This window comes from Simochromis diagramma, unplaced genomic scaffold (genome assembly GCF_900408965.1).
Source record: "Simochromis diagramma unplaced genomic scaffold, fSimDia1.1 OVJJ01000205.1, whole genome shotgun sequence".
Taxonomy (NCBI): Eukaryota; Metazoa; Chordata; class Actinopteri; order Cichliformes; family Cichlidae; genus Simochromis; species Simochromis diagramma.
The window spans coordinates 2,799,316-2,943,494 of record NW_024386782.1 but is presented as its reverse complement, the minus strand read 5'-3'; the positions used below and the strand labels follow the sequence as shown (position 1 = coordinate 2,943,494).

The 144,179-nt window shown below is 38.4% G+C and overlaps 2 protein-coding genes across 3 annotated transcripts; both read left to right on the top strand.

The window, feature by feature from the left end:
* The first annotated feature begins 31,967 nt into the window (after window positions 1–31,967).
* Window positions 31,968–113,813, top strand: LOC120724300 (collagen alpha-1(XI) chain-like). Of its 2 annotated transcripts, XM_040016420.1 has the most exons (67): window positions 32,416–32,530; window positions 40,300–40,464; window positions 43,779–43,992; window positions 45,651–45,813; window positions 54,456–54,584; window positions 57,744–57,824; window positions 58,219–58,317; window positions 60,119–60,421; window positions 61,542–61,607; window positions 62,439–62,480; window positions 62,841–62,903; window positions 65,223–65,297; window positions 65,674–65,757; window positions 67,861–67,917; window positions 68,300–68,353; window positions 68,437–68,490; window positions 68,841–68,894; window positions 69,001–69,054; window positions 69,771–69,824; window positions 69,931–69,975; window positions 70,713–70,766; window positions 70,857–70,901; window positions 71,888–71,941; window positions 73,014–73,058; window positions 73,249–73,302; window positions 73,398–73,442; window positions 74,088–74,141; window positions 74,238–74,282; window positions 75,183–75,236; window positions 75,336–75,443; window positions 76,371–76,424; window positions 78,648–78,701; window positions 79,747–79,791; window positions 80,064–80,117; window positions 80,521–80,565; window positions 80,942–80,995; window positions 81,132–81,185; window positions 81,985–82,038; window positions 82,316–82,423; window positions 82,972–83,061; window positions 87,031–87,084; window positions 90,485–90,592; window positions 90,683–90,790; window positions 91,889–91,942; window positions 92,446–92,499; window positions 96,202–96,309; window positions 99,604–99,657; window positions 100,429–100,482; window positions 100,618–100,671; window positions 100,937–100,990; window positions 102,140–102,247; window positions 102,429–102,482; window positions 102,757–102,810; window positions 103,180–103,233; window positions 105,352–105,405; window positions 107,401–107,508; window positions 107,635–107,688; window positions 107,961–108,014; window positions 108,588–108,695; window positions 108,955–109,008; window positions 109,096–109,131; window positions 109,218–109,271; window positions 109,650–109,905; window positions 110,048–110,160; window positions 110,427–110,495; window positions 110,876–111,109; window positions 112,239–113,813. In XM_040016420.1, exons 1-67 carry the CDS (start codon window positions 32,416–32,418, stop codon window positions 112,383–112,385), a joined length of 5,454 nt encoding a protein of 1,817 aa, XP_039872354.1. In that variant the 3' UTR covers window positions 112,386–113,813. The 2 variants fall into 2 exon arrangements, with proteins under 2 accessions (XP_039872361.1, XP_039872354.1); XM_040016427.1 differs by lacking the exon at window positions 57,744–57,824 and having other exon boundaries at window positions 31,968–32,530; window positions 112,239–112,385.
* Window positions 113,814–119,914: 6,101 nt separating this feature from the next.
* Window positions 119,915–131,248, top strand: LOC120724293 (noelin-3-like). The gene is made up of 6 exons (XM_040016408.1): window positions 119,915–120,637; window positions 123,304–123,447; window positions 124,769–124,924; window positions 125,806–126,025; window positions 126,967–127,073; window positions 128,338–131,248. The coding sequence occupies exons 1-6, from the start codon at window positions 120,569–120,571 to the stop codon at window positions 129,013–129,015; spliced, it is 1,374 nt and encodes a 457-aa protein (XP_039872342.1). The 5' UTR covers window positions 119,915–120,568; the 3' UTR covers window positions 129,016–131,248.
* The last annotated feature ends 12,931 nt before the right edge of the window (window positions 131,249–144,179 follow it).

The window sequence follows — 144,179 nt, the reverse complement described above, 5'->3', positions numbered from 1 at the left end:
AAATTTAATTTTGATTACCAATCTGGAATCTCTTTCTGGATCAAGAAAGTAAAAAGCCCAGATAGGTATAGGTTGTATTTGTGTGTGTGTGTGTGTGTGTGTGTGTGTGTGTGTGTGTGCGTGCGTGCGTGCGTGCGTGCGTGCGTGTGTGTGTGTGTGTGTTGTGGCAGATATTTGTGGGAAACAAATCACACTGTGCACTATTTACTTTGAGTTTAAAACGTGGAAAAGTAAACATCTGAGTAATAGCTTCACTGTCCTTGACAATTTAGTAAACTTATTTAGCTGTGTTCAAATAGCAGGTTGCATTATGTTCACATCTTCTTTTTATATAAAATCTAACTGTATGGATTAAAATAGAAGAGTGTCTTATATTTCTCACACACAAAAAAATATATAATATTAAAGAGGAATTTTGTGACCGTACTTTAAAGGTGCAGCTTGGAACTTAAGTCTCTGTATCCACAATATAAATGATTATTTTCAATAGTTTTCATGTTTTATCAGAAAACACTTTCATGCCATCTGTAAAATAGTCACATTAGACAAAGATGAGGCATGTCAGCCCTGACATGAAGATGGAGGCTTGAATGGAGCATGAGTGATGTGTGGGGGAGAGGTGGTTTGCAGGAAGGCAACTGCATGGAAGAATGACAGATGTGCAGTGAGATTTAAAGTATGCCAGGTGAAGGCTGATTCGCCTGAAGAAGGCCAATGATTGGACTAGACCCATGATGTCACAATCAGCTTGACAACATGGGAAAGTGGAAGTGATGCCAACACTTGGGAAGCAGACAGATGAGTGACTACAGATATTCCTTATTAACCTTACACATAAGCTTATGCACAGGAAGTTACATGGTGTGTAATAGTGTCACTTTCGCTAAAATGTGATAGAGTTATTTAGTTGTGTCTAGCAGGAAAATAGCAGGTTGTAATTTTCTCACAACCCAGTGTCTGAATTTATGTCTGATAATTAGCACAGTGTCTTGATTTTCTCGCAAAGAAAAAATGAAAAAATTTAAATGTAAACTGCGAATAAATGGTGAACACACTTTAAGGGTCCAGACTAATAGCACTGTCAATAGTACTAACAATACTTTCATCCCTGAGGCAATATAGGCTACTAAAAATCTCAGATGAGTTTGGACTCGTGGACTCGACTTTGTCGGGCCACAGTAAAGTTATGGATAGAGTGCTGAATCTCCTTGATCAAATAATATGAGCAGGTCAAAAATTATGAAAAAAAAAAATATATATATATAAAAAATAATCTTCATTTGAATTTTAAAGATTTATTTGAAGAAATAATTCATGGATTTACAGCTTAGAATCAGCACGAATAGCGATGAGGGGGTCCTCATCTTTGCTGCTTATCCAGAAGTGGGCACGGCCATCACTGCCTTCAGTGACCTGCTTCCCAGTGCATCTGCTTCCTTCCTTCTGACCAGAAATGATGTCCCAGTAGGTGCCACCAGCCGTGCCTGTGTTCAGGATGACATCCAGATCCCTGAGATGAAAAATAAAGATCAACCACATGTTAAAGCCACAACAGTGCCACAATTAAACTGCAATCCCATCTTATTTTTAATTCTGTTTGCTACAAACGTAAAGCATTAAAATAACATGTTGGCAAACAAAGGCAATACTTATTTGGCAAGAAAAATAAAAAGAGAGAGAGATACAGTTATTAGCTCTATTTTGATATGTGCCTGCTTCTAAGATATTTAAGCAACTGCTTTATTTAGATTGGTGAAGTTATTTTTATTGTAAAACAATATTGTATTCGGCAGCAAACACACACAAACAAGGAGAACATAACCCTTACCAGTCCTCATTGTTAAAAACGATGAAACCACGATTACCACATTACGGAAAATGAGCATGTTACTAAATAGAAGAAAGGACAAATTACAATCATAAAACGTGCTGTTCACAGTTTGTATGATCCAGATGACAAGCAGAACTTTATGATTTTAATTTGGATAAGGTCAGTGTGCTTTACAAAACATGGGTTTGTATTTATGGAAGGGGGTGTTACGGCCCTAGCAGGGCCTACTCCTGAAGTTGCATGTGTGGGCGTGTCCTATCGTCTCTCCTGCCTTAGGTGTCACCTTTTTCTTTTGAACAGCTGACTCCCATCAGCATTTAAAGGTATTTACGGCCAGAGAAGGATGAGCTCTGGTGCCACAGAGCCATGTTGGTGGTTGCAGCTAGTGAGCTGTGTGCGCGTGTGTTTGGTGGTTTCAGGTAGTGAGCTGTGTTTTGTGATTGTTTGCTCCTCGGTGGAGAGGAATGTGTTTGGTCACTAATCTCTTTTTGATGTACTTTTCAGTTTACTGACCAATGCTTGAGTTTTGTTTCTTTAAATGATGATGGTAGCTTGTCCGTCTCTTTATTTGAGTTATTAATAGAAGCTTTAATAAAACTCTGTAATTTAACCATTTTGCCTCTCTGTCTCCTTTATCTTACCCAGACACTTTTTGTTATTTTCCCTAATCGCCTGGACCGTTTTGAGGGGAACGTAACAATGACATATTGTACACATCATATACAATACTTGATTTGCGCACACTAGTAGAAATAACACATATTTAGTGTAGGAAATCTTCTCGTTGTTCCACTTTCTGAAGACAGTTCCCAGTTTGACAACATATTTACACTCGGTCACTCTTCCAAGGCCGACGTACTCATTAGCTGTAATGGGCTCACCTATCAATAACCTAGAATGAAAAGATCAAAATTCCTACCATAAAAAGCTGATTCACTACTACATTCGTACCATCCAGTGGCTGTAAACTAGGAAGGTTTTAAATAAATCAAATCACTTTCCTGTTTGATGCTGTAGTGTATATATGCTGTTGAATTTCATGTGTTTTAGAAAGAAATAACATGATGCTAAAGTATGTCTAGGTGACATCTGTTACTGAAACTTTCTTTACTGTTTTGTTTGTTGCATACCTTAATCTTCAATATGGTAAATGCAAAATGGCCTGTATTTGTATAGCGCTTTACTAGTCCCTAAGGACCCCAAAGCGCTTTACACATCCAGTCATCCACACATTCACACACTGGTGATGGCAAACTACATTGTAGCCACAGCCACCCTGGGGCGCACTGACAGAGGCGAGGCTGCAGGACACTGGCGCCACCGGGCCCTCTGACCACCACCAGTAGGCAACGGGTGAAGTGTCTTGCCCAAGGACACAAAGACCGAGACTGTTCAAGTCGGGGCTCGAACCGACAACCTTCCGATTACAAGGTGAACTCCCAACTCTTGAGCCACGATCGCCCCAATATTTTATACTATTATGTACTTTTGTTTGGCTTTGTTGCTTTAATGTTCACATATTCTCCCTGAATGTTTGAAAGATAGATGAAAGGTCTGGAGCCACTGGGAACCACTGGGTGTTAAGGTTGTTCAGACGACCATAGACAGCACTCAGATCACCAGGCCACATGTGTTTGCAGCCATCCACTCTGAATCCAGCCACACCCATGTTAATCAGCTTATTCATGTACTTGGCCACTTTGCCCCTAATATAGTCTTTCTCCAGGGCAAGATCCACCAGACGGCAGCAGACCCACGTACCTGCACATATAATACAGGTTGAGATATTATCCATAGAATTTTTACTTTGTTTTTGTTAAAGTTTCAAAAAAAATAAATAAAAATTAGACATTGCTGAAAAGTTTAACCACCAGAGACACATATCTGGAGTCACTCTAAATGGATATATTTCCAAGAAAAATGAAAACAATAAATGTTGAAGGAAATATCTGTTATCCAGCTAAAAATACATTCCTCTACTTCCCCATGTTTAGAAAGATTGTAGAAACTATAGACTATGCAATACCGTAGTATTAGAGGGATAGAACAGTTATGGTAAAACATTTTACATAAATGTAAAATATTTTAGTACCTACAAAAAATGAAGATTTGTCATATTTAAAGAGGAATTCCTCAGGTACCACAAGGTTAAGTCCTGGACCCTAAACTGTTACTTTGTCATTTTTATTTATTTATCTATTTGATTACACAAATTCATGGTTCATTGGTCATGAATTCATTGGTGATGAATTTTGACAAAATGATAGTCAAGGATTTGTAATATTTGGTAACAGAGAAAAGATAAAGTCAAAAATCTTGATTAGTGATGTACTAGAGTATATTAAAGTTTATGGGCTATTGCAGTGTTGCATGAAACTAAAGATATCTCACTGCCTACTTTGTGGTAGTATAATGAAACGCATACACAACGCACAGTAATCCAGTTTATGTGATTCCAAAGTGTGGACTAAGGCCCCCTGGTGGGCCATTAAGATACTACAGGCAAAAAAAAAAAAAAAAAAAAAAAGATACTACAGGCACAGTACTAATAGAAATTCAGTTTGAAATTACTCACTCCCAGTCAAAAGTTTGGACACACCTTCTCATTTAATGGATTTTCTTTATTTTTACTACTTTCTACGTTGTAGATACTGAAGAAAACAAATTTATGAAGCAATGTAAATGGAATTATGTAGCAAAGAAAAAAACTGATAAATAACTCCAAATATGTCTTATATTTTAGATTCCTGCAAGTAGACACCCTTTTCTTTGTTGATAGCACTGCAAACCCATCTCTCAATGAGCTTCATGATGTAGTCACCTGAAATGGTTTTCACTTCACATGTGTGCCTTGTCAGGGTTCATTTGTGCAATTTCTTGTCTTTTTAATGGAGTTGGGACCAGTTGTGTTGTGCAGAAATCAGGTTGATACACAGCTGACAACCCTATTTGACAATTGTTAGAATTCATACTATGGCAAGATGCCAATCAGCAAAGTAAAGAGAAATGACAGTCCACCATTACTTTAAGAACTGCCAGAACACCCTGCAGTGGCATGCCATCCCATCTGGTTTGCATTTAGTTGGACCATCATTTATTTTTCAACAGGACAATGACCCCAAACACCCCTCCAGGTTGTGTAAGGGCTATTTGACTCAGAAGGAATTTGATGGAGGCTGGGTTACTCCGGGTAGAGTGCCCACTCCGGGTCAGGAATGAGACCCTGCCACAAGTGGAGGAGTTTAAGTATCTCGGGGTCTTGTTCACTCAATATAAAGATTGATGGCTCCAGCTATGAATTTCAGACAGATCGGGCCTTAATTTAACAAAAAAAGTTATCAATAGTTCTTGTCATCTTTTCTCATTACCCACAGCTACATCCACTTCTGTCGGGCCTAGGCTACTCACTAGGGCTGGGTATCATTGCTGATTTCTATAATCCATTCGATTCGGATTCACAAGGTCCTGATTCGATTCGATTCAGTTTTGCCTCAGACAGTCAGAAATGTTATAATTCTGATCATTTATCATGTACTGATACATGTGAGACTTCATTTTCATTTTCCTGGCCTGGCTTTTTATAGCAGATAACCTTAAAAATATTCTGCGATATAAAGTTTAAATTTCTTCAGTATTGAATAGCAGAAATTAGGCTTTCCTGTCCGAGGTCATTTAACCTCCTAAGACCCGAACTCTTCCACGGCATGCATTTTTAATTTCTCTTTGATATTTGGTCACATTGGGACCCGATGAATGTAAAAACAAAGAATTACCAGATTTTTTTTTAACCTTATTTTTGTTTCTAAGAAAAATGAGAGCCACATATGAGGATATTCGTTTAAAATTTTGATAGAACAGTAGCAGTATAATGTTCTCGTAAGTGGATATCAGGCCCTTGTAGAGCAAAATTGAGTATTTTAGTCTAAATAACCCAAAATGTGATGTCCACATATGTGGACGCCAGGTCCTAGGAGGTTAAGTTAAAAAAAAAGAAAAAGAAAAAAGACAACGGGCGATAGCGCTGCAAACAACGGTAGACTGGTGGGTAATAAGCAAATGAATAATGCAGAAACAGAGATGTCAGACAGGAAACTGTTCTTGAAGTACACACACACACACACACACACACACACACACACACACACACACACACACACACACACAGAGCAGTGCATGAAGTGTGATTTTTATCGTGGTGGAAGCAAAACAGCAAAAGTAAGGGAATTCCTGACGACATTTATCAAATGTGAAGCGTAGTTTGCTGCTTCTTTTGCTGCTGGTTCAGTGAATTTTGGTTGGAGAGAGACAAGAGCTGCTCAGAATCTAGGGCAAAAAAGACGTTAACACAGCGTGGAATTTATGTACATGGGAGATTGTTGCTAAACAGGTTATATTGATTGTACTGTTGAGGGACATAACACGAAACTTCGTAAAGTTTGAAGTGATAACCCTGGGCATGTCACTTAATCTGAGGTCCATGTGCGAGCTACAAAGTTGTGTTTAAAGATACAAATTGTTATTATTATCTTCTTTTTTCATGTGATAATGCATATGTTTTAAGACAAAATATGTCAATAGCAACAAGCAAGACAAACATTAAAAAAGTGACTCTAAGCGAACTAAGAAAATGAAATTGTTTGTAGTGTGATGTGGGATTTGAAACTGTAGCCTTTCCAGTTATTCCCATGAATCATGTCACATTGCCAACATTATATACTTGTTTTATATATATGTTTTATTATTTTATCTTAAAGCATTTTCAGCACATATTGCCTGCATTATTCTCCTTAGCAGAAGCTACATAAGACATTCAGCTAAACATACCTGAACACCACCAAAGCCTTTAGGACCCAAGAAACGATGCAAGCAATGTCAACCCAACACTATTCAAACAGGTGGACGATGGATGTCCTTCCATACTTAAAGGGAGGGTTGTGTTGGGCAAGGAGAAGCCCAAACAGAGCCACTAGCATGAACAACTTCATGCTCTCAATCAATGAGAAAACAAAAGACAGGCACACTCTGCCAGTTTGGTGTACAATATTTATATGTAGTTTTTCTTCTGACAGGTCAATGAGAGACTGACATATATCAGCGTGGAAACCAAACAGGTGCACTTTAATCACAGTTTTGTGCTTTTTCTTTTTATCAAACAAGCAAAATGGAGGAAAGAAAATTATTGAGACATGGTAGAAACACAGAAACATAAGGTTCACATCATTTCTTAATCATAAACACACACTCAAATGTGCCATAATGATTGCAATGTGTTGCAATAAATTCAAATTTATTTGCAATACAGTAAAAACATAAGACTTGTGTGGTGTTCAAGCCTGTTGCAGCCATTTTCAGTGTTTATCAAAAGAATAATTGTAATGTTTGTCATTATTTCAACCTCAGATTCCTTGCTTTTGAGTCATTTTCTAGGAGCAACATATGAATTTATATAACACTTTTACTGTTTGGGTCCACTCATGGTTAACAAAAGTACTGACCTTCTGTGTCACTTTACTCCGTCTTTGACCAGATTTAACTCTGTGTGTGTCTGAGAGGTACTGAGGGGGAATGAAGTTCAGTTTAGAGTCTTTAGCAGCAAGCAGGGGAGAACTATGGATGTCAAAAAAATGTGAAATTGATTGGCCTTCTTGCCCAAGGAATGAGGCGCTCTGCATGGCTGTTTTATGGCACAGTTATTCCCTGCACGGGAATAACTGAGTTTATATGCCTGGATTATGAGTTCTGAAAACATAATTTCTGGATTATTTTGACTATGAGAAATAATATGATGAAGCATAGTATACTGTTTATTACAGACTACTTAGGGCCAAAGTCACCATGAACATTTGTTTTCAAGCAATTTAAAATTTTTAGACAGTCCACATAACTTAAGTTTTTGTGTTCCTCGTCAAAACTGGCCTGGAATATTTTATCTGTGTAAAGAGGAAATTATTCCAAAACTACTCTTGTTTCTGTTGAAGATAAAGAACTTATCTCCTTATGTCCCTGAGACTTCACCATCAATCTCCAGAACCACAAACTTTGCTTGGTTCTTTTTAGGAACACCGTCTGCAGGTTTCCCAGTATAAACCTGAATGTTCCAGGCAGAACTTGTCCTGGGATCACATGTTGCCCATATCTTTATGCTATATTTAGACTGCTTGCTTGGGATATACTATCTGAACGGACAGTATCTCTTAAGGCAACCGGGTGCTCATCCATTGATCACTGCCAATTTGGCTTGTTGGCAATGGCATTGTCTTGTATTACAGTTGTTAAAGCGAATCACCTGTAACAACATATAACATTTCTGGAGTGAAATGACGGCCCAAAAAATCAGCTGACCAGACTGCTTCCCATGAACTGATTTGGTAAATCCATTTCTGGAACTGTACACACCACTTAAATCAAAAGACTCATGTATGCTTTGATGTCTTTCTCAGTTAGCTCCTTCCAATTGTCTTTGTAAGTCTCCCCTCCAAGTGGGTCAAGTTTACCACTATGGTTTTGATTGACTCAGTCAACAACAGTTCAAAGCAGGATTTGATGTCATCAGTCCAGGACAGGGAACATTTTGTAGGCCCCATGATCATCCCGATAATAGTTTCAGCTGAAAGCCTAGATTTTCAGGTGGGAATAAGTTTCCATGCTTTGACTAGAATTCAAGAGCAGCCTCAGATTGGCCATACTCTTCATCACTGGATTCCTCTTCATCAGTCATATCTTGGTCTGGATTATTTTCTACGCCATCTTGAGCTTCTGACACTTCCTCATCTAGTCCAGTTTCCTGGCCTCTCTCCTCTTCATCAGAGTGGCGATCAAATACATAATCAAGAGGCACACTTAGGGTATATTGACCTGCTATTATGCTGCCACACAGTGGCCTGTGAGCAAGGCCTCAAAAAAGCATAATACACAAAAGCTACAAGAAAAGTTTAAATTCACTGAAACAATGTTGCAGCTGTCTGTGAGAACTGCCAACACATACATATATACTAACATCAACTGATTTAAGGTTAAAGTATCATAGAAGGAAGAGAATCATCATCAAAAACACACGTTTTGTACACATTTGTACATCTAGTGACTGTATTAGATTCAGCTGCAGAAGAGAGCAGTGAGTGTGTATCCATAAAGTTTAGCCCCTAAATCCAAATAAAATGTGTGTACCTATTACACAGCAGGTGCTTTTCATTAAAAAAAAAAGAAGTTAGGCATTATTGTGTGTTAAAGCTTTTGTAAATAAGGCATGCTTCTCTTTTTCTCATCGCACCTGCTTACTGTCTGACCCAGCTCCTGGCCTTTCTGCCCCCACCTGCTGAGAGTGTGTCAAACAGACATCTGAGTTTCGTTCTGGGTCACTCCTCCCGACGAGACTGTGGGTCACAGGCATGTAAAAATGAAAAGGCCCTGGCATGTGTGTGGTGAAAACGCACCCTAATAACTCATTTTGCTGACACATAAGGACTTGAGTATGAAGATCAAATTTTTCAGTGCATATTTTAGTTCTCATACTGTGATGACCTTTGTTTGTGTTTTTCTGGTATTAGCCAAAACTGCAGTAATTGCAGAGAAATTGAATGGATTTGTTATACTATTAATCTTATTGAGCTGCACCTCTGTGAATCATTAAATATAAAATATAGGAATGTCTTTATATGTGTGGTGAGGTAAAGCTGTTTGTTTATAGCCAAAATAAGAGCTCTTTGTTTCTCTTAATTAATTAATTTAATACCTTTCAAATTAGTTTGTTTATTGATTTATTTATTTTCAGCTGTTGGGGTCAAAATTAAAACCAGCCACTTGAGGGCAGTAAAAAGAAAAATGTCACACAACATCGTCAGAACTTGTCATGAAACAGTTTGAAAACAGATGTATGACCAGATGAAACACCAGTCTTAACCAGCTCCTGGGTTTGACTGTTTAGTTTCTAATTTTTAAAGTATTTTCACAGGCTTGACTGTCCCCTTGTATGCCTCTTGTTTAGTATTGTAGCTCTTTAGCTTCAGCTTTAGGCTTCAGGTTCGATAAAAACATGGGTTTACTGTGCCAGTAATCTTCATCCTTTTGTTGTTGGATATGTTATCATAAAAATAACAATTAAAGCCACATTTTCTTTGAATTACTACCATGTGGTTGTACCTTATACTCAGAGGGAGGAGATTTCAGAGGGCCGGTTAAGGCCCAAAGTCACTCACATTTTCCCATGAGCCCCCAAAATTCCATCAAGACCAAAATACTTTTCCTGTATAGACAACACAGGACATACCTCTGGAGAGGATGAAGGGTTTGGTGGACAAAGCCTTCTTTCAGTGCTCAAGCTGAGAAACCAGGTGAAGGGAGAGAAGTTGGTCATTTGATTCCCACCCTTGGTTTTGTCATGGGAAAGTGGAAGAAATGAACGGTGTTGCCAAGACTTAGACAAAGAAAGAGGGAGGGAATGGTGTCAACAGGTTACGTGAGAAAGGGAAAAAGAGAGCGATAAGTGAAAGGTGGTTGCGTGGTCTTGAAATCAACGATAAATGAACAAAGAAAGAGGAGTGAGAGTGTATGAGACAGTGAAGGGGCTGCCGCTGCGGTTCGGGGCAAATGAGGAAAAATGCAGAGGGGGTGAGTGGAAAAAGAGAAGGGAAGCATAAAGCACAAAAAAGTTGAGGAAAGGGTAAGATGTATTTGCCTCATCTTTTTACACTTCAAGTTTCTCTTTTAGCTAGGCAGCTCAGTTTAACAGCCATGGCGTTGGTAAATGCATACCACATAGCTTATTGGTTGAAACAGTCCAGTCCACTGATTCAAATAATTCTGCGAGATTACATTTAAAACAAAACTTGTGGGCAGCATTCGCTGATGTTAGAAGCATAAAAAACTCCACCATGCTGGATGAAGAGGTGTCAGATGACATTTTAACCACATTTATGGCGCAGTAATCTGATTCAAGATTCAAGATTCAAAGCGTTTATTGCCATGTGTACAAAGAAAAGTATTTCTCTGTACAATGAAATTCTTTCTCTGATGTCCACACGCAGATGCTGGTTAATATGTTGTTACATCCCCACGAGGAGTGTGTGTGGGGACTGGTAACAAATAGGTCCAGAACGGAATGAAAGGAAAACAGAGACAGAGGTATTTAGTAAATAAAATAGTTTTTATTACAGATAATCTTAACATAAAGAGCCAGCAACGGCGTTTTTCCAATAACACTAGAAAAAGAAAAAAGTCGCAACAACAAAGAACACAACAACCAAACAAAAAACTCCACACCACGAGGAGGCACTTCCAGGGGCCCACAGGTCCACCCTGTCACTAGCAGCAGCTAGCTTTACTGCTGCTGAGTCCCACATGAAGCAGCTCCCCACTGCTTCCACAACTCCACACCATAGGACCTCTTCTGACATCTAGGACATAATCTGGAGACACCAGAGAAAACCACCCTCTCTCATCCAGTTCATCCCTAGCTTATATGACCTCAGAGAAGTTATTGCTGACTGGGCCCAGGTGGTAAATGAGGCCAATGAACAGCATTGTGTCCCCTGTGTCCTGGGGAGAGAGAAGAGTGAGAGAGAGACAGAGGGGTGGAGCAAGAGAGGAGGAGGTGGAGAGAGACCACACCCCCACAAGGGCAATTTCAAGAAGAGGCCCTAACATATGTACCAATAGATAAGTATTCTGATGGAAAGCATTAACGGGCCATGCCTTACTGTACATGGTTTCTTAATTATCCACCAATGCCTTCATGTGTTACAACAAGCGTTTCTGCTCTGACAAGATATATGTCACTGAATTGTCCCGCATTATCGCTTACATTTTTTCAGTAAATGAAATGTAGGTGTCCTCAACTAGAAGTGCACATTCCATAAAGGAAAAAGCCCTATAAATTAAAAAATCCACATGTTCTTCCAATGGAAACTTTCAGTCTAGTATCCTTTTTTCCCCATGATGATATGTTGTGCAGATGTTGAGAAAATCTCTTTCCATCAAAGAATAACAGCAGCGACGGAAGTCCCCCAGGAGAGATTCACGTACTAAAACTTGCTAAAATGCACAGACACCCAAACACGTCAGCACCTTAATGTGAGTGTGCATACAAGCGCAAAACTTATTTTTTTATGTTTCAGAACATTGTGCCAACATAACATATGATTTCAAGGTTGAACTAATGATTCTCTTAAAGCATTCTTTCGCCGTTGTTGTGGAAAAAAACAACGGGGACAATGCTTCAGACCAAGTTTTACAAATTTACCAGAGAGTTCATCAAATTGAAACAGTGAGGAGTCACTGACTTTTTAGCAATTTCAGCCACATGTTGGGTCTTACATTTCCCATAACAACCACCAGCATCCTGTCTTCAGATCCTCCCTGCCCCCCTGCCTGTATGTTCATGTCCTTTAAACACAACACCTCCAATGTGTCTCCAATGTGTCTCCATGCTGCCAGTTAACTCTTACATAACTGTATTAGGGTTTCAGTTAATATATAATATACATTTTATATTAGAGAGGAAATGTTATTTTTCTCTAGATGCACAAAGGACAAACTGTTTTCACGCTGTTTTCACACAGTGAGTAGTGCTCTTCTTCATATATAATTAATTAACACTTAATTAACACTTATTTGTTTTATGCATAGATTAGGAAGATTGGTTAAACGCAGCAATCATGGTGAAGTGACTCCTTTAAAACTTCAAAAAAAATCGCATATATGAGACAGCTATTCATGAAAAGCTTCTCAGTGGTATGCTATGCAATGCATGCCTTTAAGTGAATTTTAATAGAACTTAATCTTCTCGAGCTGCCGGTGACTGGAAAGTTCACCATAAAAATTACAGATGGAGTCAATTTTAGGATCCTCTTTTCCAGTAGTCAGCGGGAAATCAGAGCTTTGCTTTCATGCTCATAAGCTGAGCAACAGTTTTACTGAGAAGAAAATTCCTGAGCTTCCCTTTAGTCACTTTGTTGAAATGTTTGTAGTTTACCCTCAATAGACATTTGTTACCTTTTATACTACAATAACAGGGAATTTAGGTGTGCAAACTTTCAGGTCCATGGTTTTTGGGAAACACTTGAATGCTCTTTTGCCTTCATTTCTGTGATTTTTATTTTTTTCGTCTGGTATTTAATGACATCTTAAGAAATGCAATACCTGGGCAATACAACACTGTGATGAAACAAGGTTATTGATTTTATGAACAATTTATCAGGGAAAGACACAGAGAGTATTTTATATGAATTCACCCTTAAGATATATCAGTATTGGTAAAACTCCAGGAATTCTAAGAGCTGCAGGAATCCCTTTGAGTGTTTTCCACTCTTGGCTAACGTTCAAGCTTTTCCATGATGTCACTGCAGGCTTTAAGATATAGAGAGGATCCTTTGTTTTCTAAAGATCTGCTCTCCTAAAGCAAGAAGAGAAAAATATGTGAGGAGGCTTAGTGGGGGAGTAGAAAAGGCAAGCATCTATCAAAGAACATAGTATCACACTTTCATTGTTTTTCCTTTTTTTATCAGACCTGTGCTGAATAAATCCTCAAATATCTCTTCGTTCTTTCACTGTTGGTTATCTGTTTATTTGTTTTTTGCCAGTTTAATTTTATCAGACAGCGGAATTGATTTAAATTAGGTTGAGAGCAAAGTGGCACTGCTGTGATATTTGCAAACATTTAGGTGAATGGAAATAAAAGGTGCTGGCAACTAGGAAGCACCTCTAAATGCTCACCACGTGATGAACACCCTTGCAGCAATGTGTGGGACAGATGTCCGTCTGTGGCACGGGACGTGGATTAGAGCACTGCAATGATCTTTTTTAAACACTTCAATCCTTTCCCTCAAGAAAAAATAGTAACAAGTCTTAAAAGGAAAAGATGCTGTGCTGTAGGTCTCAGGCACATATTTACAGAGGAATAATCACAGGCTGTGTTGCTGGCATGAAGCTGGCTGTAAATCTCAACCCGATCTAATGCTAATGAGGTTTTGTATAAAGACACTGAGCACCGGTTATTTGTTATGTACAGCCTTTAATTGTTTTCAGTTGTAAACTTTGGATCCGGGTTTACAAGATCTGTCCAAGTTCCTGTCTTCACCTGGCTGCTTTTGTACACACTGCCATAACAGTAGCAAAGTATTACCTCTGTGCAAGCACTGGCATAGATAGACTGACTGTGGAGTGGGAGATTGCAGGTAGATGGTGTGGGTCTGATATTTCACAAAGGTATCGCTTTCAAACATCACACAGGAACAGAGAGATAGATAGATAGCATTTTCATTATTTCCCCTCTTAGATCCATATTAACCCATGTGTTAACTGAGTATTCTTCAAAAGTGACTATATAACCCTCTACTTCACACAGAACACCCCCGGATATTTTCAAAGTGTAAATACTTGTAACTCATAATTAATGGCCTATGTGGGGGATATCTTCAGATATTAATCTTCCCCACACTGCACCTCCTTTAGTCGTCTGTGCTCTGAACACATGGTGTATTAATCAAATAATGCCCTCCTTTTCAGAGAGAGGAGGTTGATAGAAAGAGGGTGGAGTATTAAAGTGATAAAGCACATCGTTGCTTCATATTGTAATGTCGTCAAACACTGTTTGAATGAGTATGGTACACTTAAAACTGCAAGTGAATAAATGTATGTGCTTCCACAAAGAACAAAGTTTAATCAGTATGAAAATTCAATGAACATCTTTTCATGGCCTTGGCAATCACTAACTCTCAACTCAACTGAACACCAGCGGGAAGTTTTGGAAGGATATCAGCTCTCTCCACCACCATAATCAAAACCTTAAAAATATGGGAATGTACCTTAGAAGAATGGTGAAGAACTGCATAGCAATGGGAATTTATGACAAGAAAAATTGAAGCTGTTCTGTTTTTTAAGACACTAAATTTAGCTTTTTTATTTTCATATGTTATATCTTTAATTGATCATCCTGCTTGTATTTTAAAGTGAAAACCCAATGACTTTCTCTTGGGTGTTTAAGTGGAGTTTGTTAAGTTAAAGAAAGGTAATTATAAGGCAACTACTTGTTTAAAACTGCTTGTGGACCAGTTTTCAATCATTTAAATGTATTAAGGTATGCATTTAAATACGCTCTACCCTGAATTTCCTGTCATTCAGTGTTAGCCACATATACAGCTTTTCAGATTTGAGGATCATTTGATGCTTCTGGTAAATTCATTATAAACTGAGGAAATACTATAGTTTTTTTCTTCTGCACACAAAGTATTATAAAACCCATTGGACTTTGTAAAAACAAAACAAAACATAATTACAAGGCTGAAAACAAGGCTATTTTTCTCAAACAAGTTTGAAGAAAGTTAACAATTTAGGCACTAACAGTGTGTGCATGTACGGGTTCACAAGAGTTTGGGTACTAAGTTTGTACTTAGGACCACTTGTCATTGTTTGCTTATACTGATTTGCTTTTCTTGCTTTTCTCTTCATACATGTTTGGAGTCATGGAGAAGTACTTTACAAGATAAACTACAGTTCAGAGAAATCCCCCAAAAACACAAGTTTAACTTTGAGTCTCAGAAACATCACAATCTTGCAACTCCCACAGTTTTTGTTACTTCTAACATGTTACCTGGTTGCTACCTTATTGTTAATACATGCTTTCTAATCCCCCTTTTCTGTTTTCAACATGGATTTCTCTTTCTCTTTTTTCTAAAAACTGGGACAAATATCTTTCCACACAGAGCCATCATAAAGTTGGCCCAGGTACTATTCTGGTATGGGAATAGCTATAGACACAGAGGTTGTGTAGATCATTCAGGAAGTTAATTTTGGAGAACTTCCATGAGACGTTCTGGAAAGATTCACCACCAGTCAAATCAAATTAGAAGCTCCAGATTTGTGAGTGTTTGCAGCTGAATGAGATTCACCCCGTATGACTTGTCTCTTGGTGTGCATTTACAGTCTTTTCTCAGCTTAGAACAGTTTCAGTAAAAGGAGATCATCATGTCTGAGTGTACTTAGAAGTTTCTAACACTAGGGGTCTGTCTTAGGATTTGCTGAATGAGAGCGAAATTGCTCAGTAAACAAACCCCCAATTAGAAAACCCCTTGGTTCCAAATTAAGCTCACCTCATCAAGCACTGGCAGGGCAAGTAGCTAATCTAGCACCCATGACTCCATCAGCGCAGCTTGGAAGTGGGAAGCAGATTTAATGACTCTTTAAACTTACAATGGAGACTTACATTGAGATTATCCCTTTTCTCTCTTCTCTCTCCTGGCTCTGTTTCTGTTGTTTGTTTGTTTTCTGCCAGCTTATATTTTGAAAAACAGTGCAAACATGTATTAAGGAAATATAAAGGCTACTAAAAAAGAAAATAAATAACAAGAAAAATTCTAAAGATTAGTGGGAATGTATTTGATCAGGACTCACACCTGATCTATATACACTTTTCAGCTACACTTCACTTTGTTTCAAAATGAAATACTGAACTATATTTACTTTGTAATTTACAATTCACTTTAATATTTCCCATACAAAAGATAAAATATGTACTATAAATTATGTGAGCAAAGGCTTTGGAATTCTGCAGGTCAAATTTTCATTATTTTCACTGATTTGGTTTATGACCCAAGCAGATAAATCAATTCCATCATCATCAGCTGTACATTGTTGCTTGGTGCTAAAAGCAAATGATATCAGGCTAAATTAGGCCTTAACACCAGCAGCCTCATTTGACATTGGTAAATATGGAGCTGCTCAAAGCTAACCGCTGTAGACTTTTAGTCTTATTAGAGCATCCAGGATATAGAGAGTATAAGTGACATTTTGACCTGCTGACACTATTATGGAAACTGAATTTGAAGACTGCACATTTATAGCTGTACCTAATTTCACGACTACGAACCAATATTTAACGAAACATTTCACCCAAAAAATTTAAATCCAACCTTTTGATACTGTAGAGAAGATAAATGGAGTTATAACTAAGTTTTGTGTGGTGGTAAATTGCGAACACTGCTGGCCCAAAATGCTGAATTTCACAATGCTTTTCTTTAAACCTACAAAGCATACTTCTTCCACCACAGCAATTCTCATGTCAAAGATTAAAAGCGCCAGAATTAATGCTGGCACAATCAAAGCCTCGTGAATACTTCAATAGGTCAAGCCAAAACACAAAACTTTACAGAACCTTTTTATGAGAGAGCTCATTTCGCGCTGAGGTTGTTGTGCAAAACTTCACAGTCACTTATCAATTTTCAACTCATCATAACTTCCGTGTTGTTAGAAGCGCAATAAAACATTGCAATAAAAGCGGTCTGTCAGTTAGTTGTATTTGCTGCTTTATTGAGTGTGATCAAGCTTCAGCCAAATGTCTGGAGCCAAACTTAAGCCCGGACGATTATTAAGTGTATGTGTAGCACACATCTAGAGCTTGTCAAACAAAACCACCCAATATAAGGAAATGTGGGTGACAGCGACTTCTGTTAAACAGTTGCAGCTATAAGACACTGATGTGACATCAAGTTTTCAATTTTACTGACAATATGAGGGGCTGAAGAGTCCACTTGTCACATTTTTCAAAGCAGTAAGAGCTTTCTATGAAACAATTTTTTCCTTGCTGACAAACAGAACATTATTTCTTCAATATGTCCTATATATAAAAGCAGAGGATTCTTTGTATGTACATCACTTTTTTGTGTGTGCAAGTGCCATTTTCCGTCATTTCAATCTTTTAGAAAGCCCTCAATCTTCGAATCTTATTTTAGCTTTTTCTCCTCGCAAACTTTTCTTAGAGACTGAACAAAGTGCCCACATTTCTCACCCACTTACACCTAAACAGGAACTTTGAAAGTATAGCCTGTAACTTTGAGTGTATATGTATGTGTGTCACGTGTGCATCTCCCTCCGCAAATGTAGTAGCACATGGGTGTGCGTTTGCTTCATAGTTTACGCGTATATGTGATTTTCTATGTTATATTTGTTCCAAAGTATCAATTTGGTGAGCAGGGCTTGACTTGGTGGCCAGTAATAAGCTTCTATTCCCGTGCTGCCTGTGCAGTGGTGTTCACCACAGGCAACTATGTGGCTAGCCGCCCATGGCACCACAAGGGGAGCCATGGATTTGACTGGTATGAGTCAACTGCAACTCTCAGACACAGGGCCACAAAGGGGTGCATCAGGTTGTCAAGCTTCAAAGCAAATTTGGGTTTTAAGTGGAGGTGGTTTTAAGTTAAAGCCATATCTTTCACAAACCTTAATAATATAATATGACGTTACTGAACAGAGATCCATGGGGTTCATAGAGGGCAAGTCTAGTGTAATATCATCCTCGATTAGATCAGACACTGAATAAGCTGGGAATTTAGATTTTGTTTTTCAAAGCTTCTTTAGAGTAAGTAATATATTTAAGTGGTGAGGGAAACATAGCCAGAAAGATAAGTAATGTAGATAGGAGTATTGGGAGGCTATGCATATGGCAAAGAGAGAGGTGTCAGAGACAAAGGCTTATAATGAGTCGTATGTGAGGCTGGATGTTAAAAACTTGTATCTATTGGCTAGGGAGAGAGATTGAGCTTGAACTTTTGTGCAGCAAGTTAGAGTGATTAAGAATTGAGATGGAAATGTGCTAATGTGTGAAGAAAGTGCGTTGAGTAAGGTGGAAAGAGTACATTGAGGAGCTAATAAATAAAGAAAATGAGAGAGATGACAGTTAGTGAGTCAGGAAGCGTAGAGAACTAATAAGAGGAAGAAGGGAACTGTCCAGATGACCTGTGGAGGTATGGAAATGTCTATAAGAGGGCAGTGAATGTTTTAAAGGTATTGTTTAATACAGTCTTGGAGAGTGAGAGGAGGCCTGAAGAATGAAGAAGTGTAGTGGTACTGATTTTTAAGAACAAGGGTGATGTGCAGAGTTGAAGTAACTACTGGGAGATAAAGTTGATGAGCCATACCACAAAGATATGGAAAATAGCTGTTGAAACTATATTAGGAAAAGAGGTGATAATCAATGAGCAGCAGTATGATTTCATGGAGAGAAAGAGCACTACAGGTGCACAAAAGAGATGAAAAAGAGAGTGTAGTCAGGGTAGAGTGGGTGGAGATGAGTGTCAGGGGTGATTTGTGACAGAAGGATAGGAGCAAGAGTCAAAATAGAAGGTTTATAAGATTGTAGTAATATCGAATATGATGTGTGGTTTGGAGATGGTGATGCTGAAAAAATATCAGAGGCAGAAGTGGAGGTGGCAGAGCTGAAGATGTTAAGGTTTTTTTTTTACTTGGAGTAGCCAGAATGGACAGGATTAGAAATGAGTACGACAGAGGGACAGCTCAGGTTGGCGTTTTGGAGACAATGTTGAAGAGCCAAGGCTGAGATAGTTTGAACATGTGCAGAGTAGGGATAGTGGATACACTGGACAAAAGATGTTGAATATGCAGCTGCCAGGCAGGAGGAAATGTATACGATCACAGAGATGATTCATGGATGTAGTGAAAGGGAACGTTGCAGGGGGCTGGTGTGACAGGTGCTGGGTGTAGGGTGAGATAGAGGCTGATGATTTGTTGTGGCAACCCATTAAAGGGACCAGCCAAAAGAATAAGATGAACCAAGTATGTTTTCCTTGCTGAAAAACAGAACATTATTTCTTCGATATGTCCTATATATAAAAGCAGAGGATTCCTTTGTATGCACATGCATGTTACTGAGCTTTGACTGTCTGAAGATAGATTGAAAGTAGTCCTGATATTGGAATATTGAACATGGTATTAGTCTTTTTATGAATAAGAGAAATATACTCTTATTATATACTAATACATGATCCTACCAACATGGATCATTTCTGCTGATAGTTATTGGCAGTTCCCAGTGAACCAGAGTGAGAGGAAACCTGAGGAATGAAGACGTGTACTGATCCCAGTTTTTAGGAACAAGGGTGATGTGCAGAGTTCAGGTAGGTACAGAGAGAGTACAATGCTGTACTGAATGACAGATTTGTTACACTAAACACATATGGTTTACTTCAAGTCAGATACACATACATATCCTGGAGTTGTAAATGCTCACTAGAACATCAAATCCATGACCAAAAGTACTGTTAGACAAATTCACACATTATTGCCAAACTTTTTAGGATTAAAATATTGAACTAAAAAAAACAAAAAAGATCCTCAAAGGAAATCTAGCATTGGTTGATAAGGTGTTCAGAGGTTCTGTCATGGGATGTTTTTTATGAGTAACAAAATGAAAAGTGATCTAATAATTCAGAAAATATCAGCATTCATTGTTGTATTGATCAGTTGCAGAGCTGTTGCTTAAATTTTATCTGCTTATTAAACTGTGTCATGTCATCAAAAATTCTATTAACCTACAAAACTTTGGATTATGTTTTTCTTTCTCAGTTTCACCAAACTGGGTCATCACAATAGTTATATCTTCAACTTGGATCCCATCCTTGCATTTTTGTGGCCTGCATAACTGATAGGAAGTATGAAAACAGTGGAAAAAATGCTACCTGAATCATAGTGGAAGAAGGCTTTGGAAACAATGACAGTCCTGTTAGGAGGAGTGATTCCACATGTGGGAGTGAGTTCTCGCTCTGGTTAAATGATTCCAGACATGTTGCTTTTCTTATCAGATTGACTTGGATGCACAGGGAGCAAGCAAGCACGTGCAGGAGTATATCAAAAAATATACAGAAGCATGAATGCTCCCATCTCCCATCTCACCCACCCTCTACACAGAAAGATACATCAGATATAGCATAAGAATAATCAAACAAACACCCAGCTGTTCTGTCCCTTCTGCTCAAAGTATAAGTACCTCCTCTGGAAAAGCGCTGGATCAGCATCACTCAAATATCTTCATACTGGTCTTTTATGTCATTGTATGTCCACCCAGCAGCCTTCTGCTCTTAAACCAATGAGTTGGCATTCTTAGACAGCCAGATGTTGTTGATGTGTTGAATAAAAACATGAAAAATCTTATTTGAAGTGGCTTAAAGTCAAACAGAGTTTTTGCATATAACTGAGTACATGACAGCGGTTAGTGGTAGCAACAAATCCAGTGAGAATTATGTCTAAAACCTGCAGTTTGCCTTAGCTCTGGGACATTTTAGCATTTTTGTGCTCGTTCTGGTATTTCCACTAGCTAATTTCCAAGCACTAAACAGGAGGTAGACAAAGTTACTAAAGTATTTAGTAGTTAAATTAGACCTGGTTTAGGGCGTACATATACAGAACCATGTGGTTTTAAGAGTTTCTGTATTAGAGTAGCTATCTGTACTGTACATCCACTATCATGGTTTGAGATTGCTCTGTACTCTTTACTCATTTTCATAAACTTATAAAATACTTATATTCAAGTTTTGCATTAATTAGTTTCAGGTTTTGTATTCTCTAGTGCATCTGAGTTTGTTATTTCTGGTTCTTATGTTAGTTCCCTTTCATGTCCAGTATGTTCCTAGTCTCGTCTCTATGTCTTGTCATCAGAGATCATCCCTGTGTTTTTCGAGCTCTTCTGTCTAAGTCGCTCAGTGTGTGTGCGTGTTACTTCCTGTTTTATTTTGATAGTCTCCTGTCTCAAGCCAAGTCGAGTTAAGTCAAGTGGCTTTATTGTCATTTCAACCATGTGCAGTGGTACACTACACAGTGAAGCAAGACAGCGTTCCTCCAAGACCATGATGCTACATATAACAGACAATCAACACAGGACTACATAAAGTGCAAGAACAACAACAGCAACAGAACAATGCAGACACAAGGCAGTGCAATAAAAAAGTATCTGTGTTATTATGCAGTTATTCAGTTTGTATTATGTCCTGTTATTGTTTAGTTTTGTATTTACCTTCTAGTTTTTATGCCTTCCTTCAGTTGTGAATTTGAGTTTAGTTCCATTTTGCTAAATCCTGCAGTCCACACCCTTTTTACCAAACATCTGCTTACATGACAATACCAAATTGTAGTACAGTATAGTTTTATTTGAGCTGCTTTGTAAAAAATTTGAGATAACAGTTGTTAAATTTCTGAATTATGAGAAATGAAGCTAATGCACAAGTTCAAGAAGCAAGATGTATAAATACTCACCTGCCTGCTTTCCTGGGTGTTAGGGTGCATGAAACCATCTTCCCATGCTGTCAGTCTTCATGCTGACATCATTACTCTAGTCCAATCGTCTTCTTGCCTGTATTCTTTGAGCCAATCACACTTTCTGTGTTTGAAAGAAACTTAGAACATAAATAGCCAACATTACAACAAAGAAAAACTACATTTAAATACTAACAGAGGTTAAGGCTTAGACATTATGTCCAAAACATAATCCAAATGAATGCTGGGTCTACGTGTGTAAGGAGACTGCTTTTTGTTAACTAGTTCACTGCTTTACTTGTAAAAGTGATGCCAGCATTTACTCATATATTGGCAACATCCCCATTATTGGAAACATTTAGCAATAAACGTGTAAATGTTAATTACTTAAGTTCAGTTATTTTTTTGACTGCAATTTTGTTTAAATAATATGTATAAAATAAATACTGTATCAGCAATATAGAGTTATGCTCAAGTGAAATAAAAACTAAACTTTTAATAAACTGATGGAAAACTCGTATGGTTCCTCTGCTCCCAACTCTTCCACTCCAGTTTTTAAGAATACAGAATTTTGATTGGCTTGTTAAAGAAGCTTGTGGATGGACGCACAATATTCAGCAGATTACAGGCACTGTGGAAACAGAGCTACATCCAGCTGGCAAGTTCTTTAACCCAAAACCACTATGCTGGAAATCACCCAATGAATACACTGTGGGAGGTGACCGTGGAAAGTAGAAAGCTACTGCCGCTACTGCTTTTACCTTTTCCACTATAACTGTCTCTCTAAATATAATTAACAATCAAGATGGAGGAAATATATTAATAAAAAAAATATTGCTGTAAAGATGGATGACTTTGATGAAGGCTATCTTCCAAAATTACTCATCGACCAAATTTTATGGTATTTTCCTCCAGCCATGTATTGTTATAGTGCCATCAGTGGAAGATGTAGTCAGTGGAAACAAATGGCCCATTCATATTTTCAGCATTGTGGATGATATGAGTGCTCTACTCTATAATCTGCTTCATTTGTTTTTCCATAATTGTAACCACAGTTGTCTCTTCGGCCCTCAGTGGAAGTATACACTGGTGAAGGCAAGGGCTTAGGCCAGTGTGGTTTGCGCTTTAGCCACTTCTTACTTTGAGGTACAGTGACATTGTATCTTGGCCACAAATTCATTCAGTGCTTCACATTTGAATCTTTTTGGTTTGATGGTGCAGCATTTAGCTATCTATGTGTATGACAAGGTTTTTTCATCAAAAAGGCCAAGAATAAAAGAACACCACTCAACTGATTCCAGAAACAGTAAGATTAGTGAAAAGAAACCCGCAAAAAAATGGGAGCATTGTTTCAGCAATTTAATCCTTAATTTGCAACATTTTCCTAACACAATTATAGTTGGACGACCCTTCAAAATGTGACTAAGCAGAAAGAAATCCGGTCCAGTGTGTGCAACTTGGAAGCCAAAATCCCGATTTAAATTCTTGATACTTAAATTGTTTAGAGGTCAGATTCAAGTCTTGACTTCTGCTGTAATCCACATTTTTTGTACTTTTTTATTCATATTCAACTTCTTTTTCACATGTACTTGTATTTTGGGTGCTCAAATGTGTACTGGCAAAGATATCAACATGACTTACATGTAAAAATAAATAAAACAGCATGTGACAATTACATTTATTAGTCAAGACAATAATAATTAGGCAGTGTTTAAAGTTGCATAAAAGATAATTAAAGAGACTAGTGAGAATGCCAGCCGGAGCTGCAAATACGTAATTACAACACAAAGCTCCTTAAGAGTCACTCAATTACAAGTTTATTGTATTTCCTTTTATGTTACTCTCCATTCAGTGAATAATCTAAGCACCTGGAACCTTGATCAAATCCTGAAGTTGTTTGATAACTAAACCACATTTTGAGACAGTTTAAATGCTGTTAATTTAGCAGACAAAGCTCTATAACTTATTTCTGTGCTTTCTTCTTATTTATTTAGACAATAAAAATTATTCAGTCATAAGAAAAAACATACGAAGCTAGGGAAAGTGTTCAGCTTTATTTGAGAACACAGCTGGAACCCCAGTTGTTACTGGTTTCATTCCCAGGGTTGAGTCCTGCAATGTCAAATTCTTTTCTAAGAACTTATGAGCATGCATCCAGAAACCTGCGACTGCAAAAAACCAAGTTAAAATGAATCATCAGGATGCAGTTCAGCACACAGCTGGGTTCAGTAAATGCCTATATGTATTTGAGTGCAAGTTTTATCTTAAAAAGTTGATGGCTGGTTGGAAAAGGAGTTTCCCTAGCGTCTGATTTTATGACTGGAAACATACGTATGTACTCAGTCATTAAGATGTCAGAGGGGATATACCTGCTGCAATAAAAAGCCAGCAGGCAAGCTTAGTCACTAATCTGTGAGAAACAAACTCTTAACTCCAGCATTAAGTAGTATAAGAGCAGCCTTCAGCCAAACAATAGATAGAGTAGACCTCTAACACTTGCTTTGGGCTATCATGCTGTTTTTTTTGTTGTTGTTGTTTTTGAAGGGGAGGGTCAAGTGCATAACAGAAAAGAATTGATATTTCTGAGCACTTTTGCATTTTCTTTTGGTGCTGTTTGGAATTGGCCACTTATATTTTCAGGGTTGGACCAATCTTTATCTTTCTAGGTGTAGGAATAACTGTGATGTTTAATATTAGCAATTATGCTACAGTAAACACCTTAATGCAAATATACAGAATTGGTAAATATATATACACATGTGATATGTACAACAGATTTGTAATGAATTATAAAGAGAGCACAAATAAACTGAAAACTGTAAACAAAAACATTACAGTGCATTGACGCTGTTTTTAATAAATGTACCAAATACTTACTAGTATAACTTTAAAGAATGCTGAATGTTGCTGATCTGCTGTTATATGCTTTGAAAGATTTATAGTGTATTCCCAGACCCCATCCCTCTCTAAAGACTGATCTACAATTGCAGACTGTTTATGAGAATAGTCTCAATCAAAACAGCTGCTATTGTAGAAATGTCAGAGTGAAACTGAATTCTGTAAATAAAAGTTTTAAGCAAAGGATCAAAGATGACTCAGAGATTTATGTTTGATCACAACAAACAAAAGTAATGAGAAACATTCATGGCCTATGAAAACAGCGACTCTAAGTGCTCTAAATCCAAAGAGATTCATGATTTCAAGCGTCTTCGTTGCACAAGCCATGTATGCACATGTGCCAAGTTCCCAGCATTGTCATTATTTATGGCTCTTATTTCTTTTACTTTATTTCTCTTGTCTTTTCTCATCTTTTGCAGCATTGTTTCAGTTATTTTTGAGTGTGTCATTGGTTGTAATGGCTTAGAAGTTTAAAAAGCCAAAAGTCAGTTGTTGCTAAATGAACTAAGCGTTCATATTTTTATTTTCTTTCCCTTGAAGTATAATAAAAAGACATGACTTAGCAGTACAGTAGGGTTTTTTCCCATTGCCAAGCTACGATTATCAGCCTCTACATTCAGTGTCAGCCAGTTCCTCTCCTCTATCACTTTTTACTGCTGTCAGCCAGAGAAAGGCCTCCAGGAGACTTTTACTCATGAAATGTGAGCCACTTCAGGCATGTTTAGATTATTGCAGACCTCTCCACTTAACTAGCCATAACACTCTGTTGACTGCTGAAAGCAGCAAAAGCATTCATCACATTTAGTTGACAAGAAACATGAAAATAGGATGGCCTCTGTAAATATCGAGTAAACTTGTAGGTTGACTTCTGCAATAACTGGATAAGTCTAGAGTGCAACCCTTTTATCATGGTTTTTCCCTTTATACAGTAGATTATGATGCACATTTAATATGAGCTGCAAAAGGGTCAGTTTTACCGTCTCAGCAACTATTACTGATATTTTGCACAGTCTGTTTGTGGTTCCCGGTGGGTGATTACATTTTTTGCATAACACAACCAGCATTGTCTTATGTAGTAAAATTTCCTACATTCACTAGATTGGTACAAAAATGCACTTACACACACATGAAAGCAAATATGTAAATGACACTGGTGTCCCACAGAGAATTCCTCTTTGCTATCAGAGAAACTGTTATTTTAGCCGTTCTTCTGTGTGGTAATCATCCAGAAATCTGAAGATTTATTTTTAAGCATCATGTTTCTTCTCACAGTACTGCTGTACATTATCACCATGCAACTACAGCATAAAATTGCAACCTCAGCGTTTCTGCAGTAGACTTTTAAAATATTATTTTCGATTTGTACAGATGTTATGATCAGTATTGCTGATCTCCTTTTTAAAAGGTTTGCAGTAAGAGATACTATTAGCCTGTAATGACTTTGCAGTTTAAAATAGGTAACTTTACAACATTGGAAACTGAAAGTACACCTTCCCACAACTTGACAATCTCCCACTAGGTGAAGCCATCTGAATGCCACATGAAATTATAACAAACATGCTCAGACAAACATACATTCCACTGAGTGGTTATGTGGTTTTCAACGTCTAGCATGCGTCCCTCACCACCCCCATCCAGCCAAAGAGGGCTTTCTAGCTGGATAATTTGTAGCAATGAGAGGCTTGACGTTACATCGACTTAGTCTGGTAGAGAAAATCTAAGATTGCTTTGTTCTTATTGCAGGTTTTGGCTTACTTATGAAGGGAACTGTGATTCAAAGCCTCCTTGTCGCTCCAGGTGAAGTAACTCTGGGTACTCACTGAAGTTCTCCATGAACCAGGGTTGCTGACTGCAGAAGAAAATAAGAAGAGATTCCATTAGAAAATGTAGATGTATTTTTCAATCAGACATTTCCAGGACAGCACAAGATGTTTCATGCCTCCAAAGTGAAATTTGACTGTAAGAAAGTATGTTAGGCCCTATTTAAATTGCTTTGTCATTAGATATCTCTATGTTTATAATCAAATGAACAGTAAGAAAAAAGTAGGTCATGGGGGTTATTTGTGAGAAGGGTTCCTTGGCCACTTTGGCTAGAAGTTACAGACTAGACCACAGAAAGCTTTCATAAGAAAATAGTTCCATTGAAAACTATAAACACTGCAATGTGTGAATTTGCTGTGCTACAAACTAAATTCCTTTCACAGCCATGGTTTGATAAAATTTCAGTTATATATCTTCTATTAAATCTACCTGTAGCTTCACAATGGTTCCAGTAACTTATAGGCTCTATATGATGCCTTACATCTTATCTAATTTTTTTATTGACCCAAATTACCTTGTAAGTTCCATCAACCTAGAGGCTGCAAATATTTTTGTGATTAGTTAACAAAAATGTGAAATTACATCTAATAATCTACTGTATTTGACAATTTAATGTGATTCTGTAGAGGTAACAATAAAAATAAAGTGCTCTGATTTAGGCTAAAATTATACATAAAATCACAATGGTATGTCAGAACACACTGCAATGCACATAGAGCAGCATGTGGAATGTAGAAATGTTTGAGTTGAAATTGGAGAAAATGTATGCCATATCAAACTGCTAATGGTCATTTTATTGCAGTGTGTCATGGAGAGAACTTTGGCCCACGCCTTGGTTTCCTCACTTCTTCAGGCTGAGAACCCATGAAAAAGGAGCTATTTTCCAGCAGTGCAGGAGCCTTTGCAGATCATGTGTCCTGATCCTTCAGTGTGTGGGTCTAAAGTTTTATACTTTATTAGTGAAGGTATTGACTAACTTTATGTTACCATAACTGGTACCACCCCATTTTGCATCATTTAAAAAGCACATCTCATGTGACTGTTTTTGTGGTCTTCATTATCTGCAAACCAGTTATGTGGAAATAACATTTTCCATCTTTAGTGTATGTTAGAGATTGCCCTCCAGTGCTCACTGCCAGTGTTGGTTCACCGATTTTTCCAACATTACAGAGATGGTTTGATCTGTGTCTCTAATATTCCAAGCATCTCTAATAAAAGTGATGTTAATTTTTTTTTCAATTTCAATTTCAGTCACTGAAATGTACATTTCTTCAAAAACATCTAAAATGTGTATTTGATTAGCTTTGATTCTTAGACTAGAACTCACTGGCTGAATATCTACTCAGAGCGGCGTCTTTCCAATCCTATCTGTTTCTGGAAAGCAGAAAGAATAATTTGAGTTTGAAACTTGAAAGTACTCTGATTAAAAGCTGCTTTTGATAGAAAAACAAAGCCACAGGGGAACATTTTCAAGACATTTTTGTTTTTATAGCTGCGTTGGGCTGAACCATGCATAGAGTAGAGACTTATTATAGAATAATTATACAATGTCATCTTGGTATACACTGGTAGCAAATGCATCAGTTGTAATAATATGGTTCCAGCTACAAAGAGGCAGCTCTAAGGCTAGGCCTTTCTGAAAATTGTAGACTGCCCAAGAAACTAAAACATATAAGGAGCAACTGGACGTCTCTCAGTACATTTTGTCGGCTGGCCGAGCCAGTCTGTTTGAAAAGCGAAGCTGAAGACATTAGTTTTGGTTGTACATGTTTTCAGTTCCAGTGGAGGGCTACACGAATTAAACCAAACATTTTGGGCTAGAGTCCCAGGAAGCAACATGAACAAGAGGTTATAACATTCTCCACCAAACAAGTTGAAAGAAAAAAGCAAGAGGGAAAAAAAGGGCCAGCCATCTGCCTGAAACAAATATGCATAGCCTAGCAGGCTGCTTTCAAATAGGTTTCCCACTGCTGAGCAAGCACAAGGTCACAAGGCTATCAAGCTGGGTTATATTAAAATACAGTTAGGTTCATATATATATATATATATATATATATATATATATATATATATATATATATATATATATATATATATATATATTTGGGTTTTTTTGGGTTTCTTTTTTACCTGCTTACTTAAACAAATTCCAATTATAGTTATATAAAGGACATGGAAATTATGTGTAGTCTCTCAGCTTTCATTTTCTACAGTATCCACATTTAAACTGGATGAAGGGTTTAGCAGTTTCACCTCCCTAACATGTGCCACCCTCTTTTTAAAGGGACCAAAAGTAAATAACTCAGAGGCTATCTCCTGGGCAGGTGTGGGCAATTCCTCCATTATGTCATTATCAATTAAGCAGATAAAAGGCCTGTAGTTAATTTGAGGTTTGGTAGTTGCATTTGGATTATTTTTCCATAAACAGACAACATGCAGTCTAAAAGGCTCCCCTTGCAGGTGAAACAAGCCATCCTTAAGCTGTAAAAACAGAAAAAGCCCATCCGAGAAATTTCTACAATAGTAAGAATGGCAAAATTTACAGATTGTTACATCCTGAGAAAGAAAAAAAGCACTGGTGAACTCAGCAACACAAAAAAAGACTAGATGTCAATGGAAGACAACAGTGGTGGATGATCGCAGAATAATTTCAATGGCGACCCCCCTTCAACACAGCCAACCCAGTGAACAACACTCTCCATATCGATATCCAAGTCTACCATAAAGTGAAGACTGCATGAACAGAAGAGGTCGAATTAATTCTGAGGTGTTCAGAGACATACTGTCTGCTCAAAATCCAGCTAAATGCTGCCAAATTGATTGGGTGGCATTTCATAATCTAGATGGACACTGACCCAAAACATACATACAAAGCAATCCATGAGTTTATTAAAGCAAAGGAGTGGAATATTCTTGAATGGTCAAGTATTAATCCAACTGATGATGCATTTCACTTGTTGAAGACTAAACTTTGGAGTGAAAGGCCCACAAACATACAGCAGCTGAAAGCTGCTGCAGTAAAGGCCTAAAAAAAAGGTAAAAACCCAGAATCTGGCGATGTCCATGAGTTCAAGACTTCAGGCAAGATGTCATTTCCCGCAAAGGATTTTCAAGTATTAGAAATGAACATTTTATTTCCAGTTATTTCATTTGTCCAATCCATTTTATGCTATCTTTTTGGCCAACCCACTAAATTAAAGTGAAAGTTTGCACTTCAACTGCATCTGAGGCGTTTCATTTAAAATTCATTGTGGTACAAAACCAAAATATAAAAAAGTTGTCTCTGTCCAAATGTTTATTTACTTATCTGTACCTACCACAAACAATTCAGAAAGCATCTCATCACAAAATTAGCCACAGACCTAATTCAGTCGACTGAATTAGGTCTGTGGCTGTTTATATTTCTTTACTGCTTATATTTCATTCTTGTAGGATAAGATTTACATTTTATGAAGGCTGTTTCTAAGAATTTTCTTATTTTTTCATTCTTTAATTAATGGTTTATTTTCTAAATGTATACTTTCTTGTACATCGTGCATTGGCACTTTGTTGCAATGTGCTTCTGACAGCTTGACTAAGATAGGGCAGAGTAATTTATCATGAAGTTTGTTATTACTGTTCAGAACTACATCAGGTGCATGTTTGATACATACTTTTAATATTAAATTCTGTCTCATATTTCCCAGAGCTTAATGACACTGTTGATTTTTTGACTTTCAGAGAAGTCAGCAAGGCTTTTTTCTTTTTTCATAAACTATTTCAGCATCAACTAGGCAGGCATGAAAATTTAACTGAACCTTTAGGTACCTCCATGGATTTGATATTTTTTTATCCCAGTTTATTGTTTTGGTAATTGAAGGATTGCCATGGAATTTGGCACAGTAATTCCTGGGAACGTGAGGAAGAACTGGAATGATGTTACTAACCTTCCCAGTTTTTAATTGTGCCTTTTAAAAAAAACTACAATGGTGGTAGTGTTGGCTTAGGGAACATCTTAAATGCAATGCACATTCAAACACAGGATCCAGAAGGCCATTCCATGTATGGATAGATGAATACTTTTTTAGGATCCAGAAGACAGGGGTCAGTGTAGAGTGGACAGGTATGTGAGTAACCCACAATTCCTTTTTTGCAAGAACAAAAAAGGCAGATGAGTCTGATCCAGAGGGAAAGCTCTTTGGCTGATAGGATGAAACTACTTGAAACCGAAAGAGATGATGTTGGCACAGGCAGCTTGCAAAATAACACAGACAAGCGCATTAGAGAGCCTGATTAGTGCAACCATAGACAACAAACTGGCAGAGAATAGTTGTTTGAGATGGTCTTTAAGTGCTGTTGAGTTATGATTAGATGAAAAACAGGTGCATCAGCTAAAGAGCAGAAAAACAGGTGGATTCAACAGCAGGCATAATCCAGGGTGGAACCTGCCCACTCCCACCTGAGAGGAAAGGAAAGATCAAATATATGAGCAGAGAGGGCTCTTTGCCTTGATCGAGGTTAAAACAAGGTTGAACAAGGTTTAAAAAAAGCAACCAGTCGTGAAAGACAACAAATAGATTTTTTTTTTTAAATCCCATGTTTGTGGGACCTATTATCAGACCACTATTCCTGCAAGCTAGAGTTTAAAAAACAAGCAAAAACACGAACATGTAAAAATGGTATGTGACCTCATTTTGAAAGGAATTTTAGTTGTGCGGCAATTGCTTTCTGCAGTTTTAATCCTAATTCCAGAAATACATTAACTAAGTTTGGTCACAACTGTGCAAAGTCATCTCTTCCCAGAACACTGAACATTCTCAGCCGATAGCTCTACTTCCTACATTCTGATAAGTAAATATTTGTGCTGACAAATGTTATAAAATGTGGTTTCTTCAAGAATGGTTTCCATTGTACTGTTAAATCTGTCTGGCACACAAGAAAAAACAAATCAGGAGAGGAACTATAGTTTCCACCTGTGCTCCCATTCCTTGTTCCAGTCATCGTTTGCCATTAATTATCAGGCAGCAGGAAAAAAAAAAACCCGAAAGAAAATCTAAGTGCTCCGGAGGAAACTCCTGGAGTCTGGAAAATATTCCATTTTGGCCACTGAAGCTTTTATATTAACCATTGGCCCATGCTGGAGCTATTCATACTCTTTTCACATTCTTTTGCTTTCAGGAAACGTCTAAAATAACAGCTCCACCCCACAGCTTCATTTGCATTTAGTGCCTCCACTTCTGTATCTCCTATTCCTCTATCATTAATATAAACTCTTTTCTTTCAGGTTAAAATTTAGGAAATGAGGGAATTCTCCTTATTTGCCGCTTTTTTTTTCTTCTTTTTTTCCATAACTCCATAAAGTACAGTGTTTAAGGATGGATGCTACTGAGACTGTCGGGCTGTAGTATCTCTAGGGCAACAACTGTCTCCTATAATTAGTTTGCACTGGGATGTAGTGATGCTCTACGTGCTGCTGTTTAGACCTCATCCAAAGCACAAGGGGCGGGCCCCGATACAACTTTCCCAACTGGTGATTTGATGAAGGAAGGATTTTCCAGTGTCAGTATCTCAGAGCCGGTTCAGGTTCAGTGTTGCGGCGTTAGTCCAGCCTCCTCACGGTGCACAACTCTCAGGGAACGGAGTGGCTTGCGCTTTTTTCATGAAAGCCCTTTGCCACCAGTGCGAGAGCTGGGCTAAAGGGGAATCGGATCTGAAGGGCCCAGTCTGGCTGTAAGAAGCATCCTTGTACTTTCCCACATGGCGCTGTAGTATAAGCCCATTTTTGTGGACTGTCGACGGGATCAAATTGTAAAGAAAGTCGCCCGTTTTCCGTATAGCTGGGGGCGCTCACCATGGAGATGCAAAGATGGACCACCAGGTGGAAAACGAAAAGGTGGCTATGGGATTCAACGCTAATCGTTACGGTCACAGTTATTTTAATTCTCCAGGCTGCCAATGTTAGAGCAGGTAAGATGCTGTTCCTATACACCTCAGTCACTGTGCCGGGTCTAGGGCATCCCTGACAGTTTGAAAGCGCCTCATGCTGGCAGGCAGCCCAGATGCCAGTAGGCTTAGTCGGTAGCTATAAACGGTCTCAGCTTTCATTTCAATTAATGCCCGGTGTCCCGGGCGCCATCACTGAAACTCACCTTAACTCAGTTTATATACATTTTTAGTTGCCAAGTAAACATTTTCCATCTCGTTGCCTGTTTTGTTATTTGTTTGTTTTTGTCAAAGATATTATTTAAAAAACGTAAATACATTTATCAGAAGTATCATAAGAATTCCAAAGATTCTTCTTTTCATAAATGCTGACACCAAAATGAAGCTGTATCATGTGACTTTCCAACATATTCAAGATTTCAGAATCTTTAAGGTGGTCTTCCCGGTCACATGTGTCTGAACTTTGTATAATTATCTAAAGCTACATATAGAGAGTTATATAGTTTTAGTGAAACGACTTTAAAGTCATCAACAAAGCTATATATCATTCAAGAGCGCAAGTGCTATAGAGTGGATTCTTGGCACAAATAGGCGCAGATGTCCCTTTCCTCTGAGTATGTGAGTGAGTGATGGATGCCATCCAGGTGTGGTCAGAGAGGGCTCTTAAATCCTTCTTCAGACAAAATAAACTGCAGGTTTTACGCAGAGATTTTACGCTCGACTTTAGGTAGTAATGACCAGGAGCCCACGGATAATGCTTTAAGTTTTTACAGCATAAATATGTAGCAAGAGTCCAATGCTTTAATCAAATCCACAAAATGGTTTAAATGTGGTGGAAACTTTGGTTCTTTTGATTGAAAAGCTGTAGCCTACCATGTTTATTTCACAGTCTGACAGCTGTCAACGGAGTTTACAGTAGCACAGTATAATTTTAAACATATAGGTTTTGTGATGGGTTTTGTAAGTTTATATAATAACTGGGCACGAGACTGTGGAAATCTGGGAGGGAGACTCATATTCTGGCCTGAAGGATCACCATCTTTCCACATTATCTGGGCTCCTAGTCCAAGGAGGGGGAAAAAGAAGAGGGAGGGGAGGGAGGTGGAAAAAAGAAAGGAGTATTTTTCTTTGTTTTGAAAATACATATGTGGGTCATAAAAACGATGAAATTGAAGATCAAATGAAATCACATAGGTATTCATAGTGAACTGTGGCCTTTGCCAAGATAAATTTGTGTGTGTTTCAGAACTATGCATCTGTTTGGGTAGACTTATTTAAACACTTGTATTATTTTGATACCAGATATGTGATTATTGATCCTTTCAGATGGCGACAGAAAATAAAAATGTGTCTTAAGTGGCTATATAAAAATGCTAATCAGAAGATGATATATTGTAACACGTAATTTTGGCTAATTTATGCTAACTGGACAAGCCCACCACTGTCTAAATCCATCATCATTCATCATTGTTTTTTGTGTACTGTGATACACAACAAAGTGATTCAGCAGAGGGAAAATTGCAGAGAAGCAAAATGAAAAGATTATGAAAGCAAATATCTAAGTGGCACAGCTTTCGCACTGCCCATCTTCCTTCATTCTGACAGATATTTAAACTCACCATAATTGCATGATGTGCTAGCAAACATTTACAGGGTTTCCAGTGTACACTAATTGCTGCCTATGCTGCCAACTCTCAGTAGATGGCAGTGACACGAAAAAGACCGACAAGTCATCCCAAGATGCCGCTGCATGACCACGGAGCCACAAAAGACATTAAGTCAGAATGTCACAGATTAAGTTAATCACAAGTCTAAACTTAAACATCAAAATGTATTGCTCTGAGAAGTGTTGGGATGAGGAGAGTTGGACATTTTGCCAAAAAAAAATGTATTTCATAATGTTAGAGTCTGCTGGTTAAAATGCTTTAATGAATGTAACAGAGGTTTTTCATGTTACTGCACGCTTTATTGCCTGAGGAAGAATCACCAAAGTTTGTCATGTTAGTAGATCGTTAACATGGCAGATAGTATATCACAGGTCCCAGACAGCAAATAAGAAGATCTGTCATTAAAAATCATAGAGACCGACAAATTACCCCTCAGACTAGACTGTGGAGAGTCTGAAACTGCGTTGGTACCTTTAGCACGAGAGAACTGTCTTCTCTCTCTTGTGGTTTTACATCCTTATCATTAGAATATGGTTTATTTCTTTTTAGGGTGGAAAGATGGGAATCTTTTTTCAGTATACGCTATGTTGGCTCGACCTCCTTGGTAGGATGAAGCTGTGCCCACTCATTTGGGATTTTTAATGGTTTTGGGATATTGCCCGTTTTTCAGGGCTTCTGTGAAAGAATGGTTGTGGAAGGAAAGGAGCTGAAAAGTTTGGGGGAGGACAGGGGGGTGATGGGATGCCGGTGGGTGGGTCTGTGGGGGGTTCCTGGCCAATTCAGCACATCTGGAATATATGAGGCCTTGAGGTATGCAGTAATGCAGAAAGGCATTCTGAAACTCACAAAGAGACCTTTAGTCCAAGCTTGACTTTTTTCAAGAACCAGTAGCTCTGTACTTGGGACAATACTCAGAAGAGCCACAGACTGTTTTGCTTTTTATGAGGCATTTTTTGTGAGGTTTAAAACCTGGCAGTCAGTTCCTCTTTTTCTTTTTTTTTAAAGTATGTCTGTGTTTGAGTCAGAAGTCGCTCCGTCTGTTAAACTGCTTTTTGTGCAGTGTCAGCAAAAAAAAAAAAAAAGCCTTAAAAAATAGATTTTCAGTAGAGCAGCTTGCCTAACACATGCTCAACAAATGAAATTCAAGAATTGTGCACTGTGGCACCAGATTTTCTGGAGCAATATCAGCATAAATGCCTCGAGGAGCAGATCTGGAAAGCTTCGCGTGATCTAAAATTTCAGACCCGACCCCTGAGCATGAGCGGGTTGATTCTCCACTCAAGTTGTTATTTTTCTGGTCACGGGAGAAGTAGCTACAGGGATGGGGCCTTCTCACTTTAGTCTCGTGTATGTTTTAGTTAGGGGGGGGCTACAGGGAGTGGTGCCAGTATAAAAAGCCATAATGGTTTCAGCATGTCGACTTATAGCACCACCCAATAGACCTTTTCTTGGTTCCTAAAAGTGAACAGGAGCTGCTACATCAGCACTTCCTGTCTTTTTGTGCCACATGACTAAAAAAATGGAAAATGTACAGCTGAATATTTATATAATAATTCCTTCAGCATTATGTTTTTATGTTTTGAGAAAAGACACAATCTAAAGGTATGGTGAAAGGCCAATTCAAATTAGGCTGTGGTTTGCCTAAAAAATAAAAAAAAACAAAAAAAACAAATGGTTGATTTTATGAAACTTTACATTAAAGTTATTGAAATATGATGTATGTGCTATTTTGATCTTTACTTCATATGTTTTAACCAAATTTCCCTCCCATGTCATGAGTTTAGCTGAGTAGTGTAAGTTCAATGAGGAGACTTTCGGCACTGTAAACTTCATGAAAGGCTTTTGTCTGATCCCCTTTAATAATTTTCCCACAAAGTTTTCTTGCCAGTATCAAACACATTAATCTAGGCTTTTTTCCTAGCAAGGGAGAGTTCCCTTTAAGCCTATTATCTCCCTTTCTTTAAAGTCCTTCTGGTCCCTGTGAGATTTTAAGCTGACCATTCAGACGTTGTTTATCATTACTGGGCCTTTGAAGAGGACACATCCGGCTCCTTGACTCATTCAAAAGACAAATGTGTTGTGTGATATCTGGACACAGTTGTCCTGGTTTTTATTTCTGTGGTTTCTGTAGCTGTTAAAGGAAATATATACTTGGTTTGTAATGGCGATTCAACTGCGCTGAACCTAAGTTTAAAGGGGACCTATTTTGCTTATTTCAACCTATGCGCTTTTATTCATAGAGTCTACCAACTATCATTGCATGATTCACAATTTGCTTAGTTTATTCAGTATCTGAAACAATCTGTTTGAGCTCCCTTATACTTCCTTAGACCAGCTCTTCTTCGTCTGATTGGTTGGCCCTTCCAAAGTGTGTTCAGCAGAAGTTTGGGGCATCTGTGCTAACAGCAAAAAACTGTACACTTGAAATGACCATATTAGGCAAATCTGCCCGGAGTAGAAAGAAAACCGTATGAAATGGAGCTCCTGGAAGGTTGTGCTTTTGGCTCATAGGGATTACTTGCAAATACCTCATTGTAACACCCACTATAACAACGCATACAAGACCGAAAATAAGCAAAAGCACGATAGTCCCCTTTGAAAATTAAATATCCACTTTTAATGTTTTATTAAGATTTGGTTAAAAACATGTTTCTCGCCAATACTGCAGAACATTTGTAGCGCTCAAGTTTTAATTTGTCTCAGTAAACTAACATTTACTATGCAGAGATTATATAACATTTGGTGTGCGTCATTAAAAAAGCTAAATTATGGGAAGTGTTTGATATTTAAATTTTTGTGAAATGCTTGGATATTATTAGCAACTAAAACTTCAAACGTAGCGCTAACAAACAAAAATCAATCATAGCTTTATTACTGACTTCTTATATAAAGCCAGGCTATGTAACATTTGAAAGAAAACAACATATTTAGGACTGAAACATTAAAGCTGTTCCACTACTTTCAGGGTTTTTTTTGTTGCTGGTATGGTATTACCAGTAGCTTGTGGTAGCTCATATTTATGTTAGCTAATATTACCTTCAAATAGCTTCTGTGTAACTGGTTGGCACCTGCATTTGAAATTTGAGCTGTCCATTACCAGCACAAGATTGATGAAGTCAGGGTGTGATGGTAAGGGTAATATTAGCTTTTTGTAGATACGTCTTAAGTTTTGTGTGTCAGTCTAAAATACACTATGTAAGCCAGCCTTAAAAACACATATCGTTGTTTTAATACGGTCAGAAAGTAATGTTGCAGTATTGAATGTCTGTAAAATGAATAGACTGCATTGGTGATTGCTGATAGGCCTACACATTTCTTCCATTTACTTTCCCATGCAAGACAGCACTCATAATTATCTTTGAATGCTGACTTATTCTTACTGTATATTTTTCAGCAAATGCAGCCTCGGGCAGATACAGTGGGGCAAAAAAGTATTTAGTCAGCCACCGATTGTGCAAGTTCCCCCACCTAAAATGATGACAGAGGTCAGTAATTTGCACCAGAGGTACACTTCAACTGTGAGAGACAGAATGTGAAAACAAAATCCATGAATCCACATGGTAGGATTTGTAAAGAATTTATTCGTAAATCAGGGTGGAAAATAAGTATTTGGTCAATAACAAAAATACAACTCAATACTTTGTAACATAACCTTTGTTGGCAATAACAGAGGTCAAACGTTTACTATAGGTCTTTACCAGGTTTGCACACACAGTAGCTGGTATTTTGGCCCATTCCTCCATGCAGATCTTCTCGAGAGCAGTGATGTTTTGGGGCTGTCGCCGAGCAACACGGACTTTCAACTCCCGCCACAGATTTTCTATGGGGTTGAGGTCTGGAGACTGGCTAGGCCACTCCAGGACTTTCAAATGCTTCTTACGGAGCCACTCCTTTGTTGCCCGGGCGGTGTGTTTTGGATCATTGTCATGTTGGAAGACCCAGCCTCGTTTCATCTTCAAAGTTCTCACTGATGGAAGGAGGTTTTGGCTCAAAATCTCACGATACATGGCCCCATTCATTCTGTCCTTAACACGGATCAGTCGTCCTGTCCCCTTGGCAGAAAAACAGCCCCATAGCATGATGTTTCCACCCCCATGCTTCACAGTAGGTATGGTGTTCTTGGGATGCAACTCAGTATTCTTCTTCCTTCAAACACAACGAGTTGAGTTTATACCAAAAAGTTCTACTTTGGTTTCATCTGACCACATGACATTGTCCCAATCCTCTGCTGTATCATCCATGTGCTCTCTGGCAAACTTCAGACGGGCCTGGACATGCACTGGCTTCAGCAGCGGAACACGTCTGGCACTGCGGGATTTGATTCCCTGCCGTTGTAGTGTGTTACTGATGGTGACCTTTGTTACTTTGGTCCCAGCTCTCTGCAGGTCATTCACCAGGTCCCCCCGTGTGGTTCTGGGATCTTTGCTCACCGTTCTCATGATCATTTTGACCCCACGGGATGAGATCTTGCGTGGAGCCCCAGATCGAGGGAGATTATCAGTGGTCTTGTATGTCTTCCATTTTCTGATGATTGCTCCCACAGTTGATTTTTTCACACCAAGCTGCTTGCCTATTGTAGATTCACTCTTCCCAGTCTGGTGCAGGTCTACAATACTTTTCCTGGTGTCCTTCGAAAGCTCTTTGGTCTTGGCCATGGCGGAGTTTGGAGTCTGACTGTTTGAGGCTGTGGACAGGTGTCTTTTATACAGATGATGAGTTCAAACAGGTGCCATTCATACAGGTAACGAGTGGGGGACAGAAAAGCTTCTTACAGAAGACGTTACAGGTCTGTGAGAGCCAGAGATTTTCCTTGTTTGAGGTGACCAAATACTTATTTTCCACCCTAATTTACGAATAAATTCTTTACAAATCCTACCATGTGAATTCATGGATTTTTTTTTCACATTCTGTTTCTCACAGTTGAAGTGTACCTCTGGTGCAAATTACTGACCTCTGTCATCATTTTAAGTGGGGGAACTTGCACAATCGGTGGCTGACTAAATACTTTTTTGCCCCACTGTATGCATTAATCAACAAATTACGTTCTTCTGGACGTCAACCCTTCCGTTTATACACAAACCTTAAAGATAGACTATTAGGCTACCTAAATCCCCTGTAATTACAGTGTAACTAATGATGTGCCTCAAGATAGGGTTTTAAGAAGAAAAACTGTTTGAGAAGGAGACATGTGAAAAAAAGACTAGGTTGGAGTAAGCGTTTGATAATTGGAGGAGAGAGAGCAAATGGGAAATAGTTTTTATAGCTGTTCTGTGCAGTTTCACCTCTGACTTTCAGATCCATTGATAGAAAAGAGCTTAGTAGTGTTAAGAAGCTTGTAAAGCTACCCCTTGCTGTGTTCTCCTTATTCCAAAGACCCTGTGATCAGCAGCAATGATTTTTATCATCCCATAGATGCTGTGGCTTTTAGCTGTGGGGGTAACCGGGGAGGTAAGGAGGGGGGCAATTATGTCTGCTGGTTCCTAACATTTTTATTGCTCCTCTGCCAAGGCAGCTCATAAAGCAACAACTGGTTGAACTGACAGGTTTGGCCAAGAAAAAGCTTGAAAAAGCAAGGGGTGTAATGGGTGTAAATGCTGATTTATCATCAAAATGCCAAGTTGGATTAGACTTTCTGTTAACTATGCTCATAGTGTACTGTAAAGTTACATGCAACATAGACACTAAAAACATAATAAAATAAAAATTAAATGAATCAATCAATCAGCTCAGCTTTCATTTTGTTCAACTGGTATTTTATTTAACTACTTATATTTACATAGCAGCAGCACTTAGTATAGGTTTAGCAATTGGCGATATGGTCATTCAGACTGAGGACTCACTTATTCACTCAACTTTTAAGAGTTGCAACTTTGTAACAGTATCTCATTTACAGGGTAGCTTCTCATCATGGAAGTAGTTTTATTTACAACTACTAAAATTTACAACTGTACATGAAAATCTGACATAAATTTTGAGTTTTATTTTCACATTGACATTTTAGAGTCTTAATAAAGTAATGATTTTATTTTTTGTGGTGGCAAAAATTGTGTTTTAGTGCATTACTAATTGTTGTGTAAGAAAAATTGTTGATGATTTTTATCAATTCATTGTTCTCTCTCTCTACAGCTGAACCCGTGGATGTACTGAAGGTGCTGGACTTTCAGAGCTCTCCTGAAGGAATAAGGAAAACAGCAGGCTTCTGCACAGTGCGGAGAGGATCCAAACCCGACGTAGCTTATCGAGTGGGAAAAAGGGCTCAGCTCAGTGCTCCGACTAAGCAGCTTTTCCCAGGTAAACTCCTCACTTCTCAGCATTTACACTGAAACTGAAACAGTAGTACAATAGTAGGTCTTCCATAAAGCAGATAAACAAACAAACACTCCCAATTTTAAATGCTAGAGACCATAGAATGATTATAAAATGAATCTTGAGGATTACACAAGTTGTTGAGAGCTTTATTTTATTGATCATATATGTTTGTGGTAGTGTGGAATATGCACTTTAATTTGACTGTTTTTACATAATTTGACCAGTTCATTTCAGATATTAGTAATGGAAATTGCCATCATATTGCATAAAACCTTTTAACAGAAACTTGTACAGAGAGGCACTTAAAATAGCCTTCCTGTAAGATAAGCTACGACTAACATTGTACAACAATACTAGAAACTTTGTGAGGCTTTCTAGACAACTGCTAATATTTGCATTGTAAAATTATTGCAATTGAAGGCATCAGGTGATGTAAAGTGTAATGTTAAGTAAGTAAGGTTGATTTAAAAAGTTTTGGTGCTTTTAGATCAAAGGCATTGTAATTCTGACTCAATTTGGGGGTGAAATGTTGCCAAATTAGCAGTTTTTAGAATTCATCCAACGTGGAAAATAAATGAATGTATCATGGAACTTCATCCAATGCTGGCATAGAGATTTTAGCTGAGAAAAAAGTGTTAGGGTGGCAGATATCTGTGAAGCTATGGTGCTTGCATGGCTGCTCAAGCCAATTGTTGTTTGGATTAAAGTATGATGATTAAGTTTTATTTTCTTGAACCACTGAATAACAAAGTTTTAAAAAAGAGTTAAAGATGATTGTATTTCACAAAGAAATAACAAAGAATGATTTGATAAATGACTCATAAAATCCTTTAGTGTTAAAGTCTGTCATTTAAAATCCAGTGCAGACTTTCCAGAATCATTTTCTAGAGGATGCCAATGAATTTCAGTTTGCTCCAAGAACCCATAGGGGATGGTAATCTACAATGGTGCATGTAAACACATGGCTAAAGTAAGCGGAGCAGCACCAAATTTTTGTTATTTGATATTTTGGTAAAACTGACAAATCTGTTACAAAAAAACCAACAAAAGCATGTCTATTGTTTTGTACACTGATCTTGTCCAACAAAGTGTCTTTCCTCAAGTTTGATTGCTGGCAGATGTGGATGCTCAGTCTGTGGTTAAGTTGGTGAAATTTAGAAGGGTTTTTCATATTGTATGTGCATTTGGAGTGTGTTGCCCTTCTGTTTTTGAGAGGCCACATTTATTTTGTTAGGCTGTTTTTGAGAACTTAATCCATATTTATTTTATTAGGAAGTAGATTTTAACAAAACTCGGCAAATCCCAATTTCAGTAATCAATTGCAGAGAACAAAACCTTTTGTCTACTAACAGAAGCAAATTTGCCAAATGTCAAATTTTTAGTTGATTTTTTAAGTCTGAAATATTAGAAAATCATGGTGTTCCTGTAAAACATAGGGCAACCTATGGGAGAGAGAAGACAAAATGTATCCACATGCAGGAGTGACCTATAAAAGTATGGAGAGTGATAAGGGGAAGCGGAAATGCTCAGTGTATCATAGGAAGTTCCCCAGCAGCCTGAGCTTATAGCAGCAAAACTAATATGTGTGTTCTAGTTTCCCCATCTGCAGGTTTACTAGGCCTCTCTTGGGTCTGAGTGGCATAAATGTTGTCATCAGTTGGTGAACAGGAAGCTCTAAGCAGACATCCATGTGCCTGCCACTTTTTTGTAACCATGTGGACTTGTTCAAAGAGACTTTACAATGCACCAACCTACACCCTGTCACAGGGAAGTGAAAGGAGTCAGATAGGAATGAATCTGGGCTAGGGTCACAGTGTCTGTTTCCACAATAGAGTATCTCCAATGAAGGGATCGTTCACCTGATTTAGACCTAACTATATCCTTTATCAAAAAGCAAAATTTAAACTGACTTTCAGAAGTAGAAAAGAAGTCTGTTTTTCAAACCCAAACTGGAAGCTTGGTGCAGGAGAACCATATGTTGAAGCATCTGCCTCCCAATCTACCTTTGCAAGCTTGAGGAACCACAAGTAGAGCTGCACACTGAGACCTCTGGTTTTAACAGGGAGGCAGTGAGGAGAAGCTAATCTGGAAAAAAATACGAGATCTCTTTCTAGTCCCCCAAATTATAATATACCACTGCTGCTTGCATGGCTGCTCAAACAAATCATGCCTCCCTTTGCGGCCTGTTATTCATTTACTACTAGGGCAAAGTTTAGAAATGGTCCCCAGTTGCTTACTTACTCAAAATGGACTTCCAGCAAAGTGAGAGAAATTTATTAAGGATTCATTGCTGTGAAATGAAATGTCCCAGTCAGTGACGTGTGTGTTACTCTTTTTGAATCTGGCTACATTTCAAAGAGCAAAAAGAAAGACTAAAATGCAGTAATTGAAGGAATTAGAAAATAAGCCTGTGTAATTTTTGGCTTAACTGGACAGCATGCTCATGTTCACTAATGGAAACTTTAGTAATATAAGTGAGCCTGAGAGGTGAGGTGTTGGAGGTGTCATGAAGTAAAGTGTCAAAATGTCCTCAGTCAGAATAATTGGACTTTTATTTGGCTAGTATTAGTTATTTTTTCATTGAACCAAACTATTATGTTCACAAAAAATATGACATTTGTTTGAGTTGCTGTATTTATAGCCCTTATAAAGTTAATACGGCTGCATCACCACTACCAAGGCCTTTCAGGACATGCCAAGGTTTCGTTTAACTTCCCCAGTAAAACGGACTCGCGTCCAGTGGTCTAGACTTTGTGGGTTAATCTGAGGAGAGAAAGTTGGAGCAAAAGCAGTTCTCTCTACTAATTACAATACAATTGCCCTAGTTATAACATCAGAAGAAGGTTTGTAAGACAGGGCACAAGGTAAAAGGAAGTCTCCAGTAGCACAAATGCTTCTTAAGGGAGGACAGTTTGAAAGTTTTTAATTATTACTAGCAAAATACACACCCTTTTACCCGTGAGCAAGTAAAAACACTGACATGTTTGTTAATTTATCATGTCCTTCTGTTTATGTTCATTATATCATTGTACACAGTGAGATGGCAAAAAGAAGTGTTGATAAACACCAAACAAATGAAATAATAAAGTTCCCATAAGAGATATTTTTTATTAAACTATTAAATCTATCTTGGTTCTGCTATAGCTTTCATGTCTGCTGTTTTATCGTTACATTGCTCTTAATCAGAATATTGGTGTAAAACATGTTCATTTCAGCAATTTTAGGACTATATAAACTCTATATTCATCTTTACTAATGTGACAGCCCACTATTTCTCTTACGTGTTCCACCTTTAGGGGGGGTATTCCCAGAGGATTTCTCTATAGTGTTTACCATCAAGCCCAAGGCTGGCCTCCAGTCCTTCCTGCTTTCTGTGTACAACCAGCAAGGCGTGCAGCAGCTTGGAGTAGAGGTGGGCCGTTCCCCTATCTTCCAATATGAGGACCAGCATGGCAAGCCTGTCCCAGACGAGTACCCTTTGTTCCGTTCCGTCAAACTTTCTGATGGCAAGTAAGTGACGGAGCGCTTTAACACACTAGAAAAGAAAATGTAGATGAAAGACTTTTGTGTCCCCTAAATAGTACATTTTCTATGCCACGTGCAATTATCCCATTATCTCAGCAATATCTCAAAATCTGGAGTTTGTTTGTTATGGAAATTGTGAGGTTAGCTCACAAGCAGTACATTTAGGGTAATTTTTTCTATTTTAAAAGATTCAGGTTATATTTTGTGCTAAGCAGAACCGCTCTGTTAGTATTTTCTCAGGCACTCAGTGCATACTTAACTCTTCCAGCCTGGTAAACTGACACGCAGCTCTGCACATTTATTATCATCATATGTTGTTCAGTCATTAACACCATATGGAACAACTCAGACAGTAATGGCAAATAAATTGCTGGCAACAATTTAATGACAGCCTTTCTAAATTATTTACAGCTACACTGCTATACACTGATATGCAGTAAAGGACAGGATTCTCATAGCTGTCCAATGAAGCTGAAACAAATCATTGTTAAAAGTTGCCAGCAATCTTTCATATAAATGCCAACAGAAATGCCTTGCAGCGATTTCATGAGTTGTTCTTTGTTGGTGATAAATAGTGAAAATATACGGCTCAATCAATGTGGATCCATTCATAGGACTAGTCCAACTAGTTTGAAAATACTCACATGCTCTTCTGGCAAAAACTGAAGAATACTTTCATAGTTAACAAAAAAACAACTTTTGCATGTACTTCTTGGAAATTTATGCATAGCTCTCCAGATGCCACAGGGCAAATAGCACTGTGCCAGTGCAAGCTGGTACATTGATGCCAGGCTAGCTGTTTTATCCTTCTACACATTAGACTAAGTTAAGCTAAGCTACAAACGCTCATCGGCCACTTTGTTCAGTGGACCAGCTCAACTGCTTTTGAACTTCAGCTAATCCTGATAAGCTGTTGAAGTTTAAAATAAGCATAAGAATGGAGAAAAAAAGGCAATTTAAGTGACTTTGAGTGTGGTTGTAGGTACCAGGTGGGCTGGTTTGAATATTTTAGCAACTGTTGATCTAGTGGTATTTCCCTATATACAATAATCTATAGGGTTTACAGAGAATGGCCTTTGATCTGATTGGAAGCAGCAGCATCATTTACAAGTGTTGTTGCTGACCATGAGTATCCCTTTATGATCAATGTGTATGCATCTTCTGATGGCTGCTTCTAGCAGGATAGTGTGTCACATCACAAAGTTCAAATAATCTCAAATGAGTTTCTTGAACAAGTGAATAAGTTCACTGTACTGACCTAAAGATCTTAGTCCGATAGAGCATGTTTGGGATGTAGTGAAATGTGAGATACATATGATGGATGCTGTCCTAGCAATATGGACCAAAATCTCTGTTTTCAGCACCTTGTCAAATTTGTGCCTCAAAAGAATTAAGGCAGTTTTGAAGGCAAACGGAGGTCTAAACCAGTACTAGCTTGATCTAGCTAATAAGTCCTGTGACTGTATTTACCAGTATAATCATATAGAGCTTCATATCCAACTCCAGATGTGATAGCAAATACTGGTAAGCGTTTCCACTTCCTAAACTAAATGTTAACTATTCCCTTAGCCGTGGACTGAAGCAGTTTTCCTAAAACTCAGAGGGTCATTGTTGTATTTCTGATGTCCTTCTTTGTTAAACAGATGGCATCGTGTAGCTATCAGTGTGGAGAAGAAGAGCGTTACCATCATTGTGGACTGTAAGAAAAAGGTGACAAGACCACTCGCCAGAAGTGACCATGCCATTATCAGCACAGAGGGCATCACAGTCTTTGGCACCCGAATCCTAGATGAAGAGGTCTTTGAGGTATGACGGCCATATTGAATATCTTCTCACCTGAAGTATTTTCTCTGTGTGGTTGGTGGTGTTTATGTTGTGAAATGATTTAAAAGACCGTTGTCAAATTTGGGACTAATTTGTTTTACAGCAAGCTAGGTGATAAGACAAGAGAAACTTATACCATGTGGTGTGTGAATAGCTGCAAGCCGGTTGCAGTCATATTGTTGCTTTAATGCTTTCCTAGGCTGCATCTGGGCAGAAGACTTGAATACAGTTTTTTTTTAGAGTATGATCATTTTTATGGAGTTATGGGTGTACAAAGTTTGCAAAGATTCAATGCTATACAGGTAAAAACCTGCTTACACATAATTGCAATAGGAATGTCTTACATATGTGTAATGCAGACATTCACCAATAGATTGCATTCATTAAGCCTTGAAACTATTACAGAAAACTGACCTAGATGCCAACAATTTCTCTTTTCTGTTTAAGCTTAATTGCACGCACATTGTGAGTATTATTCTCAATGATTTCCATTTAACGCTGTGACAACTTTAGTTTGTAATACTTAGAGTCCAAAAGCTTTAAGGCCAGACATTTTATTTGCCTTTCATTCTGTGTGCATATATATAATAGGGAATTTTATTGGCCAGAACAACAATATTGGCTTTGTATACTTGGCAAGAGCCATAGGCAATGTTATTGTGAAGGCTACTCGCACAGTGTGCTACTCAATGTGTTTTGTTTTTTTTCTCTCAGCACTAATTTGATTTGGATATTTAACTACAAAGGAAATAAAGGGGTCTGTTCGATGTCGACTGCCTAAACTATATTATGCTTTTTTATGAATTAATTGTGTCACAATTGATCAGTAACTGTGAGAAGCAGAATCAAAATTAAGAGGACAGTGATAAAATGGTTCTGGGAACTGGGAACTTTGTGCTCTGCAGCAGATGTGAAATAAATGATGGCATGAAACGCATTAGGCTTGCTTGGAGGCTAGCTGAATGTAGAATGCTTGCTAAGTTGGGCAGTCAGCAAAAAGTTTGCTTCTAGGTCAGAGATGCCTTTCCACAGTGAAACCACTTGAAATTGTGATGTTGCTTCTCTTCACTTATATGTTTTTTCCCCATGTCGATTTACAGCTTTATTTTTATGCATATGTCATTAACTATAATGAAATAAATGCGTTTTAGGTCATAATGAATGAATGAATTCCAAAGTGATTTCTGGTTAATATAATTAAGGTGAATAAGATTAAAGGGGATAAAGTGAAAACTTACCACAGTCATTCTTTTCTGTTTTTAAGTCTGATTTAATAGTTCTCATTTGGCTTGCGTGAGTGTTCTTTGTTTCAAAATACAATAAGCTAAATGATATTAAATTACAGAGCAATGTAGGATGCGCTCTTTGTAAAACCTAGAAAGAAGAAAATGATTCCTTGTGTTCCAAGACGTTTTTTATGATTTGCAAGGTGTTTTTGATCAGTGCATCACACAGTAAGCTCCAGCTAGAATTGTATCTTAAGCTGTAATTATTTCCACTTCAAGTGTAATAACATAAGACGTGTTGATTTTAAAATTGCTACTTGTGGGCAAGCTGCACTGTTTTTGGAAAAAATTCTTACTGGCCACAAAGTTGTTTGTTAGCATATTCTTATAGATAAAAGCGTGTTTGAAAGTATATGAAAGCCATGTGCTATGTTTAGAGTTTGCTCATTAAGTTATGCATTGGGATTCTTTGTAAATTTACAGCTGTTATAGGCATATCACAGAATACCTTGTAGGCTGCGGAAACTTTTAGAAGACTTTCCGGACTATCTCGATAAATGTATTGTGAAAATTTGAAACAGCTTTGCAATCAGCAGACCAGTTCTTTCATAGTCTTTTATATATAAAATGTATTCATGTTAAAAATTTGTGGAGGTACACCAAAAATGATGTTTTCACTCTAAAATGTTGAATTCATTTCAGTTGGATTTCTATCTGACTTGATTACATAGCTGGTGGAGAAGACATTGTGTTTTTTAAAAAATGGTTTCAGTCTAAGAGGTGCCTGATAACATTCATGCCTGTATACTGAATACAGAGCTATGAGTCATTCACCTTAGTGTAGCGTGACGGCTGGGAGTAAGAGTTACGCCTGACTTGCTTTGAAGTTTTAAAGGATGCCTACCAAATCCTCTAAAGCTTCAGATATAGATAAATTCATTAATTAACTTTCTCGAAGTTGCTCCACGTGTTTTAAATAGATCATTTGTTCATAAAGAAACAGAATGTAATTTGTTTCCATTTATTTAAAGTTCTATTAAGCTATGGTGTCCACGTTTTGGTCTCACACTCACAAAAAGTGGACACCATAGACTTAGTTTACTTAGTTTACCTGCAGCAAACCTTCAGATAGGTTAACAGATTTGATAATGTGCAATTCTAAGAAACAATCTTCTTAGACTGAACAGTCTTCTTCAATCTAAAATACTAATTGTGGCTGTTGAGCAAAAAAAGCTTGTGTTTATGTGTAATTACACTATGATGCTTTCTCATTCCAGTTGCTGTGAGTAGGTTACCTTACTGCTGTAGATTGCATAAGCAGGTGTCAAAGCTGGAAGCGCACCGAAGAGTGAACGCTAGGGGAAAATATGATCAGTGTGTGCTTAGTCTTGGCTAGGATTGCACAGCTGTTTAAGAGATATGCTCACTGTCCGGGTCTCCAAATGCCTTTTCCCCCCTCTTTCTTCTTTGAAATAAAAGCCACAAGATATTCAAAGTAAAATCATCTCCTCTTCTTGTTTTTACGCAAATCGACTTTTCAGGCTTTAAAGGATTCTTTGTTTGTGCCAGATGTCTGTCTCTGTGTTTACGTTTGTGTTGTTTTGTGCGAAAAAGTGTGAGCGTCCATGTGTGTATGTTGGAGAGAGAGAGAGGCGGAGATGGTTTGTGTATGTGTCTGTCATTGCTGCACAGGGACAGTGTTTCATTCCAAAACACTGTCCCTCAAGCAGGACAGTCCTTGGCAGGGGAATATAACAAGAGTCTGATGTGCTCTTAGCCTTAAAGTGAATCATTGTTTATGATTGGCTTGAGAGAAGTTGAGCGCTGTGAGTGTTTCTCATCTGCCTCAGTCATTTTCACCCTCTAATATCTGTCACAAATTGTTTTGGTAAAGATTGTGTAATAGGAATGTTCGTATTTAATGTCAGGGTTGATGAGAATGTCATCAGTCACTGCTTATGTTTTTTGTTCACTGTGATTTGTAAATGAGAACATTTTTGTTCTGTAGCATTTTCCCTATAAATTAGCCCTAGTTACATATATAATTGCATATAGTTCAGTCCCACCATTTGTTACCTTTGTATTTTGAGCAAAGTAATAAAAAAGAACTGCCTGATAGAAAAGAGCAGATCAAGGAAAAAGTGACAGAGAAAGAAGTGAGGAAAGTGTGGGCAGACAGGCAAACAGATGGTTCAAATAGTTCAACAGTTTTGTGAGCTACTGGCAGGCAAAATGTTTTAATATTTGAAGGGTGCAAGACATTTGTATGCCCCCAGTGCTTGAGAAGAAACGTTATCCCTGCGCTGACCACAGTGGCTGCATTTGATGAAATACTGGAAGAAATCTGGAGAGTATTATGCACTTTTCCTCCTTTGTGCTACTTGGTTAATTGTTGTACTTGTACAGTTTTGAAATTCCATTTGTATATTGGCTCTTTCAAGATGTATTCCCTCCCCAGAGTTTGGAAAAATAGGCGTTGCATATGATCAGTATGTCAAGCTTGTTCAGAGGTATGTGTGAGAAGTTAAGTAAAGAAAATACTCGAGTGAATTACTGTGAGAAAAAATAAAATAATTATATGCAGTGTCTATTTAAAACGCTTTTTTTAATTTAAAAAGCTAAAACATCTGCAATAACACCTATGCACGATGGACATGGTGCCCTCAGAGGTTCAGCTGCTGTTTTATTGAAGTTTTATTTATTTTATTCTACAAAGTAATTCCAGTGAAAAGTTTTATTGGCTCAGTGAAATATTTGGAGCACCCCAAATTTTATGTTAAGTAAGGCTAGCTGTTAGCTTACATAGTGTTTTCATAACTATGTGTTCTCTGTGTATTAATTTTCCCTCCACAAGTTAAAACTACCTGGTATACCTGTCCACAGGCAGTAACATTTAGTGCCATATTTACCTACTTAGTTGCTGTCATAGAGGAAACTATGGATCATGTCTTAGCACGCTTACAAGGTCAAGTCTTTTTGTGTAAGTGATTGAGCATATGGTGGCAAATTCCGTTTTCTTGGTCAGTCATTCTCAATCCCAAAGACAAAGAAAAATAACCTGTCGTTATATTGACTAATCAGAACAGATACCAGACTACATCACACTACATTCACATCTTTATAGGACAGGTCTTTTTCTCTGGCAATAACTCATAAATTAAGTTGAATTAAGTCTATGTTTTAGGATTGCAGTTCATTCTAGTTTTCATATTTTTAAATACTTTAAATACAAACAGATTTCTCTTAGAAACTGTGGACATCCACCTTGAATTTAATATCCTGCACAGCCTGACTCAATGTCATTTTATTTAACCCAATTGCGGATATACACAGTCTGCAGGAACAAAAATCAAGGCAGTATTACGGTTAAGAGTAAAAGTCTTCACAGTCTTAAAAATATATGTGAAATTAAAATGAATAATGTCTAAAAGGATGCACAATGAAATTAAATAAATAATGAATGTTGAGACTTATGGATGAAGAAATGTGTGCTAATTATCAAATATCATCAGAATCAACACCATACCTGTGTTAAAAACAACGTGCTTTATGAAAAAAGAGAAGATATTATACAAAAGAGTAACAGTTTAAAACTTCAAAGCAGGGTAAAGCATTAACATAAACAATTAAAAACAAAAAAGATTTCTGAGGCAACATAAAAGGGGCACGCTGATTAAAAACATTTTAAATAATGCAGCTAATATTACAACTAATTGATACAAACCCATACAATAAATCTGAGGTTTAAAAGGGACTGGAAAGAGGCCAATCTTTAGCAGGAGATAATTCAAGATGTATCTGTAGCACCAAACTTTATGGGGAAATATAGGTGGGTGTCATCTGCATAGCAAAGAAAGTCAGTTTTAAGGGCTAACATTTCTAGGAAAAGTAAATATTTCATAACAAAAAAAAGTAAGGATGGGTTTTATAGATAAGAAACAAACCGTCCGCCTGCATGTAATTTTCCATGTGCAGTTCTTTTTCCTTGTTAGCAAGGGCGACTACTTGAAGCAGATGTTAGAATTCCCTGGTCATAGACCCAAGGACATCTAAGAGTGTCTGTCTGCTGTTTTATCCCTCTTTGCTTAAAATCAAATGTGAAATGTGCACATTTAAGAAACAAAACAGCCCACATTTATTTTCCTTACTCTTGTGTAAATATTTAGTGAATTAAATGGTTTTCCTGTGCATTAAAGATAAATTTGCAGAGCTTTTCTTTGATTAGTGGCTCATCCTTTTTATGTCCTGCTCTTTGGTTAAAGTTTGCTGTGAAAGCAGGAGATGACAGTTAACATGTGTCGAGGCTGTTGTTTTACACACATGCACATTGTCCGCGGATCCATTCATTGATTTATTCTAGTGTGGCTTAGACAGATGATTCATTCCATTATGTCCATGCCAACTCTGAGGAGATCCACACCATTGCTGTGGATCATTCCTATAACTCTGAGGAAGAACTAAAAAATGCCAGAGAGCTGTGCAATGCAATACAGACACTAACATCAACAAATGCACCAAGATGAAGACAAGGAATAAGTCCAGGGTGGGGTAGAGCAGGAGGGCAAGGAATGAGAAGCTGATTGTGAAATTTGGGGGTGACTGAATCACTGTCAGGCTTCATAAATGGGCCAAGTGTGTGTGGTCTTTTGAAAATCCCTAGGTGACATTTTTGGACTCGTGCATATTTTCTCGTTATAGTAAATATATTGTTGCCTTGTCCAGTGCCATTTATTTTCCTTGTGATTAAACATACAAACTATGCTTAAGTGAAGGAACTGGGAAAGCATCAAATTGAAAAGTTACTGTCTACTCAGAGAAGAAAGAGAAAATAAGAAAGAAGTTCTGCTAAAATCAGTGTGTCTGTGTTATTAACTGATTTTCTACCATTGAGTTTGGATACATTTGTAGTAAATTATAAAAAGAACAAGCAAGCAGCTAGAGTATTAGTTTGAGGGGGGACTTGTCATTGTAGCTTTTGTTGTTCCTTTCAGTCAGTGTTACAGCAGGTGCAGGTAAACTCTTTCTTTCCTATTGCTTTACCAACATTTACCACCAGCACCTTCTTTCTCTAGACAGGTTATAGTCTTTACATGGAAAATCTATGTATGCATATGGAAAGATGGATATTCAAATGAGTCATAGGCAAACATAATTATGATAATTGTAGAATAAATGGCACATATGCCATTAACATCCTTTCATTAAGCCATATGTCAAATTTATTTACGTATGTTAGTTGTTGTTTTGGTTGTTTAATAGGCTGTTGAAATATACTGGTCACATATGATGGGAGCACAGGGCGGTTAGCAGTGGCGGCTGGCCCATAGGGGGCGCTCGGGCTCCGCCCCCCCAAATGTGGAGGAGTAAAAATATATATTTTTAAAAAATTCATCAATGATAGTTTTACTATGTGTGTGCCCATATACAGCCAGGCGTATTTTAACATTTTCACCAGCTGACTCATTAAAGTTCAACCAACAAACGGTGTTTTTCTTCTTCTAGGGCGCTCGTCAAAGCGCCCTTGATATGCAGCGAAATAGCCTATCATTAAATGGTTGCCAGGGGAAAATAATAAATATTTGACCTATCAGCGTCGCTGAATTAAATGGTTTGGGGGCGCTTAAAATTGCGCCCCTGCAGAAAACGCGCGAAGATTTGCTGTTCTAGAATTTTACCTCAGTCAGTAGCCTAAGTGAGCTATAAGGTCAGAGAGAGACGATGGCAGCGGTATTGTTAACGGTTGAGGCACAGCCTCCCCCAAATTCGGTTAGATCGCTTCTAACCTACCCTTTTGCCAGAAGGACAATGGCAGAAAAACTGCAAGTTAAAGAGTTGGGACCTGACAAGCCCGAAATTCAACTAACCCAGGCAACGAAGGAGAAGTCAAAAGCATACAACAGGACTTTTTGTCGGAGTTGGTTCCAGCGCAAGTCGTGGCTGACAGGCTGTGCATATTGATTTATATGATGCAGCCGGCTTTATATTGTTGCTTGATTACACCACACAACATTGGATTGATGTAGCCTAAGTAATGAGTAAGTGGACACATTCAGTCTCAATGTGTTCCAGAGATCTGAGCTTATACAGATGTTGCCTCTTGTAATTTAATGCAATGTGCATGTATGTGCTTCCTCTTTAGGGGCCACCCTGTTTGTGGCCTCTCTTCACCTTCATGCAGCACTCAGGTTATGTTCCTTGTTTGTTTGTCCACTGAATTTCTTAGTCCATGTGGATTCTGAAAAAGTCAGCTGAGGTGCCCATATGGTAGATGGGTATAGATAGAATGCTTCATATCAGTAGTAAAGCAGTTCCTGGTTTAGAAATTCCTTCGGAGACGATCATGGAAAAAGAGCCTTTGGCTGATGAAACAGTTGGGAGCGGGGATCTAATTTCCTTTTCCAAAAGCTCATGAAAAACAGACAGCCTTAGATAAGTACAGACCTTGGTTATTTATCTGCTGTGTAAGGGGACTTGCCATCCCTCACGGCTGAGTTGGGGGGAACTGTACAATAGCTCTTTTTAAAAGCTTACAGACTCCCCTACAGCCTTAATTAATAGTCAAGAGACTACTGCCTCTGGTACTGCACAACATCTGCCTTGTTGTTTTATTGTCACATTTTATTATCACTGTGCTGGTGTAAAGCTGAAGAAATAGGTGTATGCTACATGGGCGTTAACATTTGGTTTCTATTTGTAATTGTGGGGAAAAAAAGACAAGAGAAAGAAACGTTAGTGGTGTCTGCAAAGAAGATTCTCTGAAAGATTTGACATTAAATGTGTTTTTCTTTCCTTTTTTTCCAATAAGCTTTATGTGATTGACAAAAACAAATGATTGAAAGAAAAGGGATTATTGATTGAAAAGGTCCAAGATGTAATCCTGCAATGGGAAATGTGAAAAGCAAAATCTTAAATGCAAACCCCATGGAACATTAATTTATTTAAATTCTCTTCTGTGCTGTTTAGAGACCTGGACAATACAGTTAAACTTAGTGGGCTGGATTCTGGATTGAATGAAGATAGATTAGGCTACTGTGCTAGGGCTTTTTGTTTCCAGCTGCAGATGGGAAGTGGTCTGTTCAGCTCTTTTTCATGCCCCTGACTAGCTTCTACTCAGCAGTGTCTGAGGCTTCCTGGTATTGGAGCTATTTGCCAAACCAAACTAGAAAAAAGCTGCTTTCGCAGAAACTACACTGAACTAAATAGCACTACTGGCCAACTCATATAGTATTGTGAATTAACAATCAACAGAACGTTTATGTTGAGGGATACGCAGAATAAAAAAAAAGTCTGGTAATTGAATTTGCAGCAGGGAAACGTGCATCCTAATTTGTGACTCTGTCGTCTTAAAACTTTGTTGACTTGTCTTTCGCTGAAAGTCTTCTTCTCCTTTATTTCCAGGGTGACATCCAGCAGCTGCTGATAGTGGCAGACCCCAGGGCAGCCTATGACTACTGTGAACACTACAGCCCCGACTGTGAAACCCCCAATCATCAAGACACCCCACAGGCTCAGGAACCTGAGTATGAGGTCAGTACTGGGGTAGCTTTAGAAACAGAGATCAGGTGGGAGCACTATCTCCTGCTTAACTGAAGCAAAAAAGAAAAAGAAAGCTGGGAGAGAGGAGGGGGAAGTAGGGAGGATTTTATAGAGAAGAGGCAGGCAGAGAGAAATATTTGTGGTAAGCGAAAGAATTAAGGAAACAGGAAGGGAGCAAATATGTTAGTAGTAGCAGGAATTTAGAAACAGGGTTTTATTCTTTGATGTTTTTAGTAAGAGAGTCAAAGATGAGTTAAAAGGACAAAAAAGGAGACTGGGATAAATGACATTTAAATTTGTAAAATGGGAAGAATTGAAAGGCTGGGTGTAAGGTGTAATTACATACCAGGTGTCTGTGCAGTTTTGTATACTTGCCCTGGTTTAATGTAGCTCAGTTTCAGTCTCTGAGAAATAAACCAAAACAAAAATAATAATAATAATTTCAGCAATTTGTGTGGAAACTTTTTACAAACAGTCCTCCATGAATAAGAACGTACGTGCACGGGTTTCTGTGTCAACTCTAAATCTGTCATTTTCTCCACTTTGTGTTTTACTAGTGGAAACATGCTGACATATCAAAATACATGGTTTAGTTTGAAATGCAAGTTTTATTACCACTGGCTCCCAAATACCACTTGTTGTTTCTTTAGCCATATTTCTTAATTGAAATACAGTGCTTTGTGTCAGGACTTCTTTTTTTTCCATATTCATTTTTTTGTTATTTTGCTAGTTCAAGCTGTTCTGCCGGCTGACATTTTCCTTCAGTATTTCACTAAATAACTGATGAGCTCACACTGGAAACCTTTCTTTTTTCTCTGCCACAAAGTCTGAGCCCACTTTGGAGTGGCCCCGTGATTTATATCACTAACGAGTTCTGCAGGCTCTGCCCAAACTCCCAGGGAAATTTAAGCTATCCCTTCCCCAGCTAGACTTCCAGTACCTGGAAAAGTCGACTTTAGATTCTTGGTTTTTAAGAAAAAAAAATCAGGAGCTGGTTCTCTATTCAGAAATATTGGCTGTAGAGTGGGTATGGGTCTTGGAAAATGTTGCTTCATCATCAGGTTAGTTCTCGGCAGCAACACAAGGAGCTTGTCAATTCAAATAGACAGCAGGGAATGTTTTGGCTTTAAAAACCTTGTAAATCTGGTTTATTCATTGTTGGTTTCTGTACACTTATAACAAGAATGTTCTTCCTTCATTCCAGATCAGTATTTAAAAAAAAGTTATGTACTCATGCACAACTGAAAAACATTTCCTGAAAATGACAAATCACTGTTGAAAAGGATATTTTTGTGATCTTTTAGCCCAAACTGTTACATTTACCTTTGTTAGGTGAAATGTTTTTGTCCTGAAGCAAGTGGTCATGAACCACATGTTACCAGCTTGGTTAAAAGAGCAAGCGGAGTGATGGAGAAGGAAGCTGGGGGGAGTGCTCTTTTTTTATAAGCACCCCTTAGTATTTAGGTCTTTCATCCATGCCTGTGGTGAAGGCCTTCAGCTCAGCCAAGCACTTCAACACCATAAATCTTTATAAATTATTTCTTCATTCTCTATCTCTCCCTCTCTTTCTCTCCCTCCATATTTCCATCTAACCCTGTCCCCCCCCCCCCCCCTCTCTCTCTCTCTCTCTCTCTCTCTCTCTCTCTCTCTCTCTCTCTCTCTCTCTCTCTGTAATTTCAGTCAGTCTGGCCAGAACTTCTCTCTTCTGTGACCTCTCCCTCTCTGGGCCGCTGAACGGACGCCAAGCCAGCCTTGCAGCAGGCCGTGGCTCTTTTATTGTTTTTATGAGCTTAGCAGTTGTCCAGGGACTAATATTTATTCCTGCGCATAGAGTGTAGCATTAGGGGCTGGTCTGGTAACTTAATCTACTTTGCCTCTGTTTTGACAGTGTTAGGACAACTAAAAGTTTTCTTCTTTTTTTTTTCTTTTAAAGGACTACAGTGACTCATTTGCATAACACTTTGTTGGTTATGGGCAGTATCACAATAAATGCCCATTAAATGGTGATTTTAAGTATTTAAACATATAATACACATCTACTTTCTTTGGTCTAGGGTTAGATGAGAAGAAGCTAGAAGTAGATAGAAGTCTGCTGTTTTTACTGTAAATATGAAGTTAAAGCCAAAAGATGATGAGCATAAAACATTTTAAAGATAATTTAGACCATATGATTTATTGATTTGTCTTAAGTCGGCCAAGATAAAATGTTTCCTTGTTTCTTGAGTGTTTCTCCTAAGCTAAGGCAATTTTCTCCAGGCTGCAGCTTGATATTTAATGACAAGCTTTAAGAGTGGCGCTCATCTGCTCCTCTACCTCATCTTAAGGAGAATAAGATAAATTTGACTCAGTCTTGCAGAGTGTATATTATGATATTTCCTCAGGTTCAGGTCAGGGCAGGTTGAATTAATGTTTAAAATGTATATAAACAGCAACATAATGCACACATCACCATTATCACCATCTGAAGTTGATGAGTACACATTGTTCAGATAAATGCATTGTTTTCACGTGGACTATTCCAATACCCCAGTGGGTGTGTGAGTGTTTTTCCTTTTTATAGGAGTCAGGTTTTAAAATAGAGGAACAATGGTTTTATCCCCTGCTGCTCTATCCTGTATGCTCCCCATAATTTACCGTCTTGCGGTGATTCTGTACAGCTTGAGTTTTGTCTTTTAAAGAGCCACTAATGAAAGCCGCCAGCAATTGTTGGCATTCAAATTAAGCAGCAGAAGCAGATACATTTTCACTGGCATTGCATTAACCTATTAACCTCCTGTCAGCAGCAAACAGGAATTTTAATTGTTGTTTGCTTGCTTATGTTCAGGAGGGTCTCTCAGAGGAAGGGGAAGGATAAAGGAATGTTCCATTCATCCATGTGCTAAAGGATTTCATTTCCTCATATGGATGTAAAATCTCCCCTAACATCAACCAGCCATTGCTATTTTTAAAATAGCAAGAAGCTATATATTTAATGTTTTGTGTGGTTTAAGTTTGGATTTTAACCAGTTTTGAGAAGCATGAACGCTTACTTGCCATGTAAATGAAGTACATTGTCTGTAAATGAAGACATCGTGCTGCTTTATTTACATGATCGCACCAACTAATTGATTGTGGATGCCTCTTCTTTTTCCTTTTTTTTTTTTTTAACAGTACCCTAACTATGATGTCTATGACTACAGTGAGGGAGAGATAACCACTGACCCTTCCCCTACTGAAGCAGCCAAAACTCAGGTAAAACTTGACGAGCAGTTATTATGGGTGTCACCAAGAACGACATATATGTATGGTTTCCTTTTTTCCCTTATTTTTAGTTTTTCATCGTCTCATTTTTGCCCTCTCTGTCTCTGTTGGTCGTATTTCTTGGCTACATTTCTTTTATTGGAGCAATTGTTAGTTGCTTTTATTGCTCATTATGATACATATTCTGGATATACTTAATTCTGTAACAATAATTTCCATGAGTCTATTACAATCATAATTATAAAATTAGCTCTCTTTGTGTTTCTTTGTTTGAGAAAGGATGTGCTAGAGGCAGATGAAGACATCTACATCATCAATATTGGCGATAATTACTGTATTTTACCCGTTACAAACCTTCCCTGTGTTGTTCTTGCTCCAATTTCAGACAAATGTGGGTGGAGACTATTATACAGGTGAGTATGACTACAGCGTAGTGGATGGAAGTCAACCTGAGAATCCCACTGATACTGCAGGACAAGGCGAGGTAACTTTTTAAAACTGCTTATTTTTAAAACCCTGAGATTTTAAAAATAATGTTTGATAACTAAGCTATGGGAAAAAGTCCTGAGGTCTATATCTTATAAAATTACTTTAATTCTATAACCATGTTTGATCACCATCAGGAGGTACAAGCACAGTGAAAGTTATTTCTGGTTACACACATGTCAAATATGGTCATTCCACACAATATGATGCTAGTTATGCAAAATGTTTATTGTGCTGTACTTTTTGCTTTTAAGAGCAATCAGCAGGTTTTAATGAGGAACCTTGGAAAGATTACCATAGATTGTGGTGAAGAGCTGTTAGAAACTTCTGGGAACTATCACAGATTTCTACGTAAACTTGTTTGTGACTGTACATAATTAGTGGTTGGTTGATAATCTCATTAGGATATTAAATTTAGTATTACCTTAAATTTTGGTTTTATTAAATTAGATCAATTTCATAACCATGAAAGTGTTTGTTAAAATAAGCCCTGCAGGATAAACTTCCTCTGAATGTAGAAAATTATCTGTGTGTCATTGATTTGAAATTTAACATCTGGATTCCAGTTTTGTTTCAATTCCTGGTAAATGGGTTTAAAATGAAACGCTAGTAAAACCGTAAGGCATCACTGGCAACAAGACAGATTTTTATGATCATCTTTGGAGGTCACAATCCAACACGGCATCATTAACATCAAACAGCCTACTCCACTACTTGATTTCCGTGAGAAACAGCCTCCATCAAACAGAGTTTGAATAAAGACAAAAGCAGGAAAAGTTTGTCATTTAATGAACTGTAACCAATGGAAAATCACTACACAGGCACATCCCCTATATTTCTTCCATAGTCTGAATTTGGCAGATCCTGTTTTAATTTGTGCTAACCATCACACAAAACACAAGATAATGAGGAACATTTGGGGGTTCAACCAAAACAATATGATACTGTTCTCTGGCAGCCAAATGATCGCTGATTGCTTTGTGTGTACCTTAAGATAGACAATGCAGCTTCAATTAGCTCAGGACTCAGGTTAATTTAAAATGATGGGATGGTGGAGTATCCGAGGGAAAAAAATATATTTTGTAGGAATGCATGCCTAAATACTGAGGACAGCGGTGTAGTCGACAGACAATGCTAAAGTACAAAAGAGTATTGGTGGAAACTCCTGTGCTTATGAGATGCTTGGATATTTTCCCATTGTGGTTGACTGTGACTGACATCAGTGCAGTGCTTCAGTTTCTGCGCTTACATTACTTTTTACTGTTTTAGTCCTGAGTTATTCTTCATCGGATCAAAGTTCTTCAAAATATTTGTATATACGCATTTGCATTATTATTATTGGATTAAATTATTGTTGTTGTTGTCTAAATTACCCCCTTTTTTCACGATGTTTCAGCTTTTAGTTTGAATCATATTGTGCCTATTTTAAGTGATTGGTGTTTAAAGAAAATATATCAGTTTGAAATTACTCCAGCTGTTTTGCAAGGAATAAATAATTGCTATATTGATGATATATAATGTAAAATATTGGTATATTGATGTGATTACAGATGTTAATCTTAGTAACATTGCTTACTAACAATACACATGTGGATTTGTACATTTAGCTGTACCAAATTAGACATGTGTGTAGAACTAACTAGAAAATTAGTTGCCATATAGTACTTTTGCTCAAACAGAGTGCTTATTACTGTTTTGACTTTGTAAAACACATGAATAATTGTCATTGGTCCCATGGTTTCATTTCACTAACCAAACCTTGTTGTTCCTTCTGTTTGCATTGCCTTGAATGATCCCAGGCGTACGTAGAGGAAATAGTGGATGATTACATCACTGGTGTGGAACAGGTCGGGGTGGATCCCACTACTGGTGTGGAAACTGCTGCCCCAGTGGACACCCAGGAGAAGGTGGATCCAGGGACTGACGTGTATGAGTTTAAGGAATACGACCTGAATGCATATGGCGACAAAGAGTTTACAGAGAAGCAATATAATTATGAAAGCTATGATGAATTCGACTACAACGCCAAGCCTACATCTGTACCACATGAGGAACATGTTGGCCCTGGTGCTCCAGCTGAAACAGATATCAAAGAGAGCAGTGTAAGTGCTGGACTGCTTAGGAGTCACGCTGAGAGGGATGGGGGTCGGGCATGGAGGGGGTAGAGGTGGTGTTCAGGAATGTGGAAAGATGGAGAACATGTTGATAGCACTTGTTTGATGGAGTATTCTCGGTGCCCTTTGTGTTTGTTGTTTCTAATGTTAGCTTGGATCGTTCTGCCTACTCAGGGACAAAACTTAAATACACAAGTAGAGCACAAACACACACCTTGTCTTTTACACATAAGCAGATGTTGACCTTCTATGACCTCTTGAACTCAGTGACCTTGAATGTTTACCAAAGATGCTTTACACTAGTTGTCACACCAATTTTGATTTTGGATCATACTGTGTAGTCAGTCAAAATCTACAAATACGTCTTTTCTTCATTAAATCCGTCTAGATCAAACTATAAAGCCAGACAGAAATTGCTGACCTAGTGTCTATTGTTACTTGTTTCCAGCCCTCTACTTTGCCTCAGGATTCTCAGTATCAGGAAGTGACACAGGCTCTGTCTGGATCTTGGCTTGAGATCTGTCTCCTTAGGTTCAGTCTTAACTGCTCAGTTTTTGCTTTCCACTGCACAGTCTCAGCCTTTCTCTATGACTTTCTCATTAAGTACTGGTTTCCTCTTTAGGTTGAACTGTACAATCTTGTGGGTTTTGGAAACACTGTGGTTGTTTCTTTGTGAATTCTTCTCATGTTAAGTCATTGTATGGATAGTGTCAGTTAACGACCTCTACATTCATGCTCAGTAGGGTCTTTTTGGGCAGTTCCTGGCTTTTGGGATAACTAATAAGTAGTAGTCAGACCATATCCTAAATTATAGCTTCTTGCAAAATGACATTTGATATTTTTTTTCCAGTAGAAAAAAACACCTTTTTTTTGCCTTGAAAAAATATGCAGGACACTAGTCATCAGTTTGGTAAAGTTTTACTTTTTATGGGCAATTTTGTCACTATTTTAAGTATAGGAGGCTTCAGGCAAGACATCTGCTGTTCATTGATATCACAATTTGCATTTTTGTTCTTTAAACCACTGATGGTCTGTCTTTAGAAACAAAAAGTCAAGCTTTTGTTTCTATTTTGTAAAGAAATTCACCTGGTATGTCCTATGTCTTTAGGTGCATGGAGGTCAAAGGTACCTGGGAGAAAAAGGAGAGAAGGGCGAACCTGCTGTCATAGAGCCCGTAAGTGAAAAGTCTTTCTCATCTTTCTCTTGTTGAGAATAAACCTTTCCATTAAAGGTTCAAGTTAAATAAATAGGTACATACTAACTGAGTAAAATATTTAAGAAACAAACATATTGCTAAGAATAATTTAATTGTAGAGATCCTAATACTCTACACTGGTCTGTGTCTGGTACACTATATTTTCTTTGTTATTCTAACCAACATATTTTTCAGACAAGTAGCACATTTTCATAATTATTCTCAGCCTACTTTCATATCTATTCACTATGTTACTTGCACGCAGTGATTTATATGTCACAATCAAATTCTTTTGCATATTTTTTTAATTGTTTTAGAGGAATTTCATCAGATCACAAACATCTTTCAGACTTGATTTACTCTTGTCTGTGCCTTAATTTACTTCAGTGCAAAGTAACTTCAGCTGTTTGATTTTACTTAGGGCAGTGGCAGCCATGGGTAGCTTGCCTTCTGGAGAGATTCAACTTTTATTTTACATATAGGCTGTATATACAACCACAGTCACATAAAGAAGTCCCTCAACCTATACAGTTTGCCACTACAGGCTAAACAGTGTCCAAAATAGCAGCAGTAGTTAACATCCCTCTTCCCATACTGTTTGTACCACCACAGGCTCCCATTCAAGTATTTTGACCACACACACATATTTAGAAGTATCAGATAACTAGAGCACTGGTCATTTAGCTATGAGTAAGATCCTCAACATCAAACAAGCATGTCTCCTATTTTTTGCTTCACTCTCCATTGCCTGTGGGCAACAATTTACAGGATGCCCTATAATGCTACTGCATCCACTTTTTCCTTTTTCAGGGGATGCTTGTAGAAGGACCCCCAGGAGCCCCTGGCCCAGCAGTGAGTATCACGTTCTCCCACACTCCTGTCTGGCTTCCACAGATGGAGAACAGCTAAAGAAGGAAAAAATGTCTTTATGGAAAGAGCGTCAGTCCTGATCGCCAGTGAAGCTTGAGCTGGGAGAGACTGTCAGAATGTGTACTTGTGCATGAATGTGTGTATGTCTGTGTCTGTGAAATGCAAGGGGAGGAAGGGGGTATGAGGCTGTTTCATTTTGAGGCTTATGTCTTTCAAACCAGTGTCTTTGCTTCTGTCTTTGTTGGCTTATACAAATAAAGTGTTGGATAGAATGACTGTGGTGGGAATGCTGGTTAGCAGTAGCTTGGATAAAATGCTAAGTGTATCCACGTCTGGTTTCAGGGTGTTACTGGTAACCCAGGATTGCAAGGTTCCCCAGGTCCACCAGGAGACCCTGGTCAGAGGGTGAGTGATGGTTGCAATAATTGTACAACTAATTAAAGATGTATTTGAAAAGCTTTTGTTTTCTCCTTGTTATAAAAGCTTAAAATACACTTGTTGTTAAATTAAAGATAACATATCTGCACCTTTGACTAGTTATTTACAGAGACGTTGTTATAAAAATATTTAAATTTATTACTTTATTTATGTTACATTGTGAAAATATGGTAATCTAAGCTCTAGATAGCCATTAATTCTTCATGCGGGATAATTGGGTTCAGTACAATAAAAAATGTCCTTGTGTTTGTTATCCTTCTCTGTTCTTCTCTACTGGAAAGCTGTGGAGTATAGTTTCAGTGCCATGGAATGAATAATACCATTGGACACAGCTTGCTACTGCGGCAGTAGGAGGGATTAGTGAGGAGTGGTGCAGGGAAATGAGATGCCCATAAACTGTCAATATAGCAACAAAGAAAGGTTCTGAGAAGTAGGCCTGGTATGCTTAAGGATTGGTGAGAAATGCAAGGAATTGGCTGTAAAATATGTAGAAGCATAAATTGTCCCCAAACATTTCTTTTCTCAGCCATGTGGCTCATTTATTTGATTGATTGGCTGCAACATAATAAGTGTCTGTCCCCTCCAGAAAGCTGGAGCTCAGCTTGCATTTTTCCAAATGTGATGATTGCTCTGCAGCCCCCTTTCATCTGCCTTTTAGCACATCTACTCTCTCACTAGAGATTAACCATATAATTGTCAACATAAAAATACCCCAACACGCCTCCGTCAGCATGGCCAGTACAAAAAGGCCTTTTGTTCCATTGACTAACAGTGATCAAAAATATTTTGTTAGTCCAGAAGTCCTGTCCCCCTCCCTTAACAACCCCATGAGAAACGGTCTTGTTTAAGATTGACAGGGGCATTAAAAGTGACTTGTTTCTTAAGTCTGGTGGTTTTCCGTTGCGTAGGATCTGCCTGCACTCAGCGTTTGATCTGCTCATTTTTTTCATGATCACCACCTCCCTAATTTCCACTGAAACATTTTCCCAGCCATATAGGACTTTCATTAACACTAGAGGCCACTATGCTTACAATAACGGTAATGGATGAAGCATATTCACAGGAACTGAGAAAATGCAGATCAGAGCACGGGGAACACATGGCATCAATTTAAGTAGTCTGAGATTGTCGTGCATGACTAGACTGCAAAGTTGATGCTGGTTTCCTGAGAAGCAGGAGATACTATTTAGGCTTGATCTTATTTTAGATTATTTCTTTGTTTTGTTTTTCTTTCATCAAAAATATGTAAAAAATTGACACGTCTGTTCATACTGTTATCTTTTATGCCGAGATTTTTATTTTTCCATATTGTGTTTGCAATACAGAAAAATTTGGCACAGATGCTGACAAATCTTAATCAAATTTGTAGTGACAATAGTAGTGATTTTGCAAGCTTACACCATAACTTTCCATGCTTGTCGGTGGCATCTGAATATAGCAAGGTAGGCGTATTACAATGCAAAGCTGAAGTGTGCATGTTGGTGCCTAAGCTGAAGCAGACAGTATGTGGATATGAAAGACATGGAGCTAAAGGCTGACCAAACTCAGTCTTAAATTAACAATGTCAGTTTGGCCAATGGCATTAAAAGAATCTATCCCTTTCGAATTATGTATTTCCTCAGATCCTACCCGTTGGCCACAAATATTCTTTCTCTCTTGGGGTGAACTTTAAGATTAGCAAAACACTCTCCATTTTTCATTCAATGAAGAAATTTTAAATCCCTCTAATTTAATGAGCCTTATTTCCTCTCAAGGCCACGACTGTGGATATTTAGTCTTGGTAAAGTCAGTGATAATAATAAATAAATACTTTAGTTTTGGTTGAATTAATCTTAGTAGGATTAGTCAGTTTTTGTTTTCAGAATAAAGAACAACAATACAGAAAAAAGACTTTGGCTTTGAAGTGATTGTTGGAGATAAACAGGGGTTTACTGTGAACAGAGATTTCTTTAGTTTCTGCCTTGTAATTATTGCAGATGTTATTTATTAGGAGTTTTCTCTTATTATTATTTGGACTTTGCTTCAGCCCCTTCAGGATATGGGATTAACTTTGGGATAAGTAAAGTACTGCATATCTTATCTTAACCACATATTAATTATTCATAACAATGTTACATGCTTGCAAGTTAACTGAAGCACTGGCTGATTTGAATTCAATAATTTGGGGGATGTTAGTTAACTGGACTCCTGTATATTAAAATCTTTTGAATTACAGTTTTGCAGTTAATTGGTATTCTGTTACTTTAGCTTGATTGTTGATTTCTCCTCTCTCCTGTGGTTCTCCAGGGCTCTCCTGGGCGTCCTGGTATTCCTGGTTCAGATGGTGTTCCTGGGCCTCCAGGGACGATTCTGATGCTTCCAGTAAGTCTTCCTGCTTTCAGAGCTGGTCATATTGCACTCCTTTCATCTCAGGCACTAGCCTGTGAACTTGCTCCATTTAGTAAGTTTACCTCATTGCATCACCAGTAGGCCAAAGGATTGCAGCCTTATTTTCTTTGGGTTACAAATCACTTACCTTGTAAATGTCAGCCAGTGCAATGGAGTAGAACCAGTGACTGAGGCCATAAAGGCTAGGCGACAGATATTTGACTGTGGTGTGTGTAAGACGTTTTACCAGAACACAGTGCAGATTTGAACACACTCACCGGGGGATGACCATTGGACGTGTCACACTGTAAAAACAACATAAGTCAGTTTGTTTTTAATCATGTTGCTTTCTTCCTTTTGTGGCTAACAGTTCCGCGCAGGTGGTGAAGCACACAAAGGACCTGTGATTACAGCCCAGGAAGCTCAGGCTCAAGCCATTCTGTCTCAGGCTAGGGTGAGTATCATTGGTAAATATGAGCCCAGAGCTACTAAAATTAACTTGGAAAAAAATATTTAGAAGGAAAGGAAAAGCTTATGATCTGTGACATACTGCACCATCCAGCCAACATGATGGAGACAAAGTTATAGCAAACTTTGCCGCGGCTGCCACTGCTTCTTGACTAGTAGTGATTGTTGATGATGTCACTGCTGATAGAAGTAATAAGATGAATACTGAAATGTACAGGGCTAAACCCTCTGCACAGACCAAATATGACACAACGTATCCTGCAAAAGCAGTCCAAGAGTTTCTCTAAGCAAAGAAATGAAATATTCTTCATTTACTAAGTCAGTCACCTGATCTCAGCACAATAGAGCATCATTCGTAGTTACTAAAAAGAGAATTGGAGGCAGAAAGACCCATAAACAAGGAGCAGCTGCAGTGAAAACCTAGCAGAGTTGCAGAGTATCTCAAGGGTGAAGTATTTAGTGATCTCCATGCCGTCTAGACTTTACTGACTTGCTTCACTGATTCTAGACTTTGGACTTGAATGAAGGATTTTCATTCAACAATTAAAAACAATCCTTGTATTTATAATAATTTTATTATGTTTAGTTATTTTTGAGCATCTGAAAATAGGGCACTATGTATAAAAATGGCTGTAATAGCTAAACAGTCAGTCCAATAATTTTGTTAAATGTGAAAGTCTGCACTCCAATCACACCTTGATTGGTTGATATTGTGAATGAAGTAGCTTATAGGTGTATGTATGGGTCAACTGGAAGGGCACTGACTGTTGTGGCAAACGGTATGTTTTCAAGGATGACAGAAGTAGGTTACATAGAACTGATACAGTAACGTCATGTAGACCATCATATTTTTATAGTTATGTATCTGTTTATGGAGATGAGCTTTGACATTAGGCAGATGTAGTTCGGAGCGTTGGGAGTTTGGGTCAGGCTTAATCTGATCTCATCTGATTTTAAGCCTTTAGACCTATTCTAGTAGAATCCCTAATATGAAATCACTAACCTGAAAATGACCATTAAATAACAGAAATTATAGTAAAAAATACCAGAAGGAATCATTATTCATAAATCCTGAACTCCAAGATATGGACCTGTGTCGTGTTTGGTAGTATATAAATCCAGCACAGATGTTCACACCCACTCAGGGATCCAGACAACCATAACACTGTTGAAAAACAGGTTGAACACATGGAGTTCATTAAGTATTGCACAAATACTATATATTAACACATTCTGTGGAGTTGGAGGGCTACCAACACTGGAGTTTAGTAATGTCTAGAAAGCACTTGTCACCTTTCTATATTTGTCTGTTATGCCAAAGGTTTGGTCTGATGGAGGAAATAAACAAAAAGGCCCAGAATGTTCTGAGCGTGAATTATTTTCACAGATTTTAATTATTCAGGGCCGATTCTTAACCCTCTCAGGCTCAAATCAAGTTTTTGTTGCTAATGCACAACCAAGTCCTGCAGTGGTACTTCTGAGTAAAAAAAAAACCTCATAAAATATGTATGTGGGGTAATCAGGTTGTTAGTTTTTAACTGTTGCAAATCGGCAACGTCTGCCTTGAGAGGGTTAAACGTGAAGTGCTCTTCAGTGCGTCTGTATTTAGTTGTTTTCCTGAAAATACACATAAGTTAACGAATTTCGATGATTCAGTCTTGGTATAGCATACTAGTATAGCTAGCATTCTTTAAATTAGTGATTTATTTCATTCAGTAGTCACACTGCAAATAAACTCCAGACATCATTTTTGGCAGTACAATGCTGTGGTCAACCATGAGCCGAGTGGCAAACCATGAACAAGAACAAAGTAAAGTTTGCACTCTGTAAGGTTCCATGTCCGACAGAGGCTAAAAGAAAGAGTTATTATTAGCGTTTTCTTTAATAGTTGCAGAACTGTTATGGTGCCAAGATAAATTCACGCTTTAGTACAGGTATTTTTTTTTTGCATGCAAAGCCGATTCAATATAAATATTTGAAACAAAGCACTTCAAGCTCTTCTAGATAGATAAATAGACAAATGTGGATGCAAGAGTGCCTCTGCGGTTGGTGACAAGCTGTTTATAGGTTGCTTCTGTCTGATCCACAGCTGACAATGAGAGGTCCTCCAGGGCCAGTGGGCATGGCAGGAAGATCTGGGCCTGTGGTAAGTGCTGTTTAAAAACACATTTGCACATTTTAAGCTTGAGAAATACAATCAATAATTTGAACTCACTCATACCTACACACTACCACCAGTTTTGATTTAATTTCATCGATCTTTATCCATTTTAAATTATTGCAAATGACTTGCTTGTGATTTTTTTATGTCTTGGTTGTGTCTTGGAAACGACCAGTGCTGTCATCCAGATGTTATATTTTGTGTGTTTACATCCACATTAGTTTCCATTCCAACCGGGATTATACTGATTTCCAAGTGAAATAATGAAATGACAAAATGTCTGGCATCACTGAAGATGTGTTCATTCACTAAAACAATCTTGGTGTGTGTTTTTGTATCTGTATTTTTTATTTTTCATTCTAAATAGGGTGGACCTGGTGCTCCTGGACTTAAAGGTGACAGTGGTGATACTGGGCCACAGGTAGGATGAAAATGCTTTGTTATATTATCTTTTCTTTAATTTTGTTATTGCTTGATTGAAATATTTATATATCTTTTCCATAGGGACCCAGAGGTCTACAAGGCCCAACTGGTCCACCAGGAAAATCAGGAAAAAGGGTAAGAGTACTTTCCCTAAGGTCTTAGGTCTCTATACTGTGAAGTTTTTAATGGTTAATCTTCTCCAGAACAATGTTGCAGTATGTACTGTTCATATTTTATTAAATATGAGGAATTTAGTTTCCAGAGAGAAAAGTCTGTTTCGTTTCAGGCATGGCTCCATTTCAAATAATTCAGCTGCACCCAATAATTGTCTGTTTAAACTCAAAGTTGTGTTTATTTAAGCATGAAGTAGTTAAAAAACTTAAAGCATCATCACTTTGTTTATTTTCAGCAAATATCTGCAGTAACTGAATATTTTTCGAATAAGATTTCTGTCGAACTTTACGTGATATCTGCATGTTCTCCAGGGTCGAAATGGAGCTGACGGTGCACGAGGAATGCCAGGAGAAGCGGGAGGCAAGGTAAACTGGCTACGTTTGAAGCATTGTTTGGGCTTCGCTGTGTCTTCAAAGTGATACCTGTCATACTGATTGATACGCCTTACCAATTCTTGCCGTGCCTTTTCAGGGCGATCGAGGTTTTGATGGTCTCCCTGGTCTTCCCGGAGAGAAGGGACATAGAGTAAGTATCAAAGGAGCAAATCTGTCTCTTGTTAAATGCATAAAGTCAGAGGACAGACATCACAGAAGACTTATATCTGACTCCAAAAATAAAAATCCCAGAGTCCCAAAGTCATCTTTAGGCCCAAACACTTATTGCCCTTGAACGACACATCAGTGCTGATTTGTCATTTAACGGCCACTCCATCCAAGTCATGTGCACCCCAGTGCTGACAGACATAACTTCTGAACCAGTGGAACTCATTAGGGCGTTTGACCCAGTTATGAAAGATGGGGTTAACTCAAAAACCACTTGGGCTGACCTTAACCCGGCCTGGTGGTAGATGAAGACTGCTGATTTTAGTGTTTGTGTAACGTGGGCTATATGGAGAGCCCAGAAAGAAAGGACAAAGATCACAGAGAGGTATTTCTAGACAGGGTTTCATGTCTTATCCTATACTAAGTAATTACAAGGCCAATCCCTTAACAGTATATAAATAGTGCAAACCATATAGGTCCATGCCAGTTGTGGTAACCGTGCTTACTGTAGATTAAAGGCAGCTTTGTTGCTGATTTTTTTTTTAACAGCATTTTCTGTGTTTTCTCAATTTTTGGCTCGTGTTACGCCTTTTTAATTAAAGGATTGTTTCTTTTTTTTTTCTTAGTTACGGAGATTCTTTCTTGACCCTAACATCCTAATGTTTTTTGGTATCTCTCTTCTGTGATTGTTTTCCCCAGGGAGACCAGGGCTCGACAGGTCCTCCAGGACCCCCAGGAGAAGATGGCCCAAGAGTAAGACTCTAGCACTTTATTCAAAATCTAGCTAGTCATGTTGACATTTTTCTTCAAAATTACATAACATCTGTTAATAATCTACTATTTTCTTTTCTGACAAAAGGGTGAAGATGGCCAGGTTGGACAGAGAGGTGTGGCTGGAGAGATGGTAAGTGCATTTATTAGCTGTCAAAACAAGATTAAACCACCATGTCAAACATCAGAATTTGCTGAAAATATAACCATGTGCTCAATTTTCATACTAACACAGGTCTCATTCATCAACTTTCTTCTTTTCTTTTCTTGTTTAACTGATATAAACCTATAGCTCTGCAATCCTCTCTTTACTCCAGCTATAATGACATTCCTCCCTGGGAAGGACCATTACCATTGTATTCTCGACCTTGCCATGGCAGAAAGGCTTTACATAACAGATCAGAAAATAGAACCATGAATGTGTTTTTCAGTCATTACTTTCCAGAAACTGACATATTCTGCCCAGTGCTCTTCAAATGGAGCATAGAGTTGCAATAGAAATAGTTTGCTCCCTGGTATACCCAAAAATAGCACAATCTTTTTAAAGGGCCAGTTGTGCAGAATTTCATCATCCACTGTCAATAGATGAAAGACTAAGTGCGCTCATTCTAAGTGTATAATTTTAGGCTTTTGACATGAGAAATTGCTCTCATGCGTATTCTGTGCAGTAGTTTTCATAGATGACCACATGAGGTCAGCATTTCACATGTGTGGAAAGTCGTAGAACATTGATGCCATAATTTAAGCATTTAATCTACACAGATACACCGGAAATGCAAAAGCAAACAAATAAACAATCAGTATAAGAACTTTGTGTTTATGCATTAGTTTATACAGTTTTATTCAGCTTATATTTGTCTTAAAATACAGGGTCCTAGAGGTTTGCTTGGCCCCAGAGGGTCTTCTGGCCCCGCAGGACAGCGTGTAAGTATAGTAAATCCTCATCACTTAATCTCCAAACTGTTTATCGTGTCCTGTTTCTTCTTAAACAACATCAAAAACTGATCTCTTTAGGGTCTTCCTGGTCTTGATGGGCAACCTGGTCCTAAAGGAAATATGGTAAGAAATGTTTTCTTCATATTAAAGATCAATGAATATGTACAGAACCAACTAAGCAGTTTGAGGGTTTTTTTTATTTTTCTGCTGTATAACATGTCATTGGCTTTTAACCCCTGTTTACTCTAACAGGAATCAGGCCCTTTTAGTCATCAGATAATAGTTAAATCATGCTCCTCAGAGTTTCTGCCGTACTTTCTGCGCACTCAAGGGTTTAAATGGAAAAGTCTGTATGTCAATGGTCCCATCATGGATTTATCTTCCTGTAGGGTCTCAGTGGGATGTGTGAGTGAGGTTTGCAGATCAATGGTCAAGACAGTGAAACAAGCCCACATACTGTCTGTGGTCACTGAGTCAGCAAGGCAAAGAAACAACCAGCTGAAGAGGAGTATAGAACAATAGGCATTCAGTGTGTTTCTCATTAACGTCTTAAAGTTGGTGTTGAGCTCAACATTCCAAAAAACAAGAAACCTAAAATTACCACTACGATAGGACTTCCAGGAGGGTTTCTAAACAATTATGGCACACACAAAATTCTCCACCATATGGGTGTTTTTAGAGCACCTTTTACCGGAGGAACATAAGAACAGTGGGTGAATCTATTTAAATGCACTGTCAGGGAACCTGGAACACTGTGAATAGAGCCTCTTTATTGTGTTTGTTGTAACAGCTGGAGTGGATTTCACATGGGTCTCTTCTTTTGTTTTTTATGTATTTGCGTTGTGACATACTGAATCCCAACAGAAATGCCAAACAACTCATCACCATTCCGATTAGTCTTATTCCTCATCACTTTCTCCATCTCGTACTTTGAGTGAATCAGATTGTTGTTTGACTGTTTTCAATATGAAGTATCCAATTTCCCCTGGACTAGTTATTCTTCCATTGATAGTCGTGCGTAACAAAGCATACAGTTGGGAAAAAAATGCATTCATTGCGATCACTGGAGATATTTGCAACTTCATTTTTGTTTTCTTTCTTAAATGCAGGGTCCACAAGGAGAGGCAGGGCCTCCTGGGCAACAGGGTATGCCTGGTCCAAATGTAAGTTTTTTTCTTTGCTTTCTTGTTTTCTGTATCTGTCTCTTTATTTAAAAGTTTACTGATCAGTCAGTCTCTCTGACTGCTTCTCCAACTGTCTCCTTTTTTCTCTCTCATCCTCCTTTTGCTCCCTTCCTTTTAATGCTCTATCCTCTCTCTGCCATATCCACTGTGCAGCAGGGAATCCGATGACCTCAAATGATCAGTTGCACCTCTGCTTTTTCAATCAAAAGTCCATAGATGTGTTTTTTGCTTTTCCTTCCTCTCGCTTCTCCCTCTATGACGTTCATTTCTTTAGCTGCTGTAATTCTGTCAGAAAACTCACACTGAGGAAGAGTGAAAGATTTCCAATAACACTGTTTTGTTATTTCCACAAAAAAGAGCATCTCTTGTGTCCAGTTAAGATTGGACATGTTGTACTCATTTGACAGAACTTAACCTAATTACAATGTCCATTTGGTGAAAAATATTCCATTATTGAGTCATATTTAATACAAAACAGTGCTCCCGGTATTTTATCCAGGGCTAAATGGCCATTGCCAGGTAAGATTTTCAGTCCTGCTGACACTTGCAGCCTGAACAGGATGACGTCATTCTCTTGGAAAGTATTAGTAGGAACCTGTCCTGATGGTATACAGGTTGAATAAATAACTCTTTCTTTTTAGTTAATACCTGGCTAAAGTCAAACTGATGCCTTCCAGTGAAAGCATTGGCCCCTTGAAAAATAACACAGCTTGCTTCTAAGAAAAACTGCTATTAACATTTTATTCTTTGCTGGTTGAATTGTCAAGAAGTCTCCAAGAAGTGTGGCTTTAAAATCACTGCAGAAAATAATAAAGCATTTATAGAGCTGAATGAATAGGTCTGAACTTGTTGGAAAAGGTAAAATGATTGGAATAATGAAAGGGAAAAAAGCAAATCTATTACAACCAAGCAAGTGACGCATAGCACACCATAAAATAGGGTATATGTTTCCCCAAATGGACATATCAGGTGTTTGTTTTTATTCAAAATGAATCACTTCTTTTCCCACATCATTTAAGCCTTCTTAAATATGATCTGCATTACCTTTCAGGGTCTTGTTGGTCCTCAAGGTCCAATCGGGCCTCCTGGTGAAAAAGTAAGTAAAGCCAGTTCCCTCTTAGTCCTCCCCCACAACTGCAAATGTTTCAGTCAGGACCTCTTAAGTGATTTTGCAGACATACTGCTGAGCTATAGGCCTTACTCGCCTCTCTAAAAGTAGCTATCTGTGTGTCTGTATCTCCCCCTCTATCTGTTTCTCTTTCTATCTGTTTCCTTTCTCTTTGTAGGGACCTCAAGGGAAGCAAGGTCTGCATGGCCTAGCTGGTGCCGATGGCCCTCCTGTGAGTAACACATCTGATTACTTTTTCATTTTTTCTGTCATCTTGACAAAATCCTAAAGACCAACTGTTGAAAATCTCTAAACATCCTTCCGTAGGGTCACCCAGGAAAAGAGGGTCCTCCAGGCGAGAAAGGAGCAGCTGTAAGTATGATGCAAGTTGGTGCTAATTTAGTGTTACAGAGAAGTGTCTCATTACAGCTGTTCCTAAAATGTATCAAAAGTAGCACAACAAAGGAAGGGGTGGGGGGAGGTCTGGCAGTCTTGTCAGATGCAGTTTAGTCTGCATAGTGCGCCTCAAGGTTAAATGTAGGCAGGCAATTCAGATGCTATCACGTAAATTGCCTCTGAAAATACCAGACCCACACATAGTGGCTTGTGATTAGTCACTTTGTTCTGTGTTACAAACCACAGTAAGCTGGCATTAACATACTCAGAGTTTTTATTGAGTGAGTAAAGAGGTTTTACAGTATTATTGCATGGATTTTTAAACACTAAATACTCTCATTTTAGATAGTATGATAAAAACTGAATAAAAGACTGAATAAAAGATACAGTATTACTATTCTTTATAAGTATTAATAATAGTGTAATATGTTAATAATACGGTATTATCAGTGTTAATATTGAAATTGTGCTATTATATGCAATTTGCAGTTTAACTTGTGAAATGTCTTTTCTTTCCTGTCCTGTCAAATTAGCATTGTTAGCTTTTATTTATTAACCTAAATATCTACAGAGTTACAGAATTTTCTCATTTTTTCCTGTTTTATTTCTTTAAATCGTTAGGGTCATCCAGGTCCTATGGGATCGATCGGCTACCCTGGGCCTCGCGGTGTGAAAGTATGTGCCATTGCAGACATACAATACCACTCTGCCATGAAAAGTTTCCCTAAAGTTTTCCCTAAACTTCTTTTTTTTTTTTTTCACTTTTTTCAGGGCGCTGAGGGAATTAGAGGCCTTAAAGGTGACAAAGGAGAAAAGGTAAACACTGCTCCAGCCTCTTTTTTTACCCGCCCTTGTTGACAGATGTCATTCTTTTGAAAATGGACCCATCAGAGTAGTAATTTCTTCCCAAATGAGGCTTTCTTCGAATCCAGCAAGTGGAAAAACTCTTAAAGGCCCATCACACTGGCAGTTAAACCCTCGTGCCACTGAGCTGTAATGGAGTGTGGAACATTAAACTAGAATGAGGCTGCTTTGTAGAGCGGTCTCAGTGCAGATGGATCTGTTTCCATTCTTTCCTGAGATTGCATTGGTTGAACTTATCCCATTGCTCGCTCTGTGTAAGTTTTAGGGTCTTTTGTCAGATTATTAAATCCCATTTTCCCATCACTTTAAAATTCATAGCATGTTCTTAGAACATCATCTACTTTCATGCTTCTGCCTTAATAAAATCCAGTGGCATAGCTCTTTTTACCCATGCAAAGTTACGATTTGACTTAGTTGTGATTTATTAGTATTTGGTTTAGTGGTTTCATGCATCGTGATATCTGTGAATACTGACATCAGTAGCGGAAGCAAAGAATAAAAACGACAAAATATTGAAAACTGCTTTCTCAACTTGAACCACCAGGTGTCAGCAAAATAACTTCAAAACTCCCTGTGTGAATGCTTCATTTAAACGACCACTAGATGTCACTATAAATCTTTCTCATAGAGCCCTGACACTCTTCAACATGTAACTTTCACAGTAGGTAAACTGTCACTGTGATTTTGTCACTTAAATAACAATACAGCTAAGTGGGGTTTTTTTCCACTATACATATCTTAGCTACTTATAGCTAACATAGCTTAGCTGTCATATGATATATTATATTTGATCAATTTTGTCTCTTAAACTCTTAGTTTTAAACATGAGTGCTTGGCGTCTTTTGTCTTTAGGGAGAAGATGGATTTCCAGGATTTAAAGGTGACATGGGGCTCAAAGGTGACAAGGTAAACCATCATCTCCAAAACGACAGCTGAGGTTTGCAGTTACAGAGTCTGACAGGACAATTAAAAAACATTTTTTACTTTTGTTTTGGCTGTCTTTAGGGTGAAAATGGCGTACTAGGGCTCAGAGGAGAGGATGGCCCTGAGGGTCCTAAGGGAAAGTCAGGACCGACTGGGGAGTCTGGCCCTATGGGGTCAGCTGGAGAGAAGGTAAGGAGCCAATACCTACAGGAACTGAAATATAAAATCTCAGATTCCTGTTTAATGTTTTTTGTTGTGCTGAAGTTGAAGTTCATCTATAACTGTGTAAGATAAAGTTGTGCGAGTGCAATTTTATAACTTTTCATTATAACACATATTACATAAATACTTTATTATCCAGTCTTCAGACTTTATTACTTTGCAGCCACCTGTCTTCAGCACTAGAACAGTCCTATCCATGAACTTTCTTCATGGAGCTGTCATCTTTCTTACGTCATACTTTAGTCTAACACACTCTTATTGACATAACAAGTAAATAACACTATAACTATAACAAGATTTACATCACAGTTGTGTATCCTAAAGTAGGTGGGCAGTCTTTCATACTAGCCATATTCTAATGAAAAATACAGTAATAAACTTGATCAAGAGCTTATCTGTAAATATTAAAAAGTTATCTTTACCTCCTAGGACCTGGCGTCCACATATGTGGACATCACATTTTCTGTTATTTAGACCAAAATACTCAAGGGCCTGATATCCACTTACGAGGACATTATACTGCTACTGTTATATTGAAATTTGAAACAAATATCCTCATATGTGGCTCTCATTTTTCTTAGAAACAAAAATCAGGTTAAACATTTTTTTTAAAAGCATGTGGGATAGTTGCATCAGATTCTGTGTAAATCTTAATGACCATACGCCATCCGAGATGGCCAAATTAGACCAAAGTGAATTCACAATTAGCAGAAAAGCCTCTGCATGGATGATGTCAGTTTCATAAATGTGGGATTGAAAACCTTCACACGCCAGAAATAAAATTTTATATTTTACAATGCTTCTGTGAATTTCAATCAAGTTTACAGGTCTGATTGCCAGTGTTTGTAAATGTCAATTGATTCCCTTTATGTTGTTTTTTCTTCTTTTTTTTAGGGAAAACTTGGAGTTCCTGGATTGCCTGGTTACCCTGGAAGACAAGGGCCAAAGGTGTGTGACATAGATTTTCCCTTTTTATCCAATACTGAAGATAATTTCCAGCTGTAGGTGTTCAGTGTCTTGGTCAAGGGCAGTGTAGATGGTTGACAACACAGCATGACTGTCACTGTGTTTACTCACTATTCAGCTTCAGTATCAAGCTGTTTGTATGTGTGTATCTGTGCACAGACTCCATGTGTTTACATATATGAATGTACAGAAATCTATATTGATTTTCTCTATGACTTCACAACATTTTGTTGGCTGATCAGCACTGACCCATATCTAAACCTCTTACCACTTGCCTTTCAAAAACCTGATGACTCACACATTCATAAACACAAATCCAAGCAGACACCTACTGTACACTCTCCAGGCCTCTTTTAGAAGCCGTAACTGGCACGGTCACCTGCTGTAGTCATCAGCTGTCCTCCCTCCTTAAAATCCAGGAATACTCCAACAGCTGACCATTGTGCCACGGCATCACTATCACAATGTGCTGCTGCAGCTGGTTCCTCTCTGCTGCTGTCAGCACTGACACCCTCGCACTGATACGATGGGTCAGATACAACTTGTCTTAGAGCATCCATTTAGGAACTGCTCTGTTAATGTCAGCAAAATGTGAGCTGTGGATATTCCTGAAATTGAGTAAGCTACAAAATACATTTGAAATGGTTACATTTCTAAACTGTATATTTCAGTAATTTGTATTTACTTTTTTAAATCATTTACTGTCTATGCTAACTAGAATGGAGCTTTTCAAGATTTGACATTTTATAATTGTGTAATAGACAGAGTACAGTAAAGGTTATTCAGTGCTAGTAATCATAGCAAAACCAACAAATATAGTCCTCAAAGGATAATAAAGACATCCTGACTTTTCAAATACATAGACTAAATATTTTTAAATAATTTTTTAATATATATTTGTCTGGAACCCAACCGTCCTTTTTGGACTTCCATAGTTCCCAAAAAGTAAATTCTTTTCCCAAAATAGATCATGTGCTGTATGAGACAGAACCTGCTCGTCCCATGTTTCCATTGCAAAGTATCAACAGTGTTATAAAATGTCAAATTGTCCTCAGGAGTATGTTCAGGGTCAAAGTCTTGGCCCATTAACAGCCTTTATCCCCCTCAATCAGCCTGTGCATGAATCCCTCCAATGGCTGTGTTTTTGGCTGCTGCACCCCATCACTCTCTGTTAACAGCTTTCCCACACTGTTAATTCTGGATGCCATTTGCAAGAGCTTCAGTAGTCTTATCTCCATGGTGCAAGTCGTGCTTGTCCAGTACCAGCTCTCCTTTCAGTTTACCATAACTGCACCTCTGTGAAAAACAAATTAAGCAGCATAGATGTCCCTTTCCTGCTGTCTCCACAATGTTGAGCTGTTTACTTCTTGCGTTTCTGCCCACGCTGCCCTGTTGTGGCGCCCTTGCCCATACTGCACAGAATTATTCCTTGTATACATATGCATGTGTGCAATAATGAGCACTATGGATACCGCATAGTGCATCATACTGTGCATCAGAGAGCGTTTTAAACTCAACACACCCATATATGCCTGTGACCTTGGAGCACAGCTGGGTCAGAGAAATGTTTAACTTAAATTGGTTGAACGTATAATTATGCTGCCTAATTCTGCATGAAGGGAAGCTATATTGGTAAGCAGCTTGGTACTCCTGTTAATTCATCCAACAGTGATTACACTCCTAGTATTTGTTTGACTGGCACCATTCTCATTATCAGACAGCACAGCCTGCAAAAGTCCACTAACTAAATTGCTGATGGGTAACAAAGGGAATCCACCGTTTCCGTTTTCTTTGTCTTTATTTACTCACACTGCCAGTTTTATCTTCCTCCTCACTAGACACTTTGCTAACAACCTAACAACACCTTTGTCTGTCTGTGTGTCAGAAAGTGTCAAAGTGACCGGGTTCTTTTGATGCCTTAAAAAGAAGGTGTTCATTTTTCTAAGGGGATGACAAACTATAAACTGCACACCCACTGATATGAATCGGCTGGCAAGTTAGTCTTTTATGTGGAAGGACTGTACAGTTTCTTATTAATTAGCCCTGTTCAGTAAAGTGCAAAAGGACTGCTGCTACTTCTTCTATAGTCTCGCTGACATTGTTACAGGGCAGAGTGTTATTTTATGCTCTCGAATATGTGAATGTATTTCTCCTTTTGCTCACTCAGTCCTTCTCTCTGACTTTTTTTCTCTACTTGCCCTGCAGGGCTCCAATGGCTTTCCTGGATTCCCTGGGGCAAACGGCGAGAAAGGAACAAGGGTGAGAAAAAAAAATTATTAAATACATGCATACAGAGTCACTCAGCTTTCCTAGTGATCAAGGGGCATCTTACATCTTAAAAGGAGACACATACGATTAAACTTTGACACTGCAAGCTTGGATATGGTAGAAAACAAATAAATAGATCTGCCTACTCTACTGTGTGTGTTTAAAAAAATCCCAACTTGATTCCAATACATTCAAATTAACTCTGAAATTTGTACAAAAATATGTACATGACCATCGGCTTCCAAAACAATCAATCTGCTGCTGTAAGAGCCTTCTGATTTTGACTTGATGCATGCTCAATCATCCAGGTGAGTAAATCCCAAAATGTTTATTCTGTTCATCTGGACATCTGGCCATCCAACTGACTTCTTCAGTCTCAGGTGACTGCAGGTTTCCCCAACCTTATAAACAGTACATTTGCACAATAACTGAACCTAGCCTACCAAAGGGTCTGATTTTGACCCTTATAGCAATTTACTTTCTTTTAGCCACAGGATCAGTGAGGACTGTCATCCTATTTTATAACAAAGCTGTTGGAATGTGTTTGAGGTCAAGGCTCAGTGCAGGCTTTCAACACTAACTCTGTCGCGCTACAAAGGCCGTACCCAGAAGACTGCTGTAAAGATGTACTGTAGGTCTTCATGGAGGATTGACAACTATATTCAGCTGTGTGAATGAAACTAGTGAGTGTTTGAGCCAAAGGGATGAGAGTGAGGGTTTCAGAATGAAGCTGGTTATTATTGACAAGAGAAACTGCGCTCATACAGACATTGAGAAGCAGACATGCTCGGCCCCAGCATGCTAGAACCGACAGCTAGTTCAAACTGTCGAGTGTCTATGGGTAACCACTTACAGCATCAATTTGTTTATTTATTTTTGTCCTAAAGTGCTGTTTCCCTGACTCAAACTCCTGGAACAGTTGCTTCTGTCTGATGATGGCTCAGCTAAAACTTCCCAAACAGGATATTAAGAAGTATTAAATTAGGTGATGCGTGATTTTTGTCCTAAATCAAAACTTTTGTTTTTCTGTTTTCAGGGAATTGCTGGCAAATCTGGCCCTAGAGGGCAACGTGGCCCAACGGTAGGCAATTCATCTGTCTGCCAGCTCAGCCTGAGCTCTCCACATAAATGATGTATTGTGTTTAAATGAAAATCTCATCCTTTAAAGGGCTGTCTATGGGGTTTATGTGTTTTTTGTTTTCTGAAAAAGATGTGCAGTAGGTAGAGAATTTTAGAGAGGGGCAGGGATGGCAATTGCCCTTAAATAAAATTATTCTTAGGATTTGCTTCTTATTGTTTCACGCTTTCTAAAACTGAACTTATTATTTCTGTAAATATATTTAATGAATTTAGGGTCCACGCGGTGGCCGTGGTGCTAGAGGACCAACAGGAAAGCCGGGTGCTAAGGTAAGTGCCCATTTCAGGTTTTTAATGGCAGTTTGCCTGATATAAAATATATCTTTATGTTTATGTTTTTGTATGGAGCATGATTAAAATCAGTAGTTTGGTACAGCTGCTATGTGAAATACATGTTACTGTGCTCACGTATTATACATAAGTTATTATACATAGTACTGTATGTGTGTCTGTTGAAAGTCTTACATAAATATAGAGCTACCTAAATATAAAATTATAGTGTATCAACATTATAAAACATAGTTCCCTTTTGGTAAATAAATGTGCATGCATGCACACCTTGACTTGATGTGTAACCTCAGTATCAATGATTTGCATGAATTTGATTCATATTTCACACTACCTGTGTTGATGAAGTTCACAAAATTGCTCTGTACCTTGTCTATCTCCTCAGGGCAACTCAGGCAATGATGGACCTCCCGGCCTGCCAGGGGAGCGGGTTAGTATTGGATTTTGTTTGATCAGCCACTCTTGTTTTGCACACAGACTCTGTGACACCAAAAGTATATCAGGTGGATTGAACTTAAACTTGAACTCAGAGTGAATTGTAACTTTTTGTAATTTCAGTGAAGCACTTAGATTTTAAATCCTTCGGCTAGTTAATTTTAAATGAGCAACCTTATACTTATTTGTGTAACCTAATTTGTGTCACAAAAAGCCAGCAAATGTATAATGAACGAGGCAGTGCTATTTATTTCTTAACTGCAACAGTGAAACAGCTAGGTTTCTCAGTGTGAATCTAATTATATTCCATTTACATGTTGTGGTTGTCATTCGCTATTCTGACTGCTTGATTTATTTTCTTTTCATTTCAGGGACCTCAAGGACCACAGGGACCTGTCGGTTTCCCTGGACCCAAAGGACCTAATGTAAGTAGCTGCTGTCAAACTGTCAGTGAGCTGGCACCATCCACAACCATGTTGATGCTTTTCATGCAAGCTTTTCAAATATTAATACACACCTGATATCTTGATCCTTATGAACTATCCACCTGTTCAACTCCAGGGCCCACCAGGGAAAGACGGGCTACCCGGTCATCCTGGACAGCGGGGAGAGACGGTTAGTGGGTAGTTTTGTACATTAACACCTTGTGTTGTGATGTTGTGAAGTCACGTATTGCGTCTTTCAGCCTCTCAAATAGCTACAGTTAGTGTATTTCAATGATGTTGAAGTAAAGATTGGGTTTTTTTTACTTTTAATGAATACTTTTTTAAATGTTTTTCTACAAAAGGTAAACAAGTAACATCGCTAGGGGTAGCAGAAATAGGATATTGGCATGACAACGAGCTGATTAAGTGCAGCATCTGTAATGCTGAAGTCCACTCATTATCTGTTCTTGCTTCTTTAGTGGTATACAGTCCTATATTGTCTAATTGGTTTTGTGTTTACATCTCCATAATTTGCTGTATTATGAGAGTCAGCACCTCTGATATTTTTAAGCATTACATTTTGTATGCATAAGGACTTCTTCTGCTTCTGAAGAAAGAACAACCAAACTTGGATCTTGTTTACTGCACAGGTTTTACAGGCACTTCATACTGAAAAAGCAAGCGACTGTCTATGTGTGTTTTTTTTAGCCTTCACTGAATAGTACTTTAAGTATTACTATGCAAGCACTTTTACAGTGGTATTAAAAAGGTTTGAAAAAGTCAAGATTTAACTTGCTTATACCTGCAGGTGCCAGATTTAGGGTGTGAGAAATATTTTGTCAGTTTAACTATACATTACAGTGTAGTGTAGTTAAAACTGACTTTCTTTATGACCTAATGTTTACCTATTGTACAACACAAAGATGTCAGTAAATCAAATATTAAAATTTGTCCAGTAATATCTTTGATATCTCTGACATCTTCCTCAGGGCTTCCAAGGGAAGACTGGACCTCCGGGGCCTGGAGGAGTGGTTGGACCACAGGTAGATATTCAGCGAATGTCATCATTACCTCCTCTGTTGTGCACATATATTCTGTGTCTCTAGTTTAGGAGTTATGGATTACAGAAATCTAGGTATATATCAGTAATAATAGCTTATCCTAAAAATAGTAATTAGAATGCATTAGATGGTTTTCAAATAATCAGTGTTGCTGATCATCAATTTGGAGTTACTATGAAGACCCTGGAATTATAGGAATTATATTTTACATACATTTTATAGTTGATTAACCTTAATGTGTCGTGTTTGTCCTTGAAAGGGACCAACTGGAGAGACAGGACCAAGTGGAGAGCGAGGACACCCTGGCTCTCCTGGTCCACCTGGTGAACAAGGTCTACCTGGAGCTGCTGGAAAAGAGGGTGGAAAGGTAAATGACCATGCATTCAAATTCAGATAAATATAGGTCAAAACTTCTTTGATTATACAGAAAGCCTTGTTAAACAGTGCATCTGTCTACTTTAGTGTTATTTAAAATTATTGTTCTTTTAGCAACTTACAGAATTCATTTTTGTTCTTAACATGCTTTTTTCACCCCAGTTTAACAGCTTTGTAACCGACATATATTGGTATAATAGTGTGTAGGTAAACTGAAATACACTGATAAAACTATTTAACAACCACATGTTTCTTTTTTTGGGGTGGGGGGGTTGTTCAATATCCAGTCTGTGCTAGTCTTAATTATTCTTTGGATAGCTCTATGTTTACTGGCCTACATTTTCTTTTTTTGCCATTACATTTTAATCACTTGCTATTGTTCCCGCATAATTACGTATAATTTTAGCTGTTATCACGAGATCAATCTTTTTTTTCTGTCATTCTCACAGATTGAGCTCTTCTTTGTTTTCACATAAAGGAACTCTGCCTTTCATGATTACCCAATGTCAGTTAACTGACTTATTCTCTTTCCCTCTGTAGGGTGATCCAGGTCTTCAGGGTCCTAGCGGCAAGCCAGGACCTGCTGGCCTGAGAGGTTTCCAAGGTGCAAGAGGTCTTCCAGGGGCCATGGTAACACAGAGACCTCCCACAGATTAATACATTAACGCAAACATACTTAACATGTCCACATGAAACTGTGCCATCCCACATCCTGAGCATCCACCCAGCTGAATTTAGCTCCAAACTCCAATTACCAGGCTAACAACCTGCTGTTAAACCAAATGTCACACTTGGCAGTGGACCTGACTGAACGTTACAGAATGGGCTTTCATAGAACTGAGAGGATTCAGTAATACACAGATTGATATATTTTATCATTACTGGTGTCAGCAATTTTAAAAATATGTTTTGTTTTTTTCCAATGTGGCTATGACATAAAGAATGTCCCTCTAATCAGCACTATGCTGCATGTCGTAGGCATGAATTTCCTCATTTAGAATTGCACTAGTGGAGCCTATAAGGAATTCGTGTTTAGTTTTCTATCGAAGAATGAGTCAGATCCCTTTGATTCTGATTCAAACCCACAACTTACTGACTGCATCTCATGCACTCTAGCCTTCTGCATAACCTGAATTAATTCTCAATAAGAGTGGGTGTGAGTGAGAAAAAGTTCAAGGTCAGGGAGGATGCTGACTGAGGATCAACTTGAGGAACTGTGGTTGAAGCTCATTTCAAGGCTGACCATTAAGAGAGCACATGACAGCACTGCTCAGACTTATTGCAGCCGTTATGTTTGTCCCATGTGTGCTAAGGAATGGCTTTCCTTTTATAACGGGAGTACACATATACTGTGTGAAAAAAACTCACACAACCTCCCACTCTGTCAAAGTGATTTCATCCACACACAGAAACAGACACACATGGATATGTGCACTTCTTGTATTAGTGAAAATAAAAGCATAAATCTTCAATTCAGTTCAGTTTTATTTATATAGTGTTAAACCACATCAACAGTTGCCTCAAGGCACTTTATATTGTAAGGTAAAGATCCTACAATAATACACAGAAAACAGAGAAAACCCCAGCAATCATATGACCCCCTATTAGCAAGCATCAGTGGGAAGGAAAAACTCCCTTTTAACAGGAAGAAACCTCCAGAAGAACCAGGCTCAGGGAGGGGCGGCATCATCCGCGACTGGTTGAAGTGAGGGGAGGAAGTCAGGAGAAAGGCATGCTGTGGAAGAGAGCCAGAGATTAATAATAACTAATAATTAAATGCAGAGAGGTGTATAAATGCATATCGAGTCAAAAAGGTGACTGAAGAAGAAACACCCAGTGCATCATGGGAATCCCCCAGCAACCTACACCTATTGGAGCACATAAGGAAGGATTCAGGGTTACCTGATCCAACGCTAACTATATGATTTATCAAAAAGGAAAGTTTGAAGCCTAATATTAAAAGTAGAGAGGGTGTCTGTCTCTTGAATCCTAAATGGAAGCTGGTTTCACAGAAGAGGGGCCTGAAAGCTGAAAGCTTTGCCTCCCATTATACTTTTAAATACTCTAGGAACCCCAAGTAAGACTGCAGTCTGAAAGTGTAGTGCTCTAATGGGGTGATGCGGTACTATAAAGTCATTAAGATAAAATGGGGCCTGATTATTCAAAACCTTTTATTTGAGGAGCAGGATTTTAAATTTGATTCTGGATTTAATAGGGAGCCAGTTAAGGGAAGCCAATATAGGAGAAATATGCTCTCTCTTTCTAGTCCCTGTCAGTACTCCTGCCACAGATAAACTCAAGGCTTTTCGGGAAGTTTTTTTTTAGGACATCCTAATAATAATGAATTACAGCAGTCCAGCCTAGAAGTAATAAATGCATGAACTAGTTTTTCAGCGTCATTCTGAGACATGACATATCATTTCTCAATATTGTACAATATGGAAAAAAGCAATCCTATATATTTATTTAATATGCACATTGAAGGACATATTCTTATCAAAAACGACTCCAAGGTTCCTCACAATGTTACAAGATTCAAAGATAATGCCATCCAGAGTAAGCATCTGGTTAGATACCATATTTGTAAGACTTTTTGGACAGAGTACAATAACCTCAATTTTATCTGAATTTAGAAACATAAAATTAGAGGTAATCCAGGTCTTTATGTCTGTAAGAAATTCCAAGTTTACCTAATTGGTGTGTGTTATCTGGCTTAATAGGAAGATAAAGTTGTGTGTCATCTGCATAGTAGGGAAAAATTATGCTATACCTTCTGATGCCTAAGAGAAGCATGTATAATGTAAACACAATTGGTTCTAGCACATAACCCTGTGGAACTCCAAAATTAACCTCAGCGTGTAAAGAGGACTCTCCATTTATATGAATAAATTGGAGCCTATTAGATGGATATGATTCAAACCACTGCAGTGCAGTACCTTTAATACCTACAGGATGCTCTAATGCTCTAAAATGTTATGGTCAACAATGCTGAATGGTGCACTGAGGTCTAGCAGGACAAGCACTGAGATGTGTCCACTGTGAGAGGCCATAAAAAGATTATATGTAACCTTCACATACTGTTTTACAGCTAGTTTTTCAAGAATTTTTGAGATAAAAGGAAGGTTGGAGACTGGCCTATAATTACCTAAGACAGCTGGGTGAAGCGATAGCTGTTTAAGTAGCGGTTTAAGTATTGCCAGCTTGAAGGCCTCTGGTACATTAGAGATAGGTTGATCATTTTTAAGACTGAAACATTCGTTATTGGTAGGACCTCTTTGAAATGACTGAAATTAACTCAGAAAGATCAGTTTGAGAAAAAGAGTTTAAATCTTTTTCCTTTTGCAGAGTAAGTGTAGACAGACACACACCACACACACGCACACACATACAAATATACATATTGCCACTGAGCACACACAGTTTATTTTTCTTTTTTTATGGGCATAGAGAGACACACACACACACACACTCTTCTTCACATCGCTCAGTCTTAAAGAAAGGCATAGTGACGATATATGAGCCAATAAATAACTTTTTGTCTGTCCAGCAAAGAAAGATCCTTCCAGTCTTCTAATGCACCGTGGTGAAATGTGGAAGTGGAGAGCCTGCTTGGCAGCCTCTGCACCCCCTGGCTCTGTTGAAGCTTGTAAATTAGTTATTATAATGAAAGTCTTTACAGCCTCTGGTGAACTGTGTTTTCCATAAGCAGTCTCAGCCTCCTGGCGCTGTGATTCAGCACAGGATTTGACATTCAAGGACCAAGATCTTGAAGAGATGACAAAATGCCAGAGATAAATGGACTATACCTGAACTTGTAGCCCACCTTGGGCTTCGTTTTTTTTCTCTTTTTCATTTTCTCTGATGCTTCTTGAAATTATTCCTGTTATATTAATAATGTAAATATGCCTACAGAAGAAGCTGTATCACGAATTATTAACTAAGAGATACATTTTCTCTGGTGGAGAACTGAACTTAAGTAAAAGTTTCGTGCTATAATGAATTAATTTAATCAGTTCCTTTTTTTAGCATGGATTTCAGGCAGATCTCCTCACTAACTGTTACTCCTTCCAAATAATCATTAACAGGATGTAAATTACCACCAGGCTGAAAATGCCCTTTCTGATTGAAGTTTCATACCACTTTTACTGAGTGTCATTAAGTTTTGTTTTTTCATGGGTATTCATTTGCTTTATTAAAGCTTTTTAAAAGAAAACCTTTAAAAGACTTTAAAATTGAGGATTAAAAACATGCACAATTAGCCAAAACTGGCTACTATTTGGTAGTCAATTCAATCAAAGCATCCCATAACTAAAATGTACAAACAGATACTAAATTAGTAAATAGTTGTTTCATCCTTACTTGATTATTTATGATTAAATTTTTCTCCTAATTGCCAGTTATGCTATGATTTTCTAGAGCCAAGCCCTCCTTATGTGCGTACTCATACACAGTTCAAGCATGCGTATCTACTTACATGCATACATCCACACAGTAATGTTCAGAGGCCCATTTGACAGCTGTGATTACTGCTCTTTGAATAGCATTGAGTGGCAGCCTGCAGTGAGTGAGATCTAACCCTCTCTTGTCCTCTGCTTTCAGGGTCCAGGTGGCTTAAAGGGAGGAGAAGGGCCTCAGGGTCCCCCTGGCCCCATCGTAAGTAGCCTGTTACTATGGTTACCTCATCTCTCTTGCCACAGAGATTGCAGCGAAAAGTAGCTGGTGCTATTGGAGAATGGAGTCACACATGCTGTGCACAGCTCCGTACTTTGGTCATCCAGCAGCACGTGCTATATAAGCTGCAGTGTGGAGGGTGGTAGAACCAAGTGGGGTGGTACGATCGAATTCTGTGACATCATTGCTTAAATCATGGCGTTCAATATGAATATGTACTTCAATATTCAGGGCCAAATGGATTTTTTAATTTCTGTTTTCTTTGTTTAGTTTATTTTATGGCTAAGAAAGAAGTAAAGCTACTTCTTTTGTCATAAACTGGATGGTAAAAAGTCTCTGTCCTAAGTTACGCTATAGAGTATACATGTCTTTGCTAATGCTGTTCTTTCTTCTCACTGCATTTCACGCCTCAGACTGGTGTTTATTGTTCAGCATAAAAATAATAATTTTCAGCTGTTAAATTTATGTAGCATATAAATGTCTGTACCACAGTTTGAGTAAAAAAACTCTGCTTGATTTATAGTGTTTTGTCCAACACCTTTGCTTGAATAATGATCTAACCATTGCCTAATTGCTTAATCGAACAGCAATTCATCCCTGTTGCTCGATTGGTCACAAATGTCTCCCTCTAATACTTATTCGTTACTATAGCAACTGCCGTTGCACAATTTTCACTCAAATGACAATTCCAAGAAAAGAAACAAAGTTTATCTTTCTGTAATGAACTCATTGTTTCATTCAGCATCGATCACAGTAAAGAATCATATACACTGTACCAGGAATGTCATCGCACTTGCTCATACATACTTTGTGGCCCTGAAAAGAAGCAAAATTGGGTGGGTAATCTAAAAAAAAAAGTAGGGCACTTTTACTCTGCCTTTGTCTCTAAGCCCCTCAGTTTGCGATATATGCAATGAAAAGCCTCAGGAGCTCCAGCGGTGATTTTGTACAGAAAGCTGACTGACAGGCTGCTTTGAACTGGCTGACATTTTGTTCAAGCGTTAAACGTGGGCTCCCGATAATTGCCCCTGCTCACCAGCGACAGAGCAACACCAGATTAGATGACAGCGGATATGCAGAGCACTGATGAAAAGATGATGAAAGTGAGAAGAGGGGCGTTCTCTGAAGGAGTGAAACCATTTCCACAGCGAAATGAGATAGTTTTCTTAAATTGGCTTGAAAGCAAGCCATTGGATGGAAACGTGTGATAGAGTGTTTTGGTAGATTTCAAAAAAACTCCTTAAAAGGAGTCCAGTGTGCAATGCCCACGCACACAAGAGATGTGATATTTTCCTTCATCGATTTCCTGCCAGAGTTTGAGCTGCTGTTGTTCTGTGGGAACGTGTGTGAGTTCCGTGTGTGCGTTTCTTTTCTCGTCTGTGTGTTTGAAAGAGACTGATCAGGAAAGAATAGCACAGGAAAAAAAAGAAAGGATGAATGCGACAAGTCACAAACTTTACGTGAAAAACATGGGTGAAATGAAAGGGCGGGAAATGGACTGAAAAAGTATAAAGTTATTTGAGTCAAAGGAATGTGTGTGTGCTTGTTTGCGCATGTGTGTCATCGTGGCCAAGTTGGCAGGCTGTGGATGACAGTTTGGAGCTTGGTGTGTGTCACCAGCAATGTCTGTCATGAAACGGGCCAGGCATATGAGTGCCAGGTGGCATCTCACATCAGCAGCTGAATCAGAGTGTGTGTTTTTCGTGTGAATCAGTCCGAAGCTTTGGCCTGTACACATGCACATTTAATTTTATTTGAAAGCAGCTCTACCCAGACCTTCCCTGGGTAAGGGAATGCCAAAAAGACCTCGTAATCAACAATGTAGTTGCAGTTCATGTGATTTGGGGTACCTACACAGTGATGAGCACCCACCTGGGAATAGTGAAGAGCAGGGTAATAAGGCATGCTGATGTGGGGAAAATGGTGAGACCTTCCAAAAGGCCTTGGCTGGGGAAAGCAGCTCCGGCCTATTAAATAGATAAGAGTGTTCATCAGTGGCTCCCTTCATAGGTAAGCTTTGAGGCTGTCAGCAGGGTCAGTGTAATTTTAGAATGGTTATCAGTTAATGGCTATATTTCTAGCATGTCACAGCTTATAGTAATGCTGCGGTTAGTTACTGTGGTTAGTACTTCTAACAATGAAATAAAAACGTAAATATTTGCACCAGACTGCAAATGCTACCATCGTCTTGAGGGAAAACGTAGTTGTTGTATGTGCACAGATAATAGGCTTTTATGTTTGTGATGTTTTTCATTCAAATCTTCTTCACATTATCGTGACAATATTCTCCGGGAATTCTATTCCTTCAAAATTTCTTTAAAGTAAACTGACAGGCTAGAGCTAATCCAGTTTTACAAAAAAAACATGGCGTTTAAATGTCTTGACTCTTTTTTTGTCATTTGTGGGTTTCGTAATAGGGACAGAAAGCGACAATAATATAACCGGCAACTGTGAAATGGCTGTAACGTAATCTGACAGAGGAGTCCAGCAGGCTGAGATTGTTATTCTAAGTGTCTGAGATTGCTTTTTGACATTATCCTGTCATGCACGTCATGCATGTCATGCATGTCGCATATACTGATGCCAGGTCAACAAAATAGCTTTAGCTAATAATATTATCTCTACTCTGTCTACAGAGGGTCTCTTTATTCTTAGAACCAAATGTGTTTTTGTTGGAGTTTTTTTATTTTACTTTTTTTCGCCTGTTTGACATGTAGTAATCATTTCAGTCAAAAGGGTCATAGTGGTCTACTAGTCCCAGGGTTGTCAGATAGGAATGTTTCCATCCATTTGTCCATCCACAAGTAGACACAAGTGAAAACCTTAAAATATATTGGGAATCAGTATATTGCCAACCACGCACAAACATGAACTGTGATTTAACATTTTTAATATCTATCTATCTCACATAACACACATAAGATTTCTTTTTGCTCTCTAACTCTATAACAGAACTCTAACTGTCTTATTTAGACAGCTCTCTCAAACTATCACTTGGGTTTACACCATTGTCTTTCTATAGCAATTAGCCTCTTACAATATTTCTGATGCCTGACTCTGAAGGAATCCCTTACATTCTGCTTTTAGAGAACAGTCTAAACATGTCTTATATGGAGCCAATCCAGTCAAAAGTATTGTGTTTTTTGCTTAATAAGAGACAGATTTCAAGTATTGCTCTCTTTGATACTTTAGACATGAAAATGTGCCTTGAAGTTTAAAATACCAGAATTTTCTTTCTAGGCAGACTTTCAAATCAATTTACCCTTTTAAGCTTAAGTCTGGACAAAACACGCTTGCTTTTTGCTTAACTGTTTCTTAGCTTTACTGTAGCAAATTGCATTTTTGAGTAAGACATCAGTGACCGATGAGTGTTTGTTTACAGGGTTCTCCTGGAGAGAGAGGTCCTGCTGGCTCCGGAGGTCCCATTGGTCCCACAGGACGCAATGGTCCTCAAGGACCACCTGGCCCTGCTGGAGAAAAAGGGGGTCCTGTGAGTTTTTTTTCTAAATTTTACTTGGTGAAATACCTATTTAAGTTCAATATGTCAAGATTTTACAATATTGTCCAAATTGTGTTTTAGGGAGAGAAAGGTCCCATGGGTCCTGCTGGCCGTGATGGCATTCAAGGTCCTATTGGTCTTCCTGGTCCAGCTGGTCCACAGGGTCCTCCTGGTGAAGATGGTGACAAGGTGGAGCAAAGTTTTAATACCTTAAAACCTAGAGTTGATTGATTTTTATATTTGCCACAGGGAGTTATAATGTTTTGTTTGTTAAAAACAAAAGCTTTTAAGTTCTTGGTTAAAGATAAAAACAGAGAAATGAAAAAAAAACATTATTTTATAACCTCAAAGAGAGCTGTCAGCTTCAACTATGAACTCCTCTTTATTCTAAAGTATTCTTGTATCAATGTGAGGCCAGCTGTCTGACAGCTAAAACTTGGCCAAAAGTGGGTCATGCAGCAGGGCAATGATGCCAAGCACAGCAGAAAATCTCCACAGAATGGCTGAAAAGGGAAAAAATCAAATTGTTACAGTGGCACAGTCAAAGTCCAGACCTCAGCCTGAAATGTAACCTTAAGAAAACTGTGCATAAATGAATGCTCACAAAAATCAGTGAACTGAAGCAAGTTTGTAAAGAAAACAGAGACACAGTTCCTCCAAAACAATGTGAGAGACTGATAAAGTCATACAGAAAATGAATATTTGAAGTTATTCCTGCTAAAGGTGCTACTACAAGCTATTAAATCTTTTCACAGGACTATATTTATTCATTTATTTATTTTTTTTAACTATACTTAACCACAAGCTTGTTATGACAGCAATTACTCCCGATAGAATCTTACATTAAGTAAACAAAATAAGCACACACTAACGGCTTTAGAAATCTTCTTAAATGCAAATAGACAAACAAATCCATGTACTGAAATAGCCAGTTGTTTACACATCCTGTGTACCCTGAGGCCAGCAAATCCCACATCCACACTTGATACACTGAACCAGAAATTTGCATTTTTACATTTGTAACCATGACACCCTCTTCAATCCCAGTCACGTCTTCTGCCACAGCATTTTGTCAATCATAGAGCCAATGGGGTTAGACAGGGAGCCAATCAATTAATTACAAACACTCACCCAAGGTCTTTGTGGGCCAATCAAATTAGATTCTCTTGAGAAATATTTACTGCCTAATCATGGTAAAGGTGACACTTTAAGATATTAGACTTCGACTAAACATGGAGGAGAGAGATTTGAGCTCTGCTTTGTCTGTATGTGCTTGTTACACTGCAGGGAGAAGTTGGTGGGCCTGGACAGAAAGGAAGTAAAGGAGACAAGGGTGAACTTGTGAGTCTTTTTCTTTCCTCTCGCTCTCTTTTAATGAAGTTTTATGTCACAGATTCATTCAAATCAGTGAGTTTTATTACAATTCATGTTAAATAACCAAAGATGCTGATTTCACCACTGAATTGAGTAGAACAAAAGGAATAGATTGCTAGAAAATGTTTCTTATTTTGCCCTAAAAAGTCTGCAGCATATAAAATACTAGCTGAAGTGCTGCTATGTTTACAAAATGGTTACTTAGTTTGTAATAAGAATTGCAGCGTGTTCTGTCCTCATCTTAAACGCTTGTATTTTTTCAGTTGACTTTTGTTTGTCCTCACACGCATCACGTCAAATACATTCCAGATTGAATTAGATTTTTCTTGCCGGTACAAATGTCATTATTCCAGGTAGACGGTGTGTGATGGAGATCAGGTTTAGCAGGCAACTGTCCTATATTTCATTGCTCAATTCAGATGGCGTGTCTATCATGTACATCTTAATAATCAGCTTCCTCCTGTTTGTAGGGTCCACCAGGCCCAACTGGTCTCCAGGGTGTAGTTGGAGCTCCTGGTCCAGCTGTGAGTATCTCATCCTCTGACCATCTAATGTCAAAGTTTATTCTCTGAAGTATTTTCATACACCGATAAGAATGTAATCCTAAAACATTAAAAGTTACATGAATACCCGTTTATACTGTACTAAAATCCACTCCGAATATTGCTTTCTGTTTTCACAAAACTTTCCAACCTTTATTTCACCTTTCCTGAAGTTTTAAAGACTTCCTTTCCATCATTTGTGATGCCTACAAAAGTAAGTGCTGTCTTCTTCTAATGTCATCTCTTCATTACCATACTGGCTTCTGGGTAAGAACAGTGAAATGGGAAATCAGATTTTAAAAACATTTTTTTTTTTCAAAACAAGCCCCCATGAAGACAGGGAGGGTGTAATAAGACCAAAAGGCTGCCGGCTGAAACTTGTTATCTCCAGACCTGCAGTCCAATAATGACGTGCCATTGAATCGTGTCTCGTTTTGAAGGACGACACCTTTTTATTGATTCATCATCAGCCACACTCTGATATGAGCAAAAGTTACTCTATGCAGGTTTTTGCTTAACCATTTCTTGCCGATTGTATGATAATCAGTTAAATGGGTTGTTTAAGTGTTTAGATATATTTAAAAACTGGACACTTGAGTCATAATTGTGCTTGCTTGGAGACCCTTGATTTAATAAACAATATTTCATTTCCCAGATGGACAGAAATTAACAACTGTTCAGGCAGGTCAGGGCCATATTATGCAAGCACTATTATTTTTTTCACTCTTGCCTCTGCAGTCCAAAAACCTTTGGCTGCAGTCCCTGTTCATTTTAAAATTCCCCATCCTTTTATCATTGTAATGCTGCACAAATTTCCTTTTAATTACAACTTTTACTTGTGGTCCTGTATTAGTATCGGGGTACCAAAAAGACTTTTTCATAAAAGACAGCTTTTATCCCCCATCAATTAAAATACAATTACAAATTTGGTATTTGTTATCCTGGAAACTCATGCAAAGCATTACGCTTGTGACCTTGCACTTACAAAACAGGCTTACACGCAGCAATAATGTGCCAGTCAGTGCGCCAGTCATTTCCTTACATTAGGTTCTATGGCACCAGAACTAGCTGAGAATACTGCCTTGTATGGTGCAGAACATCCTCTACTCTTCCATCTCATTAACACAACAGGGAAAGTCCTGTTTCTACAATAGCTGATGGCCCGAGGGCAACTAACAGCTCATTGCTGTAAATTATCAGGCCTTAACAACCATTCTAGCACAAATCCAGCATCTGCAGGGCTCTGTGGGGGCTAGAATAGACCTGGTGAGACGGATTGCCGTGAGCAGGTAGTGCTCCCGAGCTGCATAACAAATTATTTAACAGTTGTTTGTCCTGGTGAGTCAGTCTGCTCATGTGTATTCATATCTTCATAACTGAGTCCTGACTCGTGCTGTGTAGTTTTAACATCATCTGCTCTGTTTTTATTATTGCATGTCTGAATGCTGTTATCACTTGTGGCTACACTATGTACCCCACTTTTCAATCCTGGAAAAATGCTTGTGTATGCTGGCAAAATGAACGATCCAATTTCCTTCTCTGCTAAGGCTTAACAAGATTTACAGCAGCTCAGTCACCGGGTCTGTTGTCTTCAAGATGCAACTGAGGTCAAGCATTCGTAATGAAACAGTCTATGGCAAAGCAGTATTGATCTTCATCAGGATGTGGTGAACATCCTGTCCTACAAATGTGCTCTTGTTTAGCAGCGGCTTATAAAAAGAGGAAAAAAATGAAGTTGACAAGAGCAATCTTGGAAATGTCACTTTTGAGAGGACAACACATTTTTAAGATATGAAAAAGCTTATTTCTAACATAATGTAAGGAAAACGAAAAACCCACAAGAGCCACTTAGATTTATTTCATGAACAATCCAAACATAAATTTTGCGAGATCCATTTCAGGTATGTCATAAATTACACCTCCCCGAGCATGCGTTTGGTGCCTGCAGATCTAAGCACAACCACAAGTAACTATGCTGAATCATATCTCATTCAATTGCACCAGCTACACTTTTTACATTTAAACAGATCTATGCAAAAATTAGTATGGAGTCTTAAAAATATAAATGCTCTCAGCTAGCAGTTTTAGAGCACGTAATTATGCACCGACTTGTGCTGATTAAAGTCCTACCAAAGCATTTTTCTAATTAGGACTTCAGTGTGAACTGAAAATTTCAAGTTGTTTCTGACTGAGATCTTTAATTCAGAGAGCAGAGAGCAGTATGTAAGTTATGCTAAACATACTGTTACAGTTCATAGTTAGCTTTTGCATTTCTTTTCATAAATTACACTTCAAATAAAACTTTATTTATATACTAATTAACTAAGACTAGATGAAGGTCAATCCAAGGTAAAAGATGGACAGTACTTAATGTGTCTCTGCAGAGCTTATATCTACTGACCTTTTTTTTTATAGCCCAGTTTTTCTGTTTAACTGGAAGGAAAAGTGCGTTTCAACATAATATAGTATTCAGTAAAGGTTTATACTTGTTTTTATACTTGTATTAAGTACAATTGTACCCAAAAATTGCCATTTGTTTCATTGCTCATGATGAATTGACATAAGAAATTCACCAGTGTTTCATACTTAGATGGTGAGCTGTTATTGCGTTCTGTTTTGGCAAGTCCGGATAGTTTCTTCCAGCAAAAGCCTCTATTGCTCTGTTTCAAGGGCATGGATGGTGCCAACACATATACGGAGGTTGCAGGCTGTGCATGCAGTGTTACAATGAATAACAAATTATGTAGCAGTTGAGGTCAAGCACTCGACATAGAAACACAATTCTTTTCTAGTCTCCCCAAGGAGATGTTCAAACAGTTAGATTTGTGACTTTTTTTTTCTTGAAGTCGCTTTAACTTTAGTCCACCTCCTTGTAATCACCGAACATTTCCTTCTAAACTGTTCTGCATTCAGTACCATAGCCTGAAGCGTCCTACATGTCCCAGGGCTCAGTAAGAGCTCCTCAAGCACTTTCAAGTGCTGACATGCGTTTGAACTGAAAACTCCCAGTCTGTCAGCACTTCACTCTTTCCCCACAGTCTCTTATTTCCATCCTCCGTAGCTCTGTGCACCTCTGGCTTCAGAGATGAAGTCAGCATCTTTCACATACGCTGTTTACCATAACCCTTTGGCTATACTGTACTCCATCCTGCATTCCCTGATGAGAAGCTTTGGTAGGATGGCTGCTCCCCTGGTAGACCAGCAGCACAATGTATCAGTGTTTAGAACTGTTGTCTCTCTCTGGTCCATTCCTGTCGCAAGTTTAATTTTCCTCCTCACACGGTCCTCTGAAAAACCAAACAATCAAACTTCCACATGTTGGTTGACTGTGCATTTTAAATAGCCTGTGAGTGAAGTGAGACCGTTGACCTGTCATGGGTGCATTCTAATCACTCCAAGAACCCTGGGGAAAAATATGTTGGTTCTCAGCATTGATGGATTGATAAAACTGCAGTAAAATGTCCTTCAGAAAACCATTCAAGTACTGTAACTGTCCATCCTAATCTGTAATTGAATGTGCGCATCGACCCACCATCTCCCGTCTGAGCTTGAATATACTCTGTAACCATGAAATTGATTAGAAGAATGAGAAAAAAAATCCCAGTTAGTGATTGTAGAATTGCACTTGGTCAGTGGGAGTGAGAGTAAAGGTGTTTGCATGTCTTGCACTTTAACCTCTAACAGGGCAGTGATGGTGAAGCTGGACCGAGAGGACAGCAGGGTATGTTTGGCCAGAAAGGAGATGAAGGACCAAGAGGATTCCCAGGTTTACCCGGACCCATTGGACTGCAGGTATTCCCAAAATCTGAGAAAATCTGAAACTTTTATATCTATATTTTGACTGTCTAACTCTCGTTCTCTAAACACATGACAACCAGGTCACGTTGAACAGTGTCTCATAGGTATGTTCATTTCTTTCCCTTGTCAAAGCCATCCAGAGCAGAATGACTTCCTCCACACCCCTAAAACCGACAACATTTCATCTCTCCTTACATCATTTACATTACATCAAAACAAAGCATAATTTATTAATGCAGCCTTGACTCCTAATAGCACTTTGTATTGCTCCTGGGCAAATAATGCTTTTCCCCCTTCAAGGACTTTTCTTAGCATAGACTGTGCTAAAAAATCCATCACCATTGTGAACATTTTTGCATTTGGCATTTTGCCGCAACATTAGTGGTGGAGGAGAGACTGCCATTGGTTTTTTCCACTCAGGCTACATTATTATCATGCAGTAAACCGCTCCCCTCTAGTACTCTCAGGTCTAAGTAAGAGACCAGCTGCTGTGGTATTTGACCAAGTATTTAAATCAGTGTATGGTAAATCCATTTATCTTTTGCAGATGTTTTTTTAATGGGCATATTACAGTAAAGATAAAATATTTGGTCCTTAGAAGATTCAGAAAAAAAGGACAGCAATTTTCTTTCAATGAGAATGTCAGGGGTGTTGTACAAACCAGGACTTAGACCAGGGGGTTAGACATAAGGCCCGGGGACAGATGCAGCCCAGCAAAGACACCGGTCCAGCTAATTGGACAGTATGGATGTTTTTTGCAGTGGGTTCATAGAGGAAAAAAAAGACAATTTTCACTTATTGACTGTAAACTTTATATTTTATAATTATGGGACACAGTGAACAATGAACTACCAGAACTTTTATTATGTAGTGTCACTGGTCTGGCCCGCTTAAGATGAAAGTAGCCAAAATGTGGCTCACAATATAAAATGAGTTTGAATTGACACACTTCTTGTTTTGCATATATAACAAGTGACCTTACAAATTACTGATGTGTCTGAAAATTGCTTTATAAAACTGGACTGGCATATTAAATATACTTATACATGACAGTAATATTTTAGGGCTTTTGTCAATAAGTAACCTTCATTTTTGGTCCCACCTCCATGCACGTTTACCTATGTCTACTTCTATTTTAAATTTAAAGCACAACCAACAAATTGCACCATTATATGGTTTGATATGATCAGAAGTGATTAATGTTAGCTCAATTTATTTGGATATTACACATGTGGATAGTTTAGTTTAGGCTAATTTGGTTTATTCAGAAGGTTAGCATTAAGGTTACCTTATCTTCTTAGTGGAAAACTTCAAGGGAACCATCAAGCAAGTTATAACTAAACATCGCGAGAAAAACATAACAAACCTGATCATTTTGAAGGCATTCGTCTCCAAGCATGCACTTCTTATTTATTAAATGACCAACAGCAAGTCTCACAAATAGCACCACGGTTATAAGCCCTTATAGCAAAATAGCAGGTAAAAATATCAGCATGTCACCTATAAAACATCATACAAATATGAAATAGTATAGTAATCAAGTATATAGTAATCCTTCATTATTGGTTGTTGTGCATTAAATTCTGTTTAAAAAAAAAAAAAACTTGGTCTTGTTAGTGTTGTAGCTGTAGATGAAGCCAAAGCTGTTTGTCGCTGAGGCACAAGAGCCCTAATTACATTTGATCATAACAAGTAAACTTAAAAGTGAAGAAGTTTTTCCCATACATAACTGAGAGTTTGTAAGATCAATAGTGTTCATGTTACTGCTGCACTGCTCTATTCAGTCCTCCCTTACTCAGAACTCCACAGAGTCAAAGGAAGAGCGAAGGGGTCCAGCTTTTGCTCATTTAACCCAGTGAACCGAAGTTTTGGAAACTTGCTTTGGTGGCAAAGAATAAAGAAACGGCACACTTCAGAATATCTCAAAGTCAATTATCCAAGGACTCACCGAGGATGAAATTAGAGCAAAACCCTGCTGGTCAATAGGGCCAGATAACATTGTTATTAAGTGCAATTGGCTTTTAATTGGGCATAATGCACTCGATCTCAACTCTTTTAATTATGTTTGGCTAAGCTGCCCTTCAATAGATGGCAGCAGCTGCTGCGAGCTCAGCTCTTCAATGCAATTATCTGTAGCATTAATGATTTTTGACTATGGGGAATGAATGGCTCCAGTCTGAAAGCCCTCCATCATTTGGGGCCATGTTTGCCGTGGAATATTGGAGTCCTCACTGAGCGCAAGAAATCTTCAGATTAAGAGGTTGAGATGGGAACATAGAGGAGAGTAAATATCAGATTTGATTACACCAGAGTGTGCTCATAGCTCAGGGCTAGTGTGGAAAATAAAAGGAAATGGCAGTCATAAGTAAATATTTATTGATTACATGTGTTTGAATGATGCTTGTTAATTCAATCCAGGCACCTATTTTGATATCAGTTCGAATATACAGTTTAGAAACAAGCCTGAAAGTCCGATATTGATCGACGCCTGTCACTTCAAAGCATTAGACATGGAATTGTTTGATGCTTGATTTATTTTCCCATTTGTACAACCCTTATGCTTTATTACCATGTCTAAATCCCAGTCACGCTCTGTAATAAATAAGCCTTTCCTGTCATTACAAAGGTACAGTAAATCAACAAAATGGACTGAAACTACACGTATGTTTTTGCAGTGATCGATATGCATGTCATTTTCATTTTAGAGTAACTTATCATTACCGCTGCTTTCCACCCACCTTATGATTATGCATGCTCCATCACCGGAGTTAAACCAACACAACACATAATATCCATAATTATGCCAATACACAATAAGCTACAACAGCAAGTGAGAGCTTCTTCATTTCTGTTAAAGATCCTCCTTCCCAAGGTGTATTCATACTGTTTCAGTCAAGCATGATTGAATCCCAGAGCTGGATAATACGCATCGCCTCGGCTGTCCCCTTTGTTTCCACTTTCCTGTGGACGTAGATGGATGGCGTTTCCACCCTGCAATTTACACAGGCTGATTATACCCAAGCCTCCAATACCCTTTAATTACAATAGGTGTCCTTTTTGACTAATTGTGTGTTTACTCGCTGGGGTTCTGCTTGTATTAATGCATTCTCCATTGCGTTGCACACTACAACCCCACTATTCAATACACATCATCTGAAAGTACCTGTTAATGAGCAGCAAAAGTGTATGTGTCTTTACGTTAGTGGATTTTCGAATGTGCAGTTTTGTCTTGAGTGCTGCCTCGCATGACCTTTTCTCTGAGTTTTGAAAAATTTGTCTGCTTTCCAGGGTTTGCCCGGCCCTCCTGGTGAGAAGGGAGAGAATGGAGACGTCGGACCAATGGTGAGTGCAGCTCTCTTTCGTACTGTTTTCACGAATAAGCCAGTGAAGTGAGAAATTGTGCTGATTGTTTAGAAGTTCTGGCTTGGAGCTGAGTCTGGCGGCTCCACCAGCTGCATAGCATATGTAAAAGAACCGAACATAAGCATTCCAAATATTTAAATTTGCGTGTGGTCTGTTTCTGTGCACTGTGTTTTGCATCGTGTTTTATCATGTATTATTTGTTCACTCTTTTAAGAGTCAGAACAAACAAGCTTTTGCATGAAGGGTTGTTTTAATCTCACACCAGCACTTACACACGATAAACACAGATGCAGAGCAGCTTAGTTTTTTCTCTCCCTGTCTGTGTCTGATACTGACAAGGCACAATAAAAAAATGTGGTAAACTACAACAGTGGGTCTGACATGTCTGTTGATGTTGTTGCTACTGCATCTACAAGTAAGACAGCAGCTATGACAATGCTATTATTAAAGTTACATCCTATAAAAGAAGAAAACAATGTGTTAGAGTGAAGATGTGATCGCTGAAGGGGGCCGTTTATCCTTATTTTGAACTCCATATTTTTTATGTTTATTCTCCGAGAGTAGCTTTTACCTCAGTGCTGCCTCTCACTTCATACTCTTTTTGAAACAACGCGTTTTAATGCCCTTCTCTTGGGACACTCTTTCTTTCTTCTGATTGGTTGCCTCTCACCAACAAAAGGTTTGAACAGCAGTCGTATGCCCCAAGTTTCCCTAATAAAGGACATACGCTCTCTCCTCGCCTTTTGACAGGGTCCACCTGGTCCTCCTGGCCCCAGAGGTCCTCAGGGTTCCGGTGGAGCCAGTGTAAGTTGATATTTGTTTTCTTTGTCCTCCATTAGGCTTCAGTTACAGTTAGCTTTTTTAAAAATTACAGCTTGTTAAACAATTTCTTTTTATAAGATTCTTGTACTCACTGCTGTCTCTGTGATTTATCTGCAGGGTGCACAAGGTCCTCCTGGGAGTATTGGTACAATGGGAGGTGTGGGTGAAAAGGTAACAACCAAATATTGCTCATATCTTTTTCAGTTTCTAGAAATAAAATTCTATCTTTTTCTTTGGTAGGTTTTGCCTGAAATTATGTTCGTTATATTTGCTGTTTCTCTTTCCACTTCTCAAGGACACTGCTATTAAAACACAAACTGAAAAAACACTGAGTTGTCAGTTGATACGCTAATTAGCTGATAAAGCTGGACTGTTTGATGTCAGTGTGATAATAAACTTTTCACAAACTAATTCACATATCACTGTAACATCACAGGGAGAAACCGGCGAGGCTGGCAACCCAGGACCACCTGGGGAGCCTGGTATCGGAGTAAGTGCTCTTTCTTGTTTCAATCTAGACAGCGTTTTTAACATCAAAGCCATGAGAACTGACTACTTATACACATCTAAACAGAGATTGCCACACAGTCTAGCACTCTGCGTTCTTGTGCAACTGGGACTGTTTTAACAATCAACCTATAAATATTGCTTAGCACAGCTAATTAAGTTATGTAATTAGATGACACTTCAGCTGTCAGCTGTTCTACGGTCCCTCTAAGTATTTTTTACCTCTGATTAATCTAGTTCAATGTGTAGATATGCTAGCAACCTGAGGGCTTTTAAGCAGATAATTAGCTCAGCCGTATTTGCTACGCTCCACCCTTGATTGTGTCATTCATCTACCATCACGTGCTAGGCTGCAATAAGGGTAAAATTCTGAATATCTTATGTTCTGTGACAAAAGTATGACATTTGTTGATTACATTTTTATGGTGATTTCATTTACGTAATATGCATAAAATGTGTTCTATGATGCAGCACCTTGTGTTTGCCCGCAAACAAGGTCTCAGCTTTCCTTTCTTACGGTATAAAAAAGGAAAAGTTTTCACAGTAGTCAACCCGAACATCTTAGATCAGAGCTTTGCCATCAATCCAGACTAAGCCACTGCTTCTGTAAAGCAAGGGACACCTCACCTTGAGTCTGTCAGGATGTATTGGCGTATCCGGTTGCTGCCTCACTTCTGTGTACAGTGACAGATAGACTCTAGCGCTGCACGTCACAATGAGGTCAACTTTAAAGATGCCATGCTGGCATTCGCTCCAGCATTGCTCAGCTCTAGTGGACCAGTTAATGATTCTGGGCTTGTAATTATGCTTCAACTGCTGCTCTGAGTCATAGCCAATGCTTAAAGATTGCTATTACTACAGTCAGACACTATGCTGGACTAATTTGCTTTATCATCTGCTGGATAAAATAGAAATTTTCATTTGAAATAGATGCTCAAAGTTCAGTCAGTTGGGCTTTTTTTTCAGTTTTCTCCTCTTCTGGGCAGTTTTGTGAAAGTTTTGATGGTAGTTGGAGTGACAGTTTTAATAACATATTTGACCTGTTCCATATTTAGTATCCTATTGTCAAAGTAGTATGGATGGCTCTTATGTGGTCTTCATGGTGACAAGACATTGATTTATATTTCCTTAGGGCCCGAAAGGAGAGACGGGTGAGAAGGGAGAAACTGGGCCCCCGGGAGCTGCTGGACCCGCCGGTGCACGTGGACCCCCTGGAGATGATGGTCCCAAGGGTAACCCTGTATGTCAGCTGCACAAAAACACACACACGCATCCATGACTGATGCACTATTAGAGCTGCCAGCGACAGCGTCATTGTGTCATATTTCTCAGTCGAGCTTTCTTCTGCCACAGCTGTTGTTGACACAATGTCAAATATGTGAAGCAAGCTCACTTTTTTCAATGCCTCGATGTGTCTGCAGGGTCCTGTCGGCTTCCCAGGAGACCCTGGCCCCCCTGGTGAGCCTGGTGCTGCTGTAAGTGCTGCATTTATCCCTCAATCAGTGGCTTCATGTTTGCAGTATCACAGAATTTGATGTAAATGCATCATAATAATTATGGTTATGAGTTAGTGGATTTTAATGATTGTCAGTTAACTCGAAAACAAAGAAAATATGATCAGTTTTTCAGTATTATAACTTTACCTTTTCTTTTTATCTGTGAAAATTCTTTTTGATATTATAATGTTGTGTCTCAGGACTATAATTGATTAATGGTGTTTTGTCTGCCTCATTTGTGTATTTTGTTTAGGGTCTGGATGGTTTGCCTGGAGACAGAGGAGATGATGGAGAGGCTGGGCAGCCAGTAAGTCCAACATTATCATATTACTGTAAATGTGAGAGAACGGAGCAGGATTTACTCTTTCATTAGTTAGTCGCAGTCTTTCTTAGAGTTTAACATTAAAAATAACAGTAATGGAAACATGAAGATAAAATTTCTAATAGTGCCTATTACAAACAATTTCAATTTACTACTGCTGTAATATATACAGTTTACAATGAGGAAGCTCTAGTAATAACACAGTGAAGTGAGTGTAAAAGAGACCAAAAACTGTTTCATATCCATCCTTTAAAACTGGGTATCTCTTTTTACAGATGTAGAGATATCTCATTATGTAACATCACCCTCCATTTTTATGAAGTGGAGTTAAGTGTTCTGTCTATTCTACTTTAGGGCCCTCCAGGTCCATCTGGTGAAGCTGGAGTACCAGGACCTCCTGGCAAAAGGGTGAGTACATTTCAAAAATGATGCATGCGATGATACTTTGATTCGAGGCATTTTTAGATTCACAACATTCTTAACATGCTTAGTGCTACTTTACTATCCACGGCACGGTGATACATATTTATGATCACATACTCAGGTCTTTAATTGATCCATGGTTTCACAGGAAATTTGTTCCGTTAGTTAAATCCTAGAATAACCAGTAATTTCCATGAGCAGTCATACTGCAGGACAGTATTGGCGTATTGTGAATTTGACTGGCAGCAAGAGTGAAAGAGTAGGACTGCTGCTGCTAATGTCAGGAAATGAACTTGTCGCTATAATTTCAGGCACTCTGCACCCTTTCATTCACACCAGACTTCAGCTGAGATTATTTCATTTCACTTGGGCTGCTTTTTTTATGATGCCTTTCAATTACAGTAATAATGTTTTACAATTATCAATAAAGCATGTTGTTAATGTACCATATTAAAAGCTGCCACAGTGTGACAAGAGAGAAGGACACTTTCATATTTCAAGTTCTTTGGGGTTTTTTGTTTGGTTTTTTGCCAGCAGTGTGGTGCCAGTGAATATGCCCAATCAAGCACCGATTCCACACATTTCCAATTCAATTTTATTTATAAAGCACCAAATCACAAGGTACTTTATATTGTAAGGTACAGACCCTATAATGATACAGAAAAAAATGCCAAAACTCATATGATAGAGGATTTGGCATAAAAATATTGTGGCACCACAAAATTGACTCCCTCAAAGCTGTAACAACTGACCTCAGTGCCTACGAGATGGGCTGTAGGACAAAATATACCGATGATTAGGAGATAGCACTTGTTTTTATGGAAATTTCCAAAGTGTTTCATAGTAATGTTACATAATATTTGTTAGGTGGTTCTGAAAAAGGCACCAAGTCAGGACTAATTGAATGCCAGCATCACCACTGGCACAGATTAGTGGCAGAAAAAAGTATATTTATATCTACAGCTAAGGACCTCGAGGAATAACTTTTGCTTTAAAATGAGCAGTCTGATATTGTCACAGGGGAGAAACATATCTCAGTGCCATTTTTCTGTACTCTTCTTTGAGCAGTATTTTGACTGCAGGAATTGTGATTAAAAAGCTCTGATATGGCTTAAACACATTCATTTCTCAGTCCTATCAGCAACAAAGGGCTTGTGTGGAGATATTGTACAGCCCTGTGGGTTCTTGGACAGAAAAATGATCACTGGATAGATATTGCAGCATTATCTGAGATTGAGGGTTCCAAAAACTATATCTACCTGTGGTGGTGGTGCTTTACTGCTAGAAATGTTATTCGTTAGGCATCGGGCGCAGTAGTTTGGATGTTTTAGATGCGATTCTGTGTCTTGGGATAAAATGCAGGCTCGGATGGATGCGCGTGCATTTTAAAAACGTTGGCCTGGTAAACATTTTTTTATCCAGAGAATTTGTATTCAAAGGGGTAGTTTGGTGGTGGCAGAGGCTGGAGAACAAATTAGACCCCAGTTGCATGTCCATATTAATAGACTTAGCGATATGATTTTTCATCCTTCTCCAAGGTAATTCTGCGTTAGTTTCTTGCCCAATATCTCCTCGAAATTGACTCAGGTTCGGTGCTCATTGATGCATGTGGCTGCTTGCCTACATTAGCACACATACGCACGGGTGCACACACTCACATGGCCGCATCCACACACAGTCAGACACACATTCACTAATGCACATACGCAGTTGCCAGTGCTTGTAACCTACATTGAGGACTGGTGGCTTTTGTTTGGTCTATTTGATTATGGGTTGTAATGGCAAATGTCAGCCCACTTACAAGGTTTTGACCAGAGGCTGTTTGGTGAAAATGCTGATGCATTTTTATCTCAGTATGTCTGGAATGTAGGACAATTTGCTTGCAATGATGTTGCCTGGTCCTGCGTAACTCAAGGTCAGAGCATGCTTCAGATAAATAATTAGTATGTATATGAAACTGCTGTGTGTTTTGCAAATGTTGGATCATTTTACTTTTAGGGACAAAGTCAGTTGGTGTGTGCTTTTTAGCAGGTTTTACAATGATTTGTTTTCCAAGTATGTGCTTACAAAATCCTCATATTATTTAAACTTTGTTTTTCCCAGGGACCCGCTGGACCAGCAGGTCAGGCAGGCAGACAAGGAGAAAAGGGATCTAAGGTAAGTTAGAGAAACTAGGATTTTGTAAATTATAATCGTGTTTTGAACGGTGTTAATATATACTGTTTAATATTTTTAAAAGTTTGGGTAATTATAACTATATTACAGCATTTAACCTAACTTATGAATATAATAAACATGTTGATCCTATGAAGTATGAAAGCTATTTCTCTTACTGATGAACAAAGATTTGTCATCTGAATCTTCACCTTCAGCTTATATAGTGATTTTCAACTTTTTTGAGTACAGTAATTTGATTATGTTAATATGTCAAAATGTTAGCATGATTTCAGTTGATTTCACTAAAAAAGGCTAAAAAAAATCCATTGTTCACGACCACATGGCAGATAGACAGAGCTACTGAATAGCTACTGAACATAGTGGATCATTTAAAGAGTAAGATATTTCAGTCAGAATTTGGCAGAGACCAAAAACAGCCAAGGGATTTGCTAGTAAAAAAAAAGGGACTCCACATGAGTAATAAGGCTGCTCCAAAACTGCTGGATGTGTCATAAGCAACTGTGAGCCAACAAGATTGTCACAACTCCTTAATGTCTTTCTTTGCATGTTGAAATAAAATGCCAAATTTTTAAAATATTTGCAAAAATGTTTTCCAGCAAAAAGAAATGTCTAGAAATTCTGGAAAGAACAAGCTACATCCATTCAAAGCTTTTGCTCTAACATTTTCTTCAGCTGAATTGCACACAAATAGACAAATTAATAGCAACAACTTATTTCTGAGACTGTCAACAGATTTGATTGTTTTGTTAAAGTACACAATTTTCTGCACAATCAAAGATAATGATTGAAAGAGTTTAAAAATCATTGAAAGTTTTAAATTGTGTTGGGTTTTTTTGTACACAAATCACACGGTTTAAAGAATTGCACAAACAGTAAACATGACAAATATCACTTCTTTTGTATTTTTGTCAGTCTCCATCTCTGACTTATTTTCAACACACGCACACACTCACAGACGGACATATGGACAAAGTGCACATTCTATCCACACTGAGGTAAAGGATTACACTTGATTTGACGGAGACAAGCCAAAGCCTGCGTGGTGATCCTTGAGTGTCAAATCCAGGCCTAATTAGTTGTCAGAACAATCTAATCCGCTCCTCCTATCATCCTAGTCAATATGACATCTCTGGAACTTCAATACATAAAAACCTGTCGTTCCTGCTCAGAGACAGCAGATGTGACCTGGTAACATTTGGTCTGTTTTGACGTCGCAAATCCTCAAATCCCTCCACTCTAAGCTTTTGCAGCAGAGAACATTCAGAATATCAAAATGTATGACTTTGAGATACAGGATTAGTTTAATTATCAAGTTGGACAGAGGTCATATAGTGTTGGTACCACAGGATTTTGCCTGTTAGAGCAGGGCGATATGACCAAAAATATTTATCACAATATACTTTTGAAAAGTTGCGATAACGATATAACTGACGATATAATTGACACTAGACAAAATACTTTACAACTCCTCAACTTTATTAGTGCAAACTTTCACTTTAACAAGCAGCTTTTCATTTAACGATCCACTTTCGCTCTTCTAATTCTGCATCGCCGCCATGTGCGTATGTAAACAAAGGCACTGCGCATACGTGTTTTACCCATATTCTATCGCGATATTTCATTTTCCTATCGTTGCCCAACATTACACCGGTATTACCGTGAACGGTATGATATAGCCTATTGCCTGTATTGCAAAGCAAAGGTCCCTGCAAAGTTTTGACAATTGCCAGAATAAATATGTGGGTTCTTGTTTTGTTTGGATCTGCTACCCATGGCTGTATATAAGTGTACATAATATCCAAAGACCATCTGTTTTATACATTTGATGAGAAAGTTAAATACAGTTAACATGGATTTGTTTGTTTTCTTTTTCTTTCTTTTTTTTGCCTACAGAAGTTTGCTTTTCAAACGGTACACTACTCGTGAATGACTTATGAAGATGATGATAAGGACTAATGTTACTTTGTTTTACAGGGAGAAGCTGGAGCCGAAGGACCTGTTGGGAAAACTGGACCTGTGGGACCCCAAGGTCCCCCTGGAAAGTCTGGTGCTGAGGGTCTTCGTGGAATCCCTGGCCCTGTTGTGAGTGGATCTTTGATAATCACATTTTCTGCACCATTATACATTTTATAAGCAAGTATTACTGGCAAATCTCCTAATAATTGTTTTATTTAATTATAAAAAATACTATTTTTTTCTTATTTTCAGGGTGAGCAAGGACTCTCTGGTGCTTCCGGTCAAGATGGCCCTCCTGGTCCTATTGTAAGACATTTCCTTGCACCGCCCCCATATAATACTTTAATATCTGGAATATGAACTGCTTTCTAGTCATAATATTTATAAATCAGCCATTTTCAACAGGATTGTTATGACACAATAAAGTTTTTGGTGTGATCGTTGGTTTTGTAGCTCTGCAAAGAAGATACTGAATAGTAAACACAAATGCAGAGATCAGTGTCGGCTGTCATTGTAAGACAGTGTGAATTCATTTCACACTGACAGTTAGACTTGACAACCTGATTTTCTCTCCACAGGGACCACCTGGACTTCCTGGTATGAAAGGTGACTCTGGATACAAGGGAGAGAAGGCAAGACATTATTACGATGCTAATCTCAAATTGCTTTATTTTATATTTCTTGTGTCTGCTTATGCACCTTATCTGAAGCTCCCGAAGTAAGCAAATATCTCGGCCTGTCTCTTTGTTCACACTCCCAGTGAGAAGAAGAAAGGCTCTGATTTGTGAGGAGTCTTTCACACAGTGATTTAATGCAGTGAATGAATATGTATAAGCCCAATAATATCATCTTCGTAATGGTCATTGGTTTAATGCCAGCATGCAGTAGTCAGAAGCAGATGGTCATAACATTGCTCACCAGCAGGTGCTGAGACAGACCACCATTGTTAAATATGATGACTGCAATAAACACACTAATTATTTATATGCAGAAATAAGACAGCGTTAAGGCCATCTTGCCAGTCATTGTGAATAAACTCACATATGAATTAGCATATTTACTTTTCTTGTTGGTCGTAAATGTACAAACATTAAAATATTGCCGATATGAAAATGATGTAACATAATTAGTAAAAATATTTTCTTTTTGAATTGATTTCGTGCCCCTTTAATATATTTTGATTTGGCTTCTTCTTCTGGCTCTAGGGTCACCCAGGTCTAATTGGTCTAATTGGACCTCCTGGTGAACCTGGAGAGAAGGGAGACAGAGGTCTTCCTGGACCCCAGGGAACTGCAGGTGGCAAGGGAGAGCCTGTAAGTATCCCATAGAGTCATTAAATTAGCTTATACAGTAAATGTGAAGCCTGTTAAGTTACACTGAACATCAGTTTGTTTGTGTTCTAATAATTATTCTTGTACTGCCACTTTGTGTCAAATAATCAGTAATGAAAATGGGTTATCTGTCACTGCCTTTACTGCAAGACATTTTGAGTTGAATAGATACGACTTCATATCTTATTTTACACATCTATTCACTGCATGTTGATTGACATCATTTATTTTAAATTTTCAGGGCATTAATGGTCAATCGGGTCCTCTTGGCCCTCCTGGTCCTCCTGGAATTTCTGTAAGTTACAAATCTTGCCGAACAAACACATTTTCCATCTTCGATTCAGTGTTGTTCACCTGTTAATATTGCCTTAATTTCCTTCAGGGTCCTCAAGGACAAAAGGGCGCAAAAGGATCAACTGTAAGTTATAATCTTTCTTCTGCATTGTTTTTAAAAGAAGAGGCTTCCTTTAAATAAAATAAATCAATGATAACTTTTGTTTTCAGGGTTCAACTGGTCAGAAGGGAGACCCTGGATTGATTGGGCCACCCGGACCACCTGTGAGTTTATTGTCGTTAAATTATACATCGTACATAATGCTCATTAACATTACATTACATTAACAATAAAGACTGTTACTAAACAGTTTTTCACAAACTAAAATTAGTGAGTTGCTGGTTTACTAAATCATGGGGATTAATCAGCAAATATTTTTCTAGTCTATTAATTACTGTGGTAATTTCTAAATACAACATGATGGCATGGTTCCGGCTCCTTAATTGTAATTATTATTGTGAATGAAGTACTTTGGTTTTGAACAGTTGCCCACAGGTCATTTCTTCACCTTGTGATTTGTGAACTTTTTAGACTTTTGTACTGTTAGACAGAAAAGTGTAGTTTACAAAAATTCCACTTGACCTTTAACCTCTGTGCTGCAGGGTCCACCTGCTGATATCATCCAGCCCCTGCCTATCCAGCAGTCTTCCCGAAAGACCAGAAGGCAAGCTGAGATGCAGGAAGATGAGCCACTGGCAGACTACGGCGTTGATGGCGTGGAGGGAATGGAGGATGTTTTTGGATCTCTCAACAACCTCAAACAGGACATTGAGCGCATGAAGTTCCCAATGGGCACCCAAGATAACCCAGCCAGGACCTGCAATGACCTGCATCTTAGCCAGCCTGATTTCCCAGATGGTAAAATTGAGATTTTAACATTTAGTTATATATTAGAAGTGACTTATAGTAGAAAAAAATGTGTATTTCTACATAGTTAAGCAGTCTTTTTCAAGCTGTTCATCATACCACCTCCTTATGTATGTCTCTGTTTCTCTCTTAGGTGAATACTGGATTGATCCAAACCAGGGCTGTATAGGAGACACCATCAAAGTGTTCTGTAACTTCACAGCAGGTGGAGAAACCTGCATCTACCCAGACAAGAAATCCACAGGGGCAAGTGACATTGACACCTGATTATATACAGTTGAAGCCAACATATTATCCTTTTGTCGCAGTCAATCAACAATTGATCTGCTTTATTATAATAATAATAATCATAATAATAACACGTTATAATTACATAGCCCTGTTCAGTAAGGGTATTGACAAAGATTAGTGCTATTTGCAGTTATTTGTTAAATGTCTGTTTACAGCAGTGGCAATACTAGCACTTTATTAGTTTGGTAATGCATTTAATTAATGTGTGATATTTATTGCAGGCTAGAATATCTAACTGGCCTAAGGAGTCTCCAGGTTCATGGTTCAGTGAATTTAAGCGTGGCAAAATCGTGAGTCAACCCGCACAGCTCTTATTTTCTTTTCTATTACCTCCCAGTAGACATTCACATCCTTTTCAGATAAGTTTTTCAATTTTGCTCCTTTATCATTTTGTCTTGCTTACAGTTACTCTTTCCCACCAACATCTCTCCTTTCTTCCCCTGTTATACATCTCCCTCTCATATGCTTTGCATTTTACCTTTCCTCAATTTCCTTTTGTTCCTCCACTTGTTTCCTGTTACTTCATTTTTTCATTCCTGTCTCATACTATTTTTCAGCTTCACTCACCTCACTCCATCTCTCATTACCATAATTATATTTCTTCTTTCCAACTTTTACCACATCCTTTCTCCCTCTCTCAGTTTTTTTCATTCTCTCCATGTTTCCCCAGTTAAGCTACGTTGATGCAGCAGACAATGCCATCAACCCAGTGCAGATGACCTTCCTGAAGCTGCTAAGCTCCTCAGCTCGGCAGAACTTCACCTACATTTGCCATCAGTCTGTGGCCTGGCACGATATAGATGCTGACAGCTATGACAAGGCACTGCGCTTCCTGGGCTCCAACGACGAGGAAATGTCTTATGACAATAATCCCTTCATCAGGCCGCTGATGGACGGCTGCTCGGTAAACACTAATTTTCTAACTTTCAGTTTGTAATTAAACTTTTTTTCTAAATCCCATGAAATCCTATTAATCCTCACAAATATGTAGACTGCTGTAGAGAAATCTTAAGTAATTTTTATCCTGGAGAGAATAGAGTAAGAGTGAGATCAAGTGCAAGGTTAATAGACTCAATGAGGGCATTTAAAAGTAGATACATGCTATAACTGGATCAGTTAGCACTGATCTTTAACTAAAACGAGAGCCTGTTTCAAAATGGTGATCAGTTTAACTGGATCCAATGAATTAATTCTTAGTGAAACACATTTTGCTGTGTGTATAGGTTTACGGAGTGTCAGAGGCTACAGCATACATTGCTTAACAAATTTATTAGACCACTGTCACAGAAACAGAAAAACACAACTATTTTACAAATCTGTCAAAAACTAAAGATCAGAGAGTTCACAGCGTACTGTTTTTATAGCATAACATTCAACCACCAAAACAGATTAATAAACTTTAACTCGGCATCTTGATCAAAACGTAAACATAAAAATTGATTTCTGTAATTACTGATATTGTTAATTTGGGACATAAACCTTACATTGGATTAAATTTGGTAAGCACTGTATAAATATGTATTAGACTAAAAGGCAAATGTCACTTTAGGTTTCACTGGATGTAATCGATACTATAATTATAGAATTCAGTACGTGGGTACGAATTTTTGTAATATTACATGTAATGTGTTAGCTATTACAATTTAAACTATATTTTTTCCACTATTTTGGAGTTGCATTAATTTAATAAGGTTTTTATCAGGTAGCTTGAAGACTAGTTTGTTGATGTTGTTTTTTTTTTTGTTGTTTGTTTTTTCGCAATGTTTGACTAATAGACAAATTAGCTATGACTATTACTATTTGTTGTTTGTTATTTAATCAGTCAGTTGTTTCAAGAGTATCGTGTGCCAAAACCATCTATATTTTAAATAATGTTATATTATTTAGTACCTTGTGCTAACATTCAATTCAGTAAAACTTTATTGATCCTGAAGGTTGACCCTGAAGGAAATTGGGTTAACATGGTTAGTTTACTTTACTTGAACCACCTTAACAAAATATCTGCCTCCCTGTGCGCCCTTTTGTGTTTGTAGGCGAAGCAGGGCTATTCAAAGACGGTGTTGGAGATCAACACTCCCCGCATCGACCAGTTGCCCATCATTGACGTCATGCTGAATGACTTTGGGAAATCCAACCAGAGGTTTGGCTTTGAGGTCGGACCTGTGTGTTTCCTTGGCTAGACACACCCCTGCTCCCCGCTGAAGGACAGGGTCAGAGGGTATATATTAACACCCACATGCTGAGATCTGACAACCTTCATCTTCTCTCCCCGCGAAGCGAAAGCCTGTCTTTTCTTTTGTTGCCAAGAAGATCCACTCCAGCAAGGAGAAGAAGAGTCCCCCAGGCCCTGTCATGAAAGCGCTGACCAGGGGAAACTGCTCCTCGCCCTTGTAGGGCCAGAATCACATGACTTTAACTTACTAATGGGAATGACATCAGGAAAAGGACATTTGATGCCATGGTGGACGGTGGCACACTTACAGCAGCAGAGAGAGGCTCCACTCCCCCTAAGCCCAATCCTCCCTCGTCCTTCCCCTACAACCACGCCTCCCTCTCTCGATGCTCCCGGTGCTGCTCTGAATACAACCACAGATGTGCTTTTGTGCAGAATCACAAAACACTCAAGGTGCTACAAATTTTTTTTTTTGATTAAACTGTAATTATTATTATTATTATTTGTACAATACTGTTCCTTTATGAATCCACTCTAAAAACCTGCATGTGCCCCGCCTCTGAAATTTTCAATAAATATTTGGTAAACAGCATTAGAATAAAACCTATTTAATGTCTGTTAAGAACAAATCTGATGAGAATTATTTTTTATTTTATATTTGACAAGAGCAATTTGTAAGTATGACGTAATCTTTTTGTAAATAACACAACTTTCGGAACTTTTATGAGATTAAAAAGAAACTGGAACACCCAACACAAACACCATTTTTTATTTTTTTTGTTTATTAAAACTCAGTTTGGAAACCAAGCCATTAAAAACAATTAAACGGGAATATAAATATTACAAAAAATGGCTTATTCTTTAAGACAGAATTTATTCAGTTAGATGCCTCTGTTACAAATGTGGACACATTTGGCTCTTCAGCCTTGTTTATAATCAAGTTTGAATACTTGATTGTGGTTTCTAACTTTTACAAAGAAATAATTCCAAGAAAAGCCTTGTTCATGTTTTCTTTGTAACAATGGACAAAATGTTTTCATGTGCCTTGAATTGTTCATTTAAAAATATTAAAACTGGATTCTCAAAAATGTCTGTGTTGCTATTTGGGTGAAGAAATAAGTAGCGATCTTGTTGTGATTCTGCGCTGCCTTCTACATACTACCTTAACTTGGCCATTATAATTTAAGATTAGTGAGGATTAGTGGTTCCAAGAGTTTGGGTTCATGTGATTGATTCTGCCGAGCCCAGGCGCTGTGATCTCTTCCAGCTTTTCTCTCTGACTCAGATTTGACTTTGATCAAGATCTGTTTGCCTCTCCACATCGTTAGCTTAAAGCTATGATAGCAAAGACTTCAGAACCGCTTTGAAACCTGTGTAATAGCAGTATGTTTACAACCTATGTACAACTGAAATAAATGTCTGGTGCTTTGCCAAATTCATGTTGCAATCATTTGGATCCACTTACAGATAAAACGTCATTTATAGAAAAATGAATTTATTAATTAATCCAACCAGTGTGTGTTGCTAAAATCCACGATTTTGCAGTGCATAAAATCGGAGATCTTGTCAACATTGAATGACAGTAGTTTCCTAATTGTACCACTGGCATCTATAGTAAACACTGAGGAAATGTTAAACACCAAAACGTTACAATACTTACCTAAAAAACAACATGCATTATCCAAAAACGGGAAAAAGAGAAAGCACATCTACGACCAAAGCTACATGTTTTGTCCAACAACATGCTGAGTCATACCTTTAACCTCTTAAAACGGGCAGCAGATATGTTTTGAGAGTTTGGTATTTCAATTTCTTATTTTTACTGTAAAATAAAACGCTCACAGAGATCACAAGGCTGCAATTTACAGCACAACCCGCATAATGTCGACATAATAATAGCTCAGGACTGCGTGCTGCTAAAGTGTCTACAACAAATGCAAATTGGCGATAATTATCTTTTCTTCCCAGGGAGTTTGTCATTTTAGCAGTGGTGAGTATGAAAGAACAGATTACATTTATGATAATGAAGCACCTAAACCATTGAATACGTTTCACAAAACCAATGTGACAGACCAAATATGACTTCCTATCTCACAGAAAACAGGAACAACAACACAAATGTGGTATGTTGTGCAGCTTCCCAAGTGGAAGGGTTTGTTACTAAAAGCGGTGCAGGTTAAGGTTGTGAAGTTACAGCACAGTAAAGAGGCAAAAACAGAATGATCTCATTTGTGATTCCAATTGTTTTCATTGGGCTGTTTATTATTATTATTATTATTATTCACTTTATGACAGATTTTGGCACAACACATGTCCCTATTTATTTAAACGGCGTCTAAATGTTGCTTCTGCTAAAGTATATGCAAGCCATGTCAGCCATTTTTCCCTCTAAAGTAATTGGACACACTGACAAAAGACATTTTTATTTTTAAGTGTGATTAAAATTCCTTTGTAGTCAGTGACAGCCTGAAGTCTGGGACTGATGAATATTGCCAAATGCTGAGTTTCTTCTTTTAAGAAGCTTTGGCAGGCCCTTACAGCAGCTGCCTTCAATTACTGCTTGTTTGTAGACATTTCTGCCTTCAACTTTATCTTCAGTAAGGAAAAAAAAATATACTCAACTGGGTTAGAGTCAGTGGGGTTTGCCATTTCATTTCTTTTCCTTGTCTTTCTTTTCCTCTTTGATTGCTTTCACTGTTTTCTGCCAGTTCCCATCTGTCCTGTACTGCAGCATTTGATTGAACAGAAAATATGCTATGAACTCCACCATGTATTGTTGACGTAGCTATTTCTAAAATTTCTCTCTGTAAAATCATTGGGGGGGGGGGGGTCCGCCTAATCACAGCCTTCTTCCCTCGCATTGTCACCTTTTTGAACCTCATATTGAGAAGTCTAATGAACAGCTACCAAATGCAACAATTGAAATCAACTCAGAACCATTCGCCTCTGTAATTTGTCATGAAATAATGAGGGAACCAGCTACACCTGGAACTGAAGCTACTTATCAGTCACTTTTCCAATTACCTTTGAGCGTGTGAAAATGAAGGGACCTTGTAAAAAGTGGCAGTAATTTCTGCACTTCAGTCACGTCTTGACTGCTTCATTCCAAGTTCATTCTCAGAGACAAAAGTATGAAAACAAGAAAGGTGAAAGGAGTTCGGGTTAGGAAAAAATACTTAGTTGATCAGCTGGTTGAGATTTTACTCTTTAATCAGTCATGTGGAGAATAAAGAATCTAAAATCCACTTATCTTTTCTTAGTACACAAACTTCTGCCCCACAATATTGTCATCCCACATTTCAAAGTATTGTTTTTAAGCATACAGAAAAGCTACAACACTTTTTAGAGGCCTGTTTTTGTTCTGCTGTGTGAATCATCAAATCTGTTTACAGAGCTTTCTGTGTACTTCTCAAATCTGAATGGCAAGTGGAAGCGCATATGGTGATGAGTCATCACCAAGTTTGTTTTCCTGACAATTTCACTTAGCTAATCATTTCACATTTTTTAAAAAACAATATAGGATCACCTATTTTCCATTTTTAAACATATTTTCCTGTGAACTTCAAATGTCCAGTCAGAAAACCGTAGGCTGTTGCTGGGGTATGTGGGCTACTTAATCCCCCAGCCAAAGCCAGCTAGTCACAGCCAATCTGTTAGGATACCTACAGTGTAACGGTCAACATGCTGAAAACGTTCTGTCCAAACTCCAGAGGTGCTGTGGCCCTATGGTCATATTTGAAGAGGGAGAATGATGGAAGTGAATAAAGGAAAGGGATGTGTTGTCTATTCTGAGCAAGTGTTAAATTTTCCACCCACTATTCTTGCACATCCTCTCAGCCCATTTAATCCTTTCCAGGGTCATGAACAGCTGGACCTTATCACAGCATGAATTAAGCCTGAGGACAAGAAAAATTCTGCTCTGTCTGAGGACTAACACAGTGAGACACGCAGTCACATTTGAGGCAATTGACAAGTCAGAATCTCTGATTCACCTTAATTGTCTGGTTTAAAAAGAGAGAGAACAGCTCCAACAGACACAGACGCAAAAAACAAAAGAGTACACTCTGAGCAACATCAACACACTTATTATTGTTGCTGGTATATTTACTAACACAGTATACAGCAGTGATGGTAACCTTAGTGTGCTTCAGTAATTCAGTACAAGTAGTTTATTCTAGTGTATAGATTTAGTTTTCCCTAACACTTTCATTTCCTAAAATACTGAATGTTTAAATCCAGAATCACTTAAAATCACTTACTTAAATTAATGAGTTTGATACTATTTCAAGAAATCATCTAAGATCATCTATACATCTGAAACTACTCTAGCTAGAAGACAGCTGTCTAAGTATTAGGTTAGTTACAGGACGAGTTGATTTCTCTCCATTAAATGATTTAATGATACTGGTGATTTTTCACATGTGGGACAATAAAATTATGATCTTATAAAGACGACAATTTAGTAAAGTACCGTATTTAATTGATAAATATCACAAATAAACACTGAAGACAGCTATCAGTGACAGACAAGAGTAGCTACATATCATCCTGCTGCAACTCCTTACCAAAGCATTTAAGATCCAACTGCTTTAGCAGAAAAACTAAGTTGTACTAAAAAAGATACTGTGTGTAAAAGTTTAGAAGGAAAAGGGGAAAAACAAAAAATAACAAGTGTGGACTTCACTGAATAAAGGGAGATAAAGCTGACTTGCTTAAAGTAGCTCACTCTGTGTAATTTTCAGCTTTTTGGAGCAGGAACGCTAGAAAAGCCTGTATCGACTGGTGTCTCTTTTATAGCAAGATAATTGCTTGTTTTCTCTGTTGATATTTTCTTGAAAGGCAGAATTCCTAAAGAAAATAAATCTGCTGTGGTAATAGCATTAGCATTTTCAGTAGTCTATGGATTTCCCCCTCCTACTTCTGTATATACTCTGAGACAATTCTGAAAGTCTATTTGAAGTGAAAAAGATACCCTGGGCTCATCAAATGTCAAAAGCAATTTGAACTGAATTGAGGCACAAAGTAAGCAGCAGCCACTGTTAATGCTGGAGAGAAACTCATCAGAAATGCAGGTCAGGACTTACAAAACCCCTTTGTTCAAGTGTGCCAAGAAACTTCTGTCTATTTCTCCTGTCAGAGACACTTGAGTATTCCCTGTTCAAACAGTTTGACTAGGAAACACTCCAACAATACTGTGCTTCATTGCCCAACCCATCAACTCATTCCAACCTCCTGCTGACTGGTGATCTGAAAAGGGCCTGGAGACTCCCCTACTCCTCACATCTGCAGTTTATAGTGGCCGCTCTTACATCAGTATTTACTGGAGCACCCAGGAAAAAAAAACTGTAAAGCCAATCACCGCATCCTTTTGTGAAACCAAAAGTGTGTCTCAACACTTCTAGCATAAGATAACTTGGTACTGGCATAAATTTGCATTTGAGACCTTGTGTCTCTTTCAAACTGTCTATATTCCTTAAAAAGGAGGAAACACCAGTTGGCATGCAAAACTTGAAGTCTTCTTAGAAGGTTGAAGGTGACTCCTGCTGTCAAGGACATGCGCTTGTTGCAGACTGTGAACGGCTTCTGGGGGAAGTCTTGAGCGGCATTCAAAGAACACAGAAGATATGGCACAAGTCAAATATTATCTGAGCGAAATGTTTTTAGTATACTAGATGCAAAATAATTGCTATTATCTGTCTAGACATTTTCAAATTGAAGGTGGGCCTCCCGATGGTGGTGGGAGTGTTGAAAGAAATGCATGAGGCAAAGATACTGCATGAGGGAGAAGCTCATGAGTTAAAGCTACTGTGTTCTTATCGTATGTTGATCATGAATTTGTCACTCTAACGTACATAGTCAGGCTGTTACAGTTGCAACACAACTGTAACATATAGCACTTTGAACATATGAAGTCATTTAATTAGTTTAAACATATACCAAAGCAATGGGGAACTGCTTAACACATGCACGCCAAGGAAAAGGTTGCTGGTACTCTCATTGGTCCTCTGATTGTCATGAAATTGATGAACCCATATAGTTGTGTAGCAGCCACAAACTAATTTCTTTAAATGCTGAAGAACATAGTACATGGTTTAGCAAATATGGAGAAAGAACAGGCAAGATGATAAATGATAAATGAAAGCAGCCTGAAGGCCTATAAAAGAAAATATAAACATAGTCTATTTAAGTCTAACTTCAAAACAGCAAATGTCTGAAGGTTTAAAGTTTAATAAACTTGACTTGACTTGAGTTATTTACGCCAATGCGCTCTTCCACTTCTCAATTTAGGGGAATCAGCTTGAGCACAGAAGCCAAAGGAAAAAACACCCCAACTGTGTGAAGTAGTCATGCCTGTGAACTCTATTTGTGTGCATAAAGAATGCCCAAAGCATTATTTAATGGATTAATTGAAAAACAATGTGTCATGTGAAGGCATGTGAGAGACAAAGAGAGAGAGAGATGTCATGATAGTACTGTGTCAAAATATAGTACTGTGTCATAACATTACATATTTGAAGTTAATAGTATACACACACGCACACACACACATGCAAATTCAAACAGCAAATTCAAATATATATATATATATATTTCAAATCTGCATATTCACTGTGAATCCACTGTTTGTTAATTTTATCTTGTGCTTTTATTTTATTGTTCTTATTCTGCCATTGTTTTACTAAGTGTTTTATCCTATTGTAAAGTGTCCTTGGGTGACTTGAAAGGCGCTCATAAATAAAATTTATTATTATTATTATTATTATTATTATAATTATTATTATTATTATTATTATATAGTACCATATCACCCTATTAGAGCACTTCACTCTCACACTGCAGGCCTACTTGTTGTTCCTAGAGTTTTTAAAAGTAGAATGGGAGGCAGAGCCTTCAGTTTTCAGGCCCCTCTTCTGTGGAACCAGCTTCCAGTTTGGATTCGGGAGACAGACACTATCTCTACTTTTAAGATTAAAACTTAAAACTCTCCTTTTTGCTAAAGCATATAGTTAGGACTGGACCAGGTGACCCTGAATCCTCCCTTAGTTATGCTGCAATAGACGTAGGCAGCCGGGGGATTCCCATGATGCATGGAGGTTTTCGTTTCCAGTCACCTTTCTCTCTCACTATGTGTTAATAAACCTTTCTGCATTGAATCGTACCTGTTATTAATCTCTGTCTCTCTTCCACAGCATGTCTTTATCCTGTTTTCCTTCTCTCACCCAGCAGATGGCCCCGCCCCTTCCTGAGCCTGGTTCTGCCTGAGGTTTCTTCCTTTTAAAAGGGAGTTTTTCCTTCCCACTGTCGCCAAAGTGCTTGCTCATAGGGGATCATATGATTGTTGGTTTTTCTCTGTATCTCTGTATCTGTTATTGTAGGATTTAGTGTACAATATAAAGCGCCTTGAGATGCCTGTTGTTGTGATTTGGTTCTATATAAATAAAATTGAATAAAATTAAATTATAGTATATATATATATATATATATATATATATATATATATATATATAGTGCTAGTTAATGGGCGTAAATGGGCTTCCATACAACGGCCTCAAATTGATGATCAAGTTGGGTAGTAAAACAATCGCTTTATTCTATATCGATCTGACGCTTAAAGCAGCTATCAGTGCTTTTTCAGATCTTGTTTGCTCCGTGATTTTTTTTAGTAAACAGGGTCTAGCCTTCAGTATGTTTCTCTGCTGCTCTCATAGTACCGTCTGGCGCGCCTTCTCTCTGCAGTGACAAAAACGCAGCAGCAGCAGCAGCTCTGATCTCTGCCTTCTTATTTTCTGTTAAATACTGCCAGCTGCAACTTTTGTCACCTCACAGCTGCCGGTGGTTCCTTCTCACACACGAGCTCATTAAAAGTCAAGAGAGACGTTTGGATGATGTCATATCCGTGAACAAGGATCCCTTTGACCAAACCGCAGCTCGGCTTTTCGCAGCTTGCGTGCCCACAAACTTTTTTCCTCCTTGCAGTGACGAGGTTTCTCCCCGCTGTCCATATGGCATGCGTAACGGGGAGCAGTGGATGGATGTGCCCCCCTCTTCTACGGGAAGCCGCGGTTGTTACCAGAGCGTAGTGGACGTGGTGGCCTGAGCACTCAAACAAAAACTTGCGTGATTTTTTTTCTTCTTCTTCTTGTGGGCGCGGAGGAGGTGGAGGAGGGAAACGTTGTAGCAGCCGACAGAATGTGGTCGCTGTCCGTGGTCCTGAATCCGCTGCTGTTTCTGCTGCTGTTCGGATACTGCCCTACGGTGGTGAGTTTCCAACACAACTGCCTCTCGTATTTCTACCAGGAACAGCACAATAAACTTGGGCATGAGCTTGTACTGTCATGTAATGCTGAGTTCAAGTGATTAGAGGTGTATTTAACGTGTGTGCTGAAAACACAATAACATAAACAAATTGTCAGTTTTCTGCCATAATTGCGTGTTTGGCTGGTTCTTTGCTATTGTTAGCATACACATACATACCATACACGCTCCAGCACTGGCAGGGGATTTACATTTACACACAGACCTAATGTGTGGACAAAATACAATATTATTTTTAAAAACAAAACATATTCCAAGTGGTGGCAGAAGTAGAACCACCCTCATAGCACTTTGTTTATTGCTTACATCAACAATAGAGTATTGATATCGATCCTGGAATATTGCCAGGCTTATAACTCACTTTTAAGGGAGAGTTCCGTCTTTGTTGAAAAAAATGGTGCTGTGTCTAAACTCATATTTTGCTGGTGGCGTTTTTCTGTAACAATCACACTTAATCTAAATGTATTCATCAAATGGTCATGCAGTCATTTAAGGACATAGTCGGGTTTGGGAGTATTGTAACAAATTAGGAGGAGCAGCTTGCAGACCAGCAAGCCAGTTGGACAAGAACAATGGTCGATTAGGTTCATCCCACCCATGCAGAGTACAGTCCCCTTGCCAATGTCTTGATTGCAAAGCAGTGCCCTCACATAACACCTTGCCACGATTGAGAGTGGTGTACAGAAATAACGATGCTTTTAAAAAAAACAGGAAATTTTGTTGCACAGGAAATACTCAAAATTACCTTCTTATCAGTAATAATGAAAAAGAAAAGTCTAAATGCCCCAAACAAAAGTGGAAGCAGCTGTCTGAATTATTTAATGAAAGAAAAAATTCTTTGTGCAGAGTTCCTCATAAAAAAAAAAGCCTAATTGGAGAGTGCATCTGGCTTGGCTGAGCAACAGAATCATTTTAATATGAGGAAATGTGAGAGTGAGAAGAGTGGAAAGGATGTGCGTCACTCAAGAGATAGGAGGAAGACCATTTTAACAGATTAGTCAAACTAGTTTCTTTTCAGTGGCCTTTCAAAGCAAAATAAGGAGAAGAAGAGCTGAGGGTGTTTTTTTTCTGACTCTTTTATCCCATTCAGCTATGATATACAGAGAGAGAGACAGTCATGGTTTACTATGCTATTTGGAATCTCTAATAATTTTCAGGCTGTGGCAATGTATCTCACATGAACTCAAGATATTCCATTGCACTTGTTTCATGTTCCTACTGATGCTTTTCACCGTGGTTTTGTTTTTTCATGAAATGCACACTGACCATAACAGGAAGAAGAAAATATTGTGGGTTATGAGATCATATCAGGGCCAACGTAGCATCAGAACACAGGTACAATTCACAGGGTTTAATTCCTAAATCACAAACTTTACAAATAACCAGTAGCAAATGTTAAAGGGAAACATTATTAAAAAATGTTGAAGGGAAAGATTTTGCTGATGAGTGAGGATGCAAATTTTACAAACAGAAATTGTGATGGAATGTAAACTGCAAAGGGAGATAATAGACCGCCTTATCGATTATTTCTTAAACAGCATGACTTTGCATGGTAGTAACAGATTACAAACTGACAAAAAGCGGCCTCTCTGTAGGTGAAAATGATGAGTCAAAGTCTGAGCTTTCTCCTTAGTGTGACGTTTTCGCCTGCTCAGAGGGGACATGATCTTTCATGGATGATTCAAAATGCTCTTTAAACTGCTTAGGATGACAGGCAGGGATGGATGGGAAAAGGAATGGATGCCTGCACTTTAAAAACAGGGCACTTCACCTTTTAGCCATACACTTCAGAGTCTGGTGGAGTTCACGTTTCACATGTTGTTCTCCATCCAGCTGTAGTTTTTGAATGTAAAAACAAAATCCAAAAACAATCGGCCGTCTGCCAAAGAGGCAGAAAAATTTCCCTTTCACAATCGAGGGTTGCCAGTATTTGGCTGCCAGTCCTGTGTTAATTTCCCATGCAGAGCATAAACAGCAAACACGGATCCCTTGTTTGTGTCTGATAACTATCAACTTTTCCTGCACTTCAGAAGAGTTTGATCAAAGTTTGGAGTAAAAGCTACTTTTTTTTTACTGTGCACACTCCAACTTTAGTTGACGGTTTTAAATTTCTGCTTCGGCTTATGATGCATAACATTATGTTCTTTGAGCCTTATATGCCAGCGCCGTGGAACATATTGACTGTAATAAAGAGCAGGACGAGCTCCCACAAATCAGGTTTATCTGTGTCGTTCAGCAGGACTTTCAGTTAGAGCACTGGAAGGCCTAGTAAGGAGAAACGGAGGAATTTCAGCTCTCGGGTTATTCATCAAGGCCAGGAAACACTATTTATTGTTGAAGAGGAAATTCGCTGGAGACCATACACAGTGAGCAGAGGAATATCTCACAGCAAAAGCACTTTGTTCTTTCAAAGCAGCGACTTTTTCTAAGTCAGTGGAATTGGTTGGTGTTGCAGCTTTGGGGCAGAAGGCAGAAGAATGGATGACCTATAATAAACAAAATTACAAAACATAACAGATGTGTGCTGCGATGTCAGAGTCATGACATCAACTGCACGTCTGTAGAAATGTGTGCTGTGTATTTATGGCTGCATGTGTCTCTCTGTGCAGACCATCAGGCCAAAGGAAGGGTGGCAGGTGTACAGCTCGGCTCAGGATGCAGATGGGCGTTGCATCTGCACAGTGGTGGCTCCTGAACAGAATCTCTGCTCCAGAGATGCCAAAGGCAGGCAGCTCCGCCAGCTCCTGGAGAAGGTGCATTCAACACAGACACACACGCTTCTGTATAAGTGACAATGCACGCACATGCTCATTCTTCACTGTATGTGTTTGCTTTAACAAAAGAGCACACTTGAATTCAAAGACATATGGCATCAATTTAAATCATTATTCATGCTTCTTTGCTGCCCTAATCCTTTGAGAGATTGCACCAGCCAGGTCCATAACCCTGTTTTCCACTTCTGCATATATAGCATGGATGACATCAGTTGAATGACTACTTGGGAAGATGAGAACACATTCCATCCCACCTTAATAGAACTCGAGCACCCCTTTATTGTGCATCAAATCAATCAAGGACATTTTTAAGGTTTCAGATTTTAGAAGGCTTTAAGTATTTGACCAGGATTGTTATCTGTAGAAAAAAAAAAAAAGTAAAATTAAATTGTTATCACTTATTTTTTCCTTTACATCTGCTACCATAGACATTTTTTTGTAAAAGTGTGGATTTCGTCTTGATTACCTGAAATGATTTTTGGAACACGACAGCCATCATTGTGAATTGAAGTGGAAATCTCGAATGTAATTCCAAATGTTATTTTTGCCCCATGCCTGTCACGGTTTAAATGCATTATCTACAAGCGAAAAAATAGCACAGCCCTAGAATCACTTTCCTCAATGACTATGTCACATGAGAAAACATGGCTGTAGCCTACATTTTAATGTTGTATGCCAAAGGGTGTTCTCTGTCATTCACTGGGCCCTCTGACACTAATGTACTAAGCTGCCTCAGGCCATCAGTGAGGCCATTTCAGGATTCCTCTACCAGAGCCAGACAAGTATGCAGAACACAACTCACAAGCCCCGCGCCGCTTTACTGGGGTTGTGCACCAGTACTGTTGGTTCATTATAAGTTGAGTTAAAGAGAAGAAAGGAGGGAAGCTATCTCTTCCTCCTTCACATTCCCCATAAATGTAGCTTTTGTTCAACCACAAAGACACACTGTAAGGTTTCTACATTAAGTGTTTGCTCCTAATATGTCATTAAAATTCATCAGATTCAGTAGTTTGTCTATGACATTTGAAAAACACTTGAATTAAATCTGTCAAAATGGAACCCAAATTTAAAAACTGAGGAAAAACTGCTATGTGATAGTACTGTGCCTCTGAAAAAAAAAATCATCTGAAGCTCTACTCAGCTGAATTGTTAAAAGACAATCACTTTGGAGGTCAAAATGTTGATTTGTTCTTTGGGAAGTTAGAGCATGGCATCCTACCGAAAGGCTGAACATGGGGGACATTTTAATCTTGTGGTGGACGGAAAAATCAATGCAGCGCTGTTTCATTCTTTTCAAAAGGTGCAGAACATGTCACAGTCAATCGAGGTGCTGAACCTGCGGACGCAGAGGGACTTTCAGTATATCATGAGAATGGAGAGCCAGATCAAAGGACTGCGGTCAAAGTTCCGGCAGATCGAAGCAGATAGGAAGACGCTCGTCAACAAAAACTTTCAGGTATATTTTTGTTTGATGTTTAACTTTGTGAGAAACATCACAGGGAAGCCTGGGAAGGGACCTCTTCCAAGGATACCTGAGTTGCATCTGAATTAATCAACTTTCATTCCTGATAAGATCAATACAGGTCCACCACTGACCAGCCAAGGGCAACCCTATCATAAAAGCAAGACAAAATCTGAAGGCGGCTCCCAGGATGGATACAGAAAGATAACAAATATCCTAACGGCAGCATTATAAATAAACATTTATCCATTTGTTTGGCATGTAAAACCGCTCTTTTTGGAGCCTTGACTGAGAAAAACAGTTGGAATGAGCAGAACTGTGGTGAGTTAATGTCTTCCTTGCCACCACTACAATTCAAAACTTTGCACCCACCTGTTGTTAATACATACCAGGATACATACCATACTAGGATTTTGTTTCCATAAAGATAAAGATTCTAACTCTCAGATATTGATTAAAAAACTGATTGTGAAGAGTACTAAATCTGTCTTCACAGTGACAGGATTTCCATTAAATTATTAGTAGTAGTGATATCCATTAGTGGAATTTGTTTGGTTCCGGCTAGAGCGTGTCCCTGCTTCTATATTTGTTTAAGTTCCCTCACAACAGAAAGTTTGATATGGGCAAACATTCTTGTAAATATTAGATTTGTATTCCTCATTGTTGTGTTGTTTTTAATTATTATTATGCTGTTTTTCCTGGACTCAACAATAAGAAGTGAATCTGCATTTTGTGTAAAACAAAACAGTAAGTATTGATACAAAACAATAAGAAGATGCAGGTAATGCTGTACTTATGTGCTGAAAAACTGAGAGATTTGTTGAGACTAGTATTTCTAAAGTCCAAATACCTGTTCTGTTACTTATCTGTTGCAGGAGCTAAAGGGAAAGATGGAATCCTTGCAGCCGCTGATTCCAGTCCTGGAGCAGTACAAGACAGATGCCAAGCTCATCTCACAGTTCAAAGAGGAGATCAGAAACCTGTCTGGTGTGTTGATGGGCATTCAGGAGGAGATGGGGGCCTATGACTATGAGGAGTTGCAACAAAGGGTCCTAAACCTGGAAAATAGGCTTCGGAACTGTATGAGTAAACTCAGTAAGTCCAGCGATGGGGATAAAAAAAAGGCATTCGTGCGCAGTGAGATCGGATTATACAGTGGCAAAGGGATCATAGGCACATTTCTTGCAGCTACTAGGAGGCTGGCATTTTAGATCCAAAGCAGTGGACAGACAAGAACCGCTACTGGGGGCTAACAAACCCCAAAGTGGAAGAACATTCTCCCAAGCTAAAGATGAATGTGAAGCTTTGTACTCTGATTTTAAGTGAAAAAATTCAACTCAGGCTCACTTAAAGTGATGATTGATCATTTTAACTTAGAAATTCCTTCTTGTGTTTTGTTTGCCATTCGCACTTATACAAAATTTGTGGTTACACTGCTCCACCCATTGAGGTTTGATTCATCTAATAAGATCAGTTCTGCCCCCAGAGCAGCTTTGCCTTTGATAAAGGTTTGAATAACTAAAGCTCCAATTTGCCAACTGCCAGGTTATCAACAGTGATGGCTCCTGTCAAAGTGTCAACATAAATAGCTAACAGGGGAATGCTAATAGGACGTGGCTGGAAATCTGTCGGAGCCGGAGATGATTGCTTAAGCATTCATTGTGCGTGAGCTTTGATTGATTGGGTAAAATAGCACTTCAATACTTAACAGGGAACTTCAAAGCTTGTGTGCAAGTGATAGCCTACTGTCATTTGGCACCATTAAAGCCTGGCAAGATCATTTAAGTGTAATCCAAGTACTCTGAGCATTAAAACATATGGGTAAGTGTTCTCCCAGCTTAGACACATTATAAGTTGTTGTTCTGTGGCACATTTCTTCTTATTCAGTCTACTTTATATCTTTAATAGCTGACAAAAGTACAGCTGTGTCCAGATGCTGCACACAAGCTGTCCAGAACCCACTTAGCAGTCCAGCACTTGGAGATAAATTCCAGTCATATAACATATGTGACCACAGCTGTATGGTGTGTTTTCAGCATGTGGCAAGCTTATGAAGATTACTGGACCACTGACGGTGAAAACTTCGGGCACCAGATTCGGAGCCTGGATGACCGACCCGCAGGCATCTCCCAAAAACAACAGGGTGAGTTTATGTGCATCTCTTTGGGTTGTAAGTCTTTGAAACAACACTGAGCAGTTTAATAATTTATATGTGGCGGCTTCCCTCCTTTTGTTCAAAGGGGAGAGATGTTGAAATACAGCATCGCACCTACTAAAAGCTTTCTGCACACTTGACTGCTGAGTTCAGACATTAAACTTAATGTTGCTTGCGCTCCTGTTTGATATACAGTAGCTGAAGCTGTTTAGATGGTTGCTTTATTGCAGCAGAAGTGGAAAATGTTGCACTTTTTTCACTACTGCTGTTCAAGACTGCAGAGACTGTCATGACAAGACACATTAATTGCTAATCTTACACATTAAAAGACAGAAATATTCAAAACAAAAGTACACAAAAAAAAAACTGCATGTCAGTGTTTTAACACTGACACTAAAAGATTAGAGTTACTGAGAAAAGGGGAGGACAGACTTTTGGAATTCCCATACTTAACAATCAGTGTTTGTCCCAAAATGCATTTTGTGTGTCCTTGTCAAATGTGTTGAAGTGTAAAAACTTAGCAAAGTCAGTTTTGAACATACAAAAAAACTGCAGAGGTGGACAGTTTCCCGTAGTGTAAATGCATGCAAAATAAAATAAAATGTCATTTCATTCATCCATAACATCGCAAACCAGCTTTTTAGTATCACTAAAAAAAAGTGAAGCAAAAAAATTTCTTTTAGAAATACACTTTCCATACTGAAAAAAGATTAAAAGGTGGAAGTGCTGCAAGGCTCTTACAAATATCCTAAACAGGTGTAGGGCGATATGGCTCAAAAAAATAAAGAAAATTTTTTTTTAAGAAGTCAGCAAGGACAAGCTATATATATCAACTCAAAAGTCTTCATCATTTTTCTAGCTAGCTGCCTTCTTCTTTGCCTTTTTCTGACGCTTGTCATGCATTTTCCTATTTAGCATATCTATTAAGACAACAGCATGAAGCACTTTGAACTGCTACAGATACAGACCGGCCTATTCAACAAAGCACTGCTCATGTGACTAGTCTCTCAAAATTTTCATTGGGTGCTTGCAGTCACTCTTCCTTGGTTCTGGTTTGACCTTATTAGTGTATCATCGACCATCTGGCTAATAAAAAATTATTGGCCATGGCTGCTTTCTATCTTTCCTTTCATAGAGTTCATGTGTTCTGTGATTTCTTTATTGTGCTAAAAAATTTATTTCTATCACAATTTTAAATACAAACCACTGACCAATTACAATTCATTATCATCTCTATGTTTTTGTCCCCCAGGTGTGGTACATGGACAGCTACACCAACAACAAGATAGTAAAAGAGTTTAAGTCCATCACTGATTTTGTCGCAGGAGTTGAATCCAGAACCTACAATCTGCCTTTCAAATGGGCTGGAACAAACCACGTAGTATACAACGGCTCTTTGTACTACAACAAAATGCAGAGCAACATCATCGTGAGGTACAGCTTTGAGACAGGTCGCGTGGTCACGCAGAGGGCTTTGGAGTCGGCAGGCTTCCACAATGTGTACCCCTACACCTGGGGAGGCTTCTCAGACATCGACCTGATGGCAGACGAGCTGGGACTGTGGGCCGTGTATGCAACCAACCAAAATGCTGGCAACATTGTCATCAGCCAGCTGAATCCAGACACGCTCCAGATCATCAACACATGGAACACAGAATATTCAAAGAGGAATGCCGGAGAGTCTTTTATGATCTGTGGGACTCTATACATCACTAATTCCCACCTGACCGGAGCCAAGGTGTACTATGCCTACTCCACTAAAACCTCCACTTATGAGTATACAGACATACCCTTTCATAACCAGTATTTCCACATGTCTATGTTGGACTACAATGCCAGGGACCGTGCTCTCTACGGCTGGAACAATGGCCACCAGGTCCTGTTTAACGTTACACTTTTCCACATCATTAAAACTGAGGATGACTCTTAGAGGCGGGGAGTGTACTGTACACATAAAAGATTAAAATATGGAAATTTAAAGGTTGTGCCTGAATGTCAAAATAAATGTTATTTATTTATTAAATTATTAAATTCTCCTAATAAGCTTTGCCTTTTTTCTTGCATTTATTTACTGACATGAAGCTGTTTACCTGTTTTTTCAGAGTTAATTGAGTAAGATTTTGTCTAATTGAAAATGTCACACTGCCTATAAAATAAATGACAGCACAAAATGAACAAATTCAGTGCATTATGAAGCATCCTGAAAACATTTTGGATTTATTAATGGCACTTGAAACTCTGAAACACTTAACAATGAACTTAAAGTAATTTCTCATGCCCTTTTCACTCCGAAATGAAAGCTTTTCCAAAATGAAGTCTTCATATTTATAATGGTTTTCTCCGTTCAGTATTACATTTATTCAGGCCCTCTAATTTATTCATTTTTGACTGTGTTCGTTAATTGTTCGTTTTGTTTCCATTCTTTCTTTGCCATTTATTCATCATGATCTGCTAATTTATTCCTGCTTTTCACTGCCTGCATTTCGCTTTCAGTTGGTCTTTGTACTTTTACTTTAAAACTTTTGCACTTGACCTCGTTCAAGACAATGAGAAATGTGGTGAACCATAATTCACCTGTACAGTTAATGTTGGCTTTTTTTTTAGCTAATACTGGCTTTTTTTGTGTCTATGAAAATCCTCAGACATTCAGGTCTTATGACATCTACATCGTACTAAGTCAAAGTACTTAACGCAACCCAAAGTCTAGTTGCCTTTAACTTAGTACTCTGAGACAGCAGCTTTTTTGTAACTTCAGCAACAGTTTGTATGCCTTATTCAGTGCAGTATATTCTGTGAGCCCGATGGTAACAGCTCTCATGCATGAATGCTGGTTGTCGTAAAAGCATTCTTACTGTAACTGTTTGTGTATTTTGCATTTGCAAAACGCTCCATTCTCCTCTCTGACTATGTTAATGGTAAATGGTAAATGGCCTGTATTTGTATAGCACTTTACTAGTCCCTGGTAAAGAACCATTTATACAGAAGTAGAAAACTTTAACAAGGATTCATGTGTGTAAATAAGAAGTTATACATAACCCAAATAAAGTATTGTTTTCATTAAGTCATAGTTCTGTGCATTTCCTTTTCTGCTGTAAGGGTTTGATTGTTTCTTCTTTATTCCCTACACCACTGTACTCATTTAAAATCACTGTATTCTTGATAAGAGCTTTGTAACTTTACTGTTACTTGAATACTTCATAAGCAACAGGGCAACATGTTTGAGCTGTAAATATCACTTTGTACTTGGTGGCAACAGCTTGCAAAAGCTTCACGGTCTGAATTGTATCCGGACTTTAGTGGTTCTATAAACTGAAAAACTCCCATTTTTCATGAGTGACATCCATGTGTTGTATACTATGTTATGTTAGACCTTTGTGCAATACTATATGTCTGATCACTTTAGCTGTCAACAAAATCATAGTATGGTATGTCTGTGTCTATAAAGAATATAGTTTAATGTTCACAGTGGACTTTCTTGGGAGTTATTAAAGAAGAAATAAAACTAAATAAATACAAATATCTGTGGCTTTTCAGAGCTATTTTCATCTTCAAAAAGATATTGAGATTTATTTAATGAGCATTTGCTGTGTTCTATTAACTAAGAAGATTCAAACAAGGAAAGTACAGACACCTGACAAGCAGAGAATATGCATAACACTTGATTTTTGCTCCTCCCCAATTTGCTTTCAGCAACAGTCATGCGGGTCATCAGAGAACTGGCTACACCTGAGAGGGGTGAGAGGCTAAGCGTATAAAGCCTGCTTTTTCAGCTCCTCTGTCAGTTAGCAGCAGCTTCCCCTTGCTTGTGGTTTGTTTTTTTTTGTTTTGTTCTTGCATCCTGTTGAAGATTCAGATAAGAGAAAAAACACAGTAAAGGTTTGTGGATGTAAGAAGAGGATGGTAGGGATAGGATGAGATGTAGGAAAATGATCTGCTGCGAGGCTTCCTAGGGGGAGAAAAAGAAGAAAAAGCAGAAGAATGCTTACCATCTTATATAACATGCATTACTGCTAGCCAACACTTTCACACCTCACTACATGTTTGTGTTAAATATACAGACAGGCAATCAAACTTTAAGTGTGAATGCTTCTTGTGGGTTTTTTTTTTTAGGGTGAACTAGTCTTAAGTGGATAAGTGTGCTGATTATGATAGAACCTGTTGTTTTCTCCCTAAAATGCTGGATTTTTTTTTTTTTTTTTTACTGACATACCTTGCTAAACAGTGGGGCAGTATAGTGGTTAACACTGTTGCCTCAAAGCAAGACTTGAGTTTGCATGTTCTCCCTGTGTCTTCAACAACCCAAAAGACATGCAGTTAATCAGGTTAGGTTAACTGGTGTTTTTAAAGTACCCATAGGATGTGTACATGCACACAAATGGTTGTCTGTGTCTCTGTGTTAATGCCTCTCACTCTATGGTAGTTGGGATAGGCTCCAGCCCCCCTGTGACCTTAAACTGGCTAAGTGGAAGATAATGGATGGATGGATGGATGGACATTGTGAGATTGCTTTGGTATTAATGCCTCATGCAGTTCATGATGTATATATGAAAAAGATAAAAGGGAGAATAATTAGCGCAAACAAGTTATATGCAGTGAGTTTTACAGAAAGCCAAGCAGAGATGCTGTGCGCCCCCTTTGTACTGCTTAACTTTAATGAGAACAAAACCGAAGTGATAATTTTTGGACCAAGCGGTAATCCCAACACTTCTAATTTTAACCTGCACAGTTTTGAGCCTTTTGTCAAATCACATGCCAAAAATTTGGGGGTTATACTTGACAGCAATTTCACCTTTGAAAAACAAATTAGCTCAGTTGTACAGCGGTCTTTCTTCAAACTGAGGCTTTTATCTAAGGTGAGATCATTTTTATCTTTTAAAAACTCTGAACGAGCGATTCATGCTTTTATTATATCCCAGCTGGACTATTGTAACTCCTTATATGCTGGAGTCAGCCAGACCTACCTGGCAAGGCTGCAGTTGGTCCAGAATGCTGCAGCTCGTCTTCTGACACGTACTAAAAGATGTGAACACATTTCCCCGGTACTTGCCTCCCTTCATTGGCTCCCTGTCCGCTTCAGAATTAATTTTAAAATTTTATTGTTGACTTAAAAAGCCCTGAATGGACAGGCTCCCGGGTATTTGTCTGACCTCTTGCAGACTTATACCCCCCTTAGATCTCTTAGATCAAGTGATCTTTTGCTTTTAGCTGTACCAAGGTCGAGGCTGGTTCATAGAGGTGATCGAGCATTTGCAGTCGTAGCGCCTAAGCTGTGGAATAATTTACCCCTACACATCAGACAGGCTCCTACTGTCAATCTTTTTAAATCTTATCTTAAAACGCATTTTTATTTACTGGCTTTTAATACAGCATGAGAGTTATTTGTTATTTGTTAATTCATATTTGGTGTTTGCTTTTAATACTCTAAGTTGTTTTATTATGTATGTTGTATTCTTGTACAGCACTTTGGTCAACGCTCCTGTTGTAATTAAATGTGCTATATAAATAATTAAACTATTAAACTATTAACTATTATCTTGTATTCTTTTATGAGTCTCGTGCCTCTTGCTACATTCCTCCTGGACATCTTCACTTGCAGTCCTTCCTGGCTAAATTCTGAAATCTATTCCATAGTTATCAAAATGCTTACCCCAAAAAACTGCATTATTGGTAAATTAAATTATTAAAAGTAAAAGTACTTAATCTGCAGAAAAATACTTCCCATCAGTACTATATGGATTGATATTACTACTGCAGATCGACCACTCATGCTTGTACTTATAACTTTATACTCAATGTTCAATCCCCAGTGACGCATTGTCTTCTATAAAATCATGTTTGTAGTGCAGCTGTCCTGTGTGGACCATGTAGCTCTAAAAGGCTGTTAATCATATCAGAAAAACAGGGACACACATCGATTTAAAAATAAATAAATAAATATATAACCAACCACCCAAAAAAATCACAGCGAATTAAAATGCCTGAGTGTAATGTGACATTAACAGTAAATATAAACAATGAAATAAAAATAAAAAATCATTAAAGATGTATGTTAAAAAGTGCATTCAGTCAACCAAGAGATTTCTCAGTAATGTTAAACTAAAAGTGTAGGTGCAGCCTTCAGCTGTTCAATTTGCCTGTTTTTTTAAACCAGACATGAAAGGCATTAACGACTGCAAAGTGAACAAAGTCAACCAGGGTCGAGCCTGCTTCCAGGGTCACCTGAGAGCACACGATGGTAATAATTTAAATGATGGATGCAAACGCGGATACAAGCGGCGGAAATGAGCTTCCTCCGAAGGGTGGCTGGCCTCTCCCTTAGAGATAGGGTGAGAAGTTCGGCCATCCGGGAGGGGCTCAGAGTAGAGCAGCTGCTGCTCCACATCGAAAGGAGCCAGCTGAGGTGGTTCGGGCATCTGGCAAGGATGCCCCCTGGGCGCCTCCTGGGCGAGGTGTTCCAGGCATGTCCCACCGGGAGGAGGCCCCGGGGCAGACCCAGGACACGCTGGAGAGATTATATCTCTCGGCTGGCCTGGGAACGCCTTGGTATTCCCCCGGACAAGCTGGAGGAGGTGGCTGGGGAGAGGGAGGTCTGGACCTCTTTGCTTAGGCTGCTACCCCCGCGACCCGACCTCGGATAAGCGGATGAAGATGGATGGATGGATGGATGCAAACAGGTGAGAAGCTTCATGACACTGTTGTATGAGATTAAAATAAAGAGAGACTTTACTTACTTTCATGGTTATTTTAACTGTTGACTGTTTTTAGATTTCACTGGGCAAGCACTGGTTGCCTTGCTTGCCCTGATGGAACGTCGCTGGTGCAAACTCATAAGACAGGAAAAACCCACCCACTGCTCATAAGACCATTAAACACAGGAACCCAGGCTCCACACTACAAGTTACATTTTTAATGGCCAACCTTTCAAGAATGGAGCAACCTCTTAGCTGACATGGATAAAGACTGAAAAGTTTGTAACTCGAGGACACAGTTTTTCAAGATTCCAGAAATTCATCTTGACCATCCAAACCAATCAAGCTGGTGCACTACTGAGACAAGTGATTTCTTATCAGAATTAATTTGTTCCAAAATAAAGATAAGGAATGTAAGATGAAGAGATTAGTAAGATGGGAACCGGATAAATATTGGGTGGTAAACAATCTCAAATGGCATTTTGTAGAGGAAAGAAACAATAAATCAAGAATAGAAGATAATTATGAAGCAAACACAATCTTCATCAAATCTTGTAAGGTTAATGACGGGGGAAGTGCATTTCCACAAGTTTAAAGAAGTTTCAAAGTAAATAATTGTTTTCACGTCACAATCTTGTTTTGATGTGCGTCATATCATACGAATAATGTAACACAAGTGAGAACACTGAAAAATCTTCTACCACAGTACAGCAATTACACTTTTTTACAACTTCCCTTCACACCTCGTGTGCTGCTCTTTTCACTCATACAGCACGAACACGGGCTCATTAGGGATCCTTTATGCAGTCAGGAGATATGATGCTCTGTTTGTCTTCTGCTGCCAGGGTAACATCCCTACACTACATACACATAGCACACACAATTACAGGACGCACAGTAGCATACACTGTGAGAATACTGACCACCCACAGCCTAGATTCTGAGTGCCAAAACTCTCCCCCAGGTCAGATTAATGCAGGTCAGCCACAAAGAAGGAAGCATCCACATTGAGTTCATGTTCTCTTGAGTTATCGATCCCTTGAGTGCAATGTCAAGCAAGTTCCTGTGTGTCAGCTTATGGTTCTGTCGGTATCTCGAAGCACTGAATTCTAAATTCAGATAACTAACCGTAAGTCAGGGTCTGGTACAGCTATGTACCGCCCGTGAAGGACTCCTTCTGGCAAGAGCTCAATAAACTATCAACTCTGTCAACTTTGCCGCTGGCTAAAGTTCTTTTCTTTCTTATATTAGTGTGCTCAGTTTAGTGAAGTATACTCACATACTCAGGTTTTGATTTTTTATTAGTTCTTTTTTTTAAGTTTAGTGCACTGTGTCCCGTGCTCCACCTTACAACTTCACCAACTAACAATCAAGGACCTTGAACTGGACTGCAGCCCTAAAAGCTGAATATTACAACAGTTACTATATATATTAGATTTATACTAAACTTTCATACCAAGCAAAATATGTTTTTCTGTGATTTAAAGTTATAGCTTGAATTTAGAAGAAATTTCCCTTTTCGCTTTCATATTTTGATTCTTGAATGACGTTTAAAGAGCTACAGTCTGCAGCTGTTCTGTTCCTGAAGTAACTTTATTTATTCTTCCACGTAACCCAGCTTTTAAACCAACATTTTAGCTTTTCATGGATTAAGAACATGAAATATAACTCTGGAAGACCATGTATTCTGATTTTATTACCATAAGTCAGAGGCAGGCAAGCTGTTTCCTCCTGATTCCGGTTGTTTTGCTAAGCTAAGCTAGCAGCTGCTTGTTGTACCTTCGTATTTGGCAAAGTGAGAGTGGTATTGATCTTCTTTCATTTCTCATGTATTTTTTCCACGCTTTTGTTTTTACTTGTCACCTCAAATGAAATTAAATTGAACATTTATGTGGGACGTTAGTGACTTAATACCTCCAGTTCGAAGCCAACAACACAAAAACACTAAAAAGGGCACGAATACAGTGTGAACACTGAGGATTATCCTCTTCCTTTATTGTGAATGTGTTGCTAGGTAACAGCTTCCTGTCAGTGATTGATTTCAACACACAGTTTACAGGAAATGAACCCCAACCAGACCAATTTATGAGACATAATGTGAAGTAGTCTGTAGATATGAATTAACAAACAGTCCAATTTTTTATATATATATATATATATATATATATATATATATATATATATATATATACTGAAAGCCATTACCATCAGCCGATGAGAAATGTAACTTCTGTGGTCCAACCAATCCTATTTGATGAGATTCCAGTGGGAGCCTGTGTTTACAATTATGACAGTGTAGACATTAACATCTGCTGATCAACAGTGTGAATTACTTTAGCTGTCAGCTCAGCTTTGCCAACACAAAGGATCTGAAACAAATCACATGTTTATCTCTATAGGAAGTGTGAAATATCCTTTAAGCAGAAATAAAAACTGTTTGTGTGATTGAGAAAATCATAGCATATGGTGTAGCAAATCATTCTGACAGCTGTGGGCAAATAGTTAGAGAGGAAATCATTGCTGTGTCACCTTATCACTGTGTCTGAAAATGCAACTGTTCAGTGCTGTAGTTATAGGCGTGGAATCAGCAGAGACAATAATAAAAAGCATGGAAAGAGATTTTTCCATTTTAAGATGGATATGGCATATTTTAGAAAAACAGAAAAATACAACACAAACAAAGAATGTGTGTTTTCAGATAGTTTTTTTTTTTTTCAGTTCCCATCCTCGTTTCCCACCTAAATGAGTGAAGAAGCTGCTTCTATAAAACATCAGTTTTCATTGCATCGGGTGTTCCCACTTACATTCAAGGTGTGTTTGAGGGCAACGGAAAACCGTTTGAGTTCAATATTGAGCTGCAGATTAATGTGTCTAAAACAAGTCAGCTGTGATGATTGAAGCCATTAAAGTTAACAGCTATTGGTGGCAGAGAACACTTAGATTTCACATTTAAAGTAGAGCTATAACAAGACAAGATTTTGCCTCCGTTAAAGGCCTCTTTTTGTATATAACACCTTATAATTACGTTTTTTCCAGATGGGTAACTTTGAAAATTGTGCTTTGTTGCTGTGACGCTTTACAAATTACATTGCAGTTTTCAGGTTGCAAAAGATACAACTCTCTACTTTAGTGTGATGCATTTTTATCATTAACACTTATTAAAATATTTTTAAAACATCAACAAAAATCATGGCAGCACAAGAACAAGCTCTGAGTACAAGATCCATAGAGGCCGGGGTCTATCACACCAGGCAAGACCCCAGGTGCAGGCTGTGTAAAGATGCCCCTGAGACAATCCAGCACATAACAGCAGGGTGCAAGATGCTAGCAGGCAGGGCATACATGGAACGCCATAACCAAGTGGCCGGCATAGTGTACAGGAACATCTGTGCCAAGTATAACCTGGAAGTCCCGAGGTCAAAATGGGAGATGCCCCCAAGGGTGGTGGAGAATGACCGAGCTAAGATCCTGTAGGGACTTCCAGATACAGACGGACAAAATGGTGGTGGCTAACCAACCGGACATAGTGGTGGTAGACAAACATGAGAAGACGGCCATAGTGATCGATGTAGTGGTTCCAAATGACAGCAACATCAGGAAGAAGGAACACGAGAAGCTGGAGAAATACCAAGGGCTCAGAGAAGAGATCAAGAGGATGTGGAGGGTGAAGGTAACGGTGGTCCCAGTGGTAATCGGAGCACTAGGTGCGGTGACTCCCAAACTAGGCGAGTGGCTCCAGCAGATCCCGGGAACAACATCGGAGATTTCTGTCCAGAAGAGCGCAGTCCTGGGAACAGCTAAGATACTGCGCAGGACCCTCAAGCTCCCAGGCCTCTGGTAGAGGACCCGAGCTTGAAGGATTGACCGCCCACAGGGGCGAGCTGGGTGTTGTGTGTGTTGTTTTTATTTTTTTATGAATACCTCTGATGGAAGTAATTCCTACATTTGTTGACTTCTTTTCTATATACACATATTGCTGTGCCATATGACCTCAGAATGAAACAGCAGTTGCCATTCCACATATTCACAGCTCAGTTGTCTCCAGTTATAGAGTACTTTAGCTGTCACCTTAAGACACTATCAAAAGAACCTGTGAGCTGAATACACTTTCAGATGCAAGTTAATAAACTGCAAGATGCAAACCACACATGCTACTGTGTGGTTTGCACCATACATCCCTACTTTTGTAGGGACGTATGGTGCACTATAGAATACCTCAAAAGGTGTAAACAGAGCACATTACAGCCAAGTTGATATTTTTTCTTGACTCTTTACAGTCTTCAAGATGCAAACTTCTCTATCCCGCAGTAATAAGGATTTACAAGCTTCTTTTGCACTGTTGTTGAGAAATATGTTAAGTATACATGTGCCGTGTCTCCAGGAATTGTTTTTTATATAGTTGTGTACTAATAAGACTAGTGAATTTCACTGTTCCTGCAAAGCCTGATTCCTGGGAGAGAGGGAGTAGCTAAAGGCTTGTTCATGCACCACTAATTGGTCAGGAGCAGTTGATTGATCTTCCTCAAAATAAGCATAACAGGCAGGTACACAGACATACTAGCAGAACATCACCACAGTGCTCATGCGCCTGTTAACTCTACAAGATGTTAATAATCTTACAACTGGTAAAAACTTTGTTAATAATGGTTTCGTGCGTGATATAAATTGAGAATAGCATTGCATCTGGTGCTTTAGCCTGTACACAGCTGCTGCTGCCTCGGCAAGCCACTTTGCAACCCATCTTTGGGTTGCACCGCGCTTCCATAGTTTTCATATGAAGGAGAATGAGGCCCCAAATGCTTACTCACAAGGAGGGTTAATTAAAAGCTGACTTTTAATGGTGGAATAGGCCGGTCCAAAGAGCCAGCGAAATTCCAAAAATAAACAGAATCCGATCAGAAAACAGCAAAGATCGTCATAATTCTGGGTTTTGTACCCAACATTTTCTTTTTGAGACTCACTTTTGTGTTTGATTTTTTTTTTTCATTTAACTTCGTTGTAGTTTTCAGTTTTAATATTACTTTTCCCTTGGTTAGGTTTTCATTCTGATTTTGTATTCATTATTTTTTTTGGTATTCTCAAGCATTCTTATGTTCCCCATGCCGAGTCTATGTTTCTGTTATAGCTTTCGTGTTTAGTCAGTTTTGTCTTTGTGTTTACTTTGGTCTTTCAAGTTTATGGATTTTAGTCTCAATCTTACTGTTAGTTTCCTGTTTTATTTTGATCGTCCGTGTGTGTGTGTTTTCCCCAGCTGTGTCTCTTTCCCTGATTACCTCATGTCTATTTAAGTCCTCAGTTTCCCTCTGTTCTTTGTCATGTCATTATCTCCTTATGTTTTGCGTGTGCGCCTGTCTGTTAGTCAGTATTTGCATTTCAGCAGTTTGCTCCAGCTTAGTTTTGCTGGATATTTTTTCCGTCAGTCTTCTACCTGCAATAAAACACTTTTCAGTTCAGCCAGTGTGCCAAGTCCTGCATTTTGGGACCTCTCTCTGCCTGCCACACCACATTCAAAGATAGGACAACAGAAGGCAACAGTAAACAAAAAAAGTACACAACAAAGAAATACGCCAAACTGAGGCTTTAAATACAAACAGACACACTGAGGGCTAATGGAAAATGAGACACACCTAGGGAACTAAACTACACTAGAGACAAAGAGACTTCACAACAGGTCTTGACAACAGCCAGAGGCATTTTTTGCCTACTCTACATAAAGGATATTGTAAATTGTTCCTTTTGCAAAGAGTTTTCAGGATGCAAGATATACATCAACATCATTAATATTATATTTAAAACTGGTCTTATTTGAAGCAGTATCTAGAATGTTTAGCACTATTTCCTCACAGATTGAAGACTCTGGGTTTGAACCTGCTGGTTCACTGGGAGCTTTCTATGTCTAGTTTGCATGTTTTCCCCATGCTTGTAGGAGTTTCGTCCAGCTGAGATAGTCTCCAGTCCCCCTTTACTCCTAGGATAAATTGCATGGATGGATGGATTATACTTATTTTTATAGGTCAATCCGAGGGAAAAAAAGATCTTTATACGATCTATCTTGGCTGAGTCTACCATAACTTTGTAATAGGTGATATATTTAGGTTAGATTCAACATGTCATGAAGTTTAACCTCCTTCTGGCTAACCCAAGAGATGAGACAAGTGGGGTGCAGTAGACTGTATTGAATATGAGATGGATTCAGCTCTGAATACTGTACTGCTTCAAAGCACAATCAAGAAAAGAGTTTATCAAGTGCAGGTCAAGTGCACTGTGGAGGATTTTTTTCTCGCCTACAACCTGTTGCATGGAAGCGCTCATGAGTGCATGTGTGGATACTAGGAGAGACACATTCATGCATGGAGGCCCCCTACATAATGTGCCATTCAGAAGCAATTAGCATGAAGTGGGAATGGGTTATAAAATACAGTGTGTGGTATCTTCTAACTTTACATCTGAGATGAAGGAAACCTAGAGAGCTTGAATTTCAAGTGTCTTTTCAAAAAAAAAATTTTTTTTCTTTAATAAAAAGTGAATGTACTTTTACACAAAAAATTAACAGATGCCAAAAGTTCTTGAAACAGATGCACAGTTTCCCAAATAAGGTACTTTTACACCGTTGATGTTTACACTGCAGAAACCGCCCTTTAGAACCTTTTGTAATATTATTTTAGGGGAGAAAAAGAGGTAGGTGTATTTATACCCTGCCGGATAATTAAAAGCGCCGTCCACATCTGTGACTGTGGGAGGGCAGAGGAAGAAGGAAAAGTGTGCTGGTGACAGACAGATTTTGCAACATGACACACCAACTGTGGGGTCTGCAAAGCTGCATCTGGACTGCATTTTCTTTGCAAAGAGCCCCAGCTCTCTTCATTTCCCCAGATTCACATAAAGATGTGAATTAGACGTTTGCTCCCTGAGCTGACTGGGAGCAATAGGAATATGAGCACTTACGCAAGTCTTGCCTGTGCCACGCAAATGCAAAAATTCTGCATAACAAGAAGAGTCATAACATTAATTCAGTTTACTTACTGAGTGTGTAGGTGCACAACTGTATTTCTACTTAACATTAGTCATCATAAAGTTTTCAGTCACTGCAGATCAAATAATATGTTTTTATTAGTAAGCAGAGGACTACATAATTTCTCATCTTCCAAAAGATGCACAGTTTGGTTTTAATGTTATTACCCATCTGCCTTTTAATGTTTTTATTTTAGTTTTATGTCCTAAATTTTCTACACACAGCACGAATACTGTTCATCACTGGTGCAGTCCTAATCCAAATTCAGGCAGTCAGTTTTGAGCATGCTTGTCAACAACCTTCAAAAAATACTGTTTTAAAATATTAATGCTTTGTATGTATCTGGACCTCAGGCCAGTCCTCTTTGTATAAACAATGATTAATGTAGATTAAAAATGCCAGCACTAAATTCTTCATTGACCTCATTTTAATGGGCTTGTAATAGTTAGAGACAGGTATATCCTCTGAGACAAAATTGTTTATAATGTATTATGCACGATTCACCATAATGGGAATCAGTTTGCTAGCCCTTGGTCTTCAAATATAAATAGTACAAGGAAAAAAAAACACTTTTTGGAGATATAAGGAACAAATATGAAAAGTGAAACACCATCAGCAACATTGCTGTGTAATCTGCCAGCACCTCCCCTTATTTCTTCAAAACATAGTTCTCTGATTCCCCCAATGGCAATTATTGACAAAAAAGATGTACGCGTGAGCAGCATAAATGTCACATCCCCTCAAGCTGTTATGAATGATCAAAGCTACTAAGTCTGGTTTGTCTGTCCACCAAACCAAGTTACTGAACCCAGAGGCAGCAATTGTCATATGAGAGTTTAAGACATTTCACGGCGGGAGATAAGGTAGAGGAAATGGGAGGAAGCTACTTTGTCACGTTTTTGTACAGCAACTTTAATGAGTTGTTGCTTTGTAGCGATAGATGGAAAGAGATGCAGATAAAGAGAGAGAGATGGAGACAAAGTTTAATTTGTTTTTGTCCTTCACACTGTTGCTTCATAAGAATGCTCATTTTAGTTGTCACTTGTTTTTAGGTTTGCATTTGTGTGTTCTGCTGCACCCCTTTGCAATCACTCCTTATCTGTGTGCACAGCAGCTAAGGGTTTGTCTTTCTGAATGAATAAGCTCAATAAAACTGTCACAACCCAGACTTGTTGACTCTGTACCTACTCAGGTTAAAGGAATCCATCCTTTTGATTAGCCTCCGTTTGGCTACAGATTTGCACTATGATGTTCTGCCCACACATGACAATAGTATTAAAACACAAAGTCGCTTGATACAAGTTGATGTTCCCTTGATTTTGTTGCTTTCACTGTGTTTAAGATAAACATCATAACTATGTACTCTATAAATGCATATCACTTTTAATATAGAAGTGATTCTTATGATGTATGGCATAGTCAGTGATGCCTGAGGCCTGTGAAGTTATTTTAAGGCATCTGTGTGTACAATATGCAGAATATATGCACCGTACTCCTACACATGAAAACAAGTCACAAATAGGTGTGTGTGTGTGTGTGTGTGATTACTTTTTTCAAGTAAGTTGACCAACACTGCTCGCAGCTGCTCTATTCCCATGTTGTTGCAGTATATTAATGACTAACCTCGTAGTGTAGATGGATTATCTCAGTTGTTCTCCTGACTGAAGTTTGGTCTGTTTACAGCATTCTGACATCCAATTGCATTTTTCCCTAACCATCCTGAACTCTCCCGTTAACTTTTATCAAGTGGAAAACAGTTAGCGTTCATCCTCCAGCTTCACTGTGTTTATGTTATGCTAACATAGCTGTGATGCTAGCGATCACGTAGCACATTGTTATAAACCAGCTAGTCCAACTTCAATAACCCTACAAACGTCACTGCTGATTAGTTTCTAAACAGCTGAAAGTGATAGCAGAGCTGAAAGTTTTCATTTTTTCAGGAATCTCTCAATCAGAACATGTTATATCATGTCTAGGTGGAAACTAGCGAATTAACTTCGAACTCCATTAAATTTAATATATTCTGTTTTCATGGATGCCTGGATGTTAAACTTAATTGTTACACCTGATGAAGCAGCAATGCTGAACATTTTACTATAGATGAAAGAATTTAGACAGTTTTTACCTCTCAGTGATGCCACAGTGTTTTTTTGACTTTGGGAACTTGAAGCGGACAGAGGTTTGAACCCAGATTGCTCCGCGAGGCTCCTTACTACGGTAGCCATAATGCTTCAACAATCCATCAAGCGGTGCAGCTTCGTAGCTTACCAAAGTCGTACTAAAACATTTTTTGACAGATTTTTGAGCACCATGTACCACATAAAATCGCTTCGAGGTCAGTAAGCACAACCAGAATTCATACATAAGGTGCACCAGATTATAAGGCGCACTGTTGATTTTTGAGAAAATTTAAGGATTTTAAGTGTGCCTTATAGTGCGAAAATACGGTATATATGAATACAGTACTCAGTACAGTACTCCATTATCTGCCATCTAAATGTCTTCAATATATAATCCACAGCAGACAAAATGGGCACAATTTTTTTTTTCTGAATTCAAATTTTTTAATTTTTTTGGCTAGAATTGTTGATAAAGTTAGATGGTAGTCATCTAACTGGTCCTGGGAGGGCTCTTTGGGAAGTAAGCTTCTACAGCTGTCAGGACAGGTGCACTGAGATCTTTGACTGACAGCTGAGCATGTCAGGGCATAGACAAACAGGCCCTTCTCCCAGATTAACTTTCAAGCCAGAGAGATTGATCTGCGCCAGCGACTGCCAAGGCCTTCGTGTGGGTATTGTAAAAAGAGATTGGATCTGTTCTTTCAAGGAAAGAGCTCCCGGGGTTGTGAGAGAAAGAGCATGATAAAAGAAATATGGCAGTTTTATTAAATCACTTACAATCACTGCCTGAAATTTGCGCTCTCTCTCTCACACACACACACACACACACTTCGAAGTGTGTGTCCATATATATATATATATATATATATATATATATATATATATATATATATATATATATATAGCTGGAAAAGTTCTGAAGCACAATATGAATTAAGTGCAGCAAAGATCACAGTCTTTCTCATATTTACATCCGTTCAAAAATATTATTTTCTTTATCTTTATTTAAACTGAAAATTGAATGAAATATCAGATGCTATCTAGTTGTATTTCTTGTAGATGAACAGAGAATTTTCCTGTTTCTATCGCCTAAAACTAAAGGCGTTCATTGTTTTCGGTGTTTGTAGTGTTATCAGTTGGATCTTGCTATTTCAAGTAATGAATTGTATTCTCCTGCAGCTGTATTCTCAATGCCAGCTGTGACCTTTCAAACACACTCAAAGAACTTTTATACTACAAGCCAAATTGCCTGGTTCTCACACAAATTCATACA

Coding starts and splice junctions, on each gene's coding strand:
- LOC120724300 (XM_040016420.1), top strand. CDS start 32,416: ATGGAGATGCAAAGATGGACCACCAGGTGGAAAACGAAAAGGTGGCTA. Junction 70,767..70,856: donor CTGGCCCCGCAGGACAGCGT/GTAAGTATAGTA, acceptor TGATCTCTTTAG/GGTCTTCCTGGTCTTGATGG. Junction 99,658..100,428: donor ATGGAGACGTCGGACCAATG/GTGAGTGCAGCT, acceptor GCCTTTTGACAG/GGTCCACCTGGTCCTCCTGG.
- LOC120724293 (XM_040016408.1), top strand. CDS start 120,569: ATGTGGTCGCTGTCCGTGGTCCTGAATCCGCTGCTGTTTCTGCTGCTG. Junction 124,925..125,805: donor TCGTCAACAAAAACTTTCAG/GTATATTTTTGT, acceptor TATCTGTTGCAG/GAGCTAAAGGGAAAGATGGA. Junction 127,074..128,337: donor CATCTCCCAAAAACAACAGG/GTGAGTTTATGT, acceptor TTTGTCCCCCAG/GTGTGGTACATGGACAGCTA.